This window comes from Durio zibethinus, chromosome 25, assembly GCF_047325235.1.
Source record: "Durio zibethinus cultivar Kanyao isolate XHJ-2024 chromosome 25, ASM4732523v1, whole genome shotgun sequence".
NCBI lineage: Eukaryota > Viridiplantae > Streptophyta > Magnoliopsida > Malvales > Malvaceae > Durio > Durio zibethinus.
The window spans coordinates 13,892,589-14,036,767 of record NC_143186.1 but is presented as its reverse complement, the minus strand read 5'-3'; the positions used below and the strand labels follow the sequence as shown (position 1 = coordinate 14,036,767).

Here is a 144,179-nt window from a genome sequence, read left to right as displayed (position 1 = left end):
GCTGTCGTAATGGTTTTAAGACCATCAGACATAAATGAGTTTTAAAATCGAAGTAAATGAGGGGAGTCGCCACCAATCTTTGGTAGAGTGTGATTGGCTACCAAAAAGTTTATTTTTTTAATAAAAGTATAAAAACGTGTTTAAAGTTTATCAAAAAGATAAATTTTGGTCTATAAAAAATCAGGTTGGGTTCGGGAGTCGGTTATGTGTGGGGAAAGGATTAGCACCCCCATAACACCCATAAATTGGTACCATTTAATTATGCGTTATTTTCAATGTTAGATAAAAATGGTTTTGACTTGAAATTTAATACTAATTTCTTTCATTTTAAAAAATATTTTTGCTAAAATTTTTATTTAGAAATATTGAGAAAATCTTTAAGTTAAAAAAAATTATCTTAAAATTCTCCAACATCTAGGCAGAATTTAAAATAACTCTTTTCACTTAAGATTTAACACAACAATCTTTAAAATAAAATAACACTATTTATAAAAAATTATTGGTGACTTTCCAACATCTAGGCAAAGTACCAAGAATTATTTTTTTCAGAATGTTATTTTTATTTTATTTTGTAATATCATAATTTTTTTAAAAAGTATTATTCTTTTTTTATTATAAAATATTTTATCACCAAATAGTAAATAAAAATTAAAGACAAAATAGTGCAAAAATTACTGATAATAACATGCTAACGTATGTATGCCAATGAATGTGTAAGATGAGATACAATTTAAAAGTTGGATTCTTAAGTATAATGAGGCCACCCCGACTCTTCAACATCTAGGCAGAGCTTAGGTGCAACTGTTTATATTTAAGATCTCAATTTACTGTTATACTTTTTATTTATTAATCTTATTATTAAGATGAATTACGAAATCATGTGAAAAGACTTAACGAAGTAAATTTTCCTAAATGCCCTATCATCTAGGCTGCATTTGAGAACAAATTACTTCAAATGAGATTTTCACATGTATCCTTAGAGTTTTCAGAATGTTTTGAGTAAGGGCTTGAGTAGAGGTTTTAAAGGTTTAGAGGGTTTTAAAGCTTGAATTTTAGGGTATGGAAGGTTTAGGGTTTTGATTTTAAAAGGTCGGGATTTAAGGGTTTAAAGGTTCTAAGGTTTCGAATTTTAGGGAGTTTGAATTTAAGGGATTTTGATTTTGGAGTTTGGAGATTTTAGGGGGTTTCGAATTTTTGGGTCTGGATTTAAAAATTGAGGTTTCGTTTTTAAGAAAATGCGAACATCTCTAAAAATTTTTAACATCTAGGTGAATTTTCAGACCAAGTTCGATTTTAGTGATTTTTGAAATTTGATCAAGAATTTCTCATATATTATTTTTAATGAAATTTATTAACAATAATTCATCAACATCTAGGCGAAATTACTTTTAGGAAAATGTTTTTATTCCCTCCAACATCTAGGCAGGAAAAATAATAAAAATTATTATCATTTTTTTAGCATTTTTAATATATATTTTTAATTATTATCTTACTTATTTTTATTTTTATTATTATTAAAACAATTAAAAAAATTATCCTAACAAATTTAACAATTTATCATGCATCAATATATAAAAAAATACTTAAAATAATAAAAATAATAATATAAAAAATTTTAAAAAATTTTTACCTAAATTGGACCGGTCAATGGTCTTTTCAACGACCGGTTCGGTTGGTCCGAAAAAGGGTTGGTTCTGCTTGCGGTTCAGTCGAACCGACTAAGGAGCAATTTAGTTCGGTTTGATTGAATCGACTCAGAGCTGTTGGAGGAACCGGGTCAGCAGGTCGTTACACGGATCCTGAGTTTGGTCATGGGCGCGCGCAGATCCTCCCTGGTCTAAACGACATCGTTTTGGTTCTTTGTTCTGAAACGACGTCGTTTTGGACAATTGAGGCTATATATAAACCAAGTTTTTTTTTTTTTTGTTCAGTTTTCTTCTATTCCAAAAAAAAAAATTTTAGAGCTTTGGAGATAGCTCGGGGAATCCACTGGTGATTGAGAGCCGGTGTCGTGCTGCCGCCATCTGGGCTACCGCCGATGGTGGTCGTTAGTGGTCAAAAAATTTTGAAATCCTCTTGAAAGCTATATTCGACGCAATATTTCCAAATCTGATCTCTTTTTCACTGGAAACGACCCCGATCTATATAGATCGAGGTTCAAAGATTTTTGTTCGCTATTTTTTTTTTAAACTGAAGCTGATGATGATTTTTTTATTTTTTGCAGGTAGCTTGGCGCTTGGGGCTGGGTTCCTCGCCTAGCGAGGATTGTGTTTTTTTTATGTTTTGGTTTCTGGTGGGTGAGGGGTTTCTGATGGGTGAAGGGTTGATTGGGGTTAGGAATAGCAGTGTGTTTACGTGGGTTTCTTTGGTGGTGGCTATTGGTTTGAGTGCAAGTGCTGAGGTTTTGTGCGTATGAGTTTTTTGTTCGAGGATGTGTCCAAGAGGAGAGAGTGTTTGAGGGCAGTGAGTTTGGTGGGGAAAAGCTAGGTGTCTGGTGCCAAAGGGGTGTCCAAGAAAGAGGTTTGAAGGGGAAAAATCTATGAGATTTTTAAGAGCTTCAAATAGGGGGATTTTGGTGGCTGTAGGGTGGCTATAAATGGGCTGAACAGGGGGCTGGTCAAGGGCTGATCGGGGGTGGCAGCGACGCCGTACTAGCCCTCTGGTTTCTGTCTCCTTCTCTCTTTTTTATTATTATATTTTTAAAATTATTGTTATTATTATTAATAGTATTATTAAAATTATTAATATTAAACTAAAACGAAAACAGTAGATCCGGACAAAATCGGTGTTTACACTACTAAAGTGAAATATGAAATTTTCATTTTTAATTTGTATAGTAGGCACATCAATGATTCAAGTGACAATACTCTTTTTCCCCATGGGGTTGACAATTTATAGCCATTTTTTCCTCTTTCATTGTGGATTTAATATTAATTTATTCATGAATTTCAAGGCACTTGAATTTTGGAAGCAATAATTATTTGTAAATCAAAGAAGACATTTAGTTTATAAATCCAAAAAGACATATTTAGTTTAAGTATTTCACTAAAAACAATCATGTTTACAATGATCCATCTAGATACATATTGATTATTGGTGTCTCAAACGGAACAATCAACTCTTTAATGGCTCAAAGAGATGCATCATGATCAAATATCTTGTAATGAGTAGTTAAAATGCATACATTTAGTTAAATATGCAAAATAATATTATAAGCAATCTAAATTTCTTGATATAAAAAATACAATTAGTTAATGTAGGTGCTTCTAAAAATGAAAATATTCCAAATTACCTTATATAATCATCTACCTAAAGAGACTTATTTTGTTTGATAATTTGGAATGGATATTAAATGCCATTGTTAAGAGTAAACTGGTTTAGAAGACCTATCTGTCCAAAGGGGAAAACTGAAATATTATCATATTAGCTTGATATGAAAAGTGTCTATTAGCATACCACATTCTCTGTCCAAATGGGAGTTTCTAATGATGCACTTAGACTTTTCAATTTAATTATAAATAACATATCATAGACTCTGGCTATTTGTAAGGATTGTTACTCATATGTAGAACTTGCATTCTTTTATCTTGAATATCACAATTGATTTTTTATGATAAAGTTTAAGTAGCTCTAATTGAGATGGATAAAAGATTATTTGGAACTTAATTAAGTCATCAATCTTTTCTTGGACATAACCATTAAGTTTTGAACATTTTCATTGATTATTGTTCAATTGTTAAAATGTTGCACTTTGTGATGATAAAAATTTTTTACTTCAAAAAATTTTTAAAAAATTTTGTAAATCCTTTAAATATCATTTAGTCATACGAATCCGTAAAAATTATTGTCACATATATTATCAGTAAGTTTGTTGCATTATTTTGTTACAATTTATCATTGTTATAATAAATTGATTTTATGAATTATCATGTTTTTACAAAATATGATATATGAAATTAAGTTTGATTATTTTAAAATTTTAGTTTAAGTGACATAAATATATTTAACATACTTATAATATTTTAATTATATATATCACGTAATTATAATTTAAAATTTTATACATTTAACTTTAAAACCAAACAAAATGCATATCCCCAATGGATACGATAGTTTACCTTTTTTTTTATATAGATACCACAGTTTTTAACACGTGACGTGTTGTCTCATTAACAATATTCAAATACATATCTCAAAGAATCAAAGTTTTCTATTTGCTAAACAGTATGGATATATATATATATATGGGTACAAAATTGTAGAAGCAAAATCAGATTAAAAGATTATTCAACAAAGTCGTGTTTTGATCATTGCAAGCTCCAGTTTGCTTTATTATGCCAAACTTATTTAGGCCCCACTTGCAGTCTTGAGCACCGTCTGTAAGAGCGATAGTATGCTGTTTGCACTGCAGAAAGCAACACAATGGTTGGAAGAGAATAGAAGAATTAAAGCCTAAACTTATAGTTCAAGTCAAACTAAGTTTGTTTCTCTAATAAAACAGATACCACTAAATAAATTAAACATCTTATACTTATATAAGTTACTATTACTTGCCCAAATAGGAAAAGGGATCTTAGTTTAAAAAAAAAAACAAAACACCTTCATTTATTTTAATTTCTTTCCTTTTGCTTTTGTATATGCAACTTTTTATGATATTTTTATGGTCTTGAATAATAATTCTATGTCTAAGCGAATTCCCACTATAACTAGTAATTTGATTTGGGTTGAAATTGGATTTTATTACTTCTCAAGCAGTTACTACTATAAATATATATCCAATGTTCACATCCTCCTTCACTTTCAAGTACTGTTTTGTCACCTTTATTTCATATTATAAGTCTCCTTACAAGTTGATTCTTATATCTCCATGTCTAGCTTTGTTACCAATTCAACCATGAAGAAATCTCATTCATTCAAGCTTTTGTTCCTTGTGTTTTTCCTCGTTCTAAACATCAAACAATCCCAGCAACAGCTTCCTAATCATGAGGGTGATGTTATTCCAAAGCATTACCACCAAATCAATCTCACCCATGTTACAGGACCCGAAAGCATCGCTTTTGATTGCAGAGGAGACGGGACATATGTTGGTGTATCTGATGGTAGAATACTCAAATGGCAAAGACAAAGTCTTGGTTGGAAAGAGTTTGCCATACCTTCACCAATCAGGTATATATAGTAAATTTCTTTAGTTGTTAATCTGTGATTTTTTTTTTGTTTCCATCTGCTAAAATATTGATCAATTTCTTCATCACATCCTTTCGATCAAATGTAGATAATATAATAACCAAATACCGATTGATTAGTTGTTGGTTTGTTCGTTGGATATTAGGGAGAGGAAGCTGTGGGATGGTTCAGCAAATCCCAGCCTCGAACCAATATGTGGAAGGCCATTGGGTCTGAAATTCAACAAAGAAACATGTGATCTCTACATTGCAGATGCTTACTTCGGTCTCCTAGTGGTCGGACCCAATGGTGGCGTGGCTCAAACACTTGCTACTTCAGCCGAAGGAATCCCATTTAGATTTACAAATGGTTTAGACATTGATGCCAATACCGGAGTTGCCTATTTTACAGACAGTAGCCTTATCTTTCAAAGGAGGTACCTCTTGTTTTCTTTCTCTCATATTCTCCCTTATTTATCAATTTCCCTCCCTCAATTTTCTTATAAATTATATTGATGAAAATTTTACAAAAAAAAAATTAAAATGAACAAAAAGAGAGGACTAGTGAGCGAATTACATGGGTCTATTTTTTTAGGTTCTATTATATAGCTATATGGGGGGTTTAATTACAATAAATATTTTATAGCTAGATTCTATTTTTTGCAAGGACTAGGCTGAAGTTCTTTACATTACAAGAAATTAAAATTTTATAGGTTTTTACTATCACATTGGATGGAAATTCACCAAGTAGGAATTTGCTGTATGGAGGGCTTTACTTACATTATTATTCATAATGAGGGAGAGACACAGACAAAATCAAAGGCTAGGAAAACTTTTTTTTCGATAATACTAATCTGGGAAAATTAGATCTTTGGAGTAGTGCACTTATATCCTCACATACCATTTTATGTTCTAATTTGCGATTTAGGGATTTATTCCCAAATATCCAAACCGGCTAGAAAAAGGAAACAAATTAAACAAACAATCTTTCTTGTCTTTATTGAAACAATAGTTCCCAGATTACTCACTTTTATTTATTTTGAAAATTTTTTATTATAGATTTGTAAATAAGATGTGTATTGATATTATTATATCAATTCGAATTGATCACACTTGCTGAAATAAATTATTTGGATAAAACATTGAAATTTATATAAGAATCTATTACAATTTATTTCAAATAATTAAATAAAAAAGAAATTAATAATTTTTATGATTATGTAGGTTCGCTGATTTTTTAATAAGATCAACCAACGATAGAAGTGGAAGATTGCTTAAGTATGATCTTTTCACTAGAAAAGTGTATGTACTACACAAGGGACTCATGTTTCCTAATGGGATTGCACTAAGCAAAAACGGTTCCTTCCTTCTACTGGCAGAATCCATTAAAAGGAGAATTTTGAAGTTCAAGCTTGATGCTGATGCAAATAGTTATGTGCCAGAAGTGTTTGCCCAGCTACCCAGAGTTCCTGATAATATAAAAAGGAATGAAAATGGAGAATTTTGGGTAGCTCTTAACGCTGGAAGGTTATGGAGCATTCAAAATGATGCCCCTGATCCTATTGGGATCAAATATGATCAAGAAGGAAATGTTATGAAACAACTGGATGGATATGGTGGAGTTACGTTGGACTCAATTAGTGAAGTTAATGAGTTTAATGGAACATTGTACATTGGTTCAGTAACCAAGCCTTATGTTGGCATCTTAAATGCCTAGAATTTTCAATTTATATATTCCATCTTTTCATATAATTTAGGATTAGGGTGAGATAATGTACTTCTAACTATTATATTTATCCTACAATTAGCAAGTTTTAATCACATTATTTTCTTTATTTTTATTGTAATTTTTTTTTTACATTCTAATAAAGTGAAAAGTATTGAAGAAAAAAGCAAGTTGTTAAAAGAAAATATTGTTCATGTTTTAATAGTAAAAATAATTTCTTTTATATTTCTTAATAAGATCGAATTATATAGTGTATGTTGTTACTTTTAAATGTATATTTATATACGTGATTGGTTAAAATAAGATTATGTTTGCATTTACAATGTATCTAATTATTTATTTTGAATTACTTACACCAGTGTTATGAAATTTCCTTTCCAACTTTTTTTTTTTAATACGAATCAAGTATTCGGATGAGTATTTAGAACCTTTTCTTGAGTAATCCTATCAATATTGATGTATAGAACAGGCACAAAGGGTTGGTATATTTTGGCTTGCAGGATGATATCACTGTGAAGCAGTAGCAGCAGATCTTTTGGAGGAAGTGTTTCATGACAGATCATATGATAATGTTTTTATCAAACTTAAGCCAAACCACATATCATAACCACATTGAGATGTTACTTATGCCAAAGACTTTTAACGTGTGATTATGCAACAACAGACCCATCATCAGAAACTTGAGACATGTTTTTTGATCATACAAATTTTTCTTCAAAGGTTTTTTTTTTTTTTTGTTGCACTGTGTTTGCCAAGTGCTTTTAAGCTTATCCAACCCACCAATAATTTGAGCAGCGATTGACATGTGAAGGATGCTACTTTTTACACCTTCTGTTCCCTGCATATGGTTCAAAATCAAACCCAAAACCATAGCTTTCCTTTGGATTAATTAGCAAAGAAGACAAAGACATAACCCAAGAATTAACACAAATTGTCCAATAGGAAAACGCTTGTTGCCCTTTTGAAAAAAAAAAAAAAATAGACAGCAAATCCTATTGTAGACACCGGATTTTGTCGGGTCTACATTTTTTTAATAATAATAATAATAATATTGGTTTAATTATAATTAAAAAAATTAATTAATTAAAAAAATTTAAAAAAAAAAAGAAAGACAAACAAAAAAATCCAGATAGAAGAAGAAGCAAAATGGAAAGGGCTGGTGCTAGCGGGTGCCATGCACGGCACCACTGGCCACCCACGCCCTGTCCAGCTACCTTAGCCATCATACCACCCCCCCTCGTCTAGTCCCTTCACGAAGACCCTGTGGCTCCATCAACACATGCTACCACCATTTCAAACCTTTTAAAACTCTCGGACCCTCATCTCAAAAACCTTCGGACCCTCCTTTTCGAAAACTCTCAGACAAGGAATAGACCCCTCTCGAAAAACCTTCAAATAGATCCTCGAAACCTCGAAACCTCTTCCTTCAACAACCCCAAACAGAACCCACACCAACCATAAAAAAAAAAAACCAACAGAAAAACAGAAACAAAAACAAAAACAAACACAGTCCTCCCCGCAGGGAGGAACCCAGCACCAAAGCTACCTGCAAAAGCAAAAAAAAAAATCACGTCAGTCTTGTTTCAACAAAACAAAACAAAACAAAAAAAAAAAGAGAAAAAAGGGGAAACAGAAACTTTGAGCCCCGATCTACGCTGATCGAGGCTGTTTTCAACAAAAAAAAGGTCAGATCTAGGAAGAGCGCATTGAAGAGCATTTCTGAGAGTATTTTGGCATTTTTCAATCACAAGCGGCCATCGGTAGGGTCCGCTGACGATGACCCAGATCGTGGCCGACGCAACGGTCTGGCGATAGGACGATGAGAGAGCTCTAGAGCTCTCCCTCCTTTATTTTTTGAAACAGAAAAAGAATGAACAAAAAATTTTTTTTCAATTATATATAAAAGACTAAGGAGCAAAACGACATCGTTTTAGGCCAAAGAGGATCCACGCGTTGACCCGGATCCGATCTAGGATCTACGTAACCTAACCTGTGGACCCGCTCTTCTAACAACTGCTGACCGGTCCATTGAACCTATTTCAATCGGACCGAATCGTAGACCGCTAGATCGAACCATTGATTGAATCGTAGAACCGATCAGACCGATCCAGACCAACATTGATCGAACCGTTGACCAATCTGGTTCAGGTAAAAAAAAAATTTTTTTTTAATTTTCTAAATTTTTTTTATATTATTATTTTTGTTATTTTGAGTATTTTCTTTTTTTAATTCTTGCATGATAAATTTCTAAATTTGTTAGAATAAATGTTTAATTATTTTTAATAATAATAAAAATGAATAAAATAGGATAATAACTAAAAAAATGCTAAAAAATGCTAAAAAAAAAATAGTAATAATCTAAGCATAATAAAAAAAAAATTTTCTTTCTTTCTCTGCCTAGATTGGAGGGAATAAAATATATATAATTTCGCCTAAATATTGGGAAATTATATAAAAAAATTTTAAATTTTTTAAAAACTAATTAAAAAAGAATAATGAAATTAACAATAATAATAATGAATTTCCTAAAAAAAAGGAGATTTTTTTAAAAAAATTAATTTTTGAAAATCATAAAAAAATCGAACGTGCTTTGAAAGTCCGCCTAGTTGTTGGAGATTTTAGTGCTGTTCGCGTTTAAAAATTCAAAATTAAAATCAAACCTTAAAATCAAAACTCCAAACCTTCAAACCCTAAAACTAAACTCTGAACCTCCAAACCCTAAAATTAAAATCCTAAACCCTCCGAACCCTAAAATCAAAAACCTTAAACCATCTAAACCTTAAAATCAAAATCCCAAAATCCAAAACTCGAAACCAAAACCCTAAAATCCAAAATCCCAAGCCCTAAAATCCAAAATCGTAAAATCCAAAATTTTAAAAATCCAAAATTTTAAAAATCCAAATTTGATATGCATTCCTGAGTCACTACTCAAAAGTCACCAAATCTTAAAACATTGGCCCAAGCCTATTAAAACCATTTCGAAATCCTAAGGACACGTGTGAAAATCTCACTTGAAGTAATTTATTCTCGAATGCCGCCTAGATGATGGGGTATTTAGGAAATTTTATTGCATTAAGTTTTTTCATACAAATTCTTAATTCACATTAATAATGAGATTAAAAACTCTAATAAAAAGAATAATAACAAATTAGGATCTTAAATATGAATAGACGCACCTAAGCTCTACCTAGATATTGGAGAGTTAATGTGGTCTCATTATATTTAAGAATTCATTTTTTTTAAATTGCATTTTATCATTTGGCATAATATCCATGGGCGTACATGCATCATTATATTATTATTGACGCTCATTTCATAATTTTTTGTCTATCATTTTTCCTTGCTATTTGATAATACCATCATTTACTTTTTCGCACAAAACGTTTTTTTATTTACTTACTTTTAAAATCATGATATTATAAAATAAAACAAAAATAACATTTCGAATGGAATAATTCTCGGTAGAGATGTTGGAGAGTCATCAATAATCATTTCTTGCAATGAGTTTTATTTTTATTTTAAGGGATATCATATTAAATCTTAAATGAAAAGAGTCATCTTAAGTTCTGCCTAGATGTTGGAGAATTTTAAGATAATTCTTTAACTTAAAGATTTTCTAAATATTTCTAAATAAAGAATTTTAGCAAAAAATATTTTTTCAAATGAAGGGAATTAGTATTAAATTTCAAGTTAAAACCATTTTATCCAACATCGAAAATAGCACATGATTAAATGGTACCAATTATGGGCGTTGTTGGGATGTTAATCCTTCCCCACACGTAACCGACACCTGGACCCAACCTAATTTTCGTAGACCAACATTTGTTTTTTTTATAAACATTAAACCCATTTTTATAGTTTTATTAAAAAGATAATCTTTTGGGTGACCAATCACACCCTAACAAAGATTAGTGGTGACTCCCCCTTTTATTTTCCTCGATTTTAAAACACTTTACATCTAGCGGTCCCAAAACCGTTACAACAACTTAGCGACTCCACTGGGGACATTTGATAGTCAAGCTAAAATTTTAATTATACGTTATTAGCAATGAATGGATTTAATTGGTTTTATTTAATATTTAGTTTAATTACTTTTGTTTTAATTTTTCAAAAATATATATATACAAGTTAATAAACAGAATAAATTGCATGTTAGTTATTATTTTGATTTTGTTCTTTTGATTTATTTATTTAGATTAATACATTGCTTTACACACACTTTACATATTCACTCACATGCATGAGCTCTATACCCGGGCTCTACCCCTTTTAAAAGGAAGTGAAGTAGCTACGTTCTCGTGAGGTGATAACCTCCACATTTGCTAACGAAACACTTTCACTCAAATTGAACCATTTTCGTTCGTAGCCTGTAATGGGTAAGGATCAGGGTTCCTTACTGGACCAGTGTGGATGCCAGTGAGGAACAATTTAGGAACTTTTAGATGAACAAATCTTCACTCAGCATACAATGAACCTTAGGGGACCGACCTTCAATAGAGCATTGCCCTTTTGTAGAAATAAGAGAATAGCATTTTCTTGAAGATTTTTTTTTACATGTATTTCATTCATTTGGTAGTTATCCAAAATTTACATATTCATAAAATATTTTAGAATAGGATGAATTATTTTTAGCATTAATCCAACAAGCAAAAAAAATGAAAAAAAAGTTTTCAAAAAAATTAAAGATTTTTTTAAAGAATTCTTTGTTTATTGACCGAATAAAATTAATTTTCAAGTCCTAGTTTTTTTGTTCTTCCTTTTCAAAATTTTGTTTTCATATTTTGTTTCATCTTTCGCGTTCATGCATCATGATGAAATAATACATGTATCTCATCCCATGCACATCATGATAGGATAATATGAGCATTCCATCCCATCCATATCAATGGACAGTGCATGTATCCCATGTTATACACTTATTGATAAATTATACATGTCTACAATATGTGTCTTAATGAGTAGTACGCATATTCTATTTCATTACATGTTTAAAGGTAGTGTTAGTTTCACTAGGTTAGCATAACACAAGCATTGCATTCCACGTAAAAATATAACTTGCACTTAATAGTTCATGCATTCCATTAGTAATAGGAATACATCTCATCATTCATGTAAATATGTCATTGTATTTCATGCATATAGATTCATGAATAATAGGGTCGTATGGAATATACATTGCATTTCATATCCCACTATCCCTACAATATAACATTATATTCCTTGCATACACATTTATGGTTGACAAAAATTTTCATTTGGGTTCTTGTACATATAAAAATCCATTGTCATAGGCATATATGCATTTCATGACATTTTTTAGCCATCATATTCATGTGTTCATAAACATACTTTGTGTGTCATTGTTTTTGTGATATTCATTCAATAAGGGTAGTAATCTAAAATTTTTGGTCTAAGTACCAGAATAAAATGTCTATCTTGATAGAAATTAGAATGGCAAAAATAAAAGATCGATTGGAAGCAAGGATTAGTGCTCTCGAGTTGAATCAAGAGAAATTATGGCTCTAGCTTCGAAAGATGAAACAACAGATGGCTCAATTAATAAAAATGGTTAAAGGTAGTGGTAAAGTTGAGTTTATTCTTCCTCGAGAATCGTTGTCACTTTCGATTCCTTCAAATGAAGGTCAATTGACTCATGTTAGTTTCAGCACTCTTTCAGAGCATGTTAAAGCATTGGGTGATTTGAACAGTGACTAAGGTTTGGGTGAACTTAAGAGAGGAATGGGTGAACTAGCCAAGCAGATGGTTGAGCTCAAAAGTTTGATTTCCAAACTAGAATCGCCTGGCTTCAACCAACCATCACAACTATTTTGAGTCCTAACCTGTACCCAAATCCTTTTTATGACTACTTCTAACCTCCTTGCCAAGCACCTAGGATTAATCCCCCAAATATCATGCAACCTTCAAAAATTCTACACCTGAATCCATGTCCACCATATCATATTTCACAATCGCTTGTTCAACATGCTATCCCATCACCACTTCATCAACCCAATCTTCAACCTGAAGTTTTTCAATTTACCTTAAGACCAACCATACCACCATCTTTTCAACAAAGCAAACCAACTATAAGGCAAAAAAACTTTAGCAACACCAAAGAAAAAGCTTATAGTGATCTAATACCTATGTTCTACACAGAGTTATACCCGTTGCTCCTAAAGAACTATCTCATTGCCCCTATCCTTGCTGAACCTCATAAACCACCTTTCCTCAAATGGTATGACCTAAATTCCTGATGTGAATACCATTTTGGCATCACAGGCCATTCTTTGAAAGATTACACCACTTGAAAACATGGGGTGCAAGGACTGATGAAAGCTAGATATTTGAGTTTTGATGTCAAGATGAAGCTAGTTATTCATGAGAACCCCTTTTTAATCCATGTCGAGATAGTAGGCTGTGTTGTAGACAATTGAAAGAAAAGGTTGAAGATCTTATCAATAAGGGTATTTTGACTCTAGAGGTGATAGAATAATAAAAGTTGACTCCATCCAATTGTTAAATATAAGGAGTTGAGATGAAGAGGAAAATCTCGAGTTTTGAAAATCAGGATAGAATGATTTCTTTTTGAATCTTTTTACTGTGTGTATGACATATGTACAGTATCCCTAGGAGTTATTTAACTTATTTTGGAAGAATTAAATACTTTGGATCTTTTTCATGAAATTTCTTCTTTATGCATTTGTTTGAATAAAAGTCCCACATAAGTAACTTTCAAAAACAAAAAAAAAAAGAAAAAAAAGTTTTTTTCTACAATAAAGATAAAGGATTCTTAAGGGAAATGATGATTACTATTAGGAAAAAGCTCATCAAACACCTTTACACCTTTTTGAATGCTTTCATATCCCTAATCACGCAAATGATTGGACTCATCAACCATAACCTTTCAGGGAATGTGAGTTTAAGTTCAGACATTAAATGGCCGATAATCTTTTCTTGGGCAAAGAACAAAAGAGATTAATTTTGAAAGATTGTTTTGAATTTCAAAAATCATATACTTTTTCAAATTTTCAATTGATAATTCAATGTGCCAAAATTTTGCTATGACTATAGACATAAAAACGCCTGAGCTTTTATCTTAAATAACTTTTGTTTCATGTCTTAAGGCACATTAAGAAAAAGAAAAAGAATCCCTTTCTGCCTAAGATGATTTATACCTTTATACATTTTCTCTTCCTTTCACCAAAAAAATACCAAAAAATTTTAAAGCCCAAAGAGCCTTTTGAACTATGCGATCAATCCTATACGACTCGATCGTCATTAGAACCTTGAGCAAAAAAAAAAAATGAGGCATCATAAAAAAAATAAAAAAAATAAAATAGACATCTTCAATGATTTGCTCTTCTAGCCAAGTGATCATGTTTGAAATGATGAATGGTCATCTTTCTCTATCCTTCTCGCACATAAAAATTATCCATTTACTACCCATTTGAGCCTATTAAATTTTTTGTTCCAAAATAAACCCTAGCCAAGGATCATTTTTTACATTAGGGGGCAAAATTAAGATATATTCAAGATCAACTTTAAGAAAAGTATCCGATAATTGAAGGCATCTAGCATGCCCTTCAGAGGTGAAAGTCTGGGGTAAAAAGTCAACAGGGCTTCAATTAAAATCTCAAGATTCAAGAAAGTGAATAGCTAAAGATGAAGTTAGGCATTTATAAGGCAAAATAAAGAAACCTTAGAGATAAGAATCTGAAGCTTTAATTAGAATTCAAAAAAAATCAAATAAAAAAAATATGTATCTTAAAAATAAGAATTCAAGGTAAAAAAAAGGGTAAGTAAAGTTGCTAAAATTGAAGTCAAATGTTCCAAAAAAAAAAAAACAAAGGAAGAAAGTTAGAAAATGCTCCTCAAGATCTGAATAATATATTTTATGAGCCTATTTATCCATTCTTTCAGAATCCTTAACCTCAGCCTATATTACACACCTTGAAAAACCCATTTTGATCAAATGTGGATACTTGGATTGAAGAGCAATATCCTTGAATTTGTATATACTTGTTGAATTCTTAATTGATAAAAAAAATGTAGCTCTAAGGTGAAAACCCCAAAAGGACAGTTTAGAGCTAAAGTCATTTTTTAGGCCTTATAATGAATTTTAAAGTTCTAAGATTCTATCCGAAATAAAAGATCTCGATACAAAGCCTTTTGAAAGATCAGTACCCAGTAAAGACCTTTCTTTTAAAAAAAAAAGGAAAAAATCAACCTTATCTTTTTCTTAAATCTTGTTTGAAAAGTAATTGCTAGTTTTAACTCACATTGAAATATCACGTTTTTAATAAAAAAAAGGTTCTAAAAAAATATCTCTTTTATGAGCCCAAGAGAAATCCTTACAACCCTCGTCCAACTTTATATGAGATATGCCACCAGTGAAAAAAATTGAATTGTCAATTACCTCACCCATGAGCCTTCTAAATAGTAATCATCAATTTTCAAGAGATTCAAAAGTCTTGAGTTTTAAATTTTTTCATTCGATTGCAAAAATACTTTATGTGGAGAAATTTTTTGATCACTTTTAAAAATTTCAAAGATTATTTGAGTATTTTATACATAATACTGAGGTTATTTTCACGAAAATGAAACATTAAAATTTTGAATAGAGATTTTTTAAAAAAAAAAGGCAAAAAGAGTTTTTATATCTACATTGCTTGTACCGTGAGAAAGACATCTGACCTACAAATAAAAAATATAAAAAAAAAGACATTCATAGCTGTATTACTTGCTTGTGCATCATGAAAGGGATGTTTGCATTTGCATCACTTATATCTGCATCATAAGAAAGACATTCGCATTTGCATCATTTACATTTGCACTTTTATAAGATATTTGCATCATACCTTAAGAAGAATTTGCATTTGTATCATGGCATCTGTATCCTAAGAAAAGGTGTTGGTAGGGGCATTTACATGAAAAGAACATTATCATTTGCATCGTGAAAAAGTCAAATGAATTTGCATCAAGCATTTGCATTCATGAGTTGGCATTGACATTTGCATCGACATTTCCATTCATCATTTGATGAGAATAGATATTTGCATCGTGATTGCATTTATCAACTTTGTAAGTATTAAAAACAAAAAAAAATATGAGAGGATAATTTTTTTTTGTTCTTTTTTTTCAAGATTTCAAAGCCTTTGTTTAAGAGAAACCTTCTCCAAACAAGACCTTTAGAGTCTAAAAAATCTCTAATCAAGCGAAAGCCACATTTAAAAAGATTTTTAAATTTTAAAGTTTCATTACCTCTAATTATGAGGAGCATTCAAAGATTTTTAGATTTGTAAGACCTTTGGGTGTAATGTCTAAAGCCTTCAGGCACAACTTTCAAGATTTTCGAGCAAAAAATTTTTAAATTTCTAAAGTTCATAGATCTCGGATCAGAAGAGCATTCAAAGATAATGATTTTTAAGACCTTCGGGCAAAATTTTGATTCGCGGTATTATCTCGATCGATTTTTTTATTTTTTGACTTGCAGTATTATCTCAGTCAATTCTGTAAGATCTTCGGGCATGATTCCTAAGACCTCCGAGCATGATTTCTAAAACTTTCGGGCATAAATTTGATTCGCGGTGTTACTCCTATCGATTCTTAATTTTTTTACTTTTGGTGTTATCCCAATCAATTTTATAAGACCTCCGAGCATAATTTCCATTCGCGATGTTGTCTTGATTGATTCTTTATTTTTTACCTATGGTGTTATCTTGGTCAATTCTGTAAGACTTTCGGGCATAATTTTGATTCGTAATGTTGTTTCGATCGATTTTTTTATTTTTGACCTGCAGTGTTATCTCGGTCAATTCTATAAGATCTTCGAATATAATTTCTAAAACCTCTGGACATAATTTTGATTCTCGATATTGTCTCGATCGATTCTCTATTTCTAACCTGTGGTGTTATCTCAATCAATTTTATAAGAACTCCGGGTATAATTTCGATTCGTGGTGTTGTCCAGATTGATTCTTTATTTTTGACCTACGGTGTTATCTCGATCAATTCTGTAAGACCTTCGGGCATGATTTCTAAAACCTTCGGGTATAATTTTGATTCGCAGTGTTATCTCGATCGATTCTTTATTTCTAACTTGTGATGTTATCTGATCAATTCTATAAGACCTCCGAGCATAAATTCAATTCACGATGTTATCCCAATCGATTCATTATTTTTTGACTGGTTGTGTTATTCCAGTCGATTCTATAAGACCTCCGGACATGATTCCTAAGACCTCTGGGCATGATTTCTAAGACCTTCGGGCATAAATTCAATTCACGGTATTTTTTCGATCGATTCTTTATTTTTTTGACTTGAGGTTTAGTCCTAATCATCGTTAATCTTTGACTCGTGGTATAATCTCGATCATTTCTATAGTTTCTTTGACTTACGATTTAATCCCAGTCTCTTTTATCTTTCTAACTTGCAGTTCAATCCCAGTTGTCGTCAATATTTGGCTCGTGGTTTAATCTCGATAATTTCATTATTTCCTTGACTTACAATTTAATCTCAGTCTTTTTTATCTTTCTAACTTGCTGTTCAATCCAAGTTAACATCATTTTTGGACTCGTAATTTAATCTCGATCTTTTTATTCTCTGATTTACAGTTCAATCTCGATCTCTTTAATTCAAAGTCACAGTTTAATCTCGATTGTTGTTATCCTCTGACTCGTGGTTTAATCCTGGTCTTCTTATTTTCTTACTTGTGATTCAATTCAAGTTAACATTATTCTCTGATTCGTGGTTTAATCACGATCTCTTTATTCTCTGATTCGAGGTTCAATCCCGACCTCTTTAATTCAAAATCATAGTTTAATATCGGTTGTTGTTATCCTTTGACTCATGGTCTAATCCCGATCTCCTTATTTTCGGACTTGTGATTCAATCCAAGTTAACTTTATTCTCTGACTCGAGGTTTAATCTCGATCTTTTTATTCTCTGATTTATGATTTAATTTCGATCTCTTTAATTCAAAGTCACAGTTTAATCTTGATTGTTGTTATCCTTTGACTCGTGGTTTAATCTCGATCTTCTTATTTTCTTACTTGTGATTCAATCCAAGTTAACATTATTATCTAATTCACGATTTAATCTCGATCTCTTTATTCTTCGATTCGTGGTTCAATCTCGATCTCTTTAATTCAAAATTACAGTTTAATCTCAGTTGTTGTTATCCTTTGACTCGTGGTCTAATCTCGATCTCTTTATTTTCGGACTTGTGATTCAATCCAAGTTAACGTCATTTTTTGACTCGCAGTTTAATCCCGATCTTTTTATTCTTTGATTTACGGTTCAATCTCAATCTATTTAATTCAAAGTCACAATTTAATCTTGATTATTGTTATCTTCTGAGTCATGGTTTAATCCCGATCTCCTTATTTTCTTACTTGTGATTCAATTCAAGTTAACATTATTCTATGATTCGCAGTTTAATCTCGGTCTCTTTATTCTCTGATTCGTGGTTCAATCCTGATCTCTTTAATTCAAAATTATAGTTTAATCTCGATTATTGTTATCCTTTGACTCGTGGTTTAATTTCGGTCTCTTTATTTTCTTACTTGTGATTTAATCCAAGTTAACATTATTCTCTAATTTGCGGTTTAATCTCGGTCTCTTTATTCTCTGATTCACGATTCAATCTCAATCTCTTTAATTCAAAATTACAGTTTAATCTCGGTTGTTGTTATCTTTTAACTCGTGGTCTAATCCCGATCTCTTTATTTTCAAACTTGTGATTTAATCCAAGTTAACGTCATTTTTTGACTCGCAATTTAATCTCGGTCACTTTTACTTTCTGAGTTGCGATTTAATCCCAGTCATTCCTATAGTTTCTCAACTCACGGTTTAATCCTAATCGCTTTTATTTCTCTTACTTACGATTTAATCCCAGTCATTTTTATTTTTCTGACTTGCGATTTAGTTCCAATTGTCATTAATCTCTGGCTCATGGTTTAATCTCGATCATTTCTATGTTCCTAACTTACGATTTAATCCCAATTGCTTTTATTTAGTTAGCTTCGAACAAAATCGTTGTCTTTATCTTTACCCTATTACTAATTTTCAGTAATTTGCAAAGAGGGGTAGCTATAGACACCGAATTTTATCCGGGTCTACATTTTTTTAATAATAATAATAATTTTTTAAAAATAATAATAATGTTGGTTTAATTATAATTAAAAAATTAATTAATTAAAAAAATTAAAAAAATTCAAACAAAAGAAGAAACAAAATGGAAAGGCCTGATGCAAACGGGTGTTGTGCACGACACCACTGGCCACCCACGCCCTGCCAAGCTACCCTAGCCATCATACCACCCCCCTCATTCAGTCCCTTCACGAAGACCTTGTGGCTCCATCAGCACACGCTACCACCTTTTAAAACTCTCAGACCCCCTCTCGAAAACCTTCGAACCCTCCTTTTCGAAAACTCTCAGACAAGGAACAAACCCCTCTCGAAAAACCTTTGAACAGATCCTCGAAACCACTTCCTTCAACAACCCCAAACACCACGCCAAACTTCTTCCTTTAACAACCCCAAATAGAACCCACACTAACCATAAAAAAAATAAATAAATAAATAAAATAAAAAGATAAACATAGTCCTCCCCGCAGGGAGGAACCCAGTGCCAAAGCTACTTGCAAAAGCAAAAAAGAAAAATCACGTCAATCTTGTTTCAACAAAACAAAATAAAAAAAAAAAAAGAAAAAAGGGGAAACAAAAACTTTGAGCCCCGATCTACGCTGATCAGGGCTGTTTTCGACAAAAAAAAGGTCAGATCTAGGAAGAGCGCATTGAAAAGCATTTTTAAGAGTATTTTGGCATGTTTCGATCACCGACGACCACCGACAGCCACGATTGATGGTGACCCAAATGACGGTCCGACGACAAGACGGTGAGAGAGCTCTGGAGCTCTCCCCAAGGCTCTCCCATTTTTATTCTGAAACAGAAAAAGAATGAATAAAAAATTTTCTTTTCAGTTATATATAAAAGACTAAGGAGGAAAACGATGTCGTTTTAGGTCAAAGAGGATCCTCGCGTTGACCTAGATTCGACCTGAGATCGACGCAACCTGACCTGTGGACCCGCTCTTCCAATAGCTGTTGATCGGTCCAATTGAACCAATTTGAACCGGACCGAATCGTAGACCGCTAGCTCGAACCATTGACTAAATCGCAGAACCAGTCAGACTGGTCCAGACCAATATTGATCAGATTGTTGATCGATCCAGTTTAGGTAAAAAAAAAAATTTTAATTTTTTTAATTTTTTTATATTATTATTTTTGTTATTTTGAGTATTTTTTTTATTCTTGCATGATAAATTTATAAATTTGTTAAAATAAATGTTTAATTGTTTTTAATAATAATAAAAATGAATAAAATAGGATAATAACTAAAAAAATGCTAAAAAAAGTAGTAATAATCTAAGCATAATAAAAAAAAAAATTTCTTTCTTTCTTTCCCTGCCTAGATGTTGTAGGGAGTAAAAAATATATATAATTCCACTTAGATGTTGAGAAATTATATAAAAAAATTTTAAAATTTTTAAAAACTAATTAAAAAAGAATAATGAAATTAACAATAATAACAATGAATTTCCTATAAAAAAACAAGGAGTTTTTTTTTAAAAATTAAATTTTGAAAATCATAAAAAAATCGAACGTTCTTTAAAAGTCCGTCTAGATGTTAAAAATTTTTAGAGCTGTTCGCATTTAAAAATTTAAAATTAAAATCAAAACTCAAAACCTTCAAACCCTAAAACTAAACTCCAAACCCTAAAATTAAAACTCTAAACCCTCTGAACCCTCTGAACCCTAAAATCAAAAACCTTAAACCATTTAAACCTTAAAATCAAAATCCAAAAATCCAAAACTCGAAACCAAAACCCTAAAATCCAAAATCCTAAGCCATAAAATCCAAAACCGTAGAATCCAAAATTTTAAAAATCCAAATTTGATACGCATTCCTGAATCACTACTCAAAAGTCACCAAATCTTAAAACCTTGGTCCAAGCCTATTAAAACCATTTCAAAATCCTAAGGATACGTGTGAAAATCTCACTTGAAGTAATTTGTTCTCGAATGCCTACTAGATAATGGGGTATTTAGGAAATTTTATTTTATTAAGTTTTTTCATACGAATTCTTAATTCACATTAATAATGAGATTAAAAACTCTAATAAAAAGAATAATAACAAATTAGGATCTTAAATATGAATAGATGCACATAAGTTCTACCTAGATGTTGGAGAGTTAATGTGGTCTCATTATATTTAAGAATTTATTTTTTTTAAATTGCATTTTATCATCTGGCATAATATCCATGGGCATACATGCATCATTATATTATTATTGACGCTCATTTCGTAATTTTTTTTCTTTCATTTTTACTTGCTATTTGATAATACCATCATTTACTTTTTCGCACAAAACATTTTTTTATTTACTTACTTTTAAAATCATGATATTATAAAATAAAACAAAAATAACATTTCGAATGAAATAATTCTCGGTACTCTGCCTAGATGTTAGAAAGTCATCAATAATCATTTCTTGCAATGAGTTTTATTTTTATTTTAAGGGATATCATATTAAATCTTAAGTGAAAAAAGTCATTTTAAGTTCTACTTAGATGTTGGAGAATTTTAAGATAATTCTTTAACTTAAAGATTTTCTAAATATTTCTAAATAAAAAATTTTAGCAAAAAATATTTTTTCAAATGAAGGGAATTAGTATTAAATTTCAAGTTAAAACCATTTTATCCAACATCGAAAATAGTGCATGATTAAATGGTACCAATTATAGGCGTTGTGGGGGTGATAATCCTTTCCCATACGTAACCGACACTCGGACTCAACCTGATTTTCATAGACCAACATTTATCTTTTTGATAAACGTTAAACCCGCTTTTATAGTTTTATTAAAAAGATAATCTTTTGGGTGGCCAATCACACCCTAACAAAGATTGGTGACGACTCTCCTTTTTATTTTTCTCGATTTTAAAACACTGTACATCTGGTGATCTCAAAACCGTTACGACACCCATTAATGAATTTGGTTTCAAAAAAGCCATTTAATTTCATGTTATGGTTGCCCATGTTTTTGCCTATCTATTGAGTGTTTCCCACTACCCCTGTAATATATATATATATATATATATTTGTCTATGCAATGTGGTTGGACATGCCAGAAGAGCAAGCCTACCTAATTGTACAGCTTCAATAGCATCCACCATCTCACGACCCCACTCAAGACATCTCCCAACTTTTGAAATCAATACTACTATATATTTCTATTAGATTGTCTCAATTAGATTGGATCACTAATCTCATCTTTAAAAAAAAAAATTACAATTGGTATTTGCTTAGAGTAAGCCAAAATTTTGGTAGAGCTTATCTAGACAAGAGTTGCCCATAATTTTCCTTTATAAAATCTTAAATCCTCTCAAAACACAGGGAAAAAAACTGTTTCTTTTCTTTATCTATGTTTTTGTATTTTTTTTTTTTTTGGTTTTTTGACCCAAAAAGATTGGATTCCACTAACATTGGTTGGCTTTAAACCTAAATTAAAAATGTAAAAAAGTGTAATTGAAGTGAAGTTTTTTTTCTCCTTTTTCCAACAAATAGAACATGATATCAAAGTGATAAGGAAATCATATATACCAATAATGGCTATTCAAGAGAATTAATTGGTGGCATGGGCCAAGAAAAATCATTGTTGTTTTGATTGGGCCATTTAAGAAAACAATGATTGTGGCCCATATTTCCTAATTCTTTAACTTTTTTTTGCAACCAATCATGTGGTGAACATACATGTGGCCCATGGAGATGCTCCTGTTATCCACATGGAAAAGTGGAAAATAAAGGTCATTTAAGAAACATGGCCCACAAAATGCCAAATATTTTGACAATTCTAATTCTATTTCTTTTCAACAGTAAGTTTTAGTTTATGGTAAAATGACAATTTCATTACAGTTGACAATTTATGGGCCTCAGACTTGACAATAGAACAATTTATTGTATAACTGACCATGGTTTCTTATTTTTAGAAAAAATGTTATAATTTCGAAATAAAAAAATATTATAGACATTAGAATTTAAATCATAAATCTATTATATGTCATTTTTAAGTACAAGAATAAATTGGCTTAAATTTCGGACTTGATCATAGCTTTTATGTATTGAAACCAAATTCAGATGCCTTATTACACACAAAATTTTTTATTTAATTGAAAAAAGAAAAAAATATTATAGAAAATATACATTTCAAAGCAAAAACCCTTTTTTATATATTTTTCATAACAAAGTAAAAAAGAAAAAGTGTTATCTTATGGCCACATTATGAAATTACTATTAGTGATCTTTTTTAACAAGCACATGTGAACAAGTACTAATTTTAAAACAAAAAAAAAGTCTAAATACTTTGTTCTCTCTTTAATAAGTATAGTAAAAAATAAATTTTATATTTATATTTTGAATCATTAACTTGTTCAATTATTTATTTTATTTTGTTAATACATACATATATATTTCAATACTATAAAGATTCATACTTTTTTTTTTTACATTTAGTGGGAGGTAAAAAACAAAAAAATTAAAAATTGAATTTATTTCTAATAATCCTACTTATTATTTTGAAATTATAGTGGGAGTAACTACAAAAATTATTTATATTTGGGGTCTTTTACTAATAAAAATACTCAAGTTTCAAGATTTTAGTGGGGGCAGCTGCCTCCAATGCCCCCACCCTTGATCCGTCTCTGCCCATTATAGCTAGTAGTTTGATTTAGGTTGAAATTGGATTTTATTACTTCTCAAGCAGTTACTACCATAAATATATATCCAATGTTCACATCTTCCTTCACTTTCGAGTAATGTTTTGTCACATTTATTACATATTATAAGTTTTCTTACAAGTTAATTCTTATATCTCCATGGCTAGCTGTGTTACCAATTCAACCATGAAGAAATTTCATTCATTCAAGCGTTTGTTCCTTGTGTTTTCCTCGCTCTTAACGTCAAACAATCCCAACAATAGCTTCCTATTCATGAGGGTGATGTTATCCCAAAGCATTACCACCAAATCAACCTCACCCATTTTACGGGACCTGAAAGCATCGACTTTGATTGCAAAGGAAAATAGCCATATGTTGGTGTATCTGATGGTAGAATACTCAAATGGCAAAGGTAAAATCTTGGTTGGGAAGAATTTGCCATACCTTCACCATTCATTTTACTAAACCTGTAGTTGTCTAATGTTAGGTAGCTCTTAGCACTGGAAGGTTATGGAGCATTCAAAATGATGCCCTTGATCCCATTGGGATCAAATATGACCAAGAAGGAAAAGTTATGAAACAATTGGATGGATATGGTGGAATTACATTCGACTCCATTAGTGAAGTTAATGAGTTCAATGGAACATTACTGATTGGTTCAGTAACCAAGCCTTATGTCGGCGTCTTAAACACCTAGAATTTTCAATTTTTATATTTCGACTTTTCATATAGTTTAGGATTAGGGTGAGACAATGTACTTCTAACTATTATATTTTGCCTATAATTAGTGTAGGCACTGATTTTATCCTAATCTACTGTTTTATTTTTTATAATAATAATATTTAACAAAACAAAACAAAACAAAAAAAGAAAAAAAACAAAACAAACAAAAAAACAAAACGAAAATCAGATAGAAGTCAAGGAGTTGGTACGGCTCCGAGCTGCCCGACCAACTCCGCGATCAACTCCCTGTCAGCCACCCAACCAACTCCCTGACCAACCCAACCAAACCCCCCGACCAGCCTCCTGCCAGCCACCCTACAGCTACCAACTAACCACCCTACAGCCAGCCAAATCCCATTTAATTGAAACTCTTTAAAATCAACACATAAACTCTAACAAAAAGGAAGAAAAAAAAATTTTGGAGGTGAGAGTTCTAAAACAAAAATTTTTCCAACTTGAGAGTTCAGGAATGAAAAATTCTGATCTACCCACCCAAACACCCCAAATACCCAAACAAAAGCCAACCGAAAAAAAAAAAAAACCACAAACAGAACCCGATCTGTCGCACAAAAAAAAAATTTCAAAAAAATACAAAAAAATCAACACAGTCCTCCCCGCAGGGAGGAACCCAGCGCCAAGCTTCCTGCACAAAGAAGAAAAAGAAAGGTCAGTTTCAAAAACAAAAAAAAAAGAGAGAAAGAACGTAAAAAAAAAAATGCCGAAACTTTGACTGCAGATCTATGAATTTTGAGACTCTTTTTGGTGAAAAGGAGGTTAGATCTGCGCTCAGGGGCTCGAGAAGAGCTTGTGCTGAATTTTGAAATTTTTCGACCATCGGAGACGGCGACCGGTGGCCGACGAACGGCGGCCAACGCGGTGCCCCGACGGCCGGACAGCAACCAACCGGCGGACCTTTCCTCCAGCTCTTTTTCTCCCTCTCTCCTTTTTTTTCTGAAACAGAAAGCCAAATGAACTAAAAAAAAAATTTCAGCTATATATAGCAAGGCAAAAACTCAAAACGACGTCGTTTAGGGAAAGACCCAAAACGACGCCGTTTCAGCTAAGGGGTATCCGCGCATTGACCCGGATCCGACCCGGGATCCGTGCAACCCGACCCGTTGATTCGCCTCCCTCATCGACTCTGACCGATTTGACTGGACTGGATCGAACTGCTTAGACCGAACCGAACAGATAGTGAACCGCCGAACCAACCAGACAGAACCGAACCGCCATGCCGAACCGCCAGACTGAACCGCGTGTTGATCGGACCGTTGACCGGTCCGATTCAGGTAAAAAAAATTTTTTTTTCTTATTTTTTATATATTATTTTTTTAATATTTATGTATGTTAAAATATTTATATTTATTAGATTAAATGACGAAATTGTGATTAAATTTTTTATAATGAACTTTAAAACAAATAATATAAAAATAAATTTAATAATAATACTAAAGTAATAAAAAATGAAAGAAAAGAAAATTTTTATCCGACGATGAGATTCAAAGGTATTCCGAGTAGTGATGCCTACGAAATCTCTAGGTGAGAAGATTTTTTTTAATACTACCAGCGTATTGGAGTATTTATAAAAAAATTTTCAATACAGTAAGATTTTTTTTTTAATAATAAATAAAAATTGGCTAATAAATTAAAATATAAGTAATAAAAATAAGAATAAAAGAAATTTAATCCAAGGATGAGATTCTAAAAGTATTCCGAGTGGAGATGCTTTAAGAAATTTTTAGGTAAGAAGATTTTTTGTAAAATATTACCATCGTATTGGAATATTTACAGAAAATCTTCAATATAATTAAATTCCTTTTTTTCTTCAAAATTTTAATCAAAATTAAAAAATTAATAAAATAATTAATAAAATTTCTAACAAAGGAGAATAAAATGTGTGCATGAACATGGTAACATTTTGCATTGCATGCATGATATTTTCTTACGAAAAATAAATTCGAGCCTCCGAAGATGAGATTCTAAAAGTATTCCGAATAGAGATGCTTTAAGAAATCTCTAGGTGAGAAAGAGTTCTTTTAATGTTACCAACGTACTGGAACATTTTAAGAATTATTTCAATAAAAAGGTTTTAATTTATTTTTTCTCGAGAATAAATTTTTTTTACATGATATTTTCTTACGAAAAATAAATTCGAGCCTCCAAGGATGAGATTCTATGGTATTCCGAGAAGCGATGCCTAAGAAATCTCTAGGTGAGAAAATGTTCTTTTAATGTTACCAACGTACCGGAACATTTTAAGAATTATTTCAATAAAAGGATTTTGATTTATTTTTCTCAAGAATAATTTTTTTAATAAATAAAAAAATCAAAGAAATTATTTTTCGAATATTGAAAATAAGACTGTTTGTATCAAGATCAAAGGATAACACGTTGTTAATCGGTACTATTTTTTTACGGGCGTTGTGGGGGTGCTAATCCTTTCCCACGCGTAACCGACTCCCGAACCCAGACTGTTTCGCAGACCATAAAATTATCTTTTTAATAAATTTTAATTAATTTTAAAATTTCATTGAAAGGATATGTTTTAATAGGTGGCCAATCGCACCTAGCCAAAAAAGATTGGTGGCGACTCCGTTAATTTTTTATTTTGTTTCCAAATTCGTCGGGCGGACACAAAACCGTTACGACAGCTTGACGACTCCACTGGGGAATGCCTTTTGTTTTCGAGAGTCAGGCCAAAATTAACTACTTGTTATCCTTAAATTTTGATTTAAAACAGTCTTAATCAATTTCTTAAATCTTTATTTTTCATTTTTAGTAAAAAATAAAAACAAAAAATAAAAAATAAAAACAAATCAAAAAATAAAAAGCAAAAAAATTCACACACATTTCTCTTACTATGCCTCTTATGTTTTATTTTTTATATATATTACTGTCAATAAATTAGGATATATTTGCACACAATGGCACGATACATCTCATACATGAGCTCTATACCCAGGCTCCGTCCTTTATAGGAGAAAGTAAAGTACCTATACTTTCGTGAGGTGATAACCTCCGCAATGGCAAGCGAAATACTTTCACTCGAATTGAACCCTTTCCGTTCGTAGCCTGTAATGGGTGAGGATCGGGGTGCCTTACTAGTCCATCATGGACGACAGTAAGGAACAATTTGGAAACCTTTAGACCCTGTCAATCCAAACCCAGCATATAATAAGCCTAAGAAACCAACCTTATGTAGAGCTCCGCCCACCTTCTTGTAGAAAATATCCAAGAACAAAAGTTATGTATAATACGAAACAAAACAAAACAAACAAAAAAATCTCAAAACACAAAAACAAAACAAAAAAAAATATTTTTTTCTTAAACCACATCCTCACACTAACTCAATTTTGTTACATTAATCATATCATACAGTTTTACATCGAGATATTTACTCTAGGACATTTCTCCTAAGAAGTTTTCATGGATCCCATAGAACTACAAATTTGCTCATCCTCAGTCAGTGTGCCATGTGAGTCGTATAATGAAGTACATGTTTGGTCGAAAGAGGCTCAACAAAAGAATAAAGATTGTTTGCCTACCAGTTATGTGTCTGAATTACCCGAAAAAGTACATTTAGATCTCACACAGAATGATTTAAAAGAGTTAGCTGCTGTCTGGGGTCAGTTAAGTAAGGGAGGAAAAGAAAGCTTTTGCAAAAAATATGGGAAGATTGCATCCCTCATTTCAGTAGTGGTTGATGAACAGCTGGTCAAAGTAGCTATACAGTTTTGGGATCCATCCTATAGATGCTTCACTTTTAATCAGAAAGATTTGGTGCCAACCATCGAGGAGTATTCGATTTTGCTCGATATAGAACTACAATATCCAGATAAAGTATTTACCCGAAAGCCAAAATCAGATTATCGTAAAAAGTTAGCCAAGCTTATGGAGGTTAAAGTAGAAACCATTGATTCATTTGTGAAGTTTAAAGGTGTACATCTCGGCATTCGTTGGGACTTTTTTCAAAATTTCATTCAGGAGCATTTGGATAATGATCAAGGTATGGATGTGTTTGCTCTAGCATTGTATGGCATGGTAATCTTTTTGAAGACTTTGGGTTACATTGAGATAACTGTGGTAGACTTTTTCGAGCAAATTAAAACCCAAACAATTAATCCCGCTCCAGCAGTCCTAGCCAAAACCATCAGGTCATTGAATTTCTGTCGATGAAATGGGAAAGGTCTATTCATAGGATGTGCATCTCTATTATAAGTATGGGTCAAAAGTCATTTCAAATGTGGGAAGAGTGCATTCTCGAAACCATATCTTCGAAATAAAACACCACTCGAAGAATTTTGCAAAAGCCAATGGCCGACATTAAAGACTAAGGAAGAATGGGTCCTTTTCTTGCGAAAGATTACTGAGGATGAAATCGAATGGATGACGCCTTGGATGCCTCGTGTGCCCTTGTTGTATCGTGGAGGAAATGGGCCATGGATTCCGTTATTAGGGCTATGGGGCGTTATAAGTTACGCTCCATTGATGACACTTAGGCAATTTGGTGTAAAATAGTTTGTTTCTGCTACTCATAACCTGGTCCAAGTAGAATTCATTTATGGGAAATCGAATCCATTAAGAACTTCGGAGCAGTTGATCCAAGCATGGAAGAGAACACAAAGAATGAGGTTAGGGCCTCTTATCGACAAAGTCACTTCTGACTACCAAATTTGGAAAGTAATGCGGCCCAGAGACATAATACTTCCTCCTGATGATAGCTCATATCAATTGGTTAATCTTTCAAAAGAGGTGCAATTATCAGAAGTTGAGCTTATCAAGAAAGAATTAAAAGCTGAAAAAGAAGAAATAAGAAGAGAAAATTTGAGACTTCACAAGAAAGTAGGGCAATTAAAATATGAAACAGAGATACAAGGGAGCATATTAGAAAAAGTCATAAAAGAACGAGATTTGGCTAATAGTGACTTGAAAGATCTACACCAAGAAAATAAAAGGTTACGAGTTCAATTCAAAACTAAAAAAGTTACCAAGTCTTACCTTGGCTGACAACGTGAAATGGATGAGCTCCAAGAGGGAATAAACCAATGGAAGGGCAAAGCTCAAGAAAAGTAAGAAGAGACCACTAAAATTTCTCAAGAATGTCAGAATTGGAAGGGATTATACTCTACAACCTCAGCAAGATTGGTGGAATGCCAAAATGAAAAGGAAAGATTAAAAGTCATGCTCGTAAAAGAGAGAAGAAAGCACTTCGAAGTACTGAACGAAAAAGAATCACTTCACCAGGTGATTCAAAGGTTAGAGCTACAACTGCAAGACCACAAAAGCCATATTTCAGCAATGATAGATGAGTGGCATAGAAGGAAAAAAGATTGGATCTTCACATGTGATTCAAAAAGGGATGCTCACATGAGATGGAAGGCAGAAAGCTTAGGGAGGCAACAATACATAGAGCACTTGACTAATCAAGTTTGCAAGGCAGTAAGGAAAGCATGGGAGATGGTTGAAAAGGTAGAAGCATTAAAAAGAGAAGTCAATCCCATAAGAGAATATGGACAGCGCCTAGTGAACTTTCTAGATGAGGTGAAGGACCATTATGAGCAAGTCAAACGCTTCTATGGATATAACTCTAGGGTGTTGAATCCAATGTAATAAAAGTTGTATGGGATCAATAAAAATTTTTGATGTTGAAATTCGTCCAAGAATAAATATCTCTCACTTGCATTCATGCATCATATACATCATTTTTCATAAAACAAATTTTTAACACATAGCATTCTAATTTTTTTTTGTCAAAATAAAAACTTTGTGGTAATAAAGGTTCAAGAATAGCTCGCCCATCAAAAATTTCAGCCCAACCCACTCGTCATTCATACAATACTAGGACACAGATAAGAATCATGGAGCAAGAACAAGCCAGTCGATTTGAGAGAATTGAGAAAGCTCAAGAAGAACTAAAAGGAGATCTTAGTACAATAATGGATATGCTCAAAAAACTTGACAAAGGAAAAGCAGTGGAAGAAAATCTTAGCTTTCAAGAACAATCGCCAGATATGGTAGATCCTGTCTATCCTCCAGGGTTTGAGCCACGATTGAACCAACATTCACAAGGAACTAGAGTACCAATTCTTACTCTCGATGGATATCCTAATCCTTATCCAGGAATGACATCCATACCTGCTCCAGGACAATTTCAAAATTTTGTTAATCCCATTATGATAGAAAAATCACCTGAGCCAATCTTAGTTCCTGATTTGGATGATCCCAAGGAAAGAGAAAAACTAGGGATGAAGACACCTGAAAAGGTAGAAGATACTAGTGCCCGAAAGAAGATGAAGTTATTGAAAGAAAGGCTTAGGGCTGTAAGGGAATGAATTTTTATGGCTCCACAGATGCGGCTGACCTTTGTTCAGTTTTAGATGTGGTAATTCCGCCTAAATTCAAGATCCCTGAATTTGAAAAATATGATGGCATAAAATGCCCTTTGACCCACATCACCATGTATTGTCGAAAGATGGCAGCATATGCTCGAGATGAAAAGTTGTTAATGCACATATTTCAAGATAGTCTTATGGGTTCTGCAGCTAAATGGTATGTCTAGTTAGATAGAACTCATATTCGTTCTTGGCAAGAGCTTACAAAGGCATTTCTTACATAATATCGACATATTATGGATATGGTTCCAGATCATCTGTCTCTTCAAAGCATGGAAAAAAAAGTAACTGAATACTTCAAAGAGTATGCACAAAAATGGAGAGACGTGGCTGCACAAGTTTAACCTCCTCTCACTGAGAAAGAAATAACTGTTTTATTTGTGAACACTTTGAAAGCACCGTATTATGAAAGATTGATAGGCAATGCAACCAAAAACTTTACAGATATGGTGATATCAGGTGAAATCATTAAAAATACCATAAAGAATGGTAAGCTCGATGCGAGAGAGACAAGTGGAGCAAGAAAAGCTGGAGCTCCCAAAAAGAAAGAGAATGAGGCTCAAGCAGTGAACTATATGGGCCAACAATTCAGAGGTTTCACACCTTATCCTACATCAGTATACCAGACCCATTACCCTTCTGTAAACCATGTTACATCCATCCCTCATTCATATCAACCATACCAGTCATTATCACAACCAGCTTATCCACCTTATTTTCAGCCATCCTTTCAGACACCCACCTACAATCATCCTGCCGCACCTATCAGACCAGGATGGAAACCTAGTCCTAATATTAGTTTGAGAGCCCCGAGAAATACCCAAGAAAAAACCACTTTTGATCTCATTCCCATGATATACATAGATTTGTATCCCAGACTTGTTGAGAAACATCTGCTTGCTCCTGTTATCATTGAACCTATGAAACCTTCATTTCCCAAATGGTATGACCCCAATGCACATTGTGATTATCATTATGGGAATCCAAGTCATTCCACTGAGAACTGTACTGCTTTGAAGCGTAAAGTGCAGGGGTTAATCAATGAAGGAGTATTAAATTTTGATACCAGCCAACAAGGGACTTCAAATGTCAATGGGAACCCTCTACCAAATCATATCAGACCATCAATAAATGCTTTGGTTGATGGGCAAACAAGCTATGTGAAAAGAAGAATAGAAGAGGTCAAAACTCCTATGGCTAAAGTGTTCGAAGTATTGGTCAAAGCTGACATGTTAAAGCCAATAGAACCTCAAAATTACTCTGAAATAATTAACTCAACTGAAAGTTGTAATTATCACAGAGGTGTTCTGGGGCATTCTATCAAGAATTGTCATCAATTCCATCAGGAGGTGCAAAAATTGATGAATAAAGGTCGAATAGAGTTTTACCAAGAAAGAAAAGAATTGGTGAAAGCTGAAGTGTCTACCATTGATTCAAAGAATAAGTTTATACGTAGACCGATAACTATCTATTATGATGAAAAGCCAACATCAAAGCTAGAAAAGCCCGTCTCTCGACCAGTGGTGACAATTAAAGTTCTTGGCCCTTTTCCATATCAGAATGATAAAGCAATACCTTGGAAGTATGATGGCGTAGTTAACCCAGACACTGCCAACATAACGGGTGTAGGAGGCATAACTCGAAGTGGAAGGTGTTATACCTCAGAAGCTCTAGAAAAAGCTAGAAAAAAGAAAGCCAAGGTAGGAGAAGAAAATGAAAGTCAGAGTGATCTTGACACAACTCTAGAAAAAGAATGGCAGAAGCCAGTATCTGAAAGTGAAGTAAGAGAATTTTTAAAGTTAATAAAACATAGCGAGTATAGCGTGGTTGAACAGCTTAACAAGATGCCAGCTAGAATTTCGCTATTGTCATTATTGCTCAGTTCAGAGTCACACCGTAATGCTTTGCTGAAAGTGTTAAATCAAGCATATGTGTCTCACAATGCTTCTGTTAAATATGTGGAACAGCTTATTGGCAATCTGACGATTTCAAACTATATCTCTTTCAGTGATGAAGAGATTCCTCCTGAAGGTAAAGGAAGTACCAAGGCTCTTCACATTACTGTGAAATGTAAAAGTCATATAATGGCTAAGGTTTTGATTGATAATGGTTCATCCATCAATGTTATGCCCGTGACTACTTTGGCAAAACTCCCTGTTGATAGATCTTATATGAAACCTAGTCATATGATAGTGAGAGCTTTTGATGAAACCAGAAGAGAGGTGCTAGGAGATATATAAGTGCCATTGCAAATTGGCCCATGCATTTTCAATGTGAAATTTCAAGTTATGGACATCTCTCCTTCATACAGTTGTTTATTGGGTAGGCCATGGATCCATATGGCGGGTGTTGTTCCATCTTCATTACATCAAAAAGTCAAATTCATTATTGAAGGGAAGCTAACATGTGTGGCAGGAGAAGAAAATTTATTAGTAACTCAACCGATAAATACTCTTTATGTGGAATCGACAGATGAAGCTCTAGAATGTTCTTATAGATCTTTGGAGATTGCCAATGCAACATATATAGCTAAAAGAGCTAAATTATATTCGTCACACTTATCTACGACTACTAAAATGGTAGTCAAACAGCTTACCAAGATGGGATGGCAACCTAAAGCCGAACTTGGGAAGAACTTGCAAGGAATCACGAAGCCATCAACCATATATGAAAAGAGAGACAGATTTGGCTTGGGATATAAACCAACAAAAGGGGACAGAGTAAGAATGGTGAATGAGAAAAGAGATAAGAGGATAGCTAATCTTAAGGGATATGAGCCGGAGTCAGAGCCCATAGTCATTCCATACCTCTATGATTCTTTTCACTCGGGAGGATACATTTATTCAGATTTACCTGGAGCCTTAAGTGCAAAATTCATGAAAAAATTTTCAGAGCTGGCCATTCAAATGGTGGATGATGAAGAAAAGAAGAGTCGAAGTGTATAGCTGTTTTGTACCCTTGTCCCTCAGATTTTGAGCTGGATAATTGGAAAGTTACAGAGCTGCCTGTTGTTTTTAAAACTTTGGGAAAGTAATGTGAAAACTTTAAATCCCTAATTACTTTTTACGAGTATTAAGAGATCTTTTATGGTGTGTTTATGTTTGTCATTTTAATAAAAGACTTAGAAGATGCATCCACATTTCTTCTATTGTTTTTATCTTCATTTTACCTTTCATTCTTTTCTTTCCTACATTTTCTTGCCATTCCATTTTTGTGTGCCAATATTCTCTTCATCTTACCCTTTGCAAGGTCCCAAATAATGAACATGAAGATAATCATGGCAATAATCTCGGATTTGATTTTAAAAACTTAATTCATATTGATAAACTTGATAATGAGGAAGATTCAGATAACTACACACTGCCTCCTAATTTGTTAAAATTAATAGAACATGAAGATAAGCCAATTGAACCCCACCAAGAAATTACTGAATCAGTAAATTTGAGAGATGGTGAGAACAAAAGAGAGGTCAAAGTTGGTACATCTCTTTTACCAGCTGAAAGAAAGAAGCTAGAAGAGCTGCTCCGAGAATATGTAGATGTGTTCGCATGGACTTACCAGGATATGCCAGGACTCAACACTGATATTGTAGAGCATAAGTTACCTTTAAAATCAGGATGTAAGTTGATGCAGCAAAAGCTAAGACGCATGAAACCAGAGATGCTGCTAAAAATTAAAAAGGAAGTGAAAAAACAATTCGATGCTGGATTCTTAGAAGTGGCAAAATATCCTGAATGGGTAGCCAACATAGTGCCAGTTCTTAAGAAGGATGAAAAAGTGAGAATGTGTGTCGATTATCGAGACTTAAATAGAGCAAGCCCCAAGGATAACTTTCCTTTACCTCACATCGATACTCTAGTGGATAATACTGCTAGGCACTTCATATTTTCCTTTATGGATGGTTTCTCAGGCTATAATCAGATCAAGATGGCTCGAGATGATATGGAAAAAATTACATTTGTGACCATGTGGGGGACATTCTGTTACAAAGTTATGCCTTTTGGATTGAAAAATGCTGGTGCTACTTATCAAAGAGCAATGGTGACTCTTTTTCATGACATGATGCATAAAGAGATAGAAGTGTATGTAAATGATATGATTACAAAATCTCATGAAGGAGAGGATCATATAGTCAATCTTAAAAAGTTGTTCGATAGATTGAGAAGATTTCAGTTGAAGTTGAATCCTGCCAAATGTACATTTGGAGCCAAATCAAGAAAACTATTGGGCTTTGTAGTCAGTGAAAAAAGAATCGAAGTGGACCCGGATAAGATACAAGCCATCCAAAACTTATCTCCTCCTCATACCTCAAAAGAAGTGTGAGGTTTCTTAGGGAGATTAAATTATATTGCTCGCTTCATCTCTCAACTCACTTATAAGTGTGATCCTATTTTCAAGCTTCTCAGAAAACATGATCATGGAGAATGGAATGACGAATGCCAAGAAACTTTTGATAAGATCAAAGAGTACTTGTCAAATCCACTTGTGTTGGTCCCACCAAAGCCAGGAAAACCTTTGATTTTGTACTTGACAGTGCATGAAAATTCAATGGGATGTGTGCTGGGGCAAAGAGATGAAACTGATAAGAAAGAACGAGCAATTTACTACTTGAGTAAGAAGTTCACTGATTATGAGTCAAAGTATTCACCATTAGAGAAGATGTGTTGTGCATTAACCTGGACAGCTCGAAGGCTTAGACAATACATGCTTTATCATACTACTTGGCTCATAGCAAAGCTGGATCCTATTAAGTATATCTTCGAAAAACCCTCATTGACAAGAAGAATAGCACGGTGGCAGGTTATGCTTTCAGAATATAATATCATTTACGTGACTCAAAAGGCTATAAAAGGGAATGCAATAGCTGAATTCCTTGCTGATCGTGCAGTCGAAGATTATGAGCCAATGAAATTAGATTTTCTTGATGAGGATGTGATGGCCATTGAAAAAAATGAACCTGTTGAAAAATCATGGAGGATGTATTTTGATGGAGCTGCTAATGCTTTAGGTCATGGTATTGAGGTAATTTTGATATCTCCTGATGGACATTATTACCCCATCACAGCCAGATTAAATTTTAATTGCACAAACAATGTGGCTGAATATGAGGCCTGTGTTATGGGTTTACAAGCAGTAATTGAAAAGAAGATCAAAGTGTTAGATGTGTTTGGAGATTCAGCTTTAGTCATCTATCAGTTACGAGGTGAATGGGAAACAAGAGACTCTAAGTTGATTCGATATCATAAATACATCTCTGAGTTGGTCAAGCAATTTAAAGAAGTTCACTTTGAGCATCTACCTAGAGAGGAAAACCAAATTGCTGATGCACTGGCTACTCTAGCTGTAATGATCAAAATAGATGCAAATACTGAAATCCAACCCATCAAGTTGGATGTGAAAGATGTACCAGCACATTGCTCAGGTGTTGAAAAAAAAATTAATGGAAGGCCATGGTATCATGATATCATGCAATACATTAAAAGCCAGCAGTACCCAGAACATGCAACAGAAAATGATAAGAGGACTATTAGAAGATTGGCTATGAATTTCTTCATTGACGGAGATATCCTTTACAAAAGAGGTCGAGACCAAGTGCTCTTAAGATGTGTAAATGTAGCTGAAGCAAAGAAGATTATTGAAGAAGTGCATGATGGAGTTTGTGGGGCACATGCAAATGGTCATATGATGGCTAGACAAATTATGAGGGCTGGCTATTATTGGTTGACAATGGAGAATGACTGTATTGATTATGCTAGGAGATGTCATAAATATCAGATTTATGCTGACAAGATTCATGCTCCACCATCAACATTACACGTTCTAGCTCCTCCCTGGCCATTCTCAATGTAGGGCATGGATGTCATTGGTCCCATCACTCCAAAAGCTTCGAATGGGCATAGATTCATTTTTGTGATGATTGATTACTTCACCAAATGGGTAGAGGCTGCATCATATGCTAACGTGACCCGATCTATGGTATGTAAGTTCATGAAAAGAGAGATAATATGCAGATATGGGCTTTCGGAGACAATTATTTCTGATAATACCAAAAACTTGAACAACAAAATGATGAATGAAGTATGCACTCAGTTCAAGATCCGTCATCGTAATTCGACACCATATCGTCCAAAAATGAATGGGGCAGTGGAGGCTGCAAATAAGAATATCAAGAGAATCCTAGAAAAAATGACTGAAACTTACAAAGATTGGCATGATAAGTTATCTTTTACCTTGCATGCTTATAGAACATTAGTCAGAACGTCTACTGGAGCCATACCATTCTCTTTGGTATATGGTATGGAAGCTGTGCTACCAGTCGAAGTGAAAATTCCCTCACTAAGAGTCCTGATGGAGGTAGAGTTAGAGGAAACAGAATGGGTTTGAAATCGCTACGAGCAGTTAAACCTCATAGAAGAGAAAAGACTGTCAGCACTTTGTCATGGTCAATTATATCAAAAGAGGATGATGAGAGCACATGACAAGAAAACTCATCCCCGTTGCTTTAGGGAAGGAGACTTAGTGCTAAAAAGATTCCTTCCAAATCAACATGATAATCGAGGGAAATGGACACCAAATTGGGAAGGCCCGTATGTGGTGAAAAAGGTTTTTTCTAGCGGGGCATTGATTTTGGCAGAAATGGACGGAGGTGATTTGCCTACCCCAATAAATTTAGATGTTGTGAAGAAATATTTTGCTTAAAAAAATGATGACTTATCTAAGTTGAAAACCTAAAAAGGCGGCTTAGATGTGAAGCAAAAGCATCATCAAGAAAAGATCCCACAATGCAGGGGCAAGTGTAGTTTGACGAACTCTGAATAATCAAGAAAGTCATCTGATTTAGTTTTAGAAAAAGAATCTGAGAATATTTTGTTCATGATTATCTTGTGATCATTCTTTTGACACCTTTATTTCAACTCAAACACTTTGACATACACTTGTTATCAGCCATAGGAAATACATTATCCTTCATTTGAAAATAATGCCTATCATTTCTTTTATCCTTATTTGATATTTTTTTTGTTCATTAGAGAAATATGTGATTGCATTTTATCTGTCTTGAACTTAAAATGATGAAAAGAAAAATAAACATGAAAGATCTCAGCATTACTTTTAAAGTTGACAAAGGTAAATGAAAAAGGATGAGAAAAGCATGACAAGACATTGATGTTGTAGACTTTTGAAGAAAAAATATTGTGGTCAGATGTTGAAGACAGATTGGTCATATAAGAATTCGGATAAAAGAAGCCGAAAGCGAGAGATTTCCAAAACTTTTTTACTACAATGAACGATTTTGATTGCATTACATGCATTACATCATGAACACTCAGTACATGCATCCATGAAAAGTTGTAACAAAGATAGAAATTTTCCTTTTCTTAATGAAAAAAAACAAGATTTTGGTAAAGACAATGATCAAACAAAGGAATTCAAAAGAGAGAAATTTACCTGTTCAAAGATGAAAACTCAAATTTGAAAACAGATGAAAAATTTTAAAGTTGTTGAGCCTCTGCTGAGAGGAGTTTTTTTCAAGAGATTTTAAAGTCGTTGAGCCTCTATTGAGAGGAGCCTTTTCATGAGATTTTAAAGTTGTAGAGCCTCTGCTGAGAAGAGCTTTTTCAGATGAGATTTTAAAGTTGTTGAACCTCTGCTGAGAGGAGCTTTTTCAGATGAGATTTTAAAGTTGTTGAGCCTCTACTGAGAGGAGCTTTTTCAGATGAGATTTTAAAGTTGTTGAGCCTCTGCTGAGAGAAGCTTTTCCAAAAGAGATTTTAAAGTTGTTGAGCCTCTACTGAGAGGAGCTTTTCCAGATGAGATTTTAAAGTTGTTAAGCCTCTGCTGAGAGGAGCTTTTCCAAAAGAGATTTTAAAGTTGTTGAGCCTCTGCTGAGAAGAGCTTTTCCAAAATGAAATTTTAAAGTTGTTGAGCCTTTGCTAAGAGGAGCCCTTTCCCAAAATAAAAAAAATAAAAAAAAATCACGATTTATTTTCGAACAAAATCGTTGTCTTTGTCTTTGCCCTATTCTTGATTCTCAATAATGTGCAAAGAAGGGCAGCTGTAGACACCGATTTTGTCCGGATCTACTATTTTATTTTTTATAATAATAATATTTAACAAAAAAAATAAAAAAAGAAAAAAAAATAAAAGAAACAAAAAAACAAAACGAAAATCAGACAGAAGTCAAGGAGTTGGTACGACGCCGACCAACTCCACGACCAACTCCCTGTCAGCCACCCAACCAACTCCCCGACCAACCCAACTAAACCCCCCGACCAGCCTCCTGCCAGCCACCCTACAGCTACCAACTAACCACCCTACAGCCAGCCAAATCCCACTTAATTGAAACTCTTTAAAATCAACACATAAACTCTAACAAAAAGGAAGAAAAAAAATTTTGGAGGTGAGAGTTCTACAACAAAAATTTTTCCAGCTTGAGAGTTCAGGAACAAAAAATTTCGATCTACCCACCCAAACACCCCAAATACCCAAACAAAAGCCAACCGAAAAAAAAAAAACCACAAACAGAACCAGATCTGCTGCACAAAAAAATTTTTTAAAAAAATACAAAAAAATTAACACAGTCCTCCCCGCAGGGAGGAACCCAGCGCCAAGCTTCCTACACGAAGAAGAAAAAGAAAGGTCAGCTTCAAAAAAAAAAAAAGAGAAAGAACGTAAAAAAAAAAAAATGTCGAAACTTTGACTGCAGATCTATGAATTTTGAGACTCCTTTTGGTGAAAAGGAGGTTAGATCTGCGCTCAGGGGCTCGAGAAGAGCTTGTGGGTGAATTTTGAAATTTTTTGACCATCGGAGACGGCGACCGGTGACCGGCAAACAGCGGCCAACGCGGTGCTTCGACAGCCGGACAGCAACCGACTGGCGGACCTTTCCCCCAGCTCTTTCTCTCCCTCTCTTTTTTTTTTTCTGAAACAGAAAGCCAAATGAACTAAAAAAAAAATCTTCAGCTATATATAGCAAGGCAAAAACTCAAAACGACGTCGTTTAGGGAAAGACCCAAAACGACGCCGTTTCAGCTAAGGGGTATCCGCGCATTGACTCGAATCTGACCCGGGATCCACGTAACCCGACCCGTTGATCCACCTCTTTCATCGACTCTGACCGGTTTGACTGGACCGGATCGAACCGCTTAGATCGAATCGAACCGGTAGTGAATCGCCGAACCAACCAGACCGAATCGAACCGCCATGCCGAACCGCCGAACTAAACCGCGTGTTGACCGGATCGTTGACCGGTCCGATTCAGGTAAAAAAAATTTTTTTTTATTTTTTATATATTATTTTTTAATATTTATGTATGTTAAAATATTTATATTTATTAGATTAAATGACGAAATTGTGATTAAATTTTTTATAATGAACTTTAAAACAAATAATATAAAAATAAATTTAATAATAATACTAAAGTAATAAAAAATGAAAGAAAAGGAAATTTTTATCCGACGATGAGATTCAAAGATATTCCGAGTAGTGATGCCTACGAAATCTCTAGGTGAGAAGATTTTTTTTAATACTACCAGCGTATTGGAGTATTTATAAAAAAATTTTCAATACAGTAAAGATTTTTTTTAATAATAAATAAAAATTAGCTAATAAATTAAAATATAAGTAATAAAAATAAGAAGAAAAGAAATTTAATCCAAGGATGAGATTCTAAAAGTATTCCGAGTAGAGATGCTTTAAGAAATCTCTAGGTGAGAAGATTTTTTGTAAAATATTACCAGCGTATTGGAATATTTATAGAAAATCTTCAATATAATTAAATTCCTTTTTTTCTTCAAAATTTTAATCAAAATTAAAAAATTAATAAAATAATTAATAAAATTTCTAACAAAGGAGAATAAAATGTGTGCATGAACATGGTAATATTTTGCATTGCATGCATGATATTTTCTTACGAAAAATAAATTCGAGCCTCCGAAGATGAGATTCTAAAAGTATTCCAAGTAGAGATGCTTTAAGAAATCTCTAGGTGAGAAAGAGTTCTTTTAATGTTACCAACGTACTGGAACATTTTAAGAATTATTTCAATAAAAATGTTTTAATTTATTTTTTCTCGAGAATAAATTTTTTTTACATGACATTTTCTTACGAAAAATAAATTCGAGCCTCCTAGGATGAGATTCTATGGTATTCCGAGAAGTGATGCCTAAGAAATCTCTAGGTAAGAAAATGTTCTTTTAATGTTACCAACGTACCGGAACATTTTAAGAATTATTTCAATAAAAGGATTTTGATTTATTTTTCTCAAGAATAATTTTTTTTAATAAATAAAAAAATCAAAGAAATTATTTTTCGAATATTGAAAATAAGACTGTTTGTATCAAAATCAAAGGATAACACGTTGTTAATTGGTACCATTTTTTTACGGGCGTTGTGGGGGTGCTAATCATTTCCCACGCGTAACCGACTCCCGAACCCAGACTGTTTCGCAGACCATAAAATTATCTTTTTAATAAATTTTAATTAATTTTAAAATTTCATTGAAAGGATATGTTTTAATAGGTGGCCAATCGCACCTAGCCAAAAAAGATTGGTGGCGACTCCGTTAGTTTTTTATTTCGTTTCCAAATTTGTCGGGCGAACACAAAATCATTACGACAATTAGTAAGTTTTAATCATATTATTTTCTTTATTTTTATTGTAACTTTTTTTACTTTCTAGTAAAGTGGAGAGTATTAAAGAAAAAAGCAAGTTGTTCATAGAAAATATCGTTCATATTTTAATACTAATAACAGTTTATTTTTTAATATTTCTTAAGAAGATCAAATTACACAATGTATTTTGCCACTTTTAAATGTTTGTTTGTATATATCTTAAGCCTAAACAAGATTGTATTTGTATTTGCAATTTATTTAATTATTTTGCATTACTTTACTAATGTTATGGAATTGATAATTTACAATAATTCCTTTAACTTGAGTAGAGATTACAATAATAGGAAAATTCAACAATGAAGTTGATTTGTCACAAATTGACATATGGTAAAAAAGTTCTGAAATTATTAGATCTCAGGTTCAAATTCCATCATATTATTGTGAGTAACCAACCGAAGGTAACATTCTCCGAGCAATATGCTCCGATCCCAAGGTTAGGTTAATTGATGAAATGCTATAAAAATGAAATATTCACAAAATTAATTACCTCATCAAACTAATAACTAATTCAGACAGAGCAAAAAAATATGAAGCAATGTCGAAACTTGTATGGTTCGCCTGTTCACCTAGTTTTAGACTTAAAAATCCTAAATCTCTTTTCCTCAATTCCTTTCACTTTTACCCAATCAGATGCAATGCAATGCAATGCAATGCAATGCAAGATGATAAGCAGTACGCTTAACAGGCGGCCTCTTGATTTCGGACAAAGGGATCCAAGGTTGTAACACTTTGACACCTGATTTTGAACATCTTGACCAGATCAATTACAAATATATAGCCACGGTAGTTTTCACGAAATCAAGTAATAGGAGAGGAAAGTGAAGCTTTATGGTGTCTTGGTAAGAAGTTGGGTTTATCTTCTATTTGGAAAAATTGAATCTCTTGAAAGGTTTTTTTATTGAAGAATTTTTGTATGAATTGATTGACCCTAAGACTAAATTTATTTGTTTGGTGAGTGTAGCCAGGGAAGTACTAAATTTATGTTTCAAGATACGGTCTGCTTGGGGATTTGATGAGGTGAGTTGCGTTGGTGGCTTCTTTTATTGTAAGGAGTTTGAAATTTTGACTTATCAACTAGTTTATTGGCTCGGATATTTAAGATATGATTCGTAATTAGCAGGGACATCATTGGGTTTGTGATATGCTATTTTGAAGATGATTTGTTATTCATGGTCGTTGTTAGTTTGTTCAAAGAACTATATATGTGATCTGAAATTCGTATTAAATTTTACTATTTTCACATATTTGAGCGTTGAATGTTAGCTGATATGGGTTTATATTTATGGTTTTGGTGTGTTGAGCTTGGTTTCCTTCCTTGATCCAAAGCCCATTCATCAAGGATTTTTTAATCTTTTAATGCTTGATCGTAAGATTTTAAATTCTTATGATAAGAAAAAGAAACAAAAAAGTGTGACAGCAAAATAGAGAAAAAAATTTTGTCTAATTTCGATTAAGTAGTTTGATCGAGATTAATTTATTATCTAATTAGTTTTTTTAACTCATACAATGTACAAGATTTTTTATTACACTTTTCATAAATTTAAATTTATTTTTTAATGAGTTATCTAATAAATAATCATATATATATATAAATATTAAGTAACAATTAAATAATAATTTATACATAATATATTATAATTCATCTAAAAAAAATCTAAATTTTTGTAAATTTTTAAGAATTATAAAAAAAATTTTTATTAAAAATATTTTCTTCAATTTATTTGCTAAATACTAAAAATTTTGCTACCGCTTTTTTCTTGTTTGATAAAAAATCAAGAATCAATATTTAAATAGTTAAGATTAATAATTGTTCTTATTAAAATGTTAATTTGATGGTGTGTACATATATATTTGATTGAACAACAAATCACAATTATTAATTTTGTTATAATTATTTGTTTTTTATTAGTTTTTTTTATTATTATTATATAAATATATTGGGCTAACAATTATTTTTATATATGTCAATAAAATAAAGTTATTTTTTAGATAAAAAAGAAACAATAATTTTGAAATAAAGTTATTTTTTATATAAAAGTTATTTATGTTATCCGTACAAACTTTCTTTTTTGAAATATTTTTTATTTTTAATCATTTTTAACATAATTGATAGCATTTTTTTGTGAATTAGATATGGTAATGATCATCATTCTTCTCATATCATCCATTGTAAACAAAGAAATTCGATAATAAAAAATATAACAAAAGGAAATAGATAATATAATTTTACATATTAATTTATCAAGATTGATTATAATTAATAGAGAATAAAAACATTAAAGAAATAAATAAAACAAAAAATATATAATACAAAAAGTTTATTATAATCAATCTAAGCAAATTTAAAAAAAGTTATGGACTAAAGAGAAATAAATAAATTAACCAAATATGTAACATAAAAATATTTGAATTAGAACATAAATAAAACATTATATTTGTTTTCAAATCAAAAACAAATTTTTATCTAATTTTTTTATCAACATTTAAATATCTCTTATTTTCAGATAAAAATGTAAGTTTTTATTACTTTAAACATATATGCTTTCTAGTCAATAGTTCATTAACTTATATAAAAGTATTAAATTTAAATAATTTATTAAATATTTTTTAATTTTGATAGATTTTGATTTAAATTTAAATAATTATCTAAAAATATTAAATTTAAAAAATTTATTAAATATAATTATTTGACAGAAAATAAAATTTTATTAAGTATATATACTTGGAACTGTTATTAAATTTAAAAAGAAAAGATAAATTATGATTTAATATATTTGAATTTAAATCTTACGCAAAATTTTTAATTTTAGATAGATTTTAATTTCAATTAAAATAATTATCCAAAATGTTGAATTTATATAATTTATTAAAAAATTTTACTCGATGAGTAAAATAATATAAATATTATCCTATGTGTCAATAAAAAAGATTATCCATCTAGGCATCCACATAAACAATTTTGATCATGTAACTTTGTATGTTATAATATAATATATATACTATATTAAATTAAAAATTTATCAGTGTATTTATGACTCATTATTTTTCAATTTAAACGGTGAAAATCGAGTTTCTAATTTTTTATCTATTAATTTTATGAGTATTTGTTAATCTCTAAATTTGTTAAAACTTCTGTAATTTTTTCTTACAAGATTATTTCTTTACCAAAATTATTTAATCTTAAGATATTGTAGTTATATACCTTTAGTTTTAGCTAAAGAAAATTTTGTATTCTCATTATTCTAATAATAAAAATTATTTGTTGCTGCTCATGATTTTTTTGTTATAGAAAAATTTTTCACATAAATTATTTGTGTCGTTGTACTTATAATTTGGTGATTTATTTACAAGCTCTATTTATTTGATTTTTGTTAGATTCACGTAAGAAAAAGATAATTTGATTTGAATGTTAACTAATATGGATTTATATTTATAATTTTGGTGATTAATTTAGATTTGTGTATTTGAAGCTTAGCTTATATTATTTACGTTTACTCCTAGCTTTCTAGCTTTTTCATTTCTTATTAATAAAAAGCTTTTGATTTATAAAAAGAAATAATAAAAGTTAAATTAAGAATACATGAAATTTGTCACAACAAAATACTTGCACATACATGTGTTAGAATTTTTTTTGGATTATTACTATTCGGTGATTTTATAATTTAATAAAATTAACTAATAAGCTTAGTTTTAATATGAGATAAATATGAAAATTTAAATATTTTAATTGTAATCATTTATGTGTAAATTTTACATATTTTAATAAGTTAACGTGGCTTAACGATTGTATAAGCCATTAACCTAATAAATTTTAGTGGATGTAAATACTTTATTTAGTTAGGAGTTCAATTTGTATTTTAAAATTAAGTTTTTAGAAGTTATTTATTTATTTATTTATTTTTATTAAATTTTTATTGATTTATTATGTTTTGGGAACAGATTAAAATTCTCAAAATAACGTTAGATTGAAATTGTTATGTTTAATGGGATTCAAATACTTGGCTAATGCATTTAGCCTCACTCTTGGGAAATAACTGAATAGCAATTGGAGTTGGATTCTAAAATTGAATTCTGGTGAGAGAGAAATTGTTAGAGCTCCGACCCGAGATCCGTCCGTGTTCTTTGGGATAGAACCGGGAATGGGAATAACGGTGGTGCTGGTGGAGATGATGATAATGGGACGAAGAGGCACAAAGTTATGGGCTTTGTTGGGATCCAAACTGGGTTCGGTTCGGCCGGTCGGAGACGGTCCTTGAGGAAGACTTGGATGCCTGCAGATCGGCATGGCCTTACAACGGTATATAAAATTTTTAATTATAGTAATTTAGTTATAATTTATTTTTTCATATGAAATTAATTGTATTTTCATTTTGATTTTAGAAGCAAACATTTAAGCTTGAATTATCAATTAAAATTATATTATGTTTCAGCATGAATTTAAGAACAATTAAGATCTGTATAGTTGCTACTCTTATACACTAAAATAAAAGCAAAGTCACATTTTTTTTCAAGAATTGAAAAAATCTGTAAATATTTGCTCATTTGTTAATCAAATACAACTTAATTTTAATAAATTTAATTTTTTTCAGGTTGGAAGAAGCAACAGGATTAGCTTTAAGGTTTGTTATTGGTAGAACCAATGATAAGTCAAAGATGGCAGAGCTGTAAAAAGAAGTTGCAGAATATGATGATTTCATTTTGTTAGATATTGAGGAGTATAGTAAGCTCCCATACAAAACGTTAGTTCTTTTTTCGAATATTTTAGTTATCCATTAGTCATGTGATTCATTTGAAAGAAGATCCCTCACTTAGAATTTGTGCTTCAGGTTAGCATTCTTTAAAGCTGCGTACACACTCTATGATTCCGAGTTTTACGTCAAAGCTGATGATGATATATATTTGAGGCCAGGTGAGTTGATTTATTAACTCTTTTATGCAGGTGTTTGGCGGTATATGTAATTAATGCATATTGAGTGACTTACTATGTTGTATGCTTGATTTGCAGATAGGCTATCACTTCTATTAGCAAAAGAACGTTCCCACTCTCAGACTTACCTTGGATGCATGAAAAAGGGTCCGGTATTTACAGATCCTAAGCTGAAATGGTTAGTATTGTTATATTTACTAGTTTGAACATATGGTTTAGATATCTCTATGTTTCAACTGCTTTTTGGCTTCATATTTGGGGTTAGTGTTGGTTGATGGGAGTGCCTTCTGCTGTAAATTGATAGAAAAGACAATAATTTGCTATCTTTGGTTGATATCGGCAATTCAATCGAGAAGGGAGAGGGAAGTTAAATGGCATCCATTAAAATCTAGAAAGCAGCAATTTTTGTTGGTTTTAAGGTAGTAGGAAAGGACCATGTAGAATCGTAAAGAATTTAAAACCAGATCACTTAAACCGGGCTACAAATTTATTCTCACTATGAAACTCGGCTAAATTCTTTTTGGCTTTAAGGGTATGATAGTAGGAAATGACCATAGGGATCCATAAAGAATGGAAAACCAAATCAGTTAAACTGGGCTACATTTTATTCTCAGTATCAATAAGTTTCTAAAACTTTAAGCCATAGCAGTTGTATTTCTTTCCACATCTTTGGTTATAATCACAGATCAGATATTTGATACAAGGAAGGCAGAGAAGTTTTTACTTATACATAATAATATTTGTCTTAGCATCTACTATTATTAGAATAATCATATAGAAATAATTACCCAAGTTATTAAGATGCCCTCGATCTTGAATTATCCATGAGAAAAGACAAACTTCTATCTTGATAATTTCATATTTTAAGATTATGATGCTCTATACCTTCTAATGTATGTATACATGCATGGATACATTATAGATGTATGTATGTATAAATGCCTGGATGAATATATGGACAAAAAGCTTTAAAAAATCCTCTAAATATTGAAAGATTTAAGATGCATGACACTGGTTTTCACTATAAAAAATGCATTTTGATCTTACCTCTTTATTATTAAGAAGTGTTCATTCTTGGCCATATGCATCTCAACTGCAATAAGCATCCTGTTCTTTCTGTTCACTTCCATCATTGGAGATTAGATGTGCAGTATAGGATGTTGTAATGTACCTTTTCACATTATATTTTGCCACTGCATTTTTCATTTACTTTTATATAATGAGGATATGATTTGAAGATTTTTGAGAAGTTGAGTATGTCATAGTTTTCTATTGTGAATTATGTTAAACAAGACTCAAGGTTAGAGCATATGGCACCAAAAAAGGTTGGCTTTATATTAACTTGGATGCTCATATACTTGTAGAGTGATCAGATTTGTCTAAATTCATGCAGTTATGAGCCACTATCCTATCTACTAGGCAAGGAGTACTTTCTTCATGCCTATGGTCCTATATATGCACTTTCAGCTGATGTTGTTGCAAGTTTGGTTGCTCTAAGAAACAACAGGTACTCTTAATGATTCCAGATCTAATCCCATAATTATCTATTAAACCACATCTCTATTATTGTTTCTTGTTCTCTCATCTATATTTGGGTCGTGGTTTTGTTTCCCAAATATTTCCAATTTCAACCCTTGTTTTGAACTTTCGGGTCATGGCCAGCCTTGTTCTCTCAAGACATCTAATATAACTGAAAAATTATCTATGCTGATGAAGCATTTTATCTTTCTCGTCCTCTGTTGTGATTGAGGAGGTTGGGCGGTGGTTTTAATGGAAATTCATAAAGAAAAGTGAGATAATATTAGGAAAGCTTAATCCAATATACATATTGCAACGTGTGCTTTCTCTTTGACAGCTCATTTGGTAACATTAGATGAAGTAATGTTACTAATGATGCTTCATCCACTACCTTTTCCGATCTCTGATTTGTTATGATGTTGTTCTATTTGTTATGATGTGTGAGCCAGAGTGTACTCCTACATCTATTGCTGTCTGGGATATCCCCAAATGTTCAGGTTGGTGTTCATTTAAAGCTTACAAATTGGTGCGCCAATAGTCTTTCTAAGCTTGCCAACTATCATTTATTTCTATGGACTTCAGAACGAGAAAAAGGGTTGGTGTAGATGATCCCCGAAGATTTGGATAGTGAAATATTAATGTTTTATATTTCCCACAATTCTCTTGGTATGTTCCCATTAGTCATATTGCAGGGGTACAACACGTGATCCATAGGTGTACAAGAATGTAGGTGATATGGACCCGATAGAGATTTCCTCAAAATCTGCATAAATCTGGTACTAGCTTAGGTCATCTCCCGTAAAACAACACTCCCTAATGGCCTTTTAATGGATTTAATATGATCGTTCAGAACAGCTCTTGACAGAAACCCGGACAGTGTTAACCTGCACTCTGACTATTTACTTGGTCCAAGATCAATAGAAAATTTTGAAGCCTTAAAGTTGCAAATGTCTTGTGATAGAACCATGGCTTCGAAATCTCCAGATATGTTGTGTTCTAACATTACCCTTGTTATTTAGGGCTATGCAATCCTGAGACAAAGCTATTGGAACTTCATCAGAAGGACACCTGCTTCAATAGTCCAACTTTACCGTCAGACGATGATTAGCTTGATTGGCCTAAACACAAATTCTTTTGAACATGGAAATGTGTTTTGGAGAATTGTTTGCTCTGTAAAGTTGATCTTGCTGCCATCAGACATCTAAACTTCCCTCCTCGTTCAATCATCCCAAGCCATTTTTGTCACCCACAATCTTTTTGTGTGTAACATATGTCTGTTTCTGTATTTTACTGATGATGTAAGTACTAAGCTGCCAAGATATTTTTACATTACCATTCTTTTTACCATTTTTAAAGATTAAAATGAAAAACCAATTCACTTGGTTCCATTGCCTATTGCTAAGTGTACTCTGCTAGAAATTGTGATCTTGAAATTACCCATTGACCTCAAACATTGGTCCTCAAAGTTTGCTGTTGGTAATGTGTCTTTTGCAGTCAATGTATCTATATTTTTTCTGCTTTCTCCATTGTAAGTGCCAAATCCGGTTATCATCCAAATTTGCTAACACATTTCTTGTAATAATAAGATGATAATTCACGATATAGAGAAACAAGGGAAGTGTAACAAAAAATGGTGTCTAAACATGTAAATTAAAAAAATATGAATAGCGATGATAAGTGCAATGAAAAGTGATTTTTAGTTCATATAATCAATTTTAAAAAATGATATTAAGTAAATTTAGAGTTTGAATCTTAAAACTTGCATTCTCATTTTCTATTCCTAAGTCGTGGCCTTTTTTATTTCAAAAGAAAGAAAAATATTGTTTGAAAAAAATTAATGAAAAAAATTCAAAGCTAAGAAATAGATTATTAAAACAATAAACCATGAAAATTAAATCAACTTATATAGATATAATACTAGTGATACTAATAAAAGTTACATTAAGAGTACATAAATTTATCACAAACAAATATAATACTAGTAATTCTAAGAAGCAAAAGAGTTATGAATACACGACCACAACAATAACAACAACAAAAGTCTATCAAACTAACTTGGACATAAACTAATTAGAACTCCTCAGTCCAACCAATAGTGGCACCAAGAATTGCAACTCCTTTGTGCTGCAACGGTGTATCTTGGAGCACCACCGGCACCATTCTCTTCAACTCGAAAGATAATTTTAGCACCAGGGGTGAGATGTTTAGTACGAACAAACTTACGTCAATCTCCTTGAAAAATAAGTTTAGAATAATCTTCGACTTCTCTCTTAATATAATATCCGAAGTGCTCCCAAACATTTTCGAACACATCATGGACCGAAAAAAATATCGTCCGTCCTCCTTCATAATGTGACAGATACCTGATGAAATCACGAAGAATTGCCATTTGCTTCTTCACATCAACTTCGGTCAAGAATTTCACAAAGTGTGCCATAGCTGACAAAGATCACCCACAAACTTAAGAAAAGAAGTCCTATGCAAAATTTAATTGGTATTCAATTTATATACTAAAAGAAATTAGTCTTCGAATTTTTTGGGAACAAGACCAGATCTTTTGTTTGTACAAACAATTGCAAACAGTCTTGACATTTTGTATCCAAAAAGTTGAAATGGAGGTGCAACATCGAGCGACCATCCCCCGACGAAAGAATGTCACCCAACGTACGAATATCGCCCGATGATATGACAGTGTACTATATTTTTCATACAAACACCACAATTTTTAAAGCATTTGATGCGTTGTCTCATTAACAATAGTTAAATATATATCACAAGGAATCAATGTTTTTTATTGATTAAATCTAATAATTCATGTATTTATATAGTGTAAAATATTAAAATTTATATATTTATATTATATTTTATACGAAAATTATATATCATAATTCGTATTAATACGAAAATATAAATTATATATTTTTTAATTTTGTTAAATTTAAATATAATTATTATTAAAATTTTAAATAATATCACATTCATGTTATATATTCATATCGTATTTATGTCATATTATCGTATTATGTTTTAAATTATCAAATCTATTATTTACTATACAATATAAATATATATATGGTTATAAAATTATAGAAGCAAAATAAGATTGAAAGATTATTCAATAAAGTCTCGTTTTGACCACTGCAAGCTCCAATTTGCTTTATTATGCCAAACTTTTTGTTATTTTGTTAATACATACATATACATTTCAATATTATAAAAGATTCATACTTTTTTTTTATTAACACAGCTGGCCATGGAGATATAAAACAGAGAGAAAAAAGGATTTTGTGTAATTCCAGTCAAGTAATTTAATTGAGATTAATCTATTATCCAATTGAGTTGAAATTTTATCAATGTATTTACGATTCATTGCTTTTCAGCCTTAACAATTAAGATTGAGTTTCGAGTTTTTTACTTATTGATTTCGTAGATATTTGTTTAATCTTGAAATATTGTAGTTGTTTACTTGTAGTTCTAGTTAGAAAGAGCTTTGCATTTTCATTATTTTAATAGTAGAGATTATTTGTTGTTGCTCGTAGTTTTTACTTTTTGTTTTAAAGAGGTTTTTCACGTAAATTGTTTGTGTCTTTATGCTTGTGATTTGGTAATTTATTTATTAGTTCTATTTATTTGATTCTTGTTAGATTCACATAAAAAAAATAATTTGATTTTTTCGCTACATGACATATTCGATTTAAATGTTAGCTTATAAGGGTTTATATTTGTAGTTTTGGTGATCAGTTTAGATTTGTGTATTTGCAAGCTTGCTCTTTACTTTTGCTCCTAGCTTTCTAGCCTTTTCATTTTTTATTAATAAAATCCTTTTCATTTATAAAAAAAATTAATAATAAAAGTTAAATTAAGAATACATGAAATATATCACAACCAAATACTTGCACATACATGTGTTAGAATTTTTTTTGGGTTATTATTAATCGATGATTTTATAATTTAATAAAATCAGTTGATAAGTTTAGTTTTAATACGAGACAAATATGAAAGTTTAAATATTTTAATTGTGATCACTTATGTGCGAATTTTGCACATCGTAATAGGTTAATATGGTTTGACGGTTATATAGGCTTTTGACTCATTAAGTTTTGATGGGTATAGACACTTTATTTAGTTTGAAGTTTAATTTGTATTTTAAAATTAAGTTTTTTTTTTATTTATTTTATTTATTGTTATTATATTTTTATTGATTTATTGTATTTTGGAAAAAGATTAAAATTCTTAAAAAGATGTTAGATTGAAATTGTTATATTTAATGGGATTGAAATACTTAGCTAAAGCATTCAGCCTCATTTTTTGGAAATAACCGAATAAGAATTGGAGTTGGATTCTAAAATTGAATTCTGGTGAGAAAAAAATTGTTAAAGTTTTTGTTTTGTTTAGGTTAAGATTGAATGCCTATTTAAAGAATCCAAATCAAGTATAAAGGCGAATATACAAAAAACACAAAATAATTCCAAACAAAAAAAAGGGTAAAAGCAAGAAACTGAAAAATCAACTTTGCCTTTCCCAATTTCTTATCAGCTAAGCCAAGAACCATGCGAATTAACATGTCCTTAGCCTCTTTCTGATCAAACGTTGATTCACTTTTTCGACTAAGGTGATTGTTGCTTGGACCTGAATTATTTCTTTCAATATAGCCCACACGAATTTGTCTTGGGGCATTTGAATTAAGTTTAGTCCAAGTACTGTTTCTTTAAATATTTAGTTTTATTTATTTCATGCATCCTTGAATCGTTAAAATACATGTATATTAAATTATTCTTAAATTGTTCATTCATTTGTCTATATACATATGTTTTTTAATTGGTTTACTTATTTGTACATTTGCATGTTTGATTAAAATAAATAAAATATATAAAATATATAATTTCATTAGATACTTGTAAATATACATATTTTTAATTATTTTGTTTTGCCATCTAAACAAACAATTTAGGAATAAATGAAATTTGACCAACAATGAAATTTTAAGAAAGTTACAAACAAGTAAGTAAGAGTTTTTTTTTTTAATTCAATTAAAGTGTTGGAAGATTTAGAAAATTATCGTAATATAAGAATTTTGTTTATTTCTAAATTAAATTTTAAATTTTAAAACATCAAGTTATGATTGTCTAAGATTATATGTTGTAAATTTTTTTGTATCATGTATTAATTTGTAATAAAAATAATAATTAATTCTATTTCACAAAATGTTTAATAAATTCAATGATGAAGTCTTTTCAAAGAAATAAACGTGTCACTTGAATATTTTTTAAGTGAGGTATATTTTTAAGAGGTTGATCAAGGTGTTGGAGAAAACCTAAAAATATTTTTAATATTTAAATATTAAAATAAAAATAATAATAATACTAAGAATAAGTTATGACTAATTTTGTTGCTAAAGAGATAACTTAAGATTCATTGGTACCATTTTAGGATGGGCAATGGAGGAGGAGTGTTATAAACTTTCGTATACGTAATTAAACTTTCAAACCTAATTCTGTTTAAAATATCAAAATTTATTATGTTTAGGGATCTTAGTCAAGCTTAAGATTTTCTTAAAAATGATATAATCACTTCAATGGCCCATCACACCTAAATAAAAAAGTTGGTGGTGACTTCATGTATTATGTCTAATGGGTTAGTCCTAGGACTTACATGTTGTGACAGTTGGGGATAATGCAAATGCTACTTGTGATTATTATCATAAGATTGCAGGCCATTACACAAAAAATTATATAGTATTAAAGTATAAGGTGCAAAGTGAAGTTAAGGCCAATTTGGTAAATTTTGAAGATAAGGAAGGGCCAAGTATCATTGAGAATCCTTTACCTAACCATATAGGGTTATAATTTTCAAGAAGGCTTTTTACCAAAAACTAATGTTTCTTGTTTTAGGAGTTTTTAAAAAGTAATGCAAGTCTTTACATATCGTGAACATTAGGATCGTCTTTTATGTAGTAGTCATTTTTTTGTCTTTCATTTTCAATAAAATGGCAAGTGCATTTAATCACATGTTTCTTTTTTCATCCTTGCTTTTACACACCCTTTCATACTTCACCCATTCTCACATTCTAGATAATGAATGTTCAAATAATCATGACAATAATTCAAGATTCAATTTTAAAAATCCCATTCACATGAATGACATTGATGACAATGACCCTTATTCTATTGAGATTTTTTGGAAGTCGAAGGAAGATGAATATATATAAGAGAGTAAATTGATATGTTGTTGTAAGTAGGTGGTCCTTTTTGGTGAATTATCCACAAGTTTGTTCGTATTCAATAAATATTTTTCAATGAGAACATTTATTTTTGAGATGAGAAATGATCATATTTTTTTTACCTTTTGCAAAAATGAAATTGTCTATTTACTGCCCTTTTGAGCTTATTATGATTTTTTTTTTTAATAAAACCCAACCAAAGATCACCCTCCATACTAGAGGGCAATATTGTAAGAAAAGACCTATTCACAAAAAGAAAAAGAAAAGGGTACAAAAAGGTCTCAATGTTAAATTTTGAAAAAAAAAAAAGAACTATTCACCAAAAAAAAATGAAAGCTAAAAATAACACTCAAAGGTAAAGAAGAAAAATACCCTTTCGAATTTGAACTTTTGTTGAAAAAAATGAAAAAAAAAAAAAAGATTGAAAGATGAAGAAGTTGAAAAATGGGGCAAAACACCAATGCGTTTTATTTGACAATGAATGAACCTTGGTTTGATTATCCTTAAACACATTTTTGGGCCTATTTTATCCTTATTTCATAACCTTTCACTATAGCCTACGATATGTGCCTTAAATGCCCATTTTCATCAATTTTGAATACTTTAATTAAATAATCATTTATTGAACTAAGGCATGCTTATGGTATAATCAAAGAACAATGAGATTATGATCCTCTCTTACATTTTGAAATTGATTTGTGGGAATGATTGTGGTGAATAAAGTAAAAATGATGAAAAAAATGAGAGATGAAAAAAGAGGAAAAAGGAACATTTAAATTGAAAACCAAAAATGAAGATTTTAGTAAAAAAGATAATTGGACTGGAAACATGAAAAGACAATTTTAGGTTAGGAAGACAATATCATTTTAATCCTTGGGATAAAGCAATATTTCATTTAATGAGCTCAAAATATGAAAGGCATCAATAGAATGAGTTTTGGGATAAAACGATATCATTTGAGAATCTTTGGGATAGGGCAATATGTCATTTGATGAGCTCAAAATATTAAAGGCATCAATAGAATGAGTTTTGAGGAAAAAAATTATGTGTTGGTGACTAAAATTGTTTAAATATTCATTATTTGGATGTTGTTATACCATTCAAACATTCATCACTATAATATACTTTGAAATTGTTTATTTAGTTAGACTTAATCTTGTATTAATTACCCATTTCTTTCAATTTACCTTGCATTCATTATTATTGCTTTCCCAAAATGAGTTCAAGAAATGTCATGAATTGCATTTGCCATGAAATTGAAATGATGATAAATGACTGAGTCCATAAAAGATCCTTGCATCACTTTGAAATAAAAGTTAACAGATAAGGGCAACATGCAAAGAAAAATAAAGTAATGAAGGAAACTTGAAAAAATATTAATCCTCAAGGTCTTCAAATAAAAGAAAGAACATTTTGAAAAAGTTCAAATATCATGATCAAATTAGCAAATGAAGATTTTGGTTCATAAACTTGTTGATAGAACTTGTTAGCATGTCCTGAAACTATGATTCCTTAAAATTGAAAAGGAAAGAAGGCATTGAAAATATCTTGAGAACCATTTTGTCACAATTAAATTTGCATTTATGACATTGCTTTCACAACATGGCAATCATTGTATTCATTTGGTAAGAAGTTGTGATCTTGGATCTTGAAATTGAAATTAATGAAAGTATGAAATGTTTGGCAATCATTGTATTCATTTGGTAAGAAGTTGTGATCTTGGATCTTGAAATTGAAATTAATGAAAGTATGCAATGTTTTTACTTGAAGACAATTTTTCCCAACAAAAATATGACTTTAATCCTTAGTGAAAGATAATTTTTGGAGATAAGGATTTGATTCCTTATAAGGAAAATTTCTAAAAGAACGAGTAAGATATTGATCCTTAATTGAGGAAAAAATTTTGTAAAGATAAAATCTTTTGACGAGATTTTGATAATCGTGTGAGAAAAATCTTATAAGGATGAATTTCAATATTCAACTGAGGAAAAGTTTGAAAAGATATGATGCTAAACTTCAGTTGAAGGAAAAGATATCAAGAAAAGTTGGTAACAAGATTGTTAAGTCTCTAATGGGAGAAACCTTTTATATTTTCAAAAGTTATTGAGTTTTTTATGAGAGAAGCCCTTTCAAAATTTTCAAAGTTTCATAACATCTGGTTAGAAGAGCTTTTTAAATTTTTTAAGTTTCATAACCTTTGATGATATGAGCTTTTTATATTTTTCAAAAATTGTTAAGTCTCTGATAAAAAGAGCCTTTTAAAGTTTTAAAAATTATTAAGCTTCTAATAAGATGAGCCTTTTAAAATTTTCAAAGTTATTGATACTCCTAATAAGAAGAGCTTTTCTAAATTTTCCCAAGTTTCATAGCCTCTAACAAGATCATCCATTTTAATTTTCCAAAATTATTATGCCTTTATTTAAAGAAACTTTTTTTTTTCAAAAAAACAATCTATTTGGGTAAATTATGATCCAGATGTAATGGTTGTCTATATCTTTGCACAATTCCTATTTCATAGAAATACACAAAAATGGGTAATTGTAAATGAAATTCTTTACATAAAGTTCATAAAGTTCCTTACTAAAAATGATTAAATAATAAATAAAATTAAAAATTAAAATTGATAGATTAAAAGATCTCATTACATATATTAAGTGTGTAAAATTTTAAAAAATTTTAAAAATTTTAAAAAATTTTAAAAATTTTAAAAAATTTTAAAAAATTTTTATATATATTTTTATATAGATATTTTTAATAAAAATGTTGACAAAATTTTTACCGTTGAATAAATATTGATCAAATTTGAATTATAAATAATATTTTTAATAATTTTTTTACATATTATTAATCTTTACATTAAATTTTATTAATTTATTTGGTGAATAGTACAAGTTAGAACTGTACTAAGTTAGTGAATAGTGTCATAATAAAAAATTAATCCATTTGGACTCATTTGACATCCATTTTAGACCCTACTTGTTTCGTTCGTTTTAAAATTTTATGCTGCATTTATTATTATTTTAATAAAATTTTTTAAATTGCATAAAATATTTATTATAAAATATTTGAGTTTGATTAAATAAATATTATACTATACACATGAATTCTGTTATTTTCATTTTCTAATAAAATATTTTGACTTTTGAGAGTATATTAGTGGTATGTACTCTCCTAATATGATATTTAAAATTTACGTACTCTCAGCTAAATTTTATGTTCATAATTAAATAAATTTAGTAAAATTTGCTTTTATTAATATTTGGCTATCCATTTTAAATGCAAAATGCATTGTTCTAAAAGGCAAATTGGATTTAAAGTCCACTAGGATTTGGTATCATTAATAACATATTGGTACTTTTATTATGATTATTAGATAATATTGAGCTATTATTTATATGAAACAATTTGAGTTTGAAATTTTTGCCTTAATTTATTTTTCCCATAATAATTTTAGAGTTATACATCATCATTGATTTGGGAAATTTTTATTTTGATGGATGATACAAAAGAATACATTGTGGATTTAATATTAATTTATTCATGAATTTCAAGGCACTTGGATTTTGGAAGCAGTAATTATTTGTTGATCCAAAAAGACATTTATTAGTTTAAGTATTTCACTAAAAGTGCTCATGTCTACAATGATCCATCTAGATATGTATTGATTATTGGTGTCTCAAACGGAGCAATCAACTCTTTAATAGCCCAAAAAGATGCATCATGATCAAATTCTTGCAATGAGTAGTCAAAATGCATACACTTAGTTAAATATTCAAACTAATATTATAAGCAATCTAAATTTCTTGATATAAAATATACAATTAGTTAATGTAGGTGCTTGTCCACCAAAGAAGTTTATTCATTAAAATTTGCAAGATTTTTTCTTGCGTAAAGATAAGAATATTCTCAAATTATCTTATATAATCGTCTACCTAAGGAGACTTATTTTGTTTGGTAATTTAGAGTGGATATTAAACGCCATTGTTAAGAGTAAACTAGTTTAGAAGATCTGTTTGTCCAATAAGGATAGACTTTTCAAAAATTGGAATATTCTCATATTGGCTTAATATGAAAAGTGTCTACTAGCATACCACATTCTTTGTCCAACAAGGAGTTTCTAATGATGCACTTAAACTTTTCAATCTAATTATAAATAACACATCATAAACTGCTGCTATTTATAAAGATTGTTACTCATATGTGGAACTTGCGTTCTTTTGTCTTAAATATCACAATTGATTTTTGATAATAAGTTTAAGTAACTCTAATTGAGATGGATAAAAGATGTTTTCAAACTTAATTAAGTCATCAGTCTTTTCTTGGGCATAATCATTAAATTTTGAACATTTTCTTTGATTATTGTTCAATTTTTAAAATGTTACACTTTGTAGCGATAAAAATCTTTTACTTCAAACAATTTTGTGAATCCTTTAAATATCATCTAGTCATATGAATCCGTGAAAATTATTGTTACATATATGATAAGTAAGTTTGTTGTATTATTTTATAACAATTTATCATTGTTATGATAAATTGATTTTATGAATGATCATGTTTTTGCAAAATATGATAGATGAAATTAAGTTTGATTATTTTAAAATTTTAGTTTAAGTGACATAAATATATTTAACATACTTATAATATTTTAATTATATATATCACACAATTATGATTTACAATTTTATGCATTTAACTTTAAAACCAAATAAAATGCATATCCCTAATGGATACGACAGTTTACCATTTTTTTTTATACAAATACCACAGTTTTTAACATGTGATTTGTTATCTCATTAACAATATTCAAATATATATCTCCAAGAATCAAAGTTTTCTATTTGCTAAACAGTATGGATATATATATATATATGGTTACAAAATTGTAGAAGCAAAATCAGATTAAAAGATTATTCAATAAAGTCGTGTTTTGATCATTGCAAGCTCCAGTTTGCTTTATTATGCCAAACTTATTTAGGCCCCACTTGCAGTCTTGAGCACCGTCTATAAGAGCGATAGTATGCTGTTTGCACTGCAGAAAGCAACACAATGGTTGGAAGAGAATAGAAGAATTAAAGCTTAAACTTATAGTTCAAGTCAAACTAAGTTTGTTTCTCTAATAAAACAAATACCACTAAATAAATTAAACATCTTATACTTATATAAGTTACTATTACTTGCCCAAATAGGAAAAGGGATCTTAGTTTAAAAAAAAAAAAAAACACCTTCATTTATTTTAATTTCTTTCCTTTTGCTTTTGTATATGCAATTTTTTATGATATTTTAATGGTCTTGAATAATAATTCTATGTCTAAGCGAATTCCCACTATAACTAGTAATTTGATTTGGGTTGAAATTGGATTTTATTACTTCTCAAGCAGTTACTACTATAAATATATATCCAATGTTCACATCCTCCTTCACTTTCAAGTACTGTTTTGTCACCTTTATTTCATATTATAAGTTTCCTTACAAGTTGATTCTTATATCTCCATGTCTAGCTTTGTTACCAATTCAACCATGAAGAAATCTCATTCATTCAAGCTTTTGTTCCTTGTGTTTTTCCTCGCTCTAAACATCAAACAATCCCAGCAACAGCTTCCTAATGATGAGGGTGATGTTATTCCAAAGCATTACCACCAAATCAATCTCACCCATGTTACAGGACCCGAAAGCATCGCTTTTGATTGCAAAGGAGAAGGGCCATATGTTGGTGTATCTGATGGTAGAATACTCAAATGGCAAAGACAAAGTCTTGGTTGGAAAGAGTTTGCCATACCTTCACCAATAAGGTATATATAGTAAATTTCTTTAGTTGTTAATCTGTGATTTTTTTTTTCTTTCCATCTGCTAAAATATTGATCAATTTCTTCATCACAACCTTTCGATGAAATGTAGAGAATATAATAACCAAATACCGATTGATTAGTTGTTGGTTTCTTCGTTGGATATTAGGAAGAGGAAGCTGTGCGATGGTTCAGCAAATCCCAGCCTCGAACCAATATGTGGAAGGCCATTGGGTCTGAAATTCAGCAAAGAAACATGTGATCTCTACATTGCAGATGCTTACTTCGGTCTCCTAGTGGTCGGACCCAATGGTGGCGTGGCTCAAACACTTGCTACTTCAGCCGAAGGAATCCCATTTAGATTTACAAATGGTTTAGACATTGATACCAATACCGGAGTTGTCTATTTTACAGACAGTAGCCTTATCTTTCAAAGGAGGTACCTCTTGTTTTCTTTCTCTCATATTCTCCCTTATTTATCAATTTCCCTCCCTCAATTTTCTTATAAATTATATTGATGAAAATTTTACAAAAAAAGAATTAAAATGAAAAAAAAGAGAGGACTAGTGAGCCAATTACATGGGTCTATTTTTTTAGGTTATATTATATAGCTATATGGGGGGTTTAATTACAATAAATATTTTATAGCTAGATTCTATTTTTGCAAGGACTAGGCTGAAGTTCTTTACATTACAAGAAATTAAAATTTTATAGGTTTTTACTATCACATTGGATGGAAATTCACCAAGTAGGAATTTGCTGTATGGAGGGCTTTACTTACATTATTATTCATAATGAGGGAGACACACAGACAAAATCAAAGCCTAGGAAAACTTTTTTTTCGATAATACTAATCTGGGAAAATCAGATCTTTGGAGTAGTGCACTTATATCCTCACATACCATTTTATGTTCTAATTTGCGATTTATGGATTTATTCCCAAATATCCAAACCGGCTAGAAAAAGGAAACAAATGAAACAAACAATCTTTCTTGTCTTTATTGAAACAATAGTACTCAGATTACTCACTTTTATTTATTTTGAAAATTTTTTATTATAGATTTGTAAATAAGATGTGTATTGATATTATTATATCAATTCGTATTGATCACACTTGTTGAAATAAATTGTTTGGATAAAACATTAAAATTTATATAAGAGTTTATTATAATTTATTTCAAATAATTAAATAAAAAAGAAACTAATAATTTTTATGATTATGTAGGTTCGCTGATTTTTTAATAAGATCAACCAATGATAGAAGTGGAAGATTGCTTAAGTACGATCTTTTCACTAGAAAAGTGTATGTACTACACAAGGGACTCATGTTTCCTAATGGGATTGCACTAAGCAAAAACGGTTCCTTCCTTCTACTGGCAGAATCCATTAAAAGGAGAATTTTGAAGTTCAAGCTTGATGCTGATGCAAATAGTTATGTGCCAGAAGTGTTTGCCCAGCTACCCAGAGTTCCTGATAATATAAAAAGGAATGAAAATGGAGAATTTTGGGTAGCTCTTAACGCTGGAAGGTTATGGAGCATTCAAAATGATGCCCCTGATCCTATTGGGATCAAATATGATCAAGAAGGAAATGTTATGAAACAACTGGATGGATATGGTGGAGTTACGTTGGACTCAATTAGTGAAGTTAATGAGTTTAATGGAACATTGTACATTGGTTCAGTAACCAAGCCTTATGTTGGCATCTTAAATGCCTAGAATTTTCAATTTATATATTCCATCTTTGCATATAATTTAGGATTATGGTGAGATAATGTACTTCTAACTATTATATTTATCCTACAATTAGCAAGTTTTAACCACATTATTTTCTTTATTTTTATTGTTTTTTTTTTTTTTACATTCTAATAAAGTGAAAAGTATTGAAGAAAAAAGCAAGTTGTTAAAAGAAAATATTGTTCATGTTTTAATAGTAAAAATATTTTTTTTATATTTATTGATAAGAGCGAACTATATAGTGTATTTTGTCACTTTTAAATGTATATTTATATACGTGATTGGTCAAAACAAGATTGTGTTTATATTTGTAATGTATCTAATTATTTATTTTGAATTACTTACACCAGTGTTATGGAATTTCCTTTCCAACTTTTTTTTTAATACGAATCAAGTATTCGGATGAGTATTTAGAACCTTTTCTTGAGTAATCCTATCAATATTGATGTATAGAACAGGCACAAAGGGTTGGTATATTTTGGCTTGCAGGATGATATCACTGTGAAGCAGTAGCAGCAGATCTTTTGGAGGAAGTGTTTCATGACAGATCATATGATAATGTTTTTATCAAACTTAAGTCAAACCACATATCATAACCACATTGAGATGTTACTTATGCCAAAGACTTTTAACGTGTGATTATGCAACAATAGACCCATCATCAGAAACGAGACATGTTTTTTGATCATACAAATTTTTCTTCAAAGGTTTTTTTTTTTTTTTGTTGCAGTGTGTTTCCATGTGCTTTTAAGCTTATCCAACCCACCAATAATTTGAGCAGCGATTGACATGTGAAGGATGCTACTTTTTGCACCTTCTGTTCCCTGCATATGGTTCAAAATCAAACCCAAAACCATAGCTTTCCTTTGGATTAATTAGCAAAGAGGACAAAGACATAACCCAAGAATTAACACAAATTGTCTAATAGGAAAACGCTTGTTGCCCTTTTGAAAAAAAAAAATAGACAGCAAATCCCATCAATGAATTTGGTTTCAAAAAAACCATTTAATTTCATGTTATGGTTGCCCATGTTTCTGCCTATCTATTGAGTGTTTCCCACTGCCCCCGCAATATATATATATATATATATATATATATATATATATATATATATATTTGTCTATGCAATGTGGTTGGACATGCCAGAAGAGCAAGCCTAGCTAATTGTACTGCTTCAATGGTATCCACCATCTCACGGCCCCACTCAAGACATCTCCCAACTTTTGAAATCAATACTACTATATATTTCTATCAGATTGTCTCACTTAGATTGGATCACTAATCTCATCTTTAAAAAAAAAATTACATTTGGTATTTGCTTAGAGTACGCCAAAATTTTGGTAGAGCTTATCCAGACAAGAGTTCCCCATATTTTTCCATTATAAAATCTTAAATCCTCCCAGAACACAGGAAAAAATAAAACTGTTTTTTCTCTTTATCTATGTTTTTGTCTGTTTCTTTTAGGGTTTTTTGATCCAAAAAGATTGGATTTCACTAACATTGATTGGCTTTAAACCTAAATTAAAAATGTAAAAGAGTGTAGTTGAAGTGAAGTTTTTTTTCTCTTTTTTCCAACAAATAGAAGATGATATCAAAGTGATAAGGAAATCATATATACCGATGGTGGGATAAGGAGTGCTAATCAAGAGAATTAATTGGTCGTATGGGCCAAGAAAATCATTGTTAATTTGATTGGGCCACCTAAGAAAACAATGATTGTGGCCCATATTTCCTAATGCTTTAAATCTTTTTTTCAACCAATCATGTGCAAGTGAACATGCATGTGGCCCATGGAGATGCCCCTTTTGTCCATCTGGAAAAGTGGGAAATAAATGTCATTTAAGAAACATGGGCCAAAAAATTCCAAATATTTTGACAATTCTAATTCTATTTCTTTTCAACAGTAAGTCTTAGTTTATGGTAAAATGAGAATTTCATTACAGTTGACAATTTATGGGGCTCAGACTTGACAACAGAACAATTTATTGTATAACTGACCATGGTTTCTTATTTTTAGAAAAAAGGTTATAATTTAGAAATAAAAAAAATATTATAGATGTTAGAATTTAAATCATAAATCTATTATATGTTATTTTTTAAGTACAAGAATAAATTCGATTAAATTTCGGACTTGATCATAGTTTTTATGTATTGAAACCGAATTCAGATGCCTTATTACACGCAAAATTTTTTATTTAATTGAAAAAAGAAAAAAAATATTATAGAAAATATACATTTCAAAGCCAAAACCCTTTTTTATATATTTTTCATAACAAAGTAAAAAAGAAAAAGTGTTAGCTTATGGCCACATTATGAAATTACTATTAGTAATCTTTTTTAACAAGCACATGTGAACAAGTACTAATTTTAAAACAAAAAAAAAAAAGTCTAAATACTTTGTTCTCTCTTTAATAAGACTAAATCATAACTAATCAAACTACTAATTAAGTTAATTAAGTAATCTCAAGAAATGATAGGAGAGTTAATCAAAATTTATATATGAAGTCTATGATGGATTAAGTATAATAAACCATGATTATTTTCATATGTACGCATGAATACAAGTGTGAATGCATATCTTCTCAAGAATATAAAGGAAAAAGAAAAAAATGCAAGAAATTATTGAAAATTGAAAAATCACAAAGAAAAGTACAAACCATAATAAAATTGTTTCTAATCTAGCATACAAAATGGGTATCACGTGCCCCTCCACCTTCTCAAATCCCTCGTTAATTTAAAATAAAAATGTTGCATATTTACAAAAAAAAAAAAAGGAGAGAGATAGAATAGATGGATAACATTGAGCATTGATTTGCCATTATATTTTTCAGCTTTAGACTGACTTAAAAATATAATATTTTACTTCAAAAAGATCCAACCTTTCTTGGGAGGATCCCAGCTCGAGACAACTATAAGAAGAAATTAGAAGTAACAGAAATCCAATCAATAACAACAAAATTAGGCAGAGGACAAAACAAACCAGCCTAGCCATGAAGGAAGCTCCTCATCCATTCCTTTCCTATTTATTAACCCCATCACTTCCCACTTTCTCTTTCTCTCTCCCTAGGAGGAATCCAATGAGCACTTTCTTAGCAGACATTGAAGCCTTAGATCATCAGACATTCGTTCATATTCATTCACCTTTGTATGTTTTATCTGCATGTTGTTTTCGGACAGTTTCCATATATGGACACCCCCTCCCCCTTCCCTTACCTACCCCACAAAATATGGGTACTACCATCCCTTAAACTAACGTTCTACTTTGGTTTTTTTAGGTCAACAAAAAACACTCTCCCATAAAATCATATTAATTTTTTAACTTAGGTTATCATATATTATTACGACATATTTGATAGAAAATACGTTTATTAAAAATTAATGACGTAAAATAGAATCATAGGTGAGCTGATGGATAGGCCAAGAAAAGCTTGTTAAAACTACTATTTTTCAAATTATTGCGAGATAAATATATTTTGACGAAAATTTCAAAGGGGGGTTTTGTATTTTACCTTTGAATTTATAGATGCACGAATGAATGAATCTTATTTTCTTATAGAGGGCTATGATTTATGGAACCCTATAGTACAAGTGGGACCAATGCTAGCTACTAATATTTTTGTGGCATGTTTTCCAATGAGACATGAAATCCTTAAAGGGTGGTGTCTTGCTTTCTTTGTGAGACATTGCAATCCATCACCCTTCATTCTTAAATATGGTCTCTGACATCCATGATTTTTCCCCCTCTTCGTACTCTTTTCCATGTGTATATTTGAGGCCATTTCTTAAACCAAGACATTCTTTGACTTGTTATATTTTTAAATCTTTGATGTTGTTGAGGTAATGAGGTTTACATTCTTGAGAAAATGTGAGAAAATGTGAGAAAATCATTAACTGTTAAATTAAATTCCTCATTATTTTTGAATTTTTTTGAGATATTATGAGAACTCTAGGAGTAGTATAGATTAGAGTCATCATTTTGGATTAATCTGATTTGTAAGAAAAGGAATTTTCTTTCATTTTAAATAAAATTTTATTTTTATATAAAATATTTCAAAAATAAAATCTTGAATGCACCTATACTCATTTTTCTTATGCATAACTAGTTGAGAGATTGGTAAAATAATTAAGGAGTTGTGAGATTGGTAAGATAATTAAGGTAAAATATGGCAAATAAATTATAATTAATCATATGTTTTAGACAAATTATTAACTGGATTATAAACAGAAATATGAACCAATGCAAACAATAACTACTAAAGTGAAACATGAAATTTTCATTTTTAATTTGTATAGTTGGCACATCAATGATTCAAGTGACAGTACTCTTTTTCCCCATGGGGTTTGACAATTTATAGCCATTTTTTCCTCTTTCAGCAGGGAAACCATAATTGTTTGGAAAATTGCAACTGTGACAACCACTCTTCAAACTTGGACCCTTTTTTTTTTTTTTCATTTCCAAGAGATTAAAAAAAAAAACAAAGGGCAAAGACAGAAATCACAGAACGATATAAGGATAAGAGATTGCGGGGGAAACGGCTGTTAGAATTCATGTTCTGAGAGATAAGGATCGAAGATGAGAAAAGGAAATAACTATGGAAAAAAAGACAGAAGATAGGAAAAAGCTTGAGAAAAGGATTCCAATTTCCACAGTACTGGCATAGTCCAACGCTAAATCATGGTTTCTCTTCCATTACCATATGGCAATCACGTGCAAGCTTGCAGCTAGCTCCATGACAAATTCCCCCCTTATCCACCAAAATTTTGGGTCATCAATTCATGATTCATTGCCTCAGCAGCAGCACTGAAACCTCCCTTTTTGCACTGTATTTGCCAGTTTCTGCTACAATCTTTTCTACTCCTTTTGCAATGACTCAATTTTCTTGCATTACAAAGTTGAACATTCTAAACGCCTGAATCAATGTAATGCAGTGATGACAATAATACAGGTATTGGTTCCCTTATCACAGAATTTTGACTCCACTTAATCACAATCATAAAATATCAATTGAATTCAGATTTATTATGTGATTGCAACAAAATCACTCCAAGATTTCGCGATAACTTTTATAATAACAAGGAAAACAAGATATTTATCAGCGATGGATTGAACTTAGATATTGAAGACAAAATTTTGAACAGGCAAAAACCATGTGAGGAAAATTCATCTCCCCTTCCCCCTTCTCCAAATTTCAATACCCTTTTTTTGTTCTTTTTTTTTTTATTTTTTTCTCTCATGTGTTCCTAACATGCTGGTTCCTGACCCCATGATTATTGGGTCTGCAATCTAATCCTCAAAATTTTAATGTGTCCTTACTCTTACACATCTCTGTTAGGTTGCTAAGTCCAAGACATTCCCAGTTTTGCAGCTGCATTTCTTCATGTCCTTCACATGGCAGGTCTGATCATTGGAAATTTCAAAACAATAACACTAAACCATAAAAATCATACTACTCCTTGGATTTTAATGGAAGTCTTAATCTGTGGGCAAAGTCAGATTAGAGGTTTTCATTTGCAAAGCTTGATTCAACATTTTGGCATCCAAAGAGGCAACAAGATCGATTAATAGTTAATACCTATATGTTACATGAATTGTAAGATAAAGTGTCAGAAATGAATTCGATCCTAATATTCTGTAATTATGAAGTCACACATAATATTAGAAAATATATTACTGTAATTAGAACAATATTTAGAAATATAATACAATTATGGTATCATATATAAATAAGACATCTTTATATAATAATTTCTAAAGATGATGAATACAAAATTGCCTCTCTTCTAACATGATATGTTTTTTTGCCTAGCTTTAAATATTATTCTTGGTAACCACTTTGGCACCAAAATAATGTCAAATTGCAGAAATTGTCTTAAAACTTGTCTTTTTAGATTTGGAGTGCAAAAAATAATGTGTTGAAGAATACACATATTTTGAGAACAATGATGAAGGAATTGTGCGAATGGGTTTGTGAGATTTGTAGTAGTATACTTCACAAATCTATGAGAGCCAGAGTTTTGGAAAGAATCAAAGGGACATATCAAGTTATCTGCAGGTTTTGATGATGCAAACAAGTTAACATTATTCCCAAGCAAAATTATAAAAGAATCACATAGTTTTTTTTTTTTTTTTTTTGAAACCATAGAAGAATCACATAGTTAAAGGTTACTTCCTCTAATATTTTTTTTCTAAATTAATTAAACCCAAAACTATAAAAGAGTAAGGGAAGCATCACAAACTGCAAAGACAAGAAAAAAATGGTGTTTGACTAGTTATTTATCATGATTATGCCTATCACATATAATTCAATTTTGAAAACATTGACTTAAACGAATAATAATTTATGAGAACCATGAACCAAAGACTATCCAGCAAAATGATTATTGCCCTTAATTAGTCAAATTAATACTCAAAGTGAAAGCCTCATGTCAACCAATTAATATCCCCTTTAGATTCTATAGGAAAATCAAATCTACCAAGTTCTTGAAACATCTAAGGTTCATTTTAATCATGAATCATGATAAAGATTAGAGAAAAAGATGTAAGAATCCAAAGATTTTATTTTCTTTATATTCAAAAAAGGAGTTTCAACTTCAGAACATTTAGCTTAATAAATACTAATATGCGATTCTTTATTTAAAAAATAAAATTCGAGTCTCTTCTTTTTTGTAAAGAAAGAAAAAATAAATTTGGATCGAATTTAATATTTTTATACAAATTCGACTTTATTCCATTGGTCTTACTATTTGAATTAAATTAAAGTGGGTAAAGGGTAATATCATAATAATTAAGATAGAATATTAGTAAGACATTGATGCTGTGAAAGTAAAAGAATAAGATAAACTTAATTATAGCCAAAATAGCAGTCAAAGAGTTTTAACTGAGCGACAGTACTGAAGGTAGACAAACCGTCCAAGGATTAAGGATCGGTTTTCACACGTTCAAACGATGTAATTAAGACCAAAAATAAAAAAGCATGAATGGCTTTGACTTTTCGGTCAAGAAAAGCCAAAATAATTTGATGGGCAATGAACATTTCCAATAAGATCAAATCCCACATAGGATTTTTTTCCTAAAAAACAATCATATGGGATTTTAAAGTTTTTAACCAATGATTAAAGCAGCAAAGTCAATAATTTTGTGACACGTCGATAGAATATTATATTTTTAATTTTAGTAATAAAGATTTTGACAGTTTCAATTATAAAAAGAAAAAACAAAAACAAAAACAAAAGCAAAATCCTTATCTTTCATTTCCTCTCTCTTTGACGTGGAATCAATTTTTTTCACCTTTGGAAAAGTGAAGGCAAACTTTTTTTTAATTAAAGCAGTAAAAATTTAAATTTTAATTATTAAAATAAAATTTTAATACTTTATTAACAAATTATACAACTGTGAAATGAAAGAAAATTTTTATTCGAAATATAATGAGTCTAGAAATCCAAAAACATAATAAAAAAAAGTTAATAGCAACCCTTTTCAATCAACGAATAAGCATATATAAATAATAGATAACCTTGATTTAAAAAATAGTGCCTAAGTTTTTCCCTTCATACATTGGACCGACTGCATGAGCTATTAATTAGTCATTCATAGATTGTGTACAACATTACTACCTCGTAGTCGTCGCTAAATAAAATTTAGAAACAATTAAAGTCAAGCATGTGATGTAACATGCAATACAAACTTGTAAAAGAAAAGAATAACTTATTTTAAAATAAATAAATTACAATAATAGTTTTGCTATAAATCCTCTCACCTTAATTTCTCCCACCGACGTTCATCGGTTGTTTTAAATGTGCACTTTTAAATCAACCAAAAAAATAAATTAATGTAAGTATAAAAATATTTAAAAAAAAAAAAAACTCACAAAAGTTAATTCAATTGTGGAGAAGAAATTAATTTCTTTTTTTTGGGTGCATAAAGAGTGGTAAAATCACTTGCGATCTTAAGACTCTAGGCCTTGCAACTCTTAATATATTTTCATTTATTAAATTAACTAAATTTACTAGAGGGTCATTTAATACAATCTTGATCTGAATGATAAAGATATAATTTTTTTAAGTAAGATTTCGATTTCAAATTTTATGAATAAAAAAAATAAATTTGAAAGAATTTTTTTTTTAATGAGATTTTATCTAATTCGATTTCAGATTGATCGAAACCCAAGATAACTACTAAACACCGGATATCTCAAAAAAAATAAAAAATAAAAAAGTTTGCTTCTCTAGATCTAAAAATATGTTGAACTCTAGACTACCAACTTCTGTTGATAAACTGTTGATACTGTTAGATAATATGGTAAAGAGGATCTTTCACATGAATGGAACCCATCATCTTTTTAATTGTCAATAGAGAATCTGACACAACAACAACTCAAACTTTTCTCCCAAACTAATTTAATCTCATCTGAATTGCATTAAATTCAGCCTTAAGCACTGAACCATATCCAATTTTTCTAACAAATCCAAATACCCAATAACCATCTAAATCTTGTGCAATACCTCCTATACCCAAATCACCTGGATTAAAAGAAATAGCACCATCCACATTAATTTTAATAAAAGTAAATGGGTACGTTTTCAGGTAATTAACAAGCGAGACCAATTTAACATAAGTAAGTCCTTTGATCTGACGATAAGCAAAATTTCTTTGTCCACATTAATTTCTTTGTCGATGAGAGTTTGAGCTTTGTGGATAATATTTAATATTTGAAATATACTTTTAAAATCGATTGAAAAAAATTAAGTCTAAACTAAATCTGAAATATTTTTACCCATATTATATATATCCAAAAGTATTATTTTCCAAGAAATAGAGTTAACAACACTATCCAAGATATGATGTCAATGCAAAATTGGAATGCTTCCAAATTAAAAAAAAAAAAAAAAAACATTATTTTTCACAAAAGTTAAATGAGTATTTAACTCACATCAAGGAACAAATTTCAAACGCCTAACTAACTTATAAAAGTTAAAGTCCTAGAAGAGAGACTTAAGCAATAAGGATTATGAAAACTTTTAGAGCAAGATTTTGTTCTCTTTTTTTTTTTTTCTTCTCATTCGTTTCCGTGTAAAAGAAACCATTAGATACCAAAAAAAACCAATGATTATTCCACTTAATTTGGTGGGCTAGTGGAGCTCCTAAATCAAAGAGGCAAAAAAGCAAAATTTTCCAAACTCCTACTAAAAAAGTCACCCCAAAATCAACTATATTTAATTTGGTGGGCCAGAGGGGCTCCTAAATCAAAGAGGAAAAAAAAAAAAAAAAACAATATTTCCAAAATTTTCACTAAAAAAAATCACCCCAAAATCAACAAGTATTGTATAGGGATGATGGGCAAACAAACCGATGGGAATATCACCTTACTTATGATGGTAATATCATTATTGGCTAGTATGAATGTTGTTGAATTGAGAATTGAGACTCACTGTTTCATTTTCATTAAGAACAAAGCCAATATAGGATTTTTTTTTTTTTTCTAAAAGAAACAATCAATTGGGATTTTTAAGTCTTTAACCAATGATTAAAGGAGCAAAGTCAATGTCTTTGTAATTTTTTATAAAATATTATAGTTTTAATTTCAATAATAAAAAATGACATTTTTAATTATCAAAAAAAAAAATCCCTATCTTTCATTCCCTCTCCCTTTGATTTAAAATCATTTGTTCACTTTTAAAAAAGTGAAGAAAAAAATTTTTTTAGATAATTGAAGTTTTGAAGAATTGAATTCAGATCAATAAAATTAAAAATTTAATACTCTATTAATAAATTATACAACTATCAAGTTAAAGAAATCTTTTATTCAAGATATAATGAGTCTAGAATATCCAAAAACCTAATCCCATGAAAGTTAATTGCTCCCTTTTCAATCTACGAATAAGCATATAAACAATAGATATAGAATTTTAGTTGTTAATTTTATTTCAAAGAACCTTGATTTAAAAAAATATAGCCTAAGATTTTCCCTTCATACGTTGGACCGACTGCATGAATCATTGATTAGTCATTCATAGATTGTGTATAATATTACTATCTTGTAGTCTTAGCTTAATATAATTTAGAAGCAATCAAAGTGATGAATGTGAGGTGACACATGCTATACAAACTTGTAAAAGGAAAGAATAACTTATTTGAAAATAAGTAAATTACAATAATAGTTTTGCTATAGATACTCTTACCTTAATTCTCCCATCGGCTTCCATCCATTGTTTTTAATGTGCACTTTTGAATCAACCAAAAAAAAAAATTAACGTAAGTATAAAAATATAAAAAAATCACAAGATCAGTTAATTCAAAGAGAAATTTGTTTTCCTTGTCAATTAAGGTTTATTTTTTTAATAACATGACCAGTTATATCTTAAAAATCTTCTGAAAAAAAAAATAAGTCTATGCAAAACCTAAAAATATCTTTACCCATATTTTTTATATAAATATATTGGTATAAAGGAAAAAAAGCTTTATCACAAAAATTAATAATTATTTAAGTTTTTAATATTTTGTTACAATCAATTAAGCTCTAAATTTTTTTCAAATCAATTAAATTTTTAAATATTTATTTTCAACCAATTAAATACTTATATATTTATTTTCACTCAATTAGATCCTCAATTGAATTGACATAGTTAACAATTTTTCTTTTAATAAAGTTAAATTGATAACAATAGATATCTAAGGATTTAATTGATGTAAAAAAAATAAAAACTTAAATGATTATTGAATTTTAGTTTATAAATTTTTTGACTCTATCAAATACATATACATATATATATATATATATATACACACACACACACACACATATATATATATATATAAGAAGTGAACATATGATATGCCAAAAGTACTATTTTCCAAAAAAATAAAGTTAATAACATTATCGAAGTGTATCCTGTCAATCAATCCAAAATTAGAATGCTTCCAGAGGAAAAAAAAAATCCATTATTTTTCACAAAAGCTACATGACTATTTAACTCACATCAAGGAACAAATTTCAAACCCCTAACCAACTTATGAAAATTAAAGCCCTGAAAGAGAGCCTTAATCAATAAGAATTATGAAAACTTTTGGAGCAAGATTTTGCTCTTTTTCTTCTCATTCAATTGCGTGTAAACGAAAATATTAGATATCAACAAACAAAGTATATTATTCCACTTAGTTGGTGGGCTACTCAAAAACCGAAAATCAACAAGTATTATATATAACCAAATAGACCAATGGAATGGTAATATCACGTCACTCGGGATGGTAATATCATATCATTGTTGGCTACTATGAATGTTGTTGGAGTTTTATGCTGTAATTTCTTAAGAAGATTTAGCTTCTAGGTTGTTGAGAACTGAGACTCCATGTTTCATTTAAGTTTGTGTTTATGTCATGTTGAATGGTATGTTGGAGGGATATTTTTCTTAAATACGAATTGTCTAATTATCTTTGTAAATTGATTTTATAATGATTTAATTGTTAAATATGGAATTGATTGAATTAGAATTTGATTTGTTAAAAATTAGTAAATAAATTGCACAAATTCGATTAAATCGATTGAATTGATTTGATTTGATTATTTTGGATTATTCATATTTTCAATTGGTTGATATGATTATTATTTAAAATTAATTTCATTAGTTCAATTTTCAAAATTTAAAACCAAACAAATTCAATTGACCGAATATTCTCTGCTTATATCATACACATATAACACGTTTAAAGGGCCCCAAAGGGCACCTAATCCCGGTAGGTTAAGGAATTTTTGGCCCATAATGACTTAGTCAAGGCAAGGGTGGGCTCAACCCGAATAGTGTTAAGAGTCACTTTGGTCGGTAAATTCACTAAATATAAAATTTTTTCCTTTTTGACCGCAATGCATAAAAAGTTAATTAATTCTAATGATGTCATTAAGGATAATAACACGAATAACGATATTCTATTCTTACTATTTTTTTTGGTTCAATTTTCTTACTATCTTTTTGACATTGTTATTAAATTGTCGTTGTTATCTTATTACTTTAACAAAAAATAATTGTACGAAATAGTTACATCATATTAATCTGTATTCATATCATTCAAATCATATCACATAATTATATTATTAAAAAATTATTTATTTATTATAAAATAATTAATTAATCTATTGAAGTAAATATACATTATTTAATTATCATATGTGATGTATAATAAATATTTAATTTTTTTAATAATATAATTATTGACAGGATTTAAAAGAAAAAAATATATTTTGACGTGATAGTAACTATTCCACATAATACATTCTCTTACTTTAAATTTGCATTACATCTCTTGTTTTCCTCAACCAATTATTTATAATTTTTTTGAAATTGATTATTTATAATATTAATTACAATGGAAAGCAAAGCATCCCTTCAACATATATTTTCTATTTAAAGTAAGTCACAGATGTTGTAATTGCTAAAGAAAATTATGACTCTTTACTCTCTCGAGGAAAACTCCAATAATATTTGTTGAATTACACTGAACCTTTCCTCTTTGCATAGGAATGAACAAGAATATGAATAATGAACATGCACCTTATATAGTATAGATGAGTACAAATATGTTGAATAAAGTAAAAAAAAAAAAAAAAGTGTGAATGTATGTATATCGTATATGCCAAATGGAATTTTGAACAATCTCTTTATTATGTCCTCAAATTTCCTTAGTAAATTCAATAAGTTTAAATTTTGAATTCCAACACTTATAATTTTTTTGTATGAAAAAAAAATACAAGTTTTTGAGATCAACAAGAATCATAACATTGATTACCATGGGATAAGCTTGAACAATGCATACATATACAACAATATTATATAAAAGAAACATTATCAAATTAAAATGATACCAAATGTAAACCACAAGCAAGCAAGTAAGAACATGATGACCATAAATTTCCTTTAAACAAGCTATATATACTGTATAGTTGATCCACCGAACATGGTTTTGAAGCATTTATAGTATCAATCCCTAGAAAAAAAAAATCTAGTGATTTCTTCTAGTTGGGATGCACCATTTTTTTCAGCTCTCGACGCTTTTTCTTTTGTTTCATTGCTTTTAATTAATTATTATCACATGCTTTCCTATCAAGTCCATGCTGTTTTGAAGAGGTGCATTAATGAAGAAATATTTATTATAGGAAAACTTTTAGGGTTTAATTTTATTATTATTATTTTTGGATGTAAGTCCAATTGTTGAATGAGTTCCCTAACCAATTTTTGGATTTAGAATTAAAAGAAAGGATATCATAGTTTCAAATTAAAAAATATGTATCAATTAATTTTAATTACCAGTTGATTAGATTATGATGGATCATTTTACATTAAAGAAAAGATTGTTATCTTTTAATATATTGGGCACACCGATCACTAATCTTTAAATAATAAAAAAAAATAAAAATAAAATCTTTAAAGTATAAAGTCAAGATCAACCTAAAAAATTAATAATCCTTGCATTCAAAAGAGAAATAAATATAAAAATTAATAATATATATTACATGTTTAAAATTTTCGAATCATAACTTTTAAAAATATTTAATTGACAAATTTAATGAAATCTTAACTCTTTTAAAACGAAATAATGTTAGCGTAAACTTGAATTATTTGTATAATCTTAACAAATATGATCTATAAACATTAGTTAACCCATCTTTTAATCAAATTAAATTGCAATGGTAAAATGTACGAGAAAAGTCGTAATGTCGAACCGACAAAATTCGTTGATAGGAGAAAAGGTGGGAAAATATGGAGAAAATGGGGTCAAATAGCAGGTAGCCGTTATAATTGATAAACTTGGGACAAAGGAAAATTCCAAGAGCAAAAAACCAAAAGAGAAAATGATGTTCTCATATACAACATTTGCCACGTGCTTTGCAAGTGTCAAATTCTTTTCATGACAAATGTGGCCACACTGTTTAGAATTTATATTATTATTATTATTTTTTTACTAAAGGTAGATTATTATATTTAGTACTAATTAACTTATTATTATTAAGATTTGGGGTCTAATTATCATTTTATCAAGGATAGTGCTGAATGTACTAACATAATAATAATCGTAAATTCAAATTATTATGGCTATTCTTTCTATCCACTACTTTTTTGTATAACTTTTGTTAAGTATGTTATATATTAAATTTGTAGTTTAAATCATTTTTAAAAAGTAATATATAATAAATTTAAATTGAATTCTAATATTTATAATTAATTTTTTTATCATTAAACTAAGATCATATTTATAAATATATATATATAACACATCTTATCTTAATATAAAACGAAATATAATTTTACATAATTAAAAAAAATTTAAATTGTTGTAGCACTTAAATTTAGAGAATGAAATAATAAAATCAATGACAAATTAATCTAATCGACAGGTACTTAAATTTTATTTAATCTCAAAGAATTATCATGAGTTTGAGCTATATGTCATGACTTTTTTGTCTGTGCTAATTTTATGTTTAATTTTTTTTATGTAAAATATGATAATATGAAAATTATGTAATTCAAGTTTCTCATACCAATAATGCATGCAAATTTTTTTTTTTAAATTTGAAAAAAGAGATATTGGAACTCAACTTTTTAAATAGAAGAAACACTAGCTATTGAATTTGTTTTGAGTTTCTCGTATAACAATATAAGCAAAATTTTTTATTTTTTATTAAAATATTTAAAATTAAAATAAAAAATATATATTAATTATTAAATTAAATATTCAAGCAACGTCGGATATAACTATACTTATAAATGTTTTGAAATAGATTTCATCCTTATTGGCTTATTGTACACCCTTAAGCATTGAATCAAACCTAACAAAGTGGGCAATTTGCTTGCCTGGCATGAATTAGATCGCCTGGTCATCATTCCCTTTCCCTGCCACCACTGATAAATATGGCCACCCTCCTCGTCTGCTGTCACCATCCTTCTTTAACGTCCGTTACATCCCCATCCTCAACACAGCAAACCAATGCGAACCAAATATCTTTGAATCATCTTAACGCCGTTAATTCTCTCCGCTATCTGCTTAGCTGGACGCCACTCTTGCCCTCGAGTTTTTTCCCTCAATGGGCCAGCTGGCACGCCACTCTCCGCTGCACATGGCCAGCTACTTCTGTCCCTCTGGGCCCACATTAAAGTTCCCATACTACCCCTAATCAACCACTTTTTACCATGATGCCACCGGTGGCCTTTTCGGCTTTTGAGGTCTTTCACTTTTTATATGAAGTTGACATTTTCTCACTTTCTCGAGTCTATCGAAGTGAACAGGTGGGGGTTTTTGATGGTTTGAAGCAATTTTAATTAATGGGAATGGATAGGGGCAGTTATGTGATTACGAGGGTAATTTGGGTATTTTAAATCTGTTAGAAAGTACAGGAATCTAGGTGATGAAATTTGCAGTCATGAATTTAATTGAAATATCAAAATACCATAAAAAGAAAAAACCTTACATAAATGTAGTCAGAACCTCCTACATTTTCTTTTTCATGACCTGTCATTTCCTCTCTTAGATGATTCATTATCTATCTATTTATATTTATCATAGCATTTTTTTTTGTTTTAAAAAATTCCAAATAAATAAGTTGTTGTAACTTTATTATAGACCATGATGAAAAATGTGTATAAAACTTTGAACCTCATTTTTAGTTTAATTAATTTATATAATAAAATTTTAAAATATTATTTAATAATTTTAAATTATAAATAAATAAAATTTAACAATTTTTATGAACATAGGATAACAATTTTGTTAATATAATTAAAGGTATTTTCATATTTTATTTGCATATTTTTTGAAAAATTTTAGAAAATACCCCCCACAACTTATTCAGCATTATTAACATTAACATATGCAAGCAATTATCAATGTTATATCATGGACATGAATCCCAATAGTTTTAATTTTTTTTTTTACAAATATAGTCAAATGTTTATGAGAATTTCCATATATATTATCTCAAAATCATATTTTTAAAAAACTTGAACATCAAACCACTTTTATGGTGTATTTTACTTCATTGTAATTTTATTTATATATGTAACAGCAATTTTTTTTTTTTTTTTGAAGGGAGCAACACTTGTAAAGAAAATATTTAACTGTGGAAAAGTTTGAATAAATATTAATGGTGAGTTAAAATCTTTCTAAAGTAAAGAAACAGGACACGGTAAATTTAGTAATTACAGTAACATCAGTAAATGTCCAAGAATTGGATGCTGTTTTTGATGTTGATGTTGCTGTGTCCTAAACTGGGGCCATAAACCTCTGTTCATGTGCCACGTGGTTGAATGCCTTTTTTGGGAAGCAAGGACTTGAGTTCAGCAAATTAGTACTAAATTTACCGCAGTAAAAATAAACACCTGTGAATTTAACTATGGCACAAAAAAACAGTAAAAATAACACTGCGACAGAGGAGAAGAGGAAGATAATGGACCTGCTCACCTCTTCCCTCTTAATTATTTTCATGCAATTTTAATTTTGCTTTCTCACTTGCTCTTTCTTTTAGTATATCTCACGCGCTATAATAAGTTTAAAAGGAAATTTTAATTCAAATTTGTTGTAATTTAACTTTTTAAGGTAGAATATATATTTCTTTTAGTTACCTTTGCTCCCTTTTAAGTATGAGAAAAAATATTTTTACTTTTTTATGAAGTTTTATATTTTTTTCTCCAAATTATAATAGAAAAATAAATTTAATTGTGGAAAATTAATTTATTTGTTTTGGTGTTTAAAGCAACTTATTAAGGACTTGTTTGGATTCTATCATATTACAAGAGTTTTTCCCTTAATTGCTTCGTAAGGTGCGTTTGGATAGCATCCTATCGGTTCAATTGGAGGCTCCCAACTGTATTTTTACTATAGTTTCCAATTTAAGGAGAAAGGTTCAACTAATTCTAACGAGATAATTAAAAATAAAATAAAAGTTAATTTTATACTATGCAATTAATTGATATATCTAATTTAATTATTATCGTTATATTTATATCTAAACATATATTTTAATTATTAATTTAATTTTATAGCTAAATTATCAAATCATATTACTATTGTAATTAATCTTATCATCACTATTGTTTTTTAATCTTATCAATCATCCAATTAACTCTTAATTTTTTTAGTGTTAAGATGTAAATTATTAAATATATATATACTTATGTATGTGTGTTTAAGAGAGGAAAACAAGATGGAGAATATAAAATGAATATGATGACAAAATTGTAAAATTTAAAATACATGTTATTTCAACTATTAGTCATGTGATAACATTAGAAAAGGATTAAGAGATAAAGATATAGTCTTGATTTTATGAGAATTATACAATTTTATCTAACTTTTTAGTTTATTAAATAAAAAACTAATAGAAACTATTCATAGATGCATTTTATATTTTTTTGAGTAGCATATATGATATAACTCATTTGATAGGATCGTTAATTTTTTCTAACATATTTCTACCTTAATCATATAATTTGATAGAAACGTGAGAATAATATCCAATCTCATATTTATAAAATATAAAAACAATGAAATCTAACACTCACTTATAAAATGTTTAATAATTAAGTTATTTTATACAAGAACAAAGTGTAATAAATTAATGAAAATTAGTTGAATTCATAAAAATTAAATATTTTACTTTTAAAGTTTAGGTTCATTCTCCTTATGAATAATTTCTTTCAATAACGTGTAAGTCTAATGTAAATCTTATGATATGTCTTAATCATAAAATAAAATAGTTTCACCTCACAATTTTTTTTTTATATAAAAAAAATAATACTCCTCCTATCCCATTTTTGTTGTTTTTTTTTTTTAGATATTCCAAAATTATGTCTTTTTTTTTTAATATCTTAAACTCTTATTTTTTATATTTTAAAATTATTTTTATTAATTTTTTTGACTTTTTAATATTAAAAATCATAACACTTTAATTTTATAAAAAAATTTAAAATTTAAAATTAAATACATTAAAATCATATTTTTTTCTTTAAACTTTATAAAAGTTATAATATGATAAATATTTTGAGATGGATAAGTAACAAATTAGTGTTATTGGATATAAAATAAAAAAAAGGCAAGAATTCATCATTTTAACTCATTAATCTAATCACACAATAAAAGTACAAAGTAAATCTGTTATTCATATTTGATCCCAAAATCTACTCTCTTTTTTTGCAAAAGGAAAATCTATATTTTTTGGAAAACAAAATATATATTATACATATTTGAACCTAATAATATACATATTTTAAAAATATATAGTATATATCTGCTAGTAATAGTGTGCGTGTTTTCAATCTCCTTCAGTAGAGAGTGAGATGACATGGCTTCCTAGCAGAAACAATACAAAAAGCAAATTATATAGGCAAACAAAGGCAACCCAAGAAAATCAAAAGAAAAAAAAAAAAGAAAAAAAAGAAAAGAAAAAGAAAGAGATAAATAGATTAGAGAAGTGAATGGAGAGAGAGAAGCGAGATGAATGAAACCTGTCTCGTGAAGCAGCAGGTGGAAGAAGAAAATAAAATAAAAATTAATAAATAAAAACTCTTTCTCTTCCATTTCTTCTTCTTTCTTTTCTCTCTGTAAAACCCTTTCTCTCTCTCTCTAAATTCACATTCATTCTTTGCTTCTTCCTTTTATATCACGAGATCCCCATCTCTTTCTCTCTTTCTTTCCTTTCCTTTCATTTCCTTCCATTTTCTTCTCTCTCTTAGATGTCTTCTTCAAAGTTTTTCCTTTCTTCTTCAAGCTCTGTCCTTTCTGCATTCACTTCAAGCTCTTCCTTTTACTCACATTACGAATAAAAACCCAAAGACAAGAGAGAGAGAGAGAGGGGAGGGGAAAGGGAAGAGAATTGGAATAAACCAATTTTAGTGAAAGGGAAAGGAAGCGAAATGTCGCATCTTGGAAAGCCAGTAAAGGAGTTAGGGGGTGTGGAGAAACTCGCTGATCAACTCCGTGACTCACTAAGTTACGATGTTAACAAACCCGATTTCCGTGAACTCGATCTGGGTTCACCCGTTTCGCCACTCCGAACTCGGCAACCAGGCCTCAAGATGACGACGACCACGACTACAACGACGAGTTCGAGCTCCAGCTCATCCGGATCCGTTTCAGGTCGAAATGGATCCAACGCGATTGCTAGAAGATCTGAATCGGGTCCTAATAATCACTCCGGGGAACTTTCCGGGTCAAGCGAAACAAGCCCGACCGATTCGACCCGGAATACAAAACCGGGTCAGACAAGATCCGAATCCAATACCACCACGACCCACCCGTTGATCTATTCCGGTCAAAGCTCCGTCAACTCGCCGCCACTCAACGTTCTTCCGACGGGAAACATATGTCCTTCAGGGAAAATCCTAAAAACTGGCATGGCAGTGAACCGAAGCTCCAGGTCTGACGTTTTAGGTTCCGGTTCAGTTAATTATGGCCATGGCAGCATAATGCGGGGTGGTGGAGTGGGAACTGGACCCGTTACAACCTCGAAAGGTGGTGTCTTTGAACCCAGTAACACCCTGGGAAGCCGGGGAAATGTAAGTGATTTAATGAGGAAAACAATGGGGAGTTTGGAACCAGAGAAAGTTAAGAGAGTTGGGAATGAGATGTATAAAAAAGGACATTTTTTAGAGGCTTTGAGTTTGTATGATAAGGCTATAGCTTTGTCTCCGGGGAATGCAGCTTACCGGAGCAACAGGGCGGCTGCATTGACGGCGTTAGGGAGAGTAGGAGAGGCGCTGAAGGAGTGCGAAGAAGCGGTTAGATTGGATCCTAATTATTGCAGGGCTCATCAGAGATTGGCTTCATTATTACTAAGGTGAAAACACTTTTGACATATATACTTTTAGTGGTTTTGTTTTTAATCTACATTGGTGAAGGAATGAGTGTCGGTGGAACTTCTTTTGGGATAGTTTTGGTATTTCGGTGAGTTAGTGATAGTTTTGTTGATGTTTTGGATCAAGTTTTTTGAGAAAGAATTTTGGTTTTTGATATTGTTTGGTGAATGTTTGTGGATAGGTTTTGGTGGGTATGATGTTTTGATCTACATTGATAACAAGAGCTCTTTTTTTTTTTTTTTATTTCTATTAACTTTCTTCTTCTATTGCTTTGTCTTGATAATGGTTGCAGAAGTTTTGATCTGGTCAATGAATGTGAATAATGCTAACGTTTTCATCTGCATTGATAAGAATAGTTGCTGATTTTTTCGATTTTTAGATCCATATGTTTTAATAAGTTTTATTTTTCTTTGCTATATTTATCAGCGCAATTACATGCTCTCCATCTTTTCCTTTCTGATATGGATTTCTTCAACTCTTCATGCCTGTTGTGTTTATTTGCTTTTAGTTATATGGTTCTCATTTTAATGGTTGTTTGTATTTATAAGATCACCATGTCTAGGTTTACTGTTTCTTTTAAATATTTCTTGAGTTCTTTGTTGATTTTAGATGTTGGGTTTCCTCAGAGTAATCCCTTGAAATGCTTAAGGATTTTTTTGTCCATAGTTTCCTTCAAATGATGGCTTCTTGTAAGTTATTTTCGAAGAATCCGTTCCCTAAGGATATGGGGTGGCTCATGAACTTGTCGGCTATGTTTCTATCTTCTATAAAAATTTGATATCCATCTGTTTCAGTTTTTTTCTTGATGCCCTCCTTTTGCTCATTTAATGATTAAAGGCATTTTGAAATCACTTTTGTTCTCCAATAGTAGTGTAATGCATACATGTTTAGGTTGCTCCAATTGAATCCAATATGCGTACGGTATTTAGGTTGCTCCAATTTAACTCCACTGTGTTTCAGGGTAGGGCAGGTTGAGAATGCTAGGGAGCACCAATGTTTTCCTGGGCAACCACAAGATCCAACTGAGTTGCAGAAGTTACAGGCTGTGGAAAAACATCTTAGCAAATGTACAGATGCCCGGAGAATAAGAGACTGGAAAAGTGCATTAAGGGAAACTGATGCTGCCATCACTGCTGGAGCTGACTTTTCTCCTCAGGTAAAAAACTTGTCGAAAACTTTCCATCAATAAATTATGAAGAATTTGTGTTGTTAACAGACTTTGCAAATGGCTGAACTGGTTCAAATTGAATTTACAGCTTTTTATGTGTAGAGTGGAAGCCCTCTTGAAACTCCATCAACTTGACGATGCTCAATCCAGCCTTTCAGTTGTTCCTAAGTTAGAACCAGGCACCAATGCCTCACGGACGAAGTTTTTTGGGATGCGTTCTGAAGCGTATCTCTTCTTTGTCCGAGCACAAATTGAGATGGCACTTGGAAGGTTAGTTTTAAAACAATGCTATGCTTCATCAGATATAAGATGCCAAAGACTTTGGGAGCAGAGTAAGAAAATTGATGATGGATTTCTTGCAGGTTTGAGAAAGCAGTTACAGCTGCTGAGAAGGCTGGACAGATTGATCCCCGAAATGTTGAAGTTGCTGTATTGCTTAACAATGTGAGGTTGGTTGCAAGAGCACGAGCACGTGGGAATGATCTTTTCAAATCCGAAAGGTTCACTGAGGCCTGTTCAGCTTACGGGGATGGTCTCAGGCTTGATCCATCAAACTCTGTTCTTTATTGCAACAGAGCAGCTTGTTGGTTTAAACTTGGGCAGTGGGAGAGCTCTGTTGAAGACTGCGACCAAGCTTTAAGCATCCAACCGAACTACATAAAAGCCCTTCTTCGAAGGGCAGCATCCAATAGCAAGGTAAAGAATTTTTTAAAGCTTTCCTTCATCATAATAATAACTGTCTTTTGTGTATCTATATAAGGATTTGGTTGCCTCACGCTAATGATCAGTCATTGTGAACTATAGTTAGAGAAATGGGCTGATGCTGTGCGAGATTATGAAGTTTTGAGAAGGGAACTTCCAGATGATAATGACATTGCTGGATCTCTATTTCATGCACAAGTTGCATTGAAGAAATCTCGTGGTGAAGAAGTCTATAATATGAAGTTTGGTGGTGAAGTAGAGGAAATATCCAGTCTTGAGCAGTTCAGAGCTGCAATATCTCTGCCATGTAAGTGTTACCCTTACATTCCGAACATTATAAACTATCTTCAACTGCTCTCTTTCCCCCTTTTACTGTCTTGCAATCCTCTTTACTGTTAATTTTGAACCACAGGCATCTCTGTAGTCCTTTTTAAGATTGCTTCCAACATGCAATGCAAGCAGATATCTCCAATTGTGGATGCACTATGTGGCCGCTATCCCTCCATAAATTTTCTTAAGGTAACTAGCTCAAGTTTCTTCTCCATGGTTTATTTGTTTTTTCCATACTTATTTAGATAAAGAAAACTATATGTAAAGCAGTGAAAATAACGTAAGTGTTTCTTCTCTACTCTTTGTTGGTTCTCTGGAGTAAAGGTGGACATCGACGAGAGTCCAACAGTTGCAAATGCTGAGAATGTGAGGATTGTACCTACATTCAAGATATACAAAAATGGTAGCCGGGTGAAGGAACTTGTGTGCCCGAGTCGAGAAATGCTGGAACATTCGGTGAGGCATTACAGCTTTTAGAACTCATGACTGTACTGTACTGCTGCTTTTCTGTGTTCACTTTTTGCTACCCAAATGACCATTTTGTTGGGGAACCCTTCCACTACCATCCCAATCTTTCCTCCCACCACATAAGCATTACCAGATACCTGTGACATAAAATCAGAACTACATAATAATCCCATTAGCAGCCAATGCCAGAGGAACCCAGAGAAATTAGCTTTAGTTCCCTTTAGCAGTTTTTATTTGTTCATTCATTCCTCATTGCTCTTGGGTTCCCTTTTCTTCCTCCCTTTCTCTTTTTTGTTAATTTTTTCTCCCCTTTTCCATTTTCAAGTAGGCCAGCCTGGTTCTTGTATCACTACTTTAATCCAGTGGGAAAAGCAAAAAAAAAAAAAAAAAAAGAGAAATGTGTACAATTTAATTAAAGTGGATACTTAGTTTACATTCTAGAGATACAGTGAGAGGACAGGCAGGCAGGCAGGCAGGCAGGCTGGTAGTAGAGGATCTGTACATGTATATATGTGATGATATATACAAAACATTGGAAAAGCCATGAGGGAGATTGGATTGGATGTGTGGTGGGTATTTAGTTACTGGGTTAGTGAAAGAAGGATGAAATATGTTGTCATTAATATTGTTGTTTCTTTTCTTTTTCCTCAACCATTCCGTCAATAATAAAAAAATTCCCATTTTTTTCTCATCTTTCTCTTTGCAACTCCATTATTATTTAATCAATTTCAATTTCACAAAGGCATTTTTTGTCATTTCTCTGATCTGTTATGAAACTCTAAAGTCTTTCCTCTGAAAATATAACTGGTGCCCTCTAGGATCGGATTGAGGCAAATGGGCCTAATAACCAAAAACCCCCACTTCCCAATCTGTATCTCAAGTCATTATTAACAGTATTATTTTTTAGTTTTAGTGTAATTAATGCATGATATCTATTCCATTATTAGGAGATTTGATATTATTATTGATTTGCAAGTGAAGTTGTTTGTGTCATGTGGGCACTAGAAAGAGAGGGAGAAAGTTTTTCTTTTTTTAAAATTTTTTTTGGCATTCACATGTCGGCATCTTAAGTGTTGTTTTGTTGAAGTTTATGGCCTCTTAACACCAAACCAAAAAGGTACAAAAGTGCAAACTGGTCGGTGGCAGTACGCGCCGGTTACCCTCGTCTGTTGTACATGACAACGACAAAGCAAACCCGCCCCTGCCCTCTCTTTAGGGCAGGAACCTTGGCCACGTGTTATGCTGTGCCAATGAATGCAGTGTTAGGGACAAATATATATTTGGAAGAGATAAGGAAAAACTCTTTATTTATTTATTTTTTGTGTGGGTATATATATCTTTTTCAGTGAAGAAAGAAGCTATCAAAAGCTAAGCCTAGCAGCTAGTTCCAAATTTACAGGTTGTTCAAGATTCCCATTCAAAGCATATATTGTCAGCATTGAGAAAAGTTTGGCTTCTAGACCTTTGCAATCCATTGGATGAATATTTCGTTGGCATATTCCTCTTTAAAAAAATGACAATAAAAAAATTAAAAGTATTAAAATTAAAATATTATTTTAGATATTTTAATAATAATTGAACAATTATTACATATGTATTTTAGTGGCCTGTCAACATTACAGATTTCGTGGTGTAAAATCACAGTATCGTTACGAGAATAATTTGAGAAACCAAATGCCAAGCTATCAACAGAATTTACGTGAATGAAGTACGGATTTATAATCCGAAACAGAAAATTTCAACTTTTTATACAAAATCAAAATAAAATTAATACAGTTTTTTGATATAGAAATAAAAAAGGAAGAATCCAAAAAAAGTACATAAAAGTACTGTAGAATTACCGTCTGTACGGTGAAAATTTTGTATATGATATTTTTTAGTAACTTTTTATGGCGGGCAATGTAGCCGTTGTAGGTAATTGATTTCGATTTATGTGACCACAAATATGCTGTCGTTTTGTCAAGTTTTTGGCATGGTTGGCTTATGCCAGTAATAATTATTAGTCACTGTTTTCATAATTTACCTTTTTTTTTTATAGTTTGACAAATGAGAAAATTTAAATTCGGAGCTTTCTATTCCATTTAGTTGCATATTAATTTATAATGAGATATGTCAATCTTTTGATTTCGCTTTTGGAGTTTAAATATTCCAAGGATGATACAAGATAAAGATCCATTTTTACCCGTTTTTATTATAAAAAAAAAGTCCATGAAATTTCCAAAATACAAGCAAATTTTTGCAAGATTGAAAGGAAAAAGAGCCGAGATTTGGTCTGAAAGTGAGAGTGCAGATGCCAGAGGCATTAAGAAGATTGTCAAGGTAATCTTTTTCATTTCATCTTCTCAGAGAAAAAGATCCTAAAAATGAAGAGTTTTACCGAATTCTTGTTGAATTATCAAGCATGGCTAATACCCAAAAATGTAGCACTAGCTTTTATACCCCATATAGGCATGTGAAATAGAAAACTTATAAGTTTGAAAAAAAAGAATGAATCGGTTTAGTTCAGTGGTACTGGAGTCTGCTCCAGGAAAGTTTCAAGCTTGAATTCTAATTATAGCCCAAAAAACACGCACCATTTTTATGGCATATTAATTTTTAGAATTAACTTCTAAATGAATCAATCATGTTCTCGCATGTTACCTGGAACAAAGAAAAGGGTCTCCCTTCAATACCCGAGCTGCAATCTTCATTTACAAATACATACAAACCAAAGAATTGAGATGAGCACATGTAAAAGCTCACATAACAGGAGCTGATGGAGAAAATATATATTGTAAACTTGCCCAGCATAAGAAAAATAAGAGACCCGATGGGTTTTGTGATCATCCATCAAAGAAAACTCTGTTCTTTAAAACTACAGAAAATGAATAAGTTCAGAGGTGTGATCTTGTGCCAAAACAATCTCATCTTGGTTCTGTTCACAGTCTTTCACTATCAGCAAATAGTCAAGCCTTGTGACAACAAATCAGGAGCTAAGAATACTATTCATAAATGTAGTCATAGCCAATAGGCTCTTTATCTCTTCATCTTGATCTTTTATCACCTATCACTTGATTAGGCAGCAAGATTTGTATACAACTGATCTGTGAAACCAGGTAAAATCCTTTCCTATTTCATCGATATGATGTACAAAACTCTCAAGTCTCTTTACAATCGCAACATTAATGATGCCCTCAGTAAGCCAAAAAGGTCACACCCAGAGAAATTTTTCAGGTGTACAAGGATGGGTATAGATACTGTTTCGTAGTGATACTGGGACAGCACGGTTAAAGCAATGAGACTAGCCTAAGAGATTATCATACGAAGGTCCTCTCCCAGAAAAAATTGTTAAATGTGATTTCGCTACTCGTTCAAACAATCAAGGATAAAAGATGAACCAATTAGCAAACCTGAAACAACCAACTTATAAAAAAGCAAATCCAAATATCATTATATCATTGTGGACTCAATTCACTAGTTAAATGACATCCACCAATATTAAGGAGCTTATAAAAATAATCAGAAGACATAAACAAGCAATGATTACAAGGTGATTCCAATCATTTGCGGCCTTTTGCAAGAATACTGTGTAGGAAAACACAACCTGTTCTATCAAAGACTCCAATTTCCCATTGATAATCTTCCGTTTATGATTTATCTTTTCCGAGAATACTAAACTGATCTATACACTACAACAGTATAACTCTTCCTAATAATTCTTTCCGCCAGAAGGGAAGAACTTCCTTTATAAAAAAAAAGAAGGAAGAACTTGATCAATGGACTATAAACAACAGAACTCATTTAGAAGGTAGGCTTTTACCCTCAGGGTAGCCTATTCGAAAACCATTCAGTTTCACAAATTTGAGCTTAAATTACAAAAATTTGTCAAGAAAATGGTCAGTCATGTGATTTCATTACTTACTCAAACAATTAACGATCCCAATAGACACTAACAAGTAAACTCCATACAACCAATGAGTTATCAGCAACCCCAAAGATCATTCCACACAATTAACATAGATTCAAGTAGCTACTAGAATGTCATCTAACAATATTAAGGATCAACATACAAAAAAAATCCAAAGCAATAAAAAAGCAATGTAATTGATACCAAGTAAAAACTACCATCCATTCACTATCGTGAAAGAGCACTTACCAAATAAACCAAACAGTTAGAACTTCAAACTCCAATTTAAAGATTTCAAGTTTGAGTCATTGGTTATTCAAATTATGTAGTCCAACACTCAGTTAGTCCCAACAACATGTATAAAAAAATTATTCTCATTTTTTATGATCCCATTTCAACACCCATAAAACAGTAATAATTAGTATTAAAAAAACCTCAATTTCATTCAATTCCTACAGTTTCCCAAGTTAAACCCCTCAATTATACCCAAAAATCCAAAATTTGACTAACCATCTCATTTCTTCTCCGAATCCTTGGAATCTTGCTGAGAAGCCAAATCCTCCTTCTCCTTCTCTTTTTCCAATTCCTTAACAGCCTCTTCCTCAGCCTTCTTCTCGGCTCGTAAAAGCGGTTCATAGTAATCAGCATGAGCCTCCATACACTTCTTCAAAGCTGAGGTTGCTTCAAAGCATTTTTCCACAATATCTTCCTTTCTTCAGCTTCTTTGATGCAATTTTCCCACACAACAAAGCTATCTTTGCAGCCACCAGCTTTCATGAACAAGCAAAACCCACACTCTCCTTCTTCTTCATCTTCTGAAACTTCTTCTGATTCTTTAATTGGGGCTTCTTCTGAGGGTTGTTTGGTTTCTGGGTCGTTAAGGGTTCTAGGATCAGGGGATTGTCTGGGTTCTGTGTCTTTTGAGGACATTTTTTTTTCGGGATTTGGTGCGTTGGAATCTATGGAACCGGCGAGTCAGAGAGTCAGTCAACGCTTTTTTTGGCGTTGTGGTGGTGGTGGTGGTTGACAACTTTCCTTCCGTGGCCTCCTTAAAACCTCCTAAAACCCTTCTATTGTTTCTTTCTTCTATTTTTTACAAAATATTTTTATTGTTGAATTTTTTTATTAAAATGATTTTATAGGGTTAAGAATTGGACAGGGCTTTTACAAGGAATTTTAAACTTTCAATAACCATTTTTATTCACCATGAAGGTTAGAATGCAAAGGAAGCTTGCATCTCAAGTCTGACTAACACGGATAAAGAGTAATTATATTGCTTCAAATGTTAATGCACATATCATAATACATACTCCCACAAATATGGTACTATCGCACGCTAGCCTAACACGTACACACAAGAATGTTTATTCTAATAGAAATAGACGTAAGTATAAATATGTTGCAACTCGGAAATCAATCATCAGCATCAGACCAGTATATATCCATTCCACCCCTCTGACTTTCAGGCACTCCCAAGGCTTTCCAAACTGCTTTTGAGGCATCCACAATGTTATTATCACAAGGAGGCTGGTAATCATGGTCAGAATCACATCCCATTGTAGAGTCACATTCATCCACAACCTTGGCTTTAACACTCTTTCCATTGCCATCGATATTGATATACTTGAGACACCTTTTTTCATTGTCGAACCATCCTGTTGAAAGTGCAACCACAGGCTCATCATCAGAGTGGTACTGGTTGTCACATTCTGATGGACCACCTCCATCGCCTCCGGCTTCAAAGCTGTTAATTGTTAATGTTGCCTTTGTACGGCTTGAAACAGGGGGGGAACATTTATATGTTGTGTAGAACTTGCCTTCTTTACAACAATCAGAGTCATTCTCTTGGTTACATTGCCCTGGTGGGGGCTTTTTCCCTCTTATCTTGCCACTAGGCCTGCAACTCTGAGCTTCAATGCTTACAAATAGGAAAAGTGAGCAAATTAGAACCAAAGCTTTTGAACCAACTTGCTTCTTCATTTTTCTTTTTTGAGGTTCTGGTGTGAAAATTTTGTGGCTAAGGAAAAGCTATATATAGTGATGAGGAACGAGTTATTCACAAATATCTTTCACTATGAAGTTAAGACAAATTTGGGCCTTACAATTTTATATTTTGATAGTGATAAAATAAGATATATGGAGTTTAAAATTGTCATGGACTGCATACTTGGAGAGATAATAGAGGTAATAAAATGTTTAAACCATGTACCGTAATTTTGTATTTTTCTGATATGTTCTTTGGGAATATCTTACAAGTTTTTTATCCACTTTAGGTGATTTGCCCAAGTCATTTACTTACTAGCATAATAATGACATAATAGCATTATTTGTTTTGGCTAAATTGAAGCTTGGGAATATGGGAAGGGGTTATGAGATTTGAATTTTAAATCTATTAAGTGTTACTTTTTAAATATAATTACATGAATCAACTGAGCTAAATTTTAGGTTCGGATTAGTCTTTTTTTTAAATGCTACAATTAATAGATTATCAGTTAAATTTCTTCCTATAATATTTCTGCCCATTCTTCATGACCGGATAGCTGTTTTTTCATGAAACTATGAGACAAGTTTCTGGTCTCATTTTCAAGAAGAATTTTGGTTTCGTTGTGAGAGTGATAGATTAAACACTTTGAGATAACATGTATGAATAATAAACACTATGAGATAACATGTATGAATCTTAAAAGCACCATTGTTAATTTGTACTCTCAAGAATGCTAATTTGAAGTTAATTCTCTGTCAATAATCCGCCCAGTTGATTTATCTGTCCTTAAGTATGGTCACTTATATGAAATTGTGGGACTGCAAAGTGATGTGTTTATAGCCAGTAAACCAATTGTACCTAGACAAAACTTAAACCTTTTGTACAGGAAAGGATACCAAGATTACAGTCCCAGTAAGCTAATTTATCCATTACATCAAGAAATTTTCATTAGAGTTTAGAAAAATGATGCTGAGGGTTAGTGGAAAAGTTCAAATTCAAGTTCTGCTCAAATCATTAAGCTCAGCCAATTTATTGCTGAAGGCCTTTAACAATCCTTGGCAGAACATATCAATCAAACTTTTGGGTTATTTCGTAGTCAATCATACATCTGTTAGGACTTATGGTCTTTTCGTTCTGTTTAATCTTTTCTTTGGTACAAAGGAGGTTGCAGCCTAAAGATAGGAGAATGGGTTACAAGTGCTGGAATTTGAACCCTGTTTCTGCTAGATGCTATCTCTTAAACGTGGTTGTATGAATTGAGTTAAATTCTAGGCTCGTTCTATTTCATCTTTTCCATACTTGTTCATGGAATCATTTCTTTGATTGACAGGTATCTCTCGTAACAAGTTAAAAATCCAGCTTCAATGCCACTTCAGAGAAAATGTTATGGAGCGTGAACTTCCAACTGACTGATATATTATCAGTACTTTCAAGAAAAAGATGAATAGATGTAAAAGGAGTAATTTTATTGCTTCAAATACAGATATCATAATGCAAACTCACATTTTTACCACCACTACTAATTACAAACCAAAAAACACAAAGTATTTATCCTGATAAAAATGACATAAGATGGTGTCGAAAAAATCAATCCGTATCAGACCAGTAAATATCCATTTCACCCCACTGACTTAAAGGCACTCCCAAGGTCTTCCAAACTGCTTGTGAGGCGACCACAATGTTGTTATGACAAGGAGGATAATAATCATGTTTAGCATCACACCCCATTGTCGAATCACATTCATCGACAACCTTAGCCTTGACACTCTTTCCATTGCCCTGGATTTCGATGTACTTGAGACACCTTTTTTTCTTATTGAACCATCCTGTTGAAAGTGCCACCACTGGTTTATCATCTGAATGGTACTGATTGTCACATTTTGATGCGGAGCTGCCATCTCCTCCGGCTTCAAAGCTGTCAAGTGTTAATGTTGCCTTTGTGAGGTTAGAAACCGGTGGTGAACATTTATATGTTGTGTAAAGCTTGCCTTCTTTGCAACAATCAGGGTCATCTTCAATGGTACATCGTCCTGATCCAGGTTTTTTCGCTCTTATCTTGCCATTAGGCTTGCAAGTTTGAGCTTCAATATTTGACAGAAGGAAAAGAAAGCAAACCATAATTAAAACACTTGAATAGACTTGTTTCTTCATTCTTTACCCCCCTTTTTTTCCCTCTTTCTCTGGTATGGAAAACTGGGCATGTAGACAGGCTATAAGTAGAGGAGCTATGCCCATTCAAAGACATTTGTTTTGTAACATGAAATGAAGACAAATTTATGGCCTTACCCCTTAAATTTGTGACAGTGAATCCATTAAGAATTTATGGAGTTAAAATTTGTCACGGATTGCATACATGGAGACATAGTAGAGGTAATCAAATGTTTAAACCATGGACCAAAGTGTTGTATTTTTTTGGAAAAAATTCGTCTGGGTATATCTCCATTCCACGTACTTGAACTATTTAACAAAAGAGACGACTTTTTTGTGTTCAAATGAGCGTTCAATTACACACAATAACATAGTAAAGAAATCAATTTTCAACAATAATATTATATTTCTTTTATATAAGCTCCTTTTTTTTATGAGCCAATTCAACTGATCTTTCCAAAATTTTAATGTCCTAAGGGGGGACAGGTTAAACAGGAACTAAGGTAGTTGAGCCACAAATATTCACCATTACTGAAAGCTTATAAATGAATTAAACTATTCAAAGCATGCGATAGTACTAGCAGCCTCTATTATTTTGACAAAAAAGATCAACGTGGCTTATTCATGCTAATGCTAACGAAAATTCTTATCCAACCCTCAAAACCAAAAGCTAGGCAGACAGGACGAGGGAAAGTGAGAAAAGCAAACTAATCTAGTACTTAATATTCATTCACATCCACTAACAGATAAGTTATATTGACTTAAGTAGCAAGAGGATTTTTTTTCTGAATTTGTTAATTAGAAAATTGTGAAAAATAATTTTTTAATAAAATTATTAGATTTAATATAAATAAATTTATTTAAATCGATTCGAAAAAAATTTATGAGCTGAAATTTAAAAATCCCTTATCATTTAAAAAAAATATTTTCATTCATATGCCCTATTATTATATAGTATTTAACTTTAAGCAAATCAAGTGGTTAGAAATTAATCATATCTTAAAATCTTTAATTACTCATTAAATAATTCATAAAATTATTTTCTGATTTGTTGAAATCCAAAATTTTAGAATGTAATTTGAAAGTAACAAGACAAATAATGCTTGGTCAGTGAAATCTTTTGTCTTAAGAATTAGTATTTAAAGAATAAAATAATGTTTGGTGATAAAGTTATTTTATTTTATTCGCAGAAGCGTGTGCCACGCATGTGCTCCGTTGCCTTGTTTTTTATAACAAACACGTGTCTTCAGAAAATTTTAAGGAATAAATTAATGTTTGGTGGTAAATTTATCTTATTTTATTACGAATAGAGTGTGCCATATGTACCTCCAAGCACTCCAAAAAGCAAATGAGGTTATTAATCTCATATTAGATAATAAAAAAAATGTAACTAAATATGTAAGTATTAATGTTACATATCTTACTAAATCGATTTAAAAAAAAATTAATGATCATATAACTATACATCATAATAAATAAATTTTATAATAAAAAAATAATGATCACGTAACGTCATGCACATACTTCATTACTTTGTTTTTGTTACAAATACCCATAAAATTTCTTCCCTTTTTCGATTCGATTGTCAAATATTTAACCCTCCCATCGTCAAAATAATTATAGAGTTATGTATTTATGTTATTTGTTTACTTTTAAGTAAAATATATAAACTTTCAAGAAATTAACCTTGGAGCTTAGGCCCTATAACTCTATATTAACCTAGGCATTTAGATGATAATTCAATCAAGTGTCATTTTCTTATGCAAAATATAATACTTAATCACACCATATGTATCCTTAAATTCAAATTTTTATGGTAAAAATTTCTTGTCATAATATAAATCATCAAAGAATTACTTAGGCATAAATATAAAAAAAAAAACCCTTAAATTAAAATTAAATAATCATCAAAGTCCAATTTATTTTATTACAATCAAATAAATTTTCAAGTATTTATTTTTTTCAATTGAACTCTTATTAAACAAAAATTGATTAACCGTCCACATTCATTTTTATCTAATTCAAAGTTCAATTGAATAAAAATAAATATTTAAAGACTCAATTGTTCAAAAATAAATATTTAAAATCTCAATTAATTACAATAAAAAATAACAACTTGGATAAGTACTTAATTTTTATTTAATTTTTTTTTTATATTTAAAACAATTAATTATAAATCATGCAACGGACGACATTTAGTCTAATGATAGGTGTAGATGCCATTTTCATATAAAATGTTAAGTTTAAGTTTTTCTCTTCTCCAAATTAAAATAAAATACTTATATTGTAATGGCACATTGTGTCTTACCTATATATTAACATTATGGTTGCTTTAGAGGGGTAAACTGCCTCTGTTCTTCAATCTGTATTTTTTCTAAAAAAAAACATATATAATTTGAATCTATTTTCTTCGAATCAACTAAAAAAAAAAAAACCTACTACTAGAAGTAACCTGCATTACACTACGAGAAAGTGTAAAAAATATATTTTTAATATCAAATTCAAAAAAAATAATATGATATAAGGAAATGTAGATCATATTAAAATGGTTAAATTTAAAAAAAAAAAACCTCTATTATTTAAAATATAAATTTAAAACTTTTTTTTTTTTAGTTCATTGAATAATAGTAAAAGTTAGAATAACTATTTAATAGTCACCAAATTACTAAAAACAGTAGGTAAACTATGGGTGTACACGGAATGAAGACACAAGTTTAAGATTTGAAATTATATTATTTTAGATCTATTCATTCAAGAATCATATAAATCACAAAATCAAGGTAAAGCAAAATGATGTTCAATACTAGTCTATCAACATATCTTTCTTCCTCTCGACCTTCTAAAAGGAACGACATGTGAACTTGATATTTGCAACAGTTACATTTTTAAAGGAAACCATAACCCAATTTAATGAACTATGTAGCAACAATTCTCATCAAAGTGAAATAACTAAAAACTTAAAAAGTCAAAGGGAAAAAAATTATTATTTGTTGAGTTTTTAAATTATAATGTTAAAAACATAAAGGTTAAAGGAAGAAACAATAATCCATGAGTGGAACAAATAATAGTCAAATTTTCATATTAGATAATTAGCAATGTTGGAGCATATGATTTTCCTTAATTCTGTTTTCAGATTTGACAAATAATCGAAAAATATAAGTATGAAAATTCGATACATAATTAACAAATATAGGTATGAATATCCTATCTTTCAATTATATGAAAATTTAAAAAAAAAATTTGAACATATATGTACACGACATTTATCTTAAATTCAAGTAACATAGATAAGGAGTAAATATATTGCTTCAAATATTAATACACATATATCATAATACAAACTCTCACAAATTTGGTACTATTGACATTAATTTAACACATATACACAAGAATGTTTATTCTGATAAGACAAATAGACATAAGTATAAATATGTTGCAACTTGGAAATCAATCATGAGCATCAGACCAGTATATATCCATTCCACCCCACTGACTTTCAGGCACTCCCAAGGCCTTCCACACTGCTTTTGAGGCATCCACAATGTTATTATCACAAGGAGGCTGGTAATCATGGTCGGAATCACACCCCATTGTAGAGTCACATTCATCCACAACCTTGGCTTTAACACTCTTTCCATTGCCATAGATATTGATATACTTGAGACACCTGTTTTCATTGTCGAACCATCCTGTTGAAAGTGCAACCACAGGTTCATCATCAGAGTGGTATTGGTTGTCACATTCTGATGGACCACCTCCATCGCCTCCGGCTTCAAAGCTGTTAATTGTTAATGTTGCCTTTGTACGGCTTGAAACAGGGGGGGAACATTTGTATGTTGTGTATAACTTGCCTTCTTTACAACAATCAGAGTCATTCTCTTGGTTACATTGACCTGGTGGAGGCTTTTTCCCTCTTATCTTACCACTAGGCCTGCAACTCTGAGCTTCAATGCTTACAAATAGGAAAAGAAAGCAAATTAGAACCAAAGCTTTTGAACAAACTTGCTTCTTCATTTTGTTTTCCCTTCTTCTTCTCTGTTTTCCTTCTTTTTTTGATGTTCTGGGTGGAGATTTGCAGCTTAGGAAAAGCTATATATAATGATGAGGAATGAGTTATTCACAAATATCTGTCTTTCAATATGAAATTAAGACAAAATTGGGGCCTTACAATTTTGTATTTTGATTTTGATAAAATAAGATATATGGAGTTTAAAATTGTCATGGACTGCATACTTGGAGACATAATAGAGGTAATAAAATGTCTAAACCATGTACCATAATTTTGTTTTTTTCTGATAAGTTCTTTGGGAATATCTTGCAAGTTTTTTTTATCCACTCCAGGTGATTTGGTTAAGTCATTTACTTACTAGCATAATATTGACGTAATAGCATTCTTTGATTAACTGAAAGAGGGATTCAATTTTTTTTTTCTTTTATAAAGGAGGTCGAAGCTTGAGAATATGAGAAGAGATTACAAATGAAGAGATTTGAATCTTAGATTTATTGGATGTCATCTCTTAAAGGTGATTACATGAATCAATTATTAGGTTCAAATTAACCTATTTTTAATACTATAATCAATAGATCATCAGTTAAATTTCTTCCCATGATATTTCTGCCCATTCTTATTGTTATTCTTCATTTTGTAGAGATCAACAAATAGCTGTTTTTTCATGAAACTATAAGAAAAGTTTCTGGTCTTACGTTCAAGAATAATTTTCTTTTCGTTGTGACAGTGATAGAATAAACTCTATGAGATAACATGTATGAATCTTAAACGTTCCATTGTTAATCTGTACTCTCAAGAATGCTAATTTGAATTTAATTCTCTCTTAACAATCGGCCCGGTTGATTCATCTGTCCTTTGGTATGGTCACCGTTATGAAATTGTGGGCTGCAAAGTGATGTGTTAATAGCCAGTAAGCCAACTGTTCCCAGACAAAACCTAAACTTTTTGAACAGGAAAAAATAACAAGATTACAGTCCTGGTAGGCTTATTTATCCATTACATCAAGGAATTTTCATTCGAATTTCGAAACTGATGCCGAGGGTTAGTAGAAAAGTTCAAATTCGAGTTCTGGTTATGGCCTGATTTAGATTTCAACAGAGCCACGATGAGGCGCAATTTAAGATGTAAATTGTGTAATTTTTGTGTTTAGGTTACACCAGTACACTGTCCCAGCGTGATGGAGCTTCAGTTGCTCACTGGATTGTCATTGGTCCAGTGATAATTTTTTAGTTTCAACCACAGCTTTATTTCATTTTTATCCTCCTTTCTTTTATTTTTTTTCAACTTTGTTCATTTTTAATTTTTTTTAATTTTTAATTTTTTATTTAAAAATTTTCAAAATGATTTATTTTTTATAAGATAAAATTATTAATTATTAATGTTTACTAACAAAACTATTATTTAACATAAAAATATTTTTTTATTTATTAATAATTTATTAATTTTATAAATTTTAAATAATTTAAAATTTTTATTACATATATATTTTAATCTAATATCTTTAATAGTAAATTTTATTCCCACTATCATTGCGTTTGCATCCAAATACATATTTTTATCATTGATTTTAATCTCACCGTTATAATAATTAATTTTACTTTTAATATCAATGAAATCAATCTCTGTGTTCATCTAAAAGGATCCTATGTCATTAAGCTTAGTCAATTTATTGCTTAAGGGCTTAAGCAATCTTTGGCAGAACATATCAATCAAACATTTGAGTTATTTTGGAGTCAATCATACATGTGTTAGGATTTGTCGTATTTTCGTTATGTTTAATTTTTTCTTTGATACAAAGGAGGTTGCAGTCAGAAGAATAGGAGAAAAAGTTATAAGTGTTAGAATTTAAACCCTATATCTGTTAGATGTTACCTCTTAAAGGTGGTTGCATGAATTAAGTTAAAGTCTGGGCTCGTTCTATTTCATTCTTTTCATGCTTATTCATGGAATCATTTCTTTGATTGACAGATATGTCTAGTAACAAGGTAAAAATCCAGCTTCAATGCCAGTTCAGAGAAAATGTTATGGAGCATGAACTTCCAATCTTTACTCTTCCAATTGACTGATATATTTATCAGTTCTTTGAAGAAAAAGATGAATAGATGTAAAAGGAGTAATTGTATTCATTCAAATACAGATATCGTAGTACAAACTCACATTGTTACCACCACTACTGCTTACAAACCAAAAAACATATAAAATCTTTAACATGATAAGTAGGTGAGCTATGTCCATTCAAAGACATCTGTCTTGTAACATGATATGAAGACAAAATTTATGGCCTTACCCTTTAAATTTGTGACAGTGAATCCAATAAAAATTTATGGAGTTAAAATTTGTTACGGATTGCATGCACGTAGACATGGTAAAGGTAATCAAATGTTTTAAACCATTGACCATAGTGTTGTATTTTTCGAGATAAATCGTCTGGGTACATCTCCATTCCACGTACTTGAACTATTTAACAAAGGAGACGATTTTTTTCCGTTCCAATGAGCGTTCAATTAGACACAATGACATAGTAAACATATCAAGTTTCAACAATAATATTATTTGCTAGTAACCCTTAAATATCGTGCATCATTAAGCTCAATTCTAGTGAATTACTTTAATTTCCAGTTTAGTTTCAATTGATGAACACAGTATATAAAAAATGCATCTAACGTTAATCTGATACGTAACTATATTTGAGAATAATCCCTTAGTTCAGCATTTGAGAGTTTTTGAACAACGTAGATTATCATACAAGTTCAAAGACTGCTTCCAACGGTTAAACAATTAACAGGTAGCAACTGGAAGCTTAGTGAATATCAAACTCTTTCAAACAACAATTCTTCCAAATTCCCATATGAAATTGACATTGAATAGCTTACATTGCATAACATGATATTTTAAGAGGGCAAACGATTCCACCAGTCATCATGCGCCGCTTGCGTATAAACGGGTCCATTCCTTTGCTGCAAAAAAGTCGAGGAAATCTAGAGCAGTCAATTATAAGAATGGTAGCATATCATCCTTGGTTGTAGTAGGGTTAACCAATCCCAATGATCTATAACTGCAACCACAGGTTTTACCTGTCTCAACGGCTTCAGCCTCATTTGTTTTCCAATGCTTAGCAATGTTCTCAGAGAGTGGATCATCTGGATTTGGTGCACTCAAAAGTGCTTGAATGCTTAAATAAAGATAATAATGTCAGTATATTATCCTAAAACTCAAGATGCTGCAATAAATAAAGATGATAACGTCTTCAACTTGAACATAAATGAAACCCTTTCTGAAGTATTAATATATTTTTGCATTTGATATAGCACCGAAACCTTTTCTAGCAAATCAAAAACTCCATAATTATGCAGTGATGGAAAAGAAGAAATATTCAACTGCCATCTTTACTTATAATACCACCTAATTTTCCAGAAAAATTTATGAAAATATGTTTTAAACCTTTTCAGCAAGCCATGAGGTATTCATCATGCAGCCTATACTGACTTACAACAATAGAGATACATCTCACAAAAACTTATAATACCTCAGAAGTACAGTTCGGATCTGGAGAGCTGGACTCCATTTGTCTTTGAGAATATCAAGGCATATTCTTCCAAGCTGCAAGAAAGCTCAACCCTTAAGAGCCAAGAAGATACATCTTCACACCATAAAATAAGGACAAAAGAAGGAACATCTAGGACCCACCTTATCAATGTTAGGATGATATATCTTTGTAAGAAATCGGACCTGTTGCACTGAATTTGTTAAGGTGGATAAAAATACAAAATACACCAAAAAGGACAACATTAAAGGATGATGATAAATTTCCAAGAATATAGAACAGTAAATTGATGCTGAAATGCCAACTACTGTAAGTTGGTAATTCTATGAATATGCTACACTCATGAACCACTAGTGCAAGAAATCCAAACTATGAAGTCCAATCACCAGAAACGAGACAAATTTGTCCCAATCTTGGGAAAACTAGACAATCAGTATCAATCACAAGAAGACGATTAAGTCTCAACTGCCATCACATCAGCCATACAGATTCCAATCAGGAGAGTAAGCACAAATTAGATCTTTACCACCAACAAGAGTTGGTTCTGCGCAACTAATCACATGCGAAGGCATCCACAAAAAATAAATGTTCTTCCCAGGTAAAAGTAAGACTTTTAAAGCCCAGAAAAAAAAAAAATCAGCAACCTAGGTAGTACAGCTATGGCAATGAAAATGTCAGAACAAGGACTTCATAGGACATGCTATTAAACATTGAATTCCAATCAACATTTTCCTCTTAATATCATCAAAGCCAATAATTATATACCACCAAAAGTTCATCAAAATAAAACATACTAGACATTTTATTCTGCCATACCAAAAAAGAAAAGGACAATGAAATTCTGCTGAACCTGAAATTTCCACAACTAAGATTACAATTCAACTGCAGATTATAGAATATCCAATCAGTTATAAATGAATTTCAAAGAGCTGGGAAAAGATTTGATATTAGAGTGAGGTAAGAAGGTAAGAGATGAGAATGGTCTGGAAATCAGGCTTTATAGACAGGGTGCATAGATGGTAGGATACCTTATATTATATTACAATTTGTTGAGTAAACTGAAGGACGTTAATGTAGTGCACTAGAGAGAGAGCACCCAACGACAATTTTAAGTGCACAAGCATATTGGCCAAAAAAAAAGCGAACCAAGTATTAATATATAAAATAATGCAGGTTTGCTAGAACACCAATAAACAAACAATTTAATAAGTGAAGGTAGAGTGAAATCCACGCAAAGCAAAGGAAAATATATTCTGTAATCACCAAGAATATCTGAGAGAGTGACGAAAACTAGATGCACTAACAGTAAAAAAGGTGCCAGATAAAACAGCCCCAAAAAGTAAAAACAGGTTCCTCTACAATCCAAACTACAGGATCCCTAAATCATATTAGGACCCCCTATAAGTAGCCTTTTCAGATGAAGCCAAGTAATATTGTATATAAAAGAATCAGCCATCAAACTTAAAACAACAGATACAGAGACAGACAGGTCATGCTACTTATTAAAAATAAATCAAAGTTGACTACCTTGGGAGCAGCCATGGGATATTCTTCAGGCAAAAATAGTTCCAACTTGAAAACCCCTCCTAAACAAATATCCCAAACAAGAAAATGCATCATATCCTATACATTAGTGCAAGACTAATTACAGAAAGAAACGAACAACTCAAACCAATAAGATATTACCAAAAACAACATTCCATAACCAGACCAAGCACTGTATGAGATAGAAAAGCATGCTACCTGGACCTAAATTTCAAGACTGGAAGTATGGCCGCATTTTCCTCTTTTAAAAGATGGAAAGCCAAGGAAGAAAACAAGAAAATTAGGTAAAATGTACACAACAGAACCATTTAATTGACTGAAAGTCAGCAATGATGTCGCTCTGTAAGACTTAAATCAGCCCAGACCCAACAATTACACAAGCAACGGTAAAATTTTACATTTCTAACACATAGCAAAATTATTCGCAACCATTAGATGAAAAAAATCAACTACCTTCATATGGCGACTGTGTGGGACCAAGGATCATCACATTGAAATATCGCATATTATCCTCTGATGGTGAAGCACTAATTCCAGGCGCTGTATCCGAAAAAACCATTAACCTCTTTTACTTAACAGGAAACAAACCCAAAAATTAAATTCTTTTCTGCTTATAACATTTAAAATACTTTACAAAAATAACGATACTAAACAAAATTCAGAAAGAATTTCTCAAAAAGAAAGAAAATAAATCAAATGTGAAAAAAAAAAAAAAAACTTTAGTACTTACCTGGTTCACTGAGGAGACGCTGAGTTTCCTGTTTAGATCAAAGATAAAGAAACCAAAATCAAAGCACGAAAATTAACAAAATTTACTCAGAAAAAAATTAACGCTCTCTTCAATCTAAGAAGACGATCTTAAAATAATTAGCTAAGGCTTTCGATCATCAGAACTCTAAACAACTCAACTATCAAACCAAACTCTGAAAAACCCAGAAAAGAAACAGAAAGTGAAGAAAAAAAGAGTAAAAATTTAAGATTTTCTTGACGTTTCTCGGGAAACAAACAAATCGGAGAAATCGGGAAGGATCGAAGGGAGATCGAAAGAGGAACCTTGATGATTCTTCGAGGGAGATTACTATTGGCCATTGGCGAGGATCGATTGACGAAGCAAAAGGGTAAGCCAAAAAAAAAGTTAGGGTTTTTGAGAATTGAGAGATGGAGAGAGAAAATTTGAGAATAAAAGAGAAGAACCAAAAGTAAAGGTCCCTTCCCTTGTTCTCTTAACTTACTTTTGTGAGGTTTTTTTTTTTTAATTAGTTTTTTCTCCAAAATGCAATGATTTTGACCTTGCTCTCCTTTCATTTAATAAATCAAACAACTACAAATTAATATCTTTAATATTATGTTTTCTTTTTTTTTCCCCTATAATTAATGGTAATAATTACAACTATAATAATATTATTAAACACATAAAACTTTGTTAGAATTTGTTATTTTATATACATTTCATATTACAATCATTTTTAAAAAATTAAAACATAATAATATATTTTAATATTTTAATTTCATTAATGAAATTTAAATTTTATCTATAAATAAAAATAAAATCAATTGATGTATAAAACAATAATTTTTTATTAGCTAATCTTAAACATTCATGTAAATTATTGCCTCTACCATTTGTCACTTTTTCTTCCATAAAAGAATGTTAGTTCATACTTTCCTATAAAAATAAGGCATCTAAAATGATAAAATAAAAACATAATAATTTCATCTTCACCAAACAAATCATGATTGTTTTTATTTGATATTATCAAAGATAGATCATAGATCTCTTATTATTAAAATTAAAATTCAATATTATATCAAAAAATTACACAATTATGAGTAACAAATAGAAATTTACAACCATAATAGTAATAATTGGAGAATATAGTATAACTCCATGTTCTTTTATTTCAAATCAACTTTAGGATGTGTCAAAATCAAATTATAAACAAGGAACTATTTAATTAGTAGTAATTATTTAATAATTTAACAAGAAATGATTCATTTCTACTCCTTAAAAATTAGTCAAAGTTTTTATCATTTTATTTATAGGTGATAAATATACTTTTAACTAAATTTATTGTTGAAATTTAATAATTTTAAAACAAATATAAAATTAATTAAAAACTAAAAATAATTTGAGTAAATATTATTCATAAATTTAGTTAAAAGTGCATTTATCACCTTTAAATGAAGTAGTGAAAATTTTTACTAATTTTTAAATAGTGAAAAAAATCATTTCCCTAAATCAATATTCTCAATCTTTAATTAACAGGTTTATTCTCTAAAAAAATTTACTTTTGGTAGAGAATTTTCAATTAACAAGTTGAATCTTATTGCAAAATTTATTGAGTATAAACCATTCATTATGATTATAAGGGATATATATATATTCTTGCATGGTATAAAGTATAAACCTTTACACTTCAGTTGGAAAAAAAAAAGTTTACTCTTGCACTTTTGGTGAAGAAATTTTTTTAAAAAATTTAATTTTATCTTTTGTTTACCTTCCAAGAGGCTTTCTTTTTATTGATCTCTTAATTCTCTTTCATTATGTTTATTTTTTGAAGCATACATTAGATTTATTGGGCAACCATAATTGAACAAGATCAACCACCAAAAATTGAAGGGGTCAATGCCTAGAAAATAGACTATTCCAATCTCATGAAACAAGGCTTTAATTATCCAGAAGTTGACTTCACCATCAATATTTATAACCTAGTGCTATATTATTTCTTCAAAATCTTCTATATTTAGAATTTGATGATTTACATGATAAGCATAGCATGTGATGAACAATAAATTCTAGTTTAATATTTTGTTGATTTTTTTTTATAAGGTTTAAATTTATCATTTCACTTGATGCATCAAATTTACCACATATATTTGAATAGATGCAATTTTATCACTATAATTTCTAATTTAATTCAAAAATAATTAAAAGTTAAATTATTATATAGAATATCATTTATTTGGAAAAAGATAATTTCTTTTATCACTTTTTAACCAAATTAAAAAGTACATTAATAAATTACTTTCATTAAAAAATAAAAAAATTAATATTATAAATGATATTTATGCTATATTAAAATGTTCAATATGATATTTAAATTTAAAAAATTTTTAAAATGATATTTAAATTATGAATATGATAATTAATCTAGTATTCACCTCTAACTTGATTAATTTTAAATAATGACAAGTGAAAAACAAATAATCTGCAAAGATGGCATTTGGTTCGTGGAAATTCAAAAATATTTTTTAAAAATCTTGATTATGGATATTTATTTTTACGTTTGGTTCAAAATTATTTGATTAATTGAAAAAATATCAAAATTTCAACGGTATTCAAATTTTCAAAATAAAAAATTTAATTTTCTCGATGTATTTTAAAATTTTGGATGAAAAGTTGCTTAAGTTTCAACTTTGATTTGAATAAAATTTTTTTTCTATTTATGTTATTTTTTTGAAAAATAAAATCTAAAACTGAAATTAAATTTTATTTTAAATCAATTATGATTTTTTTTTAACAAAACATTGAATTGATATTTTTTTAAAAATTTTTTTATATATTTTATAACTGATTATTACAACATTTCTCTTAAATATAAACTGTAATTGGGTTATGAAGCGATTTGAAATAATTCTATTACGATGTTTTAATGAAAAAAATATTATTTTTAAATAACTCGATTATGATATTTCTTCATTAAAACTCCATAATAGACACGTATTAACTGTATATGCGTACAACCAACAAGATTCACAGATGTGGGAGTCAGCTCGATTTGTTATTTCCACACTTCAAAATTAATTTGGGATCACCGTCTGCTAAATGTACGAAGTGACAAAAAGCAGCTTTTCTATTGAAACTTCTCCATACTTGGCACCGTAAGTTCTCTTTTTCCAGTCATTCTTTCCAAACTCGGACTGTCCAATATCCAACTCAAAATACTAGTAATAATGATAATCTATGACTATATTCAAAGGTTTAGACAGCTTAAATAATTCTATCAGCATTCTAGTTCACAACTCAAAAGGCCAAAAAAGTGACGTTGGTTTATCATACCAACGAGAAGAAGAAAGGTATCTAATGTGTAATTACAGCAATTCTTTTAATTAAATATCGTAATTAAGTATTTTATATTTTTATATACAAATAATAATGACATAATGTGTAATTAAATATCATAATTAAGTATATTTATTTTTTAAATTAAATAGAATCTTTTTATTTCATTTGATGATAAAAGCATCATTTATTGTGTATATATTTTTTAAAACAAAATGAAAATTTTTTTACAAGGTTATCAAATAAATTATGATTAAAATACATGATTTAATAAATATAAATTCCTCCGACCAAATAGGAATATGAAAATAGGATATTTAGAAAATCAAAATTTTTTCAGAGTATCACATTTTTTCGAATATCATATTTTCCCTAAGAATTCAAGATTTCACGAATCAAATACTCTCAAAATATCATATTAATTAATAGATTTATAATTTAAAATTTATATTAAAATTTTTTAAAATTTAACTATAATATTAAACATTTAAATATAATTTATGAATTATTCATGACATTAAACAAAAAAATAGTAAATTTGATTAATCATTTTAAATAAAGCGATAAATTTAAATATTATTTTTTTTCCATTTTTTGCTCTTTCCTATTATCTTTTTCATAAAAGCAATTCCTTTCGAAGCATTTTAATTATTAAATAAAAAAACTCTTGAATTTACAATCCATTTGATATTTTGCCGATTGTCCACCATCTGACTTAGAATTTGAGGTTTTAATTTAGTGATTTCATATGTGAAATCCAATAAAGTAAGGGTAAGATTTTTAAGATGAAAGAAGGGTCATTGTAGCTCAAAATAGTTTGTATAAAACAACATTACGTGTTGTTAGGATTAAAGCTTTATTTTTTTAGAAAGCAATAATAAAATAAGTATAAAAAAATTAAATAAATGAAAATTTTAAAATCGATTTGCAAATTTCCTCTGCTTAAAAATAATAAATATCAGAATAGCAATTAGGCTTTACATAAATTAATATATGCCTCATTTAATTATAACTTAAATGGAAATTTTCTTTTATTTTTGAAATTTGGGGAAAAAAAAGCCAATATTTGATTTACTATTTTCATAATGATATCAAGTTGGATAGTGGTGGAACAATGTTGACCATTAAGGATTCCATTCATTGAATTAAACACAGAATAAATTGACCAAAAAAAAAAAAGTTTGTGCAAAAGAGTTTAAGGCCCTCCATAGAAATCTTTTTCGCACCATATATATTCTTAGTGTTTATGATCTTAGATTTGGATTCTTTGTTAGAAAAAGAATTTGACTCAATATTTCATGGGACAAAAATGACCATACTGCAAATTCATGAGAACTATATGTAACAAGTATATTGACAAATAGGGATTAGGATTAAATTTGTCACTAGATTATGATTCAAAATTTAATTTTGTCGTTGTATTTCAATTTTATTGACATTTGTCACTATCCTTTTAATTTCATTGATTTTTATGTAAATAATAATAAGAAAATTAAAATATTTCATAGACTATTTCTTTAATATAAGTGCTAACTTTTTTTTTTCAAAAATCAACAAAATTAAAAGGATAACATGACTATATCTTTGCATGTGATTTATATGATCTAAAAATTGAAAGTTGGTAGCATCAATCTATTCTTGCATTGCTCTATGGCTATCAAAATTAGCTTTTTGATGGAATTAATTAGACCCATATTTTATATGGTGAAAAAATGAGTCAACCATCAACAATATGGAGCACTAAAATCTTATTTTAGTAGAATTTTTTGATAAATTATGAATAATAACTTAATTATAACGGTTGTTCTTAGCCAAAAAAAAAATCATATATTTTATTAGAAAAAACAGAAGATTTCAATTTGACTTTTTGAGTAAGAGGTTATTTAGGTCTTTAATTTAATTAAAATCACATTATTATTATTTTTTGGATTGGAAAACTTTACTTATTTATCCTATTAAATTTATACAGCAGAAGCTTGTTGCCTCTGCAATGCAATTCTGCTATGATGATTGATGACAGTTCATGCAAATAGACCTAAAATTGAGTAACATGAGATTGGACATGCACCTGAAATGAGAGTAATGAAAAGTGTGTGTGTGTGTGTGTGTGTGTGTGTGTGTGTGTGTGTGTGTGTGTGTGTGTGTGTGTGTGTGTGTGTGTGCATTTCTTGTGGGAAAAAATTTTACAAAAAAGATTAGAAAACTGTGATGTTAAACTTTTAATATTTGTTTTAGCCAAATAACTGTTAATGGTTTACTTATCTGAATTTCTGAGGAAGGAAACAAGTTAAATTAGAACTACATTAATTCTTGAGATTTCAAACCGAAAATCTAAAATCTTTTAAGATCAATAAAAGAAATTATTAAATTTAAGTAAATTCAAGAAACATATCTGATCGCATTATTGGAGAAAAAAATTAGGTTTAAGTAAATTTGAAAATATTTCTAATTACATCAGGAAGAGAGGATGGTTGGGATAAAAAATTAAAAACACGATTTATATAAGAAATTATAGATTGTTATATTAAGATCAATACATTAGTGCATCTAGGTTTGCCCATAATTGAACAAAAAAAGATGCTAAACATTGTTTTTATATAGGTAAAAGGTGAAGTGTGCTACAAGTAAAAATCTTTAATGTCCTTAGTGAAGAGGAACGAAACCCATTTCTTTAAGAACTTGAGCACAACCAGGGACAGCTTTCTTCTTCAAGAACCCAAGACTGTTGGCAAATCTAACGGGCGCGATTACTCCATTCTTCTTGGTGAGGAGAACCCTGGCTTTTCTCCATGCTTCCATGAATTCATTACAATCTTCCCTGGGACTCTTGGTAACACTGACTTCACAAATTTCTTCCGCGTGATCACCCTCGACTTCGATGCTGTATTTGCCCAATTCGTCTGTAGTTGCCCCTCGGCTGTATGTGATACTGCCATCGACGGTACGGTTCCTGCATTCCAAGTTCACTGTTGCACCTGTAAAAAACCACAAGATATATATACCAAAACTTCGTCAGCCGATTTTGATAAATTGAATCAATCTTTACGAGCAACATCGTCATTTGTCTCTCGTAAATCGAATAAATGATAAAGGAATCTACTAAAAATAATAACTAAATCGTATGTTCAAAGTTCGAATTTCTATACGTAGAACTTGTTTGGGGTTGATATACATGCTCGCTGCATTTATGCCTCAAAACGATACTATATGTGTGCGTCGGTGCCGGTGAAACGAGTTGACTGTCTTCTCATAGGGCTTATTGCATATCTCTTTTTTTTTCTTTTACAAAAAACTCTTAATTTGGGATATGAAAAAATTTTTCTTAAAAATGTTTGCATGAATTAATCAGACTAAATTTCATATTCGTAACATATCATGTTAGTGGCATTACTGAAGGTTTATCACAACATAAGAAACGAAAAGAAGATTGTGAACAAGTAGTAATTTGATTTTACCTTTAATAGGTTCGCTGATTCTGGTCTCAAATTCCACACGGCAAGTGTCACAGTAAACTTTGCCTTCGACGAAGAAGCGGTCTTCGGCATAGGATAAGCTGAGGAAGGACGAAAGGCAAATTGCCAAGGAAACAAGGGCAATCACGGAAGCTTTTGCCATTTTATTTTATTGCTTTTGCTTTTTTTTTTTTTCCTTTATTGGGTTATCAAAGCTTGTAAAACAAAGGGTAAATTTATAAGGAGGGATTGTTAGTGGTTTTTTGGGTCATACGGTAGTTATTCAAGTTTTCTATTTTTAAGGAATGATAATAGGAGAGAGACTCGTTCTTCATTCTCTTTTTAATTGGTTTAACTATTTTCAAGAAAAAAAAAAAAAACAGTTAATTATCTAATAGTGAGGGAACGAGGAAGAACAAAGAGATTATATGATTTTAAATGTGTAATGAATCACAAAAATACCAAAAATGGACAAAAATAAATAAATTAAAGACCTTATCATAATCATAAACAAAAGATTTTTTGGAATCTTGAAATTTCAATCGAATTTTTACATTTTATGTTCATATATATATATATATATATCTTTTGAAAATATTAACTTACCATTTTATGTCATAACATTTTTAAATTAAACATATTAATATTATATATCATACTCCAGTTAGAATTATGTTCTGGAATTTTTTTTTTTCAAAAAAAATATCATCTTTTACTTTTTAAAGGAAAGGTTTTGCATTAAAATCTTTACATATCCATAGATGGGATGACAATATAAGAGACTAAAAGGTTAGGTTAGATTTTTCTTGCAACTTGTAAGTTGTTAACTTGATAACTTCTCATTTAGAAGCGTTTGATCAAACTGCTTTGGGTTGATATGATGAGTTGAGTGAAGTGCAAATTTTGCAATGTTACAGGGTATGGGAAAGTGTGCCCGTGGCCACATGCTTCAAATGGCATAGGATTGCTTGGCAGGGAAAGGGTTGTGGCGAATGAAACCCTTATGATGGCAGTACCCATTCCTTGGCTGATGGCATAACCGTGCTTTCAGATGTTGCCAAAGTATAGCTCCATGGCTCTGAATGTGTTAACGAAGCAGGCACCTTCATGCTTGCTGCAGCAATTCCTCGCTCATGCATCTCAACCTTACCTGTCAGTCCTTCCCGTTATCATGTTTGATCGACACATTATTTCCTGGATTTGCATAGTTTTATTGGTTAGGTGACGATCAACATTTTCGATTTTTCATCGCAGTAATTGTGGTATAAAGAATGCATCGCTTGCCATACATGCAAACCAGTGTAATATTGGTCCCTTCAACTGCACTAAAATATATTTGATCTGCTGATTTGTAAACTTTTCTTAGAACCGAGGAAATGAAATCAATTAAACAAACCAAGTAACAAGAGAACTTAATCAGCACAAACACGGCATAAAGCCTAAATAAAGCAAGAACGACTATAAAATCATCTAAAAACTGGGGTCAATGTGTGTTAGTGTTCTGTTTTTCCTTTCTTTTATGTATTTTTCAGGTTACTCCTTACAGGAAAAAAAAAAACACTAGAACAGAGGAGGAAATAACAAAGATGTCATTTATCATTTTGGTTTTGATACTCTTTTCAGAAGCTTGTACATGCCAAAGACATTCTTCCGCTGCCACAAGTATGGGATGAAAAATGACCGATACTTGGCAGGTGAGAGCTCCCTGTCCAAGTAAGGCAGTGCTGCAATAGGCTGGAACAGGTGCAATTTCAATAAATCATATGAGAAGAAGAACATAAAAAGGGAAAAAATAAATAAAAATATACTGTTTTTTACCTCCCATGTTGATAAGTCATTTCCACGATAAGGGTAAGGCCGGTTGAGCTGCAACTCAACCAGGAATGTACAAGCTTGAAGATCCTGGAGCTGCAATTCACATTCTGGGTCAATTACTACACCAGAAAAACATACGAATGTAAAAGCATAGAGATTAAAGTTATTCTATTCGAGCTAGTTATTACATATTGCTGATCTGATGCCTTGTTTTTATTGTTGAAGTATGGTGGTCCAGCTGAAGTCCCACCAAGAGTAGCATTGAAAGGGAATGGAAGAAGACCTCGGAATCCATCATCAATCCATCTCACTTCACCAACATAATTAGGAACAAAAAATGATGATGGAAAACGGTGCCACTCACTTCCAACACAAAGTATAGAACCTGCAATCATTAAAAATATTTTGCTTTATATTTTTTCCATTCACCTAGAATAGAGCTTTTGATTTTGTTGATAACATCATTCTTCAGCATACATGGCATGTATAAACAATTATATAAATCAGGAAAATCTAGTAAATGAGTTCATCTATGAAAATTTTTATTATAACTACAAGGCAATTGAGAAAAACAGACAATTGACATTAGTAAAGGAAAAAAGAGCTACATGCAAGGAAATATAATGTTATGCATTCTTGATAAAGTTCTACATAAACATAAATGTCAACTGTACATTGCTGCTGTCCGAAAGAAAAGCTATTTTCAGATAAGTAATACTTAATAAAAATAAATAAGCTACGATAATAGTGCATTGTGGAAGAAAAAGTATTCATTACCAGTTCCTGCATCATCATGGTGCTCCAAGATCTTGTAAACCTCCAAAGGAGCAGCATAACCATTGATCAATGAAACTGTGCGTGCATGCGAGGCACATAATATGAAGCTGAGGGCCAGAGGTCTAAGAATTTTGGCTATCTGCATAAACATGCCAAAAGTATTTGAATGAGAGATTAATATTGTAGGCATAGAGAATCAAAGAGATGTAGAAGATGCCCACCATAACTATAATAGAATTATCATGGGGATTATATTTGTCTCGGAAAAGATCAGGAAAGCTCTCAATGACAGCTGAAGCAGCGATACAAACAAGCGGGTATATGGGATAAAGGAATCTGCACTGACAATTAAATATAATGAACTGTTACACCTCAAAGCAGGCAAGATGGATGACAAAATGAGAATCCAGTAAGACCTCAAATTAGCTACAAATTTCTTTCTAGAACAGAGGTAGCTATTCAAAAAGCACATTAAAGGTTTTTAAGGACATGCAAAAAGGCAATAACAACTGCTGCGTTTGTTCCCTTGCACAACATATCATGCAAGATTAGCATAAGGGCCAAAGCAATTTCTGAACCCTCCTTGAAACTTCTAAAAGTCCTACAATAGTATATTCTATATTCATTAATCTATTTTATGTCAGGAAAACCAAAGAGGAAAGATAAAATCTAAACAAAAATTGGTAAGGACGTTTAAGATAATAAAGATTAATCATACCTTTCTTCTTTGTGTGGCTGCAGAGACATAAAGGCAAGCCATATATAAAGAGGAGAGATTACAACAAGCAGGTCTGGGGCATACTTTTTCCTTGCAATTGGCAGAATTCCAAGGAAAAGCAAAGCAAGGATGAAACAGAAGTTGAAGTTGTTAAATCCATTCCTTATATAAAAAAGTGGCCCCTCAGTCCCACACAAATGGCTCTCACCACCTCCCAAGACATTATACACTGAGAGATTGAAAACAGATGACGTCCATCGTTGGTAGTAGTAGTAATCAACAAGTATGGAAAGTGCCTGGAGAATGAACAATTATTCACAATTGAACAACAAATGGAAAAACTAATTAAGAATGAATTACAAATAATGAAAATCACTAAGTTAAGATATCAAAATCATATATCCAGAAAATTCACAGATAATAATCAAATTAGTGATTAAATATACTTACAAGAAGAGCAATTGAGGTGACAGCACCATAAAGAAATGCTTGTTTGAATTGTTTAACTAAAGAATACAATGTGACTGGAAGAAATGCCAAGATCGAAAATGGCCAACCTAGGATTACTCCCACAGCTGCAACTGCAACAGCCCATGCAGGTTTCTCAAGAAGAAATAACCCTGAAGAGAGACTCATGGCATACATAGAGAATGAACTGGGCAGAAAACCTGGAAACGAATTTCACAATAATAAAAACAAGGCAATCCAAGAGAAAAATGGAATGAATTATGCATTCTCATATAGTAGAAAACTGCATTTAATGATTACTTTGTTAGAAGATACAGAAAGCCTATGACAAACAACATGGAAAAGCATAAGGATGCAACTTAAATCTATATAGTGGTAGATGACATAGACAGGTGGAAAAAGCCACTCACTTGTGCTGGCAAAGAAACAACCACTAGCTAAGCAGAGCATTGCAAGTGCATAAGAAGCAAAACGTTTCCCATACTTCTTGGAAACAGCTACCACTAGAGTTGCATCTGAAATAACAGATAGAAGACCAAGAAAGAGTCTCACCGCATAGAAAAGTCTCACCTGTAAGATAAAAAAACAAATATAAAGACTGTTCAAAATAAAAAAGAAAAAAGAAGAAGGAAAATTAAATATTACGTGTTGTTAGGATTAAAGTTTTGTTTTTTAGAAAGCAATAATAAAATAAGTATAAAAAAATTAAATAAATGAAAATTTTAAAATCGATTTGCAAATTTCCTCTACTTAAAAATAATAAATATTAGAATAGCAATTAGGCTTTACATAAATTAATATATGCCTCATTTAATTATAACTTAAATGGAAACTTTCTTTTATTTTTGAAATTTGGGGAAAAAAAAGCCAATATTTGATTTACTATTTTCATAATGATATCAAGTTGGATAGTGGTGGAACAATGTTGACCATTAAGGATTCCATTCATTGAATTAAACACAGAATAAATTGACCAAAAAAAAAAAAAGTTTGTGCAAAAGAGTTTAAGGCCCTCCATAGAAATCTTTTTCGCACCATATATATTCTTAGTGTTTATGATCTTAGATTTGGATTCTTTGTTAGAAAAAGAATTTGACTTAATATTTCATGGGACAAAAATGACCATACTGCAAATTCATGGGAACTATATGTAACAAGTATATTGACAAATAGGGATTAAGATTAAATTTGTCACTAGATTATGATTCAAAATTTAATTTTGTCGTTGTATTTCAATTTTATTGACATTTGTCACTATCCTTTTAATTTCATTGATTTTTATATAAATAATAATAAGAAAATTAGAATATTTCGTAGACTATTTCTTTAATATAAGTGCTAACCTTTTTTTTTTTCAAAAATCAACAAAATTAAAAGGATAACATGACTATATCTTTGCATGTGATTTATATGATCTAAAAATTGAAAGTTGGTAGCATCAATCTATTCTTGCATTGCTCTATGGCTATCAAAATTAGCTTTTTGATGGAATTAATTAGGCCCATATTTTATATGGTGAAAAAATGAGTCAACCATCAACAATATGGAACACTAAAATCTTATTTTAGTATAATTTTTTGATAAATTATGAATAGTAACTCAATTATAACGGTTGTTCTTCACCAAAAAAAAAAATCATATATTTTATTAGAAAAAACAGAGGATTTGAATTTGACTTTTTGAGTAAGAGGTTGTTTAGGTCTTTAATTTAATTAAAATCACATTATTATTATTTTTTGGGTTGGAAAACTTTACCTATTTATCCTATTAAATTTATACAGCAGAAGCTTGTTGCCTCTGCAATGCAATTCTGCTATGATGATTGATGACAGTTCATGCAAATAGACCCAAAATTGAGTAACATGAGATTGGACATGGACCTGAAATGAGAGTAATGAAAATGGTGTGTGTGTGTGTATAAATATATATATATATATATATATATATGCATTTCTTGTGGGAAAAAATTTTACAAAAAAATTAGAAGACTGTGATGTTAAACTTTTAATATTTGTTTTAGCCAAATAACTGTTAATGGTTTACTTATCTGAATTTCTGAGGAAGGAAACAAGTTAAATTAGAATTGCATTAATTCTTGAGATTTCAAACCGAAAAATCTAAAATCTTTTAAGATCATTTAAAAAATTTATTAAATCTAAGTAAATTCAAAAAATATATCTGATCACATTATTAGAGAAAAAAATTAAATTTAAGTAAACTTGAAAATATTTTTAATCGTATCAGAAAGAGAGAATGATCGAAATAAAAAATTAAAAACACGATTTATATAAGAAATTATAAATTGTTATATTAAGATCAATATGTTAGTGCATCTAGGTTTGCCCATAATTGAACAAAAAAAGATGCTAAACATTGTTTTTATATAGGTAAAAGGTGAAGTGTGCTACAAGTAAAAATCTTTAATGTCCTTAGTGAAGAGGAACGAAACCCATTTCTTTAAGAACTTGAGCACAACCAGGGACAGCTTTCTTCTTCAAGAACCCAAGACTGTTGGCATATCTAACGGGCGCGATTACTCCATCGTTCTTGGTGAGGAGAACCCTGGCTTTTCTCCATGCTTCCATGAATTCATTACAATCTTCCCTGGGACTCTTGGTAACACTGACTTCACAAATTTCTTCCGCGTGATCACCCTCGACTTCGATGCTGTATTTGCCCAATTCGTCTGTAGTTGCCCCTCGGCTGTATGTGATACTGCCATCGAGGGTACGGTTCCTGCATTCCAAGTTCACTGTTGCACCTGTAAAAAACCACAAGATATATATATCAAAACTTCGTCAGCCGATTTTGATAAATTGAATCAATCTTTACGAGCAATATCGTCATTTGTCTCTTGTAAATCGAGTAAATGATAAAGGAATCTACTAAAAAGAAGAACTAAATCGTATGTTCAAAGTTCGAATTTCTATACGTAGAACTTGTTTGGGGTTGATATACATGCTCGCTGCATTTATGCCTCAAAACGATACTATATGTGTGCGTCGGTGCCGGTGAAACGAGTTGACTGTCTTCTCATAGGGCTTATTGCATATCTCTTTTTTTTCTTTTACAAAAAACTCTTAATTTGGGATATGAAAAATTTTTTCTTAAAAATGTTTGCATGAATTAATTAGACTAAATTTCATATTCGTAACATATCATGTTAGTGGTATTACTGAAGGTTTATCACAACATAAGAAACGAAAAGAAGTTTGTGAACAAGTAGTAATTTGATTTTACCTTTAATAGGTTCGGTGAGTCTGGTCTCAAATTCCACACGGCAAGTGTCACAGTAAACTTTGCCTTCGACGAAGAAGCGGTCTTCGGCATAGGAGAAGCTGAGGAAGGACGAAAGGCAAATTGCCAAGGAAACAAGGGCAATCACGGAAGCTTTTGCCATTTTATTTTATTGCTTTTGCTTTCTTTTTTTTTTTCCTTTATTGGGTTATCAAAGCTTGTAAAACAAAGGGTAAATTTATAAGGAGGGATTGTTAGTGGTTTTTTGGGTCATACGGTAGTTATTCAAGTTTTCTATTTTTAAGGAATTATAATAGGAGAGAGACTCGTTCTTCATTCTTTTTAATTGGTTTAACTATTTTCAAGAAAAAAAAAAACAGTTAATTATCTAATAGTGAGGGTATGAAATAGATGAATGGAAGAAGAACAAAAGAGATTATGATTTTAAATGTGTAATGACTAACAGAAATACCAAAAATAGACAAAAAAAAAATTAAAAATCTTATCATAATCATAAACAAAAGATTTTCTAGAATCTTGAGATCTCAATCAAATTTTTACATCTTATGTTCATATATATATATATATATATATATATATCTTTTGAAAATATTAACTTACCATTTTATGTCATAACATTTTTAAATTAAACATATTAATATTATATATCATACTCCAATTAGAATTATGTTCTTGAATTTTTTTTTTCAAAAAAATATCATCTTTTAATTTTTAAAAGAAAGGTTTTGCATTAAAATCTTTACATATCCATAGATGGGATGACAATATAAGAGATTAAAAGGTTAGGTTAGTTTTTTCTTGCAACTTTTAAGTTGTTAACTTGATAACTTCTCATTTAGAAGCGTTTGATCAAACTGCTTTGGGTTGATATGATGAGTTGAGTGAAGTGCAAATTTTGCAATGTTACAGGGTATGGGAAAGTGTGCCCGTGGCCACATGCTTCAAATGGCATAGGATTGCTTGGCAGGGAAAGGGTTGTGGCGAATGAAACCCTTATGATGGCAGTACCCATTCCTTGGCTGATGGCATAACCGTGCTTTCAGATGTTGCCAAAGTATAGCTCCATGGCTCTGAATGTGTTAACGAAGCAGGTACCTTCATGCTTGCTGCAGCAATTACTCGCTCATGCATCTCAACCTTACCTGTCAGTACTTCCCGTATATCGTGTTTGATCGACACATTATTTCCTGGATTTGCATAGTTTTATTGGTTAGGTGACGATCAACATTTTTTATTTTTCATCGCAGTAATTGTGGTATAAAGAATGCATCGCTTGCCATACATGCAAACCAGTGGAATATTGGTCGCTTCAACTGCACTAAAATATATTTGATCTGCTGATTTGTAAACTTTTCTTAGAACCGAGGAAATGAAATCAATTAAACAAACCAAGTAACAAGAGAACTTAATCAGCACAAACACGGCATAAAGCCTAAATAAAGCAAGAACGACTATAAAATCATCTAAAAACTGGGGTCAATGTGTGTTAGTGTTCTGTTTTTCCTTTCTTTTATGTATTTTTCAGGTTACTCCTTACAGGAAAAAAAAAAAAAACACTAGAACAGAGGAGGAAATAACAAAGATGTCATTTATCATTTTGGTTTTGATACTCTTTTCAGAAGTTTGTACATGCCAAAGACATTCTTCCGCTGCCACAAGTATGGGATGAAAAATGACCGATACTTGGCAGGTGAGAGCTCCCTGTCCAAGTAAGGCAGTGCTGCAATAGGCTGGAACAGGTGCAATTTCAATAAATCATATGAGAAGAAGAACATAAAAAGAGAAAAAATAAAATAAAAATATACTGTTTTTTACCTCCCATGTTGATAAGTCATTTCCACGATAAGGGTAAGGCCGGTTGAGCTGCAACTCAACCAGGAATGTACAAGCTTGAAGATCCTGGAGCTGCAATTCATATTCTGGGTCAATTACTACACCAGAAAAACATACGAATGTAAAAGCATAGAGATTAAAGTTATTCTATTCGAGCTAGTTATTACATATTGCTGATCTGATGCCTTGTTTTTATTGTTGAAGTATGGTGGTCCAGCTGAAGTCCCACCAAGAGTAGCATTGAAAGGGAATGGAAGAAGACCTCGGAATCCATCATCAATCCATCTCACTTCACCAACATAATTAGGAACAAAAAAAGATGATGGAAAACGGTGCCACTCACTTCCAACACAAAGTATAGAACCTGCAATCATTAAAAATATTTTGCTTTATATTGTTTCCATTAACCTAGAATAGAGCTTTTGATTTTGTTGATAACATCATTCTTCAGCATACATGGCATGTATAAACAATTATACAAATCAGGAAAATCTAGTAAATGAGTTCATCTATGAAAATTTTTATTATAACTACAAGGCAATTGAGAAAAACAGACAATTGACATTAGTAAAGGAAAAAAGAGCTACATGCAAGGAAATATAATGTTATGCATTCTTGATAAAGTTCTACATAAACATAAATGTCAACTGTACATTGCTGCTGTCCGAAAGAAAAGCTATTTTCAGATAAGTAATACTTAATAAAAATAAATAAGCTACTATAATAGTGCATTGTGGAAGAAAAAGTATTCATTACCAGTTCCTGCATCATCATGGTGCTCCAAGATCTTGTAAACCTCCAAAGGAGCAGCATAACCATTGATCAATGAAAATGTGCGTGCATGCGAGGCACATAATATGAAGCTGAGGGCCAGAGGTCTAAGAATTTTGGCTATCTGCATAAACATGCCAAATTTATTTGAATGAGAGATTAATATTGTAGGCATAGAGAATCAAAGAGATGTAGAAGATGCCCACCATAACTATTATAGAATTATCATAGGGATTATATTTGTCCCGGAAAAGATCAGGAAAGCTCTCAATGACAGCTGAAGCAGCGATACAAACAAGCGGGTATATGGGATAAAGGAATCTGCACTGACAATTAAATATAATGAACTGTTACACCTCAAAGCAGGCAAGATGGATGACAAAATGAGAATCCAGTAAGACCTCAAATTAGCTACAAATTTCTTTCTAGAACAGAGGTAGCTATTTAAAAAGCACATTAAAGGTTTTTAAGGACATGCAAAAAGGCAATAACAACTGCTGCGTTTGTTCCCTTGCACAACATATCATGCAAGATTAGCATGAGGGCCAAAGCAATTTCTGAACCCTCCTTGAAACTTCTAAAAGTCCTACAATAGTATATTCTATATCCATTAATCTATTTTATGTCAGGAAAACCAAAGAGGAAAGATAAAATCTAAACAAAAATTGGTAAGGACGTTTAAGATAATAAAGATTAATCATACCTTTCTTCTTTGTGTGGCTGCAGAGACATAAAGGCAAGCCATATATAAAGAGGAGAGATTACAACAAGCAGGTCTGGGGCATACTTTTTCCTTGCAATTGGCAGAATTCCAAGGAAAAGCAAAGCAAGGATGAAACAGAAGTTGAAGTTGTTAAACCCATTCCTTATATAAAAAAGTGGCCCCTCAGTCCCATACAAATGGCTCTCACCACCTCCCAAGACATTATACACTAAGAGATTGAAAACAGATGATGTCCATCGTTGGTAGTAGTAGTAATCAACAAGTATGGAAAGTGCCTGGAGAATGAACAATTATTCACAATTGAACAACAAATGGAAAAACTAATTAAGAATGAATTACAAATAATGAAAATCACTAAGTTAAGATATCAAAATCATATATCCAGAAAATTCACAGATAATAATCAGATTAGTGATTAAATACACTTACAAGAAGAGCAATTGAGGTGACAGCACCATAAAGAAATGCTTGTTTGAATTGTTTAACTAAGGAGTACAATGCGACCGGAAGAAATGCCAAGATCGAAAATGGCCAACCTAGGATTACTCCCACAGCTGCAACTGCAACAGCCCATGCAGGTTTCTCAAGAAGAAATAACCCTGAAGAGAGGCTCATGGCATACATAGAGAATGAACTGGGCAGAAAACCTGGAAACGAATTTCACAATAATAAAAACAGGAAATCCAAGAGAAAAATGGATTGAATTATGCATTATCATATAGTAGAAAACTGCATTTAATGATTACTTTGTTAGAAGATACAGAAAGCCAATGACAAACAACATGGAAAAGCATAAGGATGCAACTTAAATCTATATAGAGGTAGATGACATAGACAGATGGAAAAAGCCACTCACTTGTGCTGGCAAAGAAGCAACCACTAGCTAAGCAGAGCATTGCAAGTGCATAAGAAGCAAAACGTTTCCCATACTTCTTGGAAACAGCTACCACTAGAGTTGCATCTGAAATAACAGATAGAAGACCAAGAAAGAGTCTCACCGCATAGAAAACTCTCACCTGTAAGATAAAAAAGCAAATATAAAGACTGTTCAAAATAAAAAAGAAAAAAGAAGAAGGAAAATTAACATCTTAGAAGGGTTGAAACTTACTTTTTCATCGGCAAACAGCCAGGAAGCAGGTCGACCCACTAATTCATGGAAAATAATGTACAAATATGATCGGAGTGCAAACTCAGAACTGTAATGGACATACACAAGAGATCACTGCCCCAGTAATAATAATAATAATAATAATAATAATAATAATAATAATAACAATAATTTCTGACAACTTAGAACCATCTGATCACCATGACAAACTATCTGCCAAGTAGCAGTACAAATGTATGATAAGAATGTTTTTAACTGACAAGGGTAGACTTTAACCACAGAAGTTTTAATAATTTCAAAAAAGATTGCAGATTCATGCTCCCAGAATATACAACAATGCTCAAACATCTATGGAAGAAGGAAATGAATCAAATGCAACATTATGACCAAACATAACTACTTTGCGAAAACAAATAAACCTTTTTAATTCACTTAACGCCCTAATTCCAACTATGTAATGCATTTAGATTTTACCCAAAAAAAATTCAATTAAAATCCATTTCCAAATACATACATTCCAGCACACAAAGAATCCGGACTAAGTTCATTGATTACCTCCATTCCTATTTTGAACAAAATCTAGCCCAACCCACACACGAGCATGTCTAACACAATCATATACATGCATTGCAGCATTGATCCATAGGCCATAAATATGTTTGCTTATGTAACAGCCAGTAGTAGCTAACTTTAATTCTTACTTCAAAGACTAAATTCAAACAATCATGACAGTATAAAATACCCCAAAGAATTCCATTTCCAATTCCCTCGCTTTCCATTAATTTCTCACTCACTAAGGAAAGCTTAACAATCAAATAACCTTATAGATAAAAGTGCGTACGATTAAATTCGTATGTAGAGTCGTTTACCTATACTCCCAAGTTTGGAAACCGGATCTATAGAGAAGATAATGAAGAGGCTCCCAATAATTGAAGACTTCATCGCAGTCATGTATTATATTTGATGTGGCGCTCATGTAGCGTAGCATTCCTAACGCAAACAACGCCGTGAACCACCCCAAACCGCGGTCGTTTCCTGACTCTTCCCCGCTGTCCGATGATGATGATTGTCCTGGCTTGTCCACCTTCGAGTATGATTCTGGTTTCGACGGTTGTGATGACGATGATGACAGAAGATCCGACGTCGTAGCTCGCCTCTGCCGTGTCGAGAGGGACATTTTGGGAATTTTACTTTTCGGGTTCGAGAGAGTGAGAAGTGACTCAGTCGGTGCTGTTTTTTGCGGCAGAAAGGTTGAATTTTCAAAGAGAGGAGCAGTGGCTTTGAGAAAAAAAGCAAGGTCCGTGGCAATGATGCTTTTCTTCTTAACGAAGTCACACTTAATTCTCATATAATAAATACATAACAATCAATACCTCTGAAAAAAAAAAAAAATGCACGGCTGCAAAATGTACCCCACCCTTTTCTCTTAAAATTTCAGTTTTTTTTTTTTTAATTTTTAAAATAAAATTATTTAATTATTTTTTTTCAAATAATTTTCAAAACTCTATTTTCGAAAGCATTTAAAAGTTTTTTTAAAATTTTTTTTAAAAATCTATTTTTAAAAACTTTTAAAATGTTCTAAAAATTTACTTTCGAAAATCTTTAAATTTTATCAAAAATTTATTTTCAAAAATTTTGAATCACACCAAAATATTTTAATTGATTTTATACTTTTTTACTTTAGGCAAAATTTTAAAATGCTTTTTTACTTTTAAATACTTTGAATCATTTGGTTTTTTTTTTTAATTTTTTGCTTGATTTCATATTTAATTTTGTATAATTTTGTATTGAAATATTTTAATGTGTTTCAGAACTTCCGAAAATGATTTTTCAAAAAATTTTAAAGATTTTCAAAAATAAATATTCGACAACTTTTAAAAATTTATTTTTAAAAAGTTATACGAAAAAAAATAAATAAATAATTTCACTTATAAATAATTAAAAAAATAATTGAGTTATGAAGAAAAAAGACTAAAATGTATTTAGAAACACCCAAAAAATATTTTCTCTAAAATGGCAGCATATGATTTGGTTAAATAAAGCATCAAATGAGGTCATCATATTGGAAAAAAATTATTTATGAAAGTAACATGTTATATTTAATACATAAGATTATTGATTGAATAAGATAATACTTATTTTAAATTATGATTATATCTAAAGAAGAAGATATAGATTGTAAGAAAGATTAATATCTTTTTGACATAAAATTATTCAATCTTCTCAAGTGAAGAAGATTATTTTTAATCAATGAGATTAAATTTATATATCTAATTATACATTTAAAAATTACATCAATAATTTAAATTATATAAATTAAAAAAAAATAATTTTAACCAATAAATAAATTATTTTATTTTAATCTTTACATATATCAAACACAAAATAAAATAATATTATTTAATCTAATCATATTTATAATATCATTTTATTTTATATTATTATAAAATTATACACCAAAAGTAACGTGAAACTGTTCCTTATATCACTCCTACATTATATCTCACCAACCATTTTTTCTTATAATTTTATAACTAAAATTGTCAGGTCATTGAAATTAAAAACGAAAGAAGTAATTTTTGAGATTGTCTGATAACTAAAATTAAAAATAAATAACATTTTCTTTGTCAAGCCAAGGTCTCACAATTTTCTTCTCAATAATGAGGGCATTTCATGATAATTAATGACATTGGTCTCACAGTATTAGTATAAAAGTAGACATTAATCGTCCCTGTCAACAATAATGCCTAAAACTCAAAGGAATATATGCATGCACGGAGAAGCTGCAGGTTATCAATAAGCTAGAAAGACCAAAGATAAGTAAACAAAAACCAAATATATTAAAGCATAATTAATCAGTTTCCATGAAGTTCCACTCCGGTCCATTTTGTGGCAGTAATAAACACTTTGCCACTGGAAAAAGCGTCTAAGCACAGCAACATACTTATACAGTTTATGTCGGTCACCAAACCTTTGATGACCTTATGCCGGATAATTTAAAAAGCATCCACTTCTTTTCTTTAACTATAAGAAAGGTTTATGCTGATATAGCATCTGTCTTCGATGCATAATTCTTGTTCTCTGGAGTAAATCTATAAGCATTGAGCAGTAGGTTTAACCAGTGTTTTGCATGCCGGCAGCAATACCCTTCATAGTCAAAATAAGGGTATCCTCCAAACCAGGGGCATACTCGCTTGTTGGGTTCAGTTTCACAAGTTCATCTGCCGGTTTGCTTGATTCCATAATCTCTTTGGAGATATGTGGCCGCAACTTCACATTGTAATTTGGATCACGGATCCGTTTAAGTGTGTAGGCCTGGCAAACATTTAGCGTTGTGATGTAAGAATCACGCAGCCGGAGTCTTTGCTTTAGGTAGGGGTCCCCTTCCAGAAGATCTTTGTGCCCAGCAATCTGCAAATATAAGAGAAAAAGATTAAGTTGCTTGAGTTTTCTAACAATAAGTTCAGAAGACTCCATATTGGCCCATTGTTATTAATTCTCAGAGAGTTTGCATCCAATCTGACAGGATTTGGGCGTCATTGCAGGACATGAATTTAGCATAAATTTGTAATTGCTTTAAACATAGGGTTTAGATTTGAGAAAAAGAGCATGTGACTTTAAACACAGTTCAAGTATCAACTTTCATTTGGCAAAATAGCTTCTACGTTTCTTTCTAATTGCTCCAAGAAAAAAAAAATCTTCATGGTCAACCAATATATGAAGGGGGAATTTTGCTTTGGATTTTGAAATCCAAATACATTGCCTGGGAAAGATTTAAAGAATCTGGATCTGAATTTGTGCTAACAACTGTATTATTTTTTGAAAAAAATTAAATAATAGAAGGCATCATGTTCCAATGAGTGTACCTGGAGGAGAAGGCGTTTTGTTTCATTAGAGTTGGTCCTTAACCGCTCTCCGAATGACCACAGTTCTTCAGAAACAAGGAGTCTATCATATAAGGCTGCTATCCCAGGATCTCCTTTTGCAAAGACCATTTCAACCAAATCAATTGTCACCCGGAAGAAAGGCCATTCATTGTACATCTCCTGCAGCATATGGAGATTCTTAATGTCCTTCTGAATGACGTGTTTAAATGCTGCTCCAAAGCCAAGCCAGACAGGAAGATGAAATCTTGTCTGCGTCCAGGCAAAGATCCATGGGATTGCACGGAGAGATTCGATACCCCCACTTGGCTTCCTCTTTGATGGTCGGCTACCAATATTCATCCTACCATACTCCAACTCTGGTGTAGCCTACAGACAAAAGAAACAATATCATTCAATCAAAAACTGATTTTAATTAGTTTAGATGGTGTTAAGAACATGATAATGCAAGTTCACTTACAAGGCGGAAATATTCAACAAACCGAGGTTCTTTGAACACAATGGAACGGTACTCCTCAGTAGCAATAACGGCCATTTCATCCATCAATGCACGCCATTCTGGTTTTGGTGAAATTGGAGGGTGCATACCATGCTCAAGTGTGGCGGCTGTAAAACGCTGGAGTGTTCTAAAGCACAAGTGCTCCTCTCCAAATGATTGTTCAATAACTTCGCCTTGAACTGTAACACGAAGTGACCCATGAATGGTTTCTGGTGGTTGCGATAATATAGCAAGATGGGTGGGACCACCTCCTCTTCCAACAGTCCCACCACGACCATGGAACATTGTTAATTTCACACCAAATTGCTTAGCAACCTTTATAAGCTCCTCCTGAGCTTTATATAACTGCCAGGCAGCAGAGAGTCGCCCAGCATCTTTACCAGAATCTGAATACCCAATCATCACTTCTTGTTTGCCATTGATTCGATTTCTGTACCACTCTATTGAAAAGAGCCGAGCCAATGCAGCAGGTGCAGCCTCCAGATCTGCAAGCTTCTCAAACAGTGGAACAACTCTTAATGGTTGCTTCACATGGCATTCACGCTGCAGGAGCTCAACAGCAAGAACATCAGAAGGAGCAGTTGCCATTGAAATGATGTATGCTCCAAAATTGTCTGCTGGGAGCTCTGCTAAGACATTGAATGTGTCCAAAACATCAGCAATTTCTTCTGTTTTAGGAAGATCAGGACCAAATAATGGGCGCTTGCCACTTAATTCAGATAATAACCATTCTTGCTTTTGTTCTTCAGACCACTCTCGGTAGGAACCAATTTCCAAGTGCTTCGTAATAGCATCTAAGACATCTGTGTGGCGGTCAGACTCTTGCCTGATGTCAAGCCTGACAAGAGAGAGGCCGAAAGTTGACACTTGCCTCAAGAAATCAAGAAGGCTTCCATCAGCAATTGATCGGTCACCACAAGAGCAAAGTGATCTATAACAAACTTCAAGAGGCTCCAAAAACTGCATAAAATTTAAGACTTAATTAAAGTTTAAGCCAGTTAAGAAGGGGTTACCATAAAAAAATAAACACAAGCAAAGGTTATTTAAGATCAAGACCAAAACAATTACTTGAGATGACCTTGTATGGTCCTTTAGAACCAAAACCAAAAATTACTATTTTTGTTTGGCAGGGGAATTTCCTATTCTTATTTGCCACTGTTTTATACTTAAACTGCAACAATTCACTCCTTGTAAGAGAAGACGTTGCAACGACGGCAGAAAAAGTGAAATGGAAGTTAGAATTAAGGTTCAAGACATTGCAGTCCCAGCACATAAAGCCACAGATAGAGCAGAACTATGAAATTGGATTTGCTAGCTGTTGTCCATTTTTTAACAAAGCTACATATGGTCAAGGGGGAAATGTAATAGTAAATCTCTATTTCACTGGAGGAGTCCAAACTAATAATAAGACCATGATATAAGATATCCAGACATAGACCTGCTCAATGTTGGTGAAAGTTGCTTCCTCTGGAATGTCAGAGATACCATGAGATAACATTTGACGAGACCTTTCACGTGTGTGATACAGCTTGTCCCTCACATCAGCAAGAATAACACGGTAGGGTTCATTGGGAGGAACTTGTTTCCAAAACTCTGCATTGTAAGTAACATTAATGAGAACTGAATCAATGATAAGAGATAAGTTGGACAAAATATTATTGGGACCGTCATTTCTGAGTCACATAAATTATCACATGGCATTGGAAATATTGTCAGAGATGCAGATCTAGTTTTTGTTCCCTTAAAGTCTAAATGCATTCCTTAAGCATGCTATAAAACAAACACTCTAGAAGAATCCTGTCTCTTTGTGGGCAACTGAAGAGAGAGGGAAAAAGGTCTTCTAAATACTTCAAAGTGTATTCTGAATGCACTTGCAAAAATCATAATATAACAAGAAATTAGGGTTTTGTTTACATGATCAAGTGAAATGCACTTAAAACCCATTCAGAAAAGCTATTTACTTATGTAGAAAATGCACCATCTAGATTTAGGATAAAATGCACACAAAACGGAAACCAGCATATTTCCAAAGTATACCTATGTAGTGTTTAGCATCTCTCTTAGAGGATCTATGAAGTTCTTCGGCACGAACACGAAGCTCATCACTGCAACGCCACATGGACAACTGCACAGAGACATCAATAAGGATCGGCCTAAAATGGGTCTTTTAAATAAAGCTCTATAGAATGTGTTTGATGATACTAGCTAAATTACCTCAAACATCAGATCCTCGATTTGGGAATAGTACAAATTGGCAGCCATCATTCTAGCCAACAAGCAAACATCCCTTGTGACCTCAGGAGTTACCCTTGGATTGCCTGCATTATAAATCAAGAAAAAGTTGAAACATCCTGGAAGATATTTGAGCACCTCCAATTTTAACTAATTAACAAAAAAAAAACTTTCATTCTAGAAGGTACAATCTTTTAATATTTATTTGTTCAAGAAGGATTTTACCATCACGATCACCACCCATCCATGAAGAAAATTGAATAAGTGGCGCATTATAGGGAACACGTTCATTAATTCCAATGTTCTTCAAAGCTGTGTCAACTCGGCGCAAGAATTTTGGGACACCCTTCCATACTGTTTCATGGAAGTAGCTCATTCCTGCCCTCATCTCATCTTGAGGAGTTGGAGGGGTCCTTCGAATCTCATCCGTACGAAAAGCAGCTTGAATCTACATAGAAAGGGAACCAAAACACAAACAGGGAGAGCAAGTTTATTCTTTTTCTTTGGTGGGACAGGGATAGCAAGTTTATTTACAGATAACACACATAACAAGGTGATATACCTCACGCTGTAGAGCCTCATCAAGCTCCTGCTTATCATCAGGAGTAATATCTTTAGCATACAACTGTGCTAAAGAATTCCTTATCCTGGACAAATGAGAAGTGACAAAACGATTCTTTACAATCAGAAACATAATATAGTGAATAGAAGCAGGTTCTGCATTGAAATTGCTTCATCCGCGTACTTCTTGCAATGTAATGAAAAGATTAAGGAGCAAGAATTGAAGAACTAACCTTCCATGCTTCTGTAGCAAAGATCTACGAACTGATTGGGTAGGATGAGCAGTGAAGACCAGATCCACAGTCTGGTTCTTAAGAGCATCAAAAACTTCCTCAGGAGACTTCTTCAGATCAAACACAAGTCTCTTGAGAGTTTCTTCAATGTCCGATTCAGTTGTTGCAGAGTTCTCATCAACGAAATCACCTTTCTTCAACTTAATCCTTCGACGGTAAGCAATCTGAACTTCCTCAGCCAGGTTAGCCAAGTTAAGCATGTGGGAGAAAGCTTTAGCTACAACAATGGAGTCCCCCGGATCCAAACTCGTCAAAACATTTCCCAGCTCCTCAAGTTTCTTGGGGTTGTTCTTCCCTTCATACTCAGCAGAAAGTTCATAACATGCTTGTACCTAAACAAATCAAACACAAAAATACAAGTCTTTTTATTTAGCATCGTCCACAAAAAGCAGACTAAACACAAAGTCTGAAAGTAATCTATAAAACCACTAGGATCTACATAACCAATCCAATATGAGTATATGAACTCTGACCTCCTCAGTGAGAAGTTCAGCTATGCAGAACCCAAAATACTTTAAAATTAAAGAAGACCTCCAATTTCAATGTTATCCAAATATGAAACTCTAACAAGTCAACGTACACTATATTGGTAATGAAATAGAAATGTTCTTTTACAAAAGAGTAATAATTATCATTCGTCATCCTTTCAAACACTCCAACTATTAAAACTTCAACTTAGACAGGTTTCGGAAAAGAAATCCCAATTTTTTCTCATTACAGATTATTAAAATGTTTGAAAAAAAATGAGCATTGACCAAACGATTAAAAACCAAATTAAAACAAGTGAAACTGAAGAATGATATACCGTTTCCTTTAGATCCTCGCCATGTAAGTCTTGAAGAATATCAAGAAACCGATCCAAAAGCAAAGCATCATACTCCACCAATTTATCATCTTCACTCACTTTAGCAGGAACCAAAAGCCGTAGCTGTGCATCAATGGATGCCAACTTCTCTAACTTGCTATTATTATTATTACTCGCCATTGCCACACCGCAAAAATGAAACTTAGACTTTTTTTTTTCTTTTTTTTTCCTACCTGTGGATAGGAAAACAAGATAAAATTACCAAAACATCAAAAACCAGAAATCAAGGATTAGATATATTACAATAGCCACAAAATCTGATAAACACCCAGAAAAATAGAGCCTATAAAATCAAAGATTTGATAGAGAAAATCCATATGTAATTCAAAAAAGTAGCCATTGTTTCAGGAGAAAACTTTGGGTCTTTGTGAAAAAGGGAGACAGAGCATTAAAACAAGGCACGGAAAAAAAAAAGAGTAAAAACTTAAGATTTGGAGCAAGACCCAGATTTGAATAATCAAAGTAAAGTCAAGGATAATGAAGTACCTGAATCTGTAACTGAGAAGAGCCCAAACGTTGGATCAGAAAAAGGAACAGATAATAGAGAGAGAGAGAGAGAGGAGAGGAGAGATCTTATGAGAGAAAGTGAGCAAGAAAGACAATTATTTATAGATAAAAAGCATTTGTCATTTAGCTACCAATTTTTTGCATTTTTTTATTAGCAGAAATTAGCGTTGAAATTGCAGTAGAAGAGAAAACAATCGATCAAAGAAAACAAAATCACTAACCTTTATTTGTTGTTTGTTTTGTTTATCTCTCTTTGTACTATTGTTTTCCAAATTTCAGTGGCTTCGAATATGCTTTCAAGGATCCTTCTTCTATTTCACTTCTAACCAATAAGGAACTTCTTTGTTTCTTAACGTTTAGAATTCCTGTGTGCTCAAACAAGTGAAAAAACATAACTTTCTAGAATTTGGCTTTGATTGTATTACCAAATTATAATCGACATAGATGGTAATTGATATTATTTACCTCTTATGTATTTATGAAATTAAGAAATTTAGTGGGAGTATACTGGCTCACAGGTTGGATGGAGGATTGGAATTTTAAGGTAAGTTCGATTCGAATTATTATTTTCTTTAAAAATTTTATTTAATTTTAAAATATTAATATAATAATTTTTAATATTTCAATATTTTTTTAAAATTGTGACTGAGTTTATTTTCGGTTTCTATTTATCTAAGCCAAGAATTTGAAAGTATCACTTATTTATATAATTTCTTTTAATAAAACAAGTTTTTAAAAAGTGCTATTGAGTTTGGCGTCATGAGTTAACTCACACCAACTCATTTAAAGAAATTACAAAACCAAAATGAAGTCGTAGCAAATTTTTTTTTTATTTATAAAATAATTTTTAATTTCACATGTATTTAAAAAAACCAACTTATCACATAATTTTTTTTAAATAATTTCAATTTCAATTTTTATTTTTATAATTTTTTATTTTAAATAATTTTATTTTTTTATTTTTTATAATTTTTTTATTTCTATTCGTCAGCAATCACGAGCATCGACTAAGACTTTTTTTTTTTTGACGGATTACGCTTTGAATAACCAGATAATTAATGTAGTTTCTTGGCTCACTTTCATCATTTTTTTAATGAAAATTTTTTATCTCAATTTTTTATACTAATCTATATACATAATTGAGATTCTTTTTTATTTTTTATTTAGGCGTGCAAAAACATTTGACGTTTGTTTAAAAAAAAAATCACGCATCAACCAATTTAGTACTAATGATTTATAAAAAAAATTTGAAAGGTCAACCATGTGTGCATAAAATATACATACATAATATAATATAATATAATATAATATATTATATAGCACAATGTGTGCTGAAATTAAGGCATGATGCCAAATTTGACATGAATCTTACCATGTGGTTCGGACAATTTCCATAAATTTTTTGTGTTTCATGTTCCCTTCTCTGACGTTAGTTTGTCTTGATAATGACGGAGAGTTGCCCCCACCCCCCCCTCCCCCCAAAAAAATTGTCTTTACATATTTCTCCACTAGAAAATAAAAATCACTAGATGGAATTAACTTTTAGAAAAAAAAAAAAAAAAGGTTCGAATATTCTTGAGTAACAAGTTCTCATGATTTGCACATTTTTCATTCTTTTAAACCCAATTCTTTCAAAAGTAGGAGAAAAACGTTTATTTCACTTAAATTAATAATTTTATTTATAATTTTAATCCAAGCTGTTTTTTTTGGTTCTTCATACAAAATACAAAAAAAAAATTATTTTTCTTCGAACCAAACATATTGCAAAAAGTTTAATCCAAACTTTTTTTTTTTTCATTCTTCATACAAAATACAAAGAAAATCTTTCATTTTCTTTACATCAAACATAATATAAAAGCTGAAAATGAGAAATTCAAACCCAAATTTTCAAATTAATTAAAAGATACATATACCTAAAGTAAGACTTATATTTTGTCCAATACTTTGTATAAGTGTTTTAAAAATCGAAGTTTTTGGTCAAAAAGCAACATCTTTTTGATAATGAAAGTAAAGACAGCAACACTTTATTTTATTTTGATTAATACCAATTGAGATTGCATTATTTGCTAACGTGATTTTCCTTTGAACCGTTTAAATTGACCTTTAAATAAAGTAAATGAAAATGAAATTGAGAAGCCAACTAGAAGATATGAAAATGAATCATAAACATTAAAATTTTAAATTTAAATTTATTAAATATTATTTTTTTAAAATACCAAACATAAATTAATTAAAATTAAATTTTGTGTTCAGTTTTAATTTTGCTTTCATTCTTTAATCACAATCAAATAATTTGAAAACAAATAAACTATAAATCAACAAATCAACATAAAACTAAATTTAGATACGATGAAACTTGACATGAGATGCAAATATTGTTAGAAAAAATAAATAAAATAATATAAATAATAAAAAAAATTTGACTTTTAAGCGTGAAAAATATTTTTTTAAAGACAAGTATGACTTTAAGATACAATAAAGTCTCAGACTCTCTAATTAGAAATAGTAAAAATGATTATATTGAAAGATTTATCTATAATAAATGAACATATAAATTTCTATTTAGATGGTTATGATTTTCTATATAATCATGATCTTTATGAATAATAATCTATTTATATTTAAATAGTTATGACCATTTGTCATATGATAATTGTTTTTGTCCAAACATAATTGTTTAAAATATGAATAAAATTAATACAAAATTTAATTTTATTCATCAATAATTAAATCTTTCTATCAAATATGGAATGCACCACATTATAAATTACCAACAATCCCCCCTAGTTTGGAATGTTGGTGCGTAATTTTTACCTTTCACACAAATAAATATTATGAATACAAGAAGATATCTCTTGATTTAAACATTCAATGAACATATATATCTTAGAATTCTAAAGAAGTTGATGGTGTCCGCAAGTTAAACATCAATTCCTAGTATTAGAATTAAAAACATAACACACATAATATTTATTTATTCCTCTGTCAAAGTTTATAATTGGTTTTAGCACTATTATGGTCATGTACTTATCTTATTCATAAATATTTACAAGAAATACCTTAATTCTTCTTGTTGAAGAGGCAACACTTTTATATTTATATAGATAGAGTTTCTATTATGTCTCAATTGCTTTAGACATTTAAAACTTCGTTAAGAATATAAAAACTCATCATCCTAACACAATAGATCACACTAATTTCTAAATTTTAAATGGATTTTATTAGTATTTAATAGACACAAAATAATAACTTATTTTTACCCATTAAACTTTGTAATTAGAGGTTACTAATTCAAAATTGGATTTTCATTATTGGTGTCTAATAGTAAGGGTTTAAATCCATTTTACTTGTAATACTACTAACTAAATATCTTGAAATTTAATTTTCTTTTATGGTAATTATCTTCACTTGATATTGAAACTCTAATATAATCACTTCAGGCTAATATATGCAAACTTTTTATTTTGTATATCATTTATATGCTCCAAACATTGTTGCCTCGTTCTTATCATTTTAAGAAATAGTTAGTTTTGATTATAGCCACAACTCTATATATATATATATATATATATATATATATATATTATTTTCAACCATTCTATTTCCTTACTTTTATACATTTTTAATACAATTATACTTCTAGTATAATTGAATAAACTCAATGAATAAACCAAACGGTTTTAGTCTTTTTAAGATTTTTAATGACCTTTTTATGACTTTACTTTAATAATGTTTAAACTTATTAGAATATATAATTTGCTTATAAAATTATACTAAAATCTTACAATATCATGCTATTAATTTTTTATTTCTTTTGATTCTTATCATCCCCACCATGTACAAGTATGCATTCTCTTATTAAAGAATATCCCATTCAATTATCAAAATATCATATATACTTAATGAAGTTACTATTTCATTTATCTTTTCACTATTTGGTAGTTTTTTTTTTTTACATAGGAGACTTCTAAATCTATCCTTAGTGAAATATAAGCTAATATATTAATATTTCAATAAAAGTTCCAAAATTTTTATATTTTAACTCAATATAAGAGTTTACATCAATAAGTAGATTCAAATATAATCATGCTTCTATAGTCTCTTTTTAAGACTTTTATGATAATCCATAAATATTTATATGAATCTATTTCATCAAGGACACTATTAATAAATTTTATTACCATGAACAAAACCATTTTCATCACCTAAATGAATCAAATAGCATTCTTTTTGCTATTATAAATGTTTTCAAATTTACAAGATCTTTGAATCACTTATGACTTTTAAAGTAAATATACTTTGAAATTTTCACTATATAAAATCATAGATGCTAAATCATTTTATACAATCCATGACCATATACATAACAAAAAACTACCATAACATGATCAAGATTATGACTTCAATTTTGGCTTATGATTATTCTAAGCCAACCATAATAATCCACTTCATACGTACAAATCATATAGATTTAGTTATTAAAGTTATCTCATTTATAGTTATGGCTTTTAGTAATAACCAACTATCTTAAATGTTATCATGAGTTTTCAATGTATATAGTAATTGCCCAATGGCCAATTCCAAGTTCATGATTATTGAAACCTCTAAACTTAATTTTAAAATTTATGAGAACTTTATTTTTTTACCATTGTATAACCTATATATCTTTGTTATTTACCACTTGTAATTGGTCATAATATTTTCGAATATATAATAAATTCAAACTTTACTTATAAGACCAATATGCCTATATATAATAAGAGGCCATAATATATTTAACTCTAATTTGAAATACTTTCACTTCAATAAGTAGATTACCATATCAATGCAAGTCATGAAACATGAATCTAAAAAATTATTTTCATAAAATAATATAAACAATAAATATAATATGAGTTATACACATATTTCATGCAAAATTTTATGATAAATTTGCATTGGTTAAATTATTGATTAGCTAACTCTAAGGCTCATAGCTTTTACAAACCAATATTATTATCTAAGCTCATATGTTAATATTGTATATAACCAATCACATCCTTATCATTGTCATGAAACTATTGAAAACCTCACAAACTTGTTCACTTTTCATTTTAACAGCCTACAAAAGACCTTTTTTGGGGTACAATAAGCAAAAATACATTTATTATCTTTAACTAATAATATATTAATTGGATAATGGCATTTTATCTCCGTAGTCCATATCTTTCTTATATGTATAAAAAAAAAATCCATCACATTCAATTCATTTTTGTAATATATGGCAAACTGTTACAATGTTCTCTATGCTATCACAAAATGGAATTAAATATATGCATGTATTGATGCCTTTAGAACATTGAATTTGTATATTCTTTTTTAATTAATAAACATGTCTAATTAGAAATTAATGAACATCCGTCAAAATGTCAGTAACCCACAAATGCTTCAATATTTTTTAATGGCATGCCCTTTTGTTTAATTAATATCCCATATACGAAAAGCAACAATGTCTTTTTGTAACTATTGATTAACTCTTTAACGGCTTTTTATGAATTTTACTTTGTGATTGTTTACAATAAAATTTTTTTTGTAAAATCACTTCTAGTGTAATACATTTAACAGGCAAAATACATGTCACATTGCCCATATTTCTGATAATAACCATTTTTTGGTTTATTATTCATGAATTAATCCATGAAACACCATATTTTAATAATAATTATTTACATATATCAGTTTAATTTTAATTAGTTTTCATGAAAATTAAATACTAGTTAAAATTTGAACCAATAATAAATTTTAAATATATATATCAACATTTGATTTATAAAACGACCAACAAAGATAGAATCATACAAATAGCTTGACTCAACTTATTACTCAATTTTGGTGCCATGATTTAATAATAAAATTAATCTTGTAGTCAAATCTTATTTTCTGCATATATTCTCTATTTGCATATAATTTTTCATGGTAAATTCTTTTACCCATTGCTAATTGTTTTCTTGAAAACTATGGCACAGTTTGTCTGTTCTATATATAACTAAGACATAACAATTAAACAATCAACAATTCTATTATAATTTAATTTAATTCGTTACTTGATAACAAGTGATAATTTTTTTAATTGTAAATCAATTCATGTCTTTCTCTTTTATGTTTTCAGGTTATTTTCCATCATAGTATTTATAAGTATTAATTTTTCAAATAAATATAATACAATTCATTAAACCTAATTATAAAGTCATTTTCAATATATGCATAAACTTATGCAATATAATCAATATTTTATATATTCTATTTTGACTTTACACATTAATAAAATAAATTGTTAATGTATTTATATCATTCAATGAATATTTTTACCAGCAACTATGTAAAAAATAAAATACATACCTCTAATGAAGATTTTTATGAAAATTAACAATTTAGTCCATAAAAGAATTAATCTTGTGACATCTTGAACCTTTTCTAATATTGATCTCCAAATCATGTCAATTTTTTTTCCTTGCTTCTTCCTCATGTAAAATATAAAATTTTCATAATTATCTTTAAATTATTAAAAAAATAAATAAGAGAAGAGAAATAATAAAAAATAATTTTATCTTTGAGGCGTAAAGAATATTTTTGTAAAAGTAACTATGCCTTTAGAATATAACAAAATATCAATCTCTCCAATCAGAAGCAGTGAAAATATTATATTAAAAATTTTATTTATAATAAATAAACAGACATAAATTTTTATTAAGATGATTATGACTTTCTGTATAATCTGATCTTTAAAAATAATAATTTATTTATATTTAAATAATTATGATTATTTATCATATAATAATTATTTAAAATTTAAATAAAATTAATATTTTATTTATTAATAATTAATATTTTTATTTAATATGAAATACATCATATTTTAAATTATCAAAAAATATTTGAAGCCAATGTTACTAAACATGAGGCCATTCAGTCCTAATGTCGTTTTGCTTCTCGACACCAAGGCAAAGCACTTGCATTGGAGGCTTCGTTCAGGCAAAGCACTGCATTGGGGGCATCGCAGGAGAAACCAAAGACAAGACGTGACATGGGTGGGCCTATTTTCATGCAGTGCCTTTTTGACTACGGAAGATGGAGATGAGGTGGTCGGTTGCTCTTACTTATTCCACCATTGAGGCTGCGCCCCGTGGTAGTCAAAAAGAGAATATTATTGGATATTCTTTTGGGATTTTAGTACCCATTTGGGTTTTACCTCATATTTGGTGTAATACGTTTGAATTTATTACATCTTTAAATTAATTTAAGTATTAATTTTAATAAAATTTATTTAAAAGAATTTATTATTAATTTTTATAAATTATAATTATAATAAAATTTTAAAATAATAATAATAATAATAATATTTAATTTTACCATAATTAATTTTATCATCAATTCAAATATAACCTTAGCTATTAAGATTTATCTTTTTACAAGTGAGAAAACAGGGAAGAAAATATGTGAGGAAATTTTGAAAAGGACAACTCATGGTCTGTCCATTAATTGTGGAAATCAAAAGCGACCATTTTAATATTAAATGACAGTGATCTTTATGTGATTTGATAAAAAAAATCATTTATTTTTATTATTTAAAAAAAACGCTATTTAATAGTAAAAAAATCATTATAATTATGAAATTTTAAATTTTAAGTTTGTTAACTGATATAAAATAATTGTAAGAATTAATTAAATTAAATTTTAAAATATTTTTTTGTATGTTCTTTAAAATTATAAAGTATGATTTTAGAAGAGAAGATATTGAAAAGATATTTCAAAATTATATTGGCAGTAGCTAAAGATCCGAAAAATACTAGATCTAATATTTTTTTTATGTAATGCAGATGTCTCAGATTGAAGTTTAGGATCTAGATAGTTTTTTTTTTTTTTTTTGCCAATAATCTTGATAGTTGACTTAAATTTAATCTTAATTTTTATTATAACAGGAAGGATATTATTTTAATTCGTTAAAATAGATACACCAACTATTCAAGTATCGTTTTTTTCCGCATACGCCAAATGGGTACGGAATTTTAAAAAATAAATAATTGACAGTAGGAGACTAAATAATCACAATAATATTATAATAAATTATAATATTTGAATCATTTTATTCAATTGTAAATATTTTTTATTTTAAAAAATCGAACTTCCATTCTTCTGTGATAAATGAAATTACTTGTAAATTACATTTTACAAAAACTACAAGTAAACTAATCTCACTCTTATACTTCCAGCTTTTTTTTTGCTTATTTTTTAGAAATGTTAAACTTCCATTAATTTCTAGAATATAGATGCATTAATGTTTTGGATGGTGCCTTGCCTGAATGTTGTTTGATATAATTTCATAAATGGGTAAAAAAATCCCATCTAAACCCTAAAATCTTATTCCAATAGAGAAATACTAAAATTTTCAAAATTTTGATTAAAAAAAATCCCACCACTCACCCAAAGTTTACGAGTGATATGTTTTCATGCCACAAATTTTAACCTGAGTAGTACTTATCTTCTTCGATAATATCTTTTGATTCACTGATTATTTGAAAAATAGGCTTTTATGAATTAAACTTAATTCAGTTATTTAAATTTTTATTTTTTTTATTTTTTATTTTGTTCATAAGAGGATAAAATCTTTACAAGAAAAAAAAAAGATGGCAAGATTAAAACCTATATCCACATATCTTCCTTAAAATCTCTTAATCATTAAATCAAAAGGTAAAAGCCTAAATTTTGATAAAGTACATTGAATCTTATATTTTCCTTTCTGTTTTTTTTAAGGGAGGATGAGAAATTGAACTCAAAATCTTCTACTTAGACTTAGGGTATAGCTAATTTATTAATTAATGAAGTGACAAGTAAACTTTTAGTCTTTAGCATGAGGATGGTGGTAAGATGACATAACAAAATTGAAAAGTATTATATAATAAATCTACTACAATAATGTTCAATTTTAATTCAATTTATGGGCATGCCAAGGCACAAATAGCTTGGTTGACTTGAATACCATTGTTGAAGTTTTAAAACCTTTATTTATTTGTACCATTGGTTGCTAGCCTTTCAATTGGACCACATATTTTCTTGAATTAGCCCTTTTTCTTTACTTTGACTTTGATGTGCATGTTGGCTGATAAGTTACCCTAATAAGCTATCTCAATTATTGAGGGGCGGCTTGCTTGATTATCAAATAATAACTTATCATTTTATACATTTTTTATTGAAACGTGTCATTTACAAATATTTAAATGATAAATAGCAATAAAAATGGTAGGAGAGTCTCTCATCCGCATAATTAAAAATTCAACTAAAATAATAATTGTCCTATTAGAAATTAGCCAAGTAAAATTCAAGTAATTAAATGGAAATTAAACTCAATTATTTATACACTCATGCTCAAATGGCATGCTTTGGCATGTCAAAATCCTATTCTTTAATTAGTTTTTTCTTTTCCATTGTTTTAAATAATATATGATTATTAATGCATAAAAAATTCAATTATTTATCATAAAATTTTAGTATATGACAAATTTATCCATATAAAAAAAGTTTCACAAATATAAATTAAATTATTTAAAATATAGGATTAAAGGCGTCAATTACCCGATCTAATAATTTGATCAGATAAGTTTTTTTTTTTTTTTTTCTCTTCTTATGTGCTGCCAAGGTGGAATAACAAGAAATAGAACAAGAACATAAAAACATTGGCCAATGATTTAAGGTTCAAGCTTCTTGTCCGTAGCCAATGGTGCGATTTTAATTTTTTCTAGTCAGATCAAAGATGGAAAAGAGACGAGTAGTAAAGACACCAAGGATAGAAGAAAAACCTGCCTTATTTATTACTTTGAGACATCAAACTTTCAATGTTGTTGCGTAATTACAGCTATACATGAAGTTATTTGGAGACCAAGAATCGTGGAGCTTTTTATGGGGAGACTTGGAAGAAACTTACCAGTCAAGGCATACTATTTATTGGTCTCTCCTTTTGATTTTGTTGTCGAGAACCAAAACCCACGCCAAAGTCGTAGAATTTTTGCAGCAGAGAAAATATATTTCTTGATTAATTTTGTCACGAAAAAGGAAATCGGTACATTTTGTATATGTTAAATTTTAAAATTTAAAATTTTATATGTTATTTTTTAAAAATTAATTATATAAATTAATTGAATTAAGCAACAAGTGTACTTTTTTTTTTTCTATTTCTGCATTACTTTAAGCTTATAAATTGGTCTGCTCAAATTATCTTAAAAAAAAAAAGAAAAAATGACGTTATATTTGCAAAAAAAAAAGAGATTATTTCTTGTTAGAAAAAGGATTCCAGACATTCAAATAAGATTAAAGGAGTGCTTCATAAAATTAAAAATCATTGGTCTAAAAAAACCACACACACTTTTCACTTAATTTATTGGATATAAGAAAATGTTAAATTCTAAACAAAGGAAACTAGCCCAGGCTTGTAAATGGTTTTGGGGCCTTGATGTAACCCACATGGGTTGAATTAGCCACCTTTGTTAGGGTTTTGAGATCATAAGCAATCCAACACCTTGATGACTGCTTCATGTAAAAGTAACCCAAACACTTGCAATCCTTAGTACATTTCTTGCCACATTCATCCTCTTTAATGGGTCCGTTTCCACTGGTGTAAGTGCTCATGAAATAATCGGCCCCTTCAAGCTTGTAGTAATAAATATCATTCTCTTTACAACTGGTTAACTTTTTGGGCTGACAATCTTTACTCCAACCCATCAACCCATTTGGTAATGGGCAAGCAACGCATTGGCTATTCTCGCAAAGCCCAAAATTTCCACATCTCTCAGGCAATTGGCATTCACTACCCCAAAGAGAACCTCTAAATAAAAGAGTGAAGGTTACTTCCCAAGCACTCTCAAAGACAAGGTCATTGAAAGTGTAGATCTTAATGTTTCCGTCTGATCCAAGTCTAAGAGACGATAACGTGCTGTCGTAGTTTGGTCTTCCCACCCGAATCGTCGCTCCGATAGATGAATTAGCTACGTGATACTCTAAATTTAGACCATAGGAATAACCCTTAAGATCTTCCGGAGCAGAATAGAACTTTACATATTCTAAAGGACCCTCGTTAACATTTATCCATAAGAAGTAAAGAACTGGCTTGGCGGTATTTGGGCTATTGTAGTATAAACCTAGTTTTTTAGATTCCATGACTAGGCTATAAGACCCCTCCGAATTGTCAACATTAGAGGTCCGACATACAAGCTTGGTTCCAGCACCAAGCCGAAGGGACTGGCCCCCTAAGAGGGCATCAGTTGGATAATCTAAACTTTGCCAAATAAAATTACCTTTGGAATCATGAAGCACCATGTTACCATTGGGAGCAATTTGAACCCTGTCACCTCTTTGTTAGCAGTGTTAGTTTGCGAAGCGATCCGGCCATCAACATCGGCTAAGACAAGGTTTCCATCACGTCCGAACTTCAGCGTGGCATTTTCGCGAACCGGGTTGCCACGGTTGGCTTCCCAAAGCCCCATGAACGGTGAATCTGAATACTCATATCCTATTAGTAATGCCAGGGTATATGCATTAGGAGTGGTGTTATAGAAGCATAGTCGGAATGGGCCACCAAAAAGATGTAAAGCTCTAAAGTTTCCACCATATTCTACAGCATAAAAACGCAATTCTCCTTCATTGACATATTGAAATGTCTTAAGAGGGAGGAACAGAAGCTATAGCAATGGAAGCAAAGATGGTAAACAAGAGGAGGGATATCACTGACATTGTGAAAGGAAAGGGGAAACAAAACTGAAGGTTTTTAGCTGCTTCGAGCATAAACATATATCCCAATTTATAATGAATGACTTTCGACAGGGTTAATAATCCATTGCAAGAAAAAAAGAAAAAGAGGTTTTATCTTTTATATATTCATACTAGAATTATTCTTTATCATGTGGCAAAGTCACTTTCTTTTTATTCTTTTTCTTGGTGCTCGCACATGCGCACACCGTAATCATTAAGAATTTAAGATCCTTCATCGCTGCATCAATATATGAGCTCCATTAAGTTAAGATGCTTATTTATTAATTAGCTGACAAGTCCAATTACTAGTGCTTCTAAGCATTGAAACTTCCCAAGGGCTTTGATAGATCTGATTGCAGATTTGGATAAGAATAGCCAATATGATCTTATATATTTGAATTCTCAATGGTTTTAATATGGGTTATTATTCTATTCCAATTAGTCATGTTTATTGAAAAATCTTGAAGTTGGCTTCATTTGTAAATTCCTTCGTTTCGATAATAAATGATCTTGTATTTGAATTTAATGAGTAATTGTTTCTTGACGCTAATCTTAAATACATAATTTTTATATGATACAATATATTTTGCTTCGACATAAAATAATAAAAAACTTATCTATTTGGAACTACGAAAAATTAAGAAAATTAAGAATCAATGTTGAGCTTGGTTTTACAATTTTTTAGATAGATCACGTGAAACTTACTGATGCCTAGGAACTCGGGATGAATCGAGACCAAATATGCCAAAACAGTAGTGCTTCAACTCTTTTTTTTTTTTTTTTCTTTGAACAGTCAGTAGTGCTTCAACTTGACTCATTCGCATCATAGTTTTTATTAAAAAAAATAACTTTTCTTTAATAATTCAAACGAGACGACCAACAAGTCAATTTTTATAGATAAGAAGATTAAAAAAGCTTATCATTAATAATGTGAACAAAAATTTATTAAGGCAATTTGGTGTTTCCTTTCTCTTTCAATTTGTATCATAATTACCTAAACCTTTAAACACATTGGTCATTTGTATTTTTATAATGCGTTATACTCTGGTCTTCTAGTTAATTTTTTTAATGTCAAGTTAACAAGTTCACACTTATCTGTTTCCTTACCTTCTTTCTACTTTCTCCCACCTATTATATTTTACTGATTTTAGCGTTGGAGCATGCCTCAAAATCCTGCCTCTTACTCCTAGAAATCACATTTTCTTACAAATCACTCCAGCTTTCAAGTTAATCATCTAATCAGCTTCCAGAAAAACATTCACTCGCCAAATGTAGAAAACCATCAACATAATGAAAGACGACATGTAGCGATGATTAAAAAAAAAATGCCTTTCTAATCCATGGAGAGCCAACCACAACATATTTAGCCCCCCAAAAAAAGCCAATAGCAGCATTGTCTAACACTACGTTCAAAAGTTGAAACTGAAATAGGTTATATGATGATATCCAATGCCCATTTGTGGTTTTTATCCTAAAATTGAACTTCAAATTTTGGTCAATTTTATCAAATAATTAAACATGATTGACAAATTGGTTTAGGGTTTAGATTTTGGGTTTTGAAACTTTAGGGGGTTAGAGTTTAGGGTTTAGGTAGTGTTTGATTTTAGGGTTTGACTAAGAGTTTAATCAAGATTTAGGTTTTGGGGTTTGATTAAGTTGACCTTTGAGGTTTACACCAATAAAATGTCAAAACATTTACTACCATTTGACATTGGATTTCGGGACCCAACCTCGATTATTAAAATCAACATTTATACTCTAGAATTGAAATCAAAATATATAAAATGATTGAGTCGAAGAGTTTAGAAAACGAGTTCATTTTGCATGAACATAGAACTTGAATCTGGAAATCTATTGAAATGAACTTGGGTTTTAATGAGCTCAATTGGTGGATTTCGATTAAATTTTGTCCGAACAAAATTATATATCCACAAATAAACTAGCTATCTCAATTATTGAATGCCGGTTTATTTGATTATAAAAAAATAACTTATCACTTATAAATATTTAAATGAGAAAGAGCAATAAAAATGGTATAAGAGTTTATCATCAACACATAATTAAAAATTCAACTAAAGATCTTTCTGATTGCATTGTGAAAAGCTTTTTCGCTGCCTTTTAAAATTGAATTTTTAAACATTCAACAAATAAAACAACATGCACAATCCGATAGGATTTTTCTTATCACTCTTATCACGCATACAAATGTACTCTAGAGCAACAATTGTTGTATTAAAAAGAAGGCAAGTAAAATTCGAGTAATTAAACGGAAATTAAACTCAATTATTTATACACTCATGTTATGATGACATGTTTTGGGATGAAATGTGAAATGTGGGGTTGGCTCTTTATCCTTAATTTGTTGTTGGGATTGGAAACTGTGAATGGAAAAACCAAAGGGGGTTTTTTGGACGGTGGAAAGTAGAAATTTTTATTAGAATTTTTTTTTTTAAATTTGACTTTTCAGTTTGGATGTTAAACTTTTTTCTGCGTGAAAAATTTTTCATTTTTAACAGCAATAAAAAGAAAAAAAATAGAGGAAATTTGAAATCTTAGCTTTTTTTTAGATCTTTTAATATTTTGTTCAGAACATAAAATTTATCTTTATTTTATCCTAAAAAATGTTAGTTATGGTTTATTTTATCTTGTAATATCAAACAAATTACATGTATATCTTGTTAGAAAGAATGACTCAAATTTTATAAGAGATTTGTTTGAAATTTATTAGAGATTTGTTAGATATTGCTTGATGGACAATAAGACTTACAAAATAAGAATTCTAAGAGAAAAATGGATTCTTAATAGGTAAGTTTGACTTGCAAGAGAAGAATTATAAGAGAAAAAAGATTCTTAATAGATAAGTTTGACTTACAGAAAAAGAATTATAAGAGGAGAGAGATTCTTAATGAGCAAGTTTGTATGGTTATAAATAGGTGAAATCTCTACAGGGTTAGGTATGAGAAAAAGATGTAAGAGAGTTGGTTTTGTGGGATAGACACCCCATAGGAGTATTGGGGCTTTACGTCTTATGGATGTATATGTTTGTTTGTGAGTGGATTAGAGGAAACTGAGAGGGTCTATATATGTATGATGTGTGAGAGCATATGTGTATGTGTTTGATTATGTTGAAAGGGTGCACAAGAATTTGAGTTTGTGTTTGTTTGGATTGAGAATACTTCATAGCACTAGAGGAGATTGAGAGGGTTTTATGAGTATTAATTGTTGAGTGAGATCGATGATTTGATGTATGTTTATAATTCTTTACAACTAGTGGATCTGTTTCTCATCCGTGGATGTAGGTTGATTGGATCGAACTACG

General features: G+C 30.7%; 12 protein-coding genes and 3 pseudogenes across 15 annotated transcripts; 4 read left to right on the top strand and 11 right to left on the bottom strand.

The window, feature by feature from the left end:
• The first annotated feature begins 4,810 nt into the window (after positions 1–4,810).
• Positions 4,811–7,033, top strand: LOC111276253 (protein STRICTOSIDINE SYNTHASE-LIKE 10-like). Its single transcript, XM_089754598.1, has 3 exons — positions 4,811–5,166; positions 5,330–5,599; positions 6,387–7,033. Exons 1-3 carry the CDS (start codon positions 4,868–4,870, stop codon positions 6,877–6,879), a joined length of 1,062 nt encoding a protein of 353 aa, XP_089610724.1. The 5' UTR covers positions 4,811–4,867; the 3' UTR covers positions 6,880–7,033.
• A 16,791-nt stretch (positions 7,034–23,824) lies between these two features.
• On the top strand, positions 23,825–49,375 carry LOC149511660 (putative beta-1,3-galactosyltransferase 14; annotated as a pseudogene). Its single transcript, XR_016333604.1, has 9 exons — positions 23,825–24,055; positions 24,153–24,326; positions 45,544–45,743; positions 46,037–46,189; positions 46,277–46,359; positions 46,456–46,555; positions 47,771–47,884; positions 48,283–48,392; positions 48,915–49,375. The product of XR_016333604.1 is annotated as a putative beta-1,3-galactosyltransferase 14 (transcript).
• A 9,775-nt stretch (positions 49,376–59,150) lies between these two features.
• LOC111276540 (protein STRICTOSIDINE SYNTHASE-LIKE 10-like) lies at positions 59,151–61,728 on the top strand. Its single transcript, XM_022862288.2, has 3 exons — positions 59,151–59,904; positions 60,068–60,337; positions 61,124–61,728. Exons 1-3 carry the CDS (start codon positions 59,606–59,608, stop codon positions 61,614–61,616), a joined length of 1,062 nt encoding a protein of 353 aa, XP_022718023.1. The 5' UTR covers positions 59,151–59,605; the 3' UTR covers positions 61,617–61,728.
• An 18,373-nt stretch (positions 61,729–80,101) lies between these two features.
• On the top strand, positions 80,102–84,829 carry LOC111275901 (TPR repeat-containing thioredoxin TTL1-like). Its single transcript, XM_022861527.2, has 7 exons — positions 80,102–81,451; positions 82,431–82,626; positions 82,727–82,908; positions 83,001–83,334; positions 83,443–83,647; positions 83,753–83,859; positions 83,995–84,829. The coding sequence occupies exons 1-7, from the start codon at positions 80,529–80,531 to the stop codon at positions 84,145–84,147; spliced, it is 2,100 nt and encodes a 699-aa protein (XP_022717262.1). The 5' UTR covers positions 80,102–80,528; the 3' UTR covers positions 84,148–84,829.
• A 1,937-nt stretch (positions 84,830–86,766) lies between these two features.
• Positions 86,767–89,099, bottom strand: LOC149511659 (uncharacterized; annotated as a pseudogene).
• Positions 89,100–89,266: 167 nt separating this feature from the next.
• LOC111276541 (kiwellin-1-like) lies at positions 89,267–90,004 on the bottom strand. Its single transcript, XM_022862289.2, has one exon. The coding sequence runs from the start codon at positions 90,002–90,004 to the stop codon at positions 89,438–89,440; it is 567 nt and encodes a 188-aa protein (XP_022718024.1). The 3' UTR covers positions 89,267–89,437.
• A 1,344-nt stretch (positions 90,005–91,348) lies between these two features.
• On the bottom strand, positions 91,349–92,191 carry LOC111276543 (kiwellin-1-like). The gene has a single exon (XM_089754660.1). It carries the CDS (start codon positions 92,157–92,159, stop codon positions 91,596–91,598), a length of 564 nt encoding a protein of 187 aa, XP_089610786.1. The 5' UTR covers positions 92,160–92,191; the 3' UTR covers positions 91,349–91,595.
• A 3,321-nt stretch (positions 92,192–95,512) lies between these two features.
• Positions 95,513–96,746, bottom strand: LOC149511658 (kiwellin-1-like). Its single transcript, XM_089754604.1, has one exon. It carries the CDS (start codon positions 96,168–96,170, stop codon positions 95,604–95,606), a length of 567 nt encoding a protein of 188 aa, XP_089610730.1. The 5' UTR covers positions 96,171–96,746; the 3' UTR covers positions 95,513–95,603.
• Positions 96,747–98,825: 2,079 nt separating this feature from the next.
• LOC111275902 (ubiquitin-conjugating enzyme E2 36) lies at positions 98,826–102,495 on the bottom strand. The gene is made up of 8 exons (XM_022861528.2): positions 102,308–102,495; positions 101,985–102,012; positions 101,708–101,794; positions 101,237–101,295; positions 99,853–99,894; positions 99,692–99,765; positions 99,240–99,337; positions 98,826–99,122 (listed from the first exon to the last, which is right to left on the bottom strand). The coding sequence occupies exons 1-8, from the start codon at positions 102,341–102,343 to the stop codon at positions 99,085–99,087; spliced, it is 462 nt and encodes a 153-aa protein (XP_022717263.2). The 5' UTR covers positions 102,344–102,495; the 3' UTR covers positions 98,826–99,084.
• A 5,318-nt stretch (positions 102,496–107,813) lies between these two features.
• LOC111276544 (olee1-like protein) lies at positions 107,814–109,125 on the bottom strand. The gene is made up of 2 exons (XM_022862290.2): positions 108,773–109,125; positions 107,814–108,292 (listed from the first exon to the last, which is right to left on the bottom strand). Exons 1-2 carry the CDS (start codon positions 108,930–108,932, stop codon positions 107,961–107,963), a joined length of 492 nt encoding a protein of 163 aa, XP_022718025.1. The 5' UTR covers positions 108,933–109,125; the 3' UTR covers positions 107,814–107,960.
• Positions 109,126–110,126: 1,001 nt separating this feature from the next.
• LOC111276254 (alpha-1,2-mannosyltransferase ALG9-like) lies at positions 110,127–113,492 on the bottom strand. The gene is made up of 9 exons (XM_022862020.2): positions 113,478–113,492; positions 112,958–113,117; positions 112,530–112,747; positions 112,080–112,375; positions 111,583–111,697; positions 111,362–111,500; positions 110,773–110,969; positions 110,588–110,677; positions 110,127–110,503 (listed from the first exon to the last, which is right to left on the bottom strand). The coding sequence occupies exons 1-9, from the start codon at positions 113,490–113,492 to the stop codon at positions 110,366–110,368; spliced, it is 1,368 nt and encodes a 455-aa protein (XP_022717755.1). The 3' UTR covers positions 110,127–110,365.
• Positions 113,493–114,911: 1,419 nt separating this feature from the next.
• Positions 114,912–116,160, bottom strand: LOC111276545 (olee1-like protein). Its single transcript, XM_022862292.2, has 2 exons — positions 115,788–116,160; positions 114,912–115,308 (listed from the first exon to the last, which is right to left on the bottom strand). Exons 1-2 carry the CDS (start codon positions 115,945–115,947, stop codon positions 114,977–114,979), a joined length of 492 nt encoding a protein of 163 aa, XP_022718027.1. The 5' UTR covers positions 115,948–116,160; the 3' UTR covers positions 114,912–114,976.
• A 995-nt stretch (positions 116,161–117,155) lies between these two features.
• Positions 117,156–121,567, bottom strand: LOC111275903 (alpha-1,2-mannosyltransferase ALG9-like). The gene is made up of 10 exons (XM_022861529.2): positions 121,111–121,567; positions 120,242–120,329; positions 119,990–120,149; positions 119,563–119,780; positions 119,113–119,408; positions 118,616–118,730; positions 118,395–118,533; positions 117,806–118,002; positions 117,621–117,710; positions 117,156–117,535 (listed from the first exon to the last, which is right to left on the bottom strand). Exons 1-10 carry the CDS (start codon positions 121,416–121,418, stop codon positions 117,398–117,400), a joined length of 1,749 nt encoding a protein of 582 aa, XP_022717264.2. The 5' UTR covers positions 121,419–121,567; the 3' UTR covers positions 117,156–117,397.
• Positions 121,568–123,058: 1,491 nt separating this feature from the next.
• LOC111275904 (phosphoenolpyruvate carboxylase, housekeeping isozyme) lies at positions 123,059–129,596 on the bottom strand. Of its 3 annotated transcripts, XM_089754746.1 has the most exons (12): positions 129,548–129,596; positions 129,304–129,447; positions 128,516–128,748; positions 127,651–128,042; positions 127,419–127,503; positions 127,082–127,304; positions 126,839–126,942; positions 126,662–126,749; positions 126,063–126,217; positions 124,586–125,584; positions 124,108–124,494; positions 123,059–123,652 (listed from the first exon to the last, which is right to left on the bottom strand). In XM_089754746.1, the coding sequence occupies exons 3-12, from the start codon at positions 128,693–128,695 to the stop codon at positions 123,356–123,358; spliced, it is 2,910 nt and encodes a 969-aa protein (XP_089610872.1). In that variant the 5' UTR covers positions 128,696–128,748; positions 129,304–129,447; positions 129,548–129,596; the 3' UTR covers positions 123,059–123,355. The 3 variants fall into 3 exon arrangements, with proteins under 3 accessions (XP_089610872.1, XP_022717266.1, XP_022717265.1); XM_022861531.2 differs by lacking the exon at positions 129,548–129,596 and having other exon boundaries at positions 129,304–129,524; XM_022861530.2 differs by lacking the exons at positions 129,304–129,447; positions 129,548–129,596 and adding an exon at positions 129,062–129,300.
• A 9,862-nt stretch (positions 129,597–139,458) lies between these two features.
• LOC111276546 (epidermis-specific secreted glycoprotein EP1 pseudogene) lies at positions 139,459–140,960 on the bottom strand (annotated as a pseudogene).
• Positions 140,961–144,179: the final 3,219 nt, after the last annotated feature.

Bases quoted from the DNA above. Each gene is read 5' to 3' on its own strand.
- LOC111276253 (XM_089754598.1), top strand. From the start codon at position 4,868: ATGTCTAGCTTTGTTACCAATTCAACCATGAAGAAATCTCATTCATTC. The intron at 5,167-5,329 runs GTATATATAGTA...GTTGGATATTAG, and splicing joins GCCATACCTTCACCAATCAG to GGAGAGGAAGCTGTGGGATG. The intron at 5,600-6,386 runs GTACCTCTTGTT...ATGATTATGTAG, and splicing joins AGCCTTATCTTTCAAAGGAG to GTTCGCTGATTTTTTAATAA.
- LOC111276540 (XM_022862288.2), top strand. From the start codon at position 59,606: ATGTCTAGCTTTGTTACCAATTCAACCATGAAGAAATCTCATTCATTC. The intron at 59,905-60,067 runs GTATATATAGTA...GTTGGATATTAG, and splicing joins GCCATACCTTCACCAATAAG to GAAGAGGAAGCTGTGCGATG. The intron at 60,338-61,123 runs GTACCTCTTGTT...ATGATTATGTAG, and splicing joins AGCCTTATCTTTCAAAGGAG to GTTCGCTGATTTTTTAATAA.
- LOC111275901 (XM_022861527.2), top strand. From the start codon at position 80,529: ATGTCGCATCTTGGAAAGCCAGTAAAGGAGTTAGGGGGTGTGGAGAAA. The intron at 83,335-83,442 runs GTAAAGAATTTT...TGTGAACTATAG, and splicing joins GGGCAGCATCCAATAGCAAG to TTAGAGAAATGGGCTGATGC. The intron at 83,860-83,994 runs GTAACTAGCTCA...TCTGGAGTAAAG, and splicing joins CCTCCATAAATTTTCTTAAG to GTGGACATCGACGAGAGTCC.
- LOC111276541 (XM_022862289.2), bottom strand. From the start codon at position 90,004: ATGAAGAAGCAAGTTGGTTCAAAAGCTTTGGTTCTAATTTGCTCACTT.
- LOC111276543 (XM_089754660.1), bottom strand. From the start codon at position 92,159: ATGAAGAAACAAGTCTATTCAAGTGTTTTAATTATGGTTTGCTTTCTT.
- LOC149511658 (XM_089754604.1), bottom strand. From the start codon at position 96,170: ATGAAGAAGCAAGTTTGTTCAAAAGCTTTGGTTCTAATTTGCTTTCTT.
- LOC111275902 (XM_022861528.2), bottom strand. From the start codon at position 102,343: ATGGCCAATAGTAATCTCCCTCGAAGAATCATCAAG. The intron at 99,766-99,852 runs GTGGGTCCTAGA...GCTTTCTTGCAG, and splicing joins ATCATCCTAACATTGATAAG to CTTGGAAGAATATGCCTTGA. The intron at 99,338-99,691 runs GTATTATAAGTT...TCTTTATTTAAG, and splicing joins ATCCGAACTGTACTTCTGAG to CATTCAAGCACTTTTGAGTG.
- LOC111276544 (XM_022862290.2), bottom strand. From the start codon at position 108,932: ATGGCAAAAGCTTCCGTGATTGCCCTTGTTTCCTTGGCAATTTGCCTT. The intron at 108,293-108,772 runs GTAAAATCAAAT...GGTTTTTTACAG, and splicing joins AATCAGCGAACCTATTAAAG to GTGCAACAGTGAACTTGGAA.
- LOC111276254 (XM_022862020.2), bottom strand. The intron at 111,698-112,079 runs GTATGATTAATC...TTGTCAGTGCAG, and splicing joins CAGCCACACAAAGAAGAAAG to ATTCCTTTATCCCATATACC. The intron at 110,678-110,772 runs GTAATAACTAGC...TGTGAATTGCAG, and splicing joins AGGCATCAGATCAGCAATAT to CTCCAGGATCTTCAAGCTTG.
- LOC111276545 (XM_022862292.2), bottom strand. From the start codon at position 115,947: ATGGCAAAAGCTTCCGTGATTGCCCTTGTTTCCTTGGCAATTTGCCTT. The intron at 115,309-115,787 runs GTAAAATCAAAT...GGTTTTTTACAG, and splicing joins ACTCACCGAACCTATTAAAG to GTGCAACAGTGAACTTGGAA.
- LOC111275903 (XM_022861529.2), bottom strand. From the start codon at position 121,418: ATGTCCCTCTCGACACGGCAGAGGCGAGCTACGACGTCGGATCTTCTG. The intron at 118,731-119,112 runs GTATGATTAATC...TTGTCAGTGCAG, and splicing joins CAGCCACACAAAGAAGAAAG to ATTCCTTTATCCCATATACC. The intron at 117,536-117,620 runs GTAAAAAACAGT...CACCTGTTCCAG, and splicing joins ATGACTTATCAACATGGGAG to CCTATTGCAGCACTGCCTTA.
- LOC111275904 (XM_089754746.1), bottom strand. From the start codon at position 128,695: ATGGCGAGTAATAATAATAATAGCAAGTTAGAGAAGTTGGCATCCATT. The intron at 126,943-127,081 runs GTAAAATCCTTC...TTTATAATGCAG, and splicing joins GATGGGTGGTGATCGTGATG to GCAATCCAAGGGTAACTCCT. The intron at 124,495-124,585 runs GTAAGTGAACTT...TTTTGTCTGTAG, and splicing joins TTGTTGAATATTTCCGCCTT to GCTACACCAGAGTTGGAGTA.